General features: G+C 49.4%; 8 protein-coding genes across 12 annotated transcripts in view; 6 read left to right on the top strand and 2 right to left on the bottom strand.

The window, feature by feature from the left end:
• ITGAE (integrin subunit alpha E) overlaps positions 1 to 7,655 on the top strand; it is a gene marked incomplete in the record, with an annotated part of 67,740 nt that extends 60,085 nt beyond the window's left edge. Inside the window, 2 exon segments of the mRNA XM_035027497.1 lie at positions 4,022 to 4,132; positions 6,063 to 7,655. Of these exon segments, the coding sequence (XP_034883388.1) occupies positions 4,022 to 4,132; positions 6,063 to 6,155 (204 nt within the window).
• A 12,783-nt stretch (positions 7,656 to 20,438) lies between these two features.
• Positions 20,439 to 33,150, top strand: P2RX5 (purinergic receptor P2X 5). Of its 3 annotated transcripts, none has more exons than XM_035027503.1 (12): positions 20,441 to 20,668; positions 24,995 to 25,145; positions 25,819 to 25,890; positions 26,178 to 26,253; positions 26,340 to 26,436; positions 26,712 to 26,792; positions 27,117 to 27,255; positions 27,806 to 27,942; positions 28,394 to 28,487; positions 28,610 to 28,675; positions 31,012 to 31,094; positions 32,819 to 33,150. In XM_035027503.1, exons 1-12 carry the CDS (start codon positions 20,646 to 20,648, stop codon positions 32,886 to 32,888), a joined length of 1,089 nt encoding a protein of 362 aa, XP_034883394.1. In that variant the 5' UTR covers positions 20,441 to 20,645; the 3' UTR covers positions 32,889 to 33,150. The 3 variants fall into 3 exon arrangements, with proteins under 3 accessions (XP_034883393.1, XP_034883394.1, XP_034883392.1); XM_035027501.1 differs by having other exon boundaries at positions 20,442 to 20,721; XM_035027502.1 differs by lacking the exon at positions 26,712 to 26,792 and having other exon boundaries at positions 20,439 to 20,721.
• Positions 33,151 to 37,779: 4,629 nt separating this feature from the next.
• EMC6 (ER membrane protein complex subunit 6) lies at positions 37,780 to 39,308 on the bottom strand. Its single transcript, XM_035027504.1, has 2 exons — positions 39,164 to 39,308; positions 37,780 to 38,993 (listed from the first exon to the last, which is right to left on the bottom strand). The coding sequence occupies exon 2, from the start codon at positions 38,953 to 38,955 to the stop codon at positions 38,623 to 38,625; it is 333 nt and encodes a 110-aa protein (XP_034883395.1). The 5' UTR covers positions 38,956 to 38,993; positions 39,164 to 39,308; the 3' UTR covers positions 37,780 to 38,622.
• A 42-nt stretch (positions 39,309 to 39,350) lies between these two features.
• On the top strand, positions 39,351 to 44,394 carry TAX1BP3 (Tax1 binding protein 3). The gene is made up of 4 exons (XM_035027511.1): positions 39,351 to 39,556; positions 42,493 to 42,612; positions 43,009 to 43,086; positions 43,397 to 44,394. The coding sequence occupies exons 1-4, from the start codon at positions 39,518 to 39,520 to the stop codon at positions 43,532 to 43,534; spliced, it is 375 nt and encodes a 124-aa protein (XP_034883402.1). The 5' UTR covers positions 39,351 to 39,517; the 3' UTR covers positions 43,535 to 44,394.
• An 886-nt stretch (positions 44,395 to 45,280) lies between these two features.
• On the bottom strand, positions 45,281 to 63,184 carry CTNS (cystinosin, lysosomal cystine transporter). Of its 2 annotated transcripts, XM_035027509.1 has the most exons (11): positions 62,847 to 63,184; positions 60,101 to 60,180; positions 56,043 to 56,121; positions 54,620 to 54,704; positions 51,463 to 51,566; positions 51,209 to 51,340; positions 50,330 to 50,429; positions 50,118 to 50,237; positions 48,905 to 49,075; positions 47,015 to 47,132; positions 45,281 to 46,717 (listed from the first exon to the last, which is right to left on the bottom strand). In XM_035027509.1, the coding sequence occupies exons 2-11, from the start codon at positions 60,159 to 60,161 to the stop codon at positions 46,584 to 46,586; spliced, it is 1,104 nt and encodes a 367-aa protein (XP_034883400.1). In that variant the 5' UTR covers positions 60,162 to 60,180; positions 62,847 to 63,184; the 3' UTR covers positions 45,281 to 46,583. The 2 variants fall into 2 exon arrangements, with proteins under 2 accessions (XP_034883400.1, XP_034883401.1); XM_035027510.1 differs by lacking the exon at positions 62,847 to 63,184 and having other exon boundaries at positions 60,101 to 60,519.
• Positions 63,185 to 63,372: 188 nt separating this feature from the next.
• On the top strand, positions 63,373 to 87,941 carry SHPK (sedoheptulokinase). Its single transcript, XM_035027508.1, has 7 exons — positions 63,373 to 63,679; positions 68,640 to 68,781; positions 76,170 to 76,353; positions 76,892 to 77,044; positions 78,023 to 78,198; positions 81,131 to 81,331; positions 85,184 to 87,941. Exons 1-7 carry the CDS (start codon positions 63,380 to 63,382, stop codon positions 85,594 to 85,596), a joined length of 1,569 nt encoding a protein of 522 aa, XP_034883399.1. The 5' UTR covers positions 63,373 to 63,379; the 3' UTR covers positions 85,597 to 87,941.
• Positions 87,942 to 98,237: 10,296 nt separating this feature from the next.
• TRPV1 (transient receptor potential cation channel subfamily V member 1) lies at positions 98,238 to 126,118 on the top strand. Of its 2 annotated transcripts, XM_035027507.1 has the most exons (15): positions 98,238 to 99,168; positions 99,964 to 100,130; positions 100,207 to 100,359; positions 100,842 to 100,982; positions 101,130 to 101,428; positions 101,992 to 102,171; positions 104,138 to 104,296; positions 105,940 to 106,035; positions 107,562 to 107,632; positions 112,251 to 112,416; positions 112,847 to 112,913; positions 115,545 to 115,867; positions 117,335 to 117,462; positions 118,029 to 118,144; positions 124,679 to 126,118. In XM_035027507.1, the coding sequence occupies exons 1-15, from the start codon at positions 98,882 to 98,884 to the stop codon at positions 124,849 to 124,851; spliced, it is 2,526 nt and encodes an 841-aa protein (XP_034883398.1). In that variant the 5' UTR covers positions 98,238 to 98,881; the 3' UTR covers positions 124,852 to 126,118. The 2 variants fall into 2 exon arrangements, with proteins under 2 accessions (XP_034883398.1, XP_034883397.1); XM_035027506.1 differs by lacking the exons at positions 98,238 to 99,168; positions 99,964 to 100,130; positions 100,207 to 100,359; positions 105,940 to 106,035 and having other exon boundaries at positions 100,432 to 100,982.
• A 3,558-nt stretch (positions 126,119 to 129,676) lies between these two features.
• TRPV3 (transient receptor potential cation channel subfamily V member 3) overlaps positions 129,677 to 138,415 on the top strand; it is a 32,773-nt gene continuing 24,034 nt past the window's right edge. The window contains exons 1-2 of the mRNA XM_035027512.1: positions 129,677 to 130,503; positions 132,891 to 133,011. Of these exons, the coding sequence (XP_034883403.1) occupies positions 132,893 to 133,011 (119 nt within the window). The 5' untranslated portion in view covers positions 129,677 to 130,503; positions 132,891 to 132,892. The remainder of the gene's footprint in view (positions 130,504 to 132,890; positions 133,012 to 138,415) is intronic.

Here is a 138,415-nt window from a genome sequence, read left to right on the forward strand (position 1 = left end):
ATTGCTAAATACTAGGTTCTGTGATTTCCTTCCTGGAGGAGGAGAAAGGAACAGTTCTCCAGACATGTCAGAAATAACATTGCCTTTTATTTTTAAGTATTTCTAATACAAAAAGTTACATGGAAGAAAGAGAAGTGCTCCATTATCCCAAGGCCCAGATTTTTTTTTTTTTAATAGAAGAGCAAGAAAATCCAAGCCTTACAGAAAAATATCAAATGAAAAATAATGGTCCCTCATTCCCCCTCTTCCCATGTCCCCAACTCCCTCTTCCCAAAGAGTGCTACAGTTAACAGTTTCGTATATGCACATATATATAATTTATTTCCCTCTCTTACTGATGCTTTCATTTCTGTACATAGATTCCCCATAATTATTTTCCTTTCTTTAAATTCAATACCCTAAGCAAAGTATTAAGTTGTTTCTGACAATAAGCAACTAAGGTAGAATGAACCTATGAGTATAAATAGCCATGTATCCAAGTGCATTTCATCTGCAAGTAGGGGAAAACTCCCACTAATGTACCATAAAGGCATCTGTTGTTTGGTCAACAGCCTGGCTCCTTTGGATCTTGTGCCCTACAGTCTGTGTTGGTAATGCCTTCCCTTGTGGCCAGCACAAAGGTACCACCTCTCCCAGTGCTGTTTTCATGTGGCAGGACACAAAACAGGAAGCAAGAGATCAGTAGCAAAAGGAGTTTTTCTAAGTGTGTCTTCCCTTTTTAGGGAGGGAAATTTTCCTAAAAACTCCCAGCAGCTATCTCCTTACATCTTTTCAGTGAGAACTGGATCTCCTCTTGGTCACTGGCAAAGGGGAATAGCTCTGTCATGATTAGCTTAGACCAGTCATGATTTCTGAATGAAAATTAAAAGGAGAGAATGGTTGTTGGGTAGGCCACCATCAATCAGTGTTTGACTGCAAGCACTAGTATCCTGTGTCCTTCTCTCTTCACCTTCACCAGGGTAGCTTTAGGTCAAATTTGGAACCTGTGGGTTTAGAAGAGGAAAAAGGAAAGAGGCTTTGAGAAAGAGGAACATTTCTTCTACTGAAATCTGCCCTGTTACATCACTGTGACCTTGGGACTTCATTACTTTCCTAAACCCAGATTCTCAAGACCTTCCCCCTGCCCCCCACTTCACTCTTCCATGGAAGAAAAACCAGCTCTCTTCTTGTTCTTCCTCCCTCTCTGTTGCTTTGCTCCCTCCCTATTCTCAAGGCCCAGAACTTACTCCTATTAAGCTCAGCTACATATGAATTAAATAGTTGCCTGGAGGATCAACAGTAGGAAGTAACCAGCATTTATAACTTAATTAGAAGAGGCCTTAAAGGTAAATTTGTTCAGGGGCGCCTGGGTGGCTCAGTCAGTTGAGCATTCAGCTCTTGGTTTCAGCTCAGGTCATGATCTCAGGGTCGAGGAATGGAGCCCCGCATCAGTCTCTGTGCTCAGCACAGAGTCCACTAAAGATTCTCTCCCTCTTCCTCTGCCTTCTCCTGCTTGCACAAGTGCATGCGTGTGTGCACACGCGCGTGCTCGCTCAGAAATAAAAAAATATTAAAGTTAAGTTTGTCCAGCTTGCCAACCCATACAGAAATTATCTCCAAAGCCCCCCGACCTTGGTGCTTAAACATGTGCATGAAAGGAACTCAGTGTTTGGGCAGGCAGAGAAGTTTTGGTGGCCCTCTGGCCCCACTTAAGTCCTGGGAAGCTCTGGCCATGGGAGGGCCATCACTTTCCAGCTGAGTCTTGTTAGTGAGAAGAGGGCTTAGACTCCTAAAATTGAGACAGCCTTTAGACAACAATGCTGGGGATGGCTTCTAATAGGACTACTCTCTAAGTACAGCTGACTCTTGAACAACATGACTCCCTACGTAGTCAAAAACCCATGTATAACCTTGGACTCCCCAAAAACTTTACAAATAGCATACTATGGACCAGAAGCCTTATTGTATTAAATACTGTATTTTTTTTTTTTTTTTTAAGATTTTATTTGTCAGAGAGAGAGAGAGCACAAGCAGGGGGAGCGGCAGGCAGAGGGAGAAGCAGGCCCCCTGCTGAGCAGGGAGCCCAATGTGGGACTCGATCCCAGGACCCTGGGATCATGACCTGAGCCGAAGGCAGACCCTTAACCAACCAAGCCACCCAGGCATCCCTTAAATACTGTATTCTTATAATAAAGTAAGCTAGAGAAAAGAAAATGTTAAGAAAATCATAAAAGATACATTTACAGTACTGTATTTATCCAAAAAAATATGAATATAAGTGGACCTATGCAGTTCAAACCCGTGTGGTTGAAGGATCAACTGTAGTATACATGCATGCCATTTTGCATTTATTATTGTGTCTTTGAGGTAACGTACACTTTAGTTTGGTGAAGAGCAGACAAGTATCTTTGTCATGTTTCGTGTGGGATTTGTGCAAGGTCAAAAAGAGCTGTCAGAACAGAGTTGAAAAGGACTTAGCGATCATTTAAAATAGGTCATCATTTTGGGGCTCAAGGACACAGAGTGGCATAGCTGGATGTAGAACTGATTTTCTGTCTTTCAGTGTTCTCTAAAACCTAGAGACCATAATTCTCTGAGACTTCTGTTAAAGTGTCAAAGAATCTTTAACAGATCTCCTGACAGAAAAATAACTGAAAGCATTTTGTTCCTTAGATAATTTTGTTGTGCAGTTATTGGTGTGTTTTTTCCATCCAATTTTTGTTCTCTTTGCTTTTCATGGATTCCTTTGGTATATCTAGCTCAGAGATTATTTAACCGTGGCCAGTCTACTAATGAGCTCATCAAAGGCATTCTTCATTTCTGTTACACAGGTTTTTGGTTTTTTTTTTTATCTCTAGCATATTTTTTTGGTTCTTTCCTGGGGTTTCCATCTCTCTGCTTACGTTACCTATCTGTTCTTTGTCTTTGTTCTTGCATGCTGTCTCCTTATCCATTAGAGCCCTTACCATATTAATCATAGTTGTTTTAATTTTCAGGTCTGATAATTCAAACATCCTTTCTCTGTCTGGTTCTGATGCTTGCTTTGTGTCTTCAAATTGTGTTTTTTGCCTTTTGATGTGTTTTATAATTTTTTTATTTTCTTTTTTTTCCTGATAATTTTTTCTTGATAGCTGGACATGATGTACCAGGTAAAAGGAACTGCTGTAAATAGGTCTTTATTAATGTGGTGAGGTGTCGGGAGGGGAGTGCTCTACCATCCTATGACTAGGTTCAGTCTTTTAGTGAGCCTATGCTTCGGGGCTGTGAACTTTACATTTTCACATGTTTCTCATTTTTTTCAACCCCCTTATGTGGGACAGGATACCTAGAGTGGGCTTGAGTTGGGTATTTCCCTTACCCCAGGTCAGTTGGACTCTGGTAATACCTTAGCAGGTTAGGCTCCAGTTAACTAGTTTCCCCTGAGGGTAGGCCAAAAAGAGTACTGGGGCCTCTTTCAAAATGGTTCCTTTTTCTCTCCCCTTGCCAGAAGCACAAAGGGATTTTTCTCTAGTATTTACTGTAGGAACCTGGTAAAGCTCCTGGAGGAAAACCTTATAGTGTTGTGGGGGCTCCATTATGACTGGGTTCCCTTGAGTTTTTAACTCTGAGAGTTGTCAATACTGAGCTTCTCATAATTCATCAATTACAGATCAGATTTTCTCACCCCAGCACTGGGAAGCCTCTACTCCCTATATTTCTCTCTCTCTCTCACCAGTCCTGGGGGCAGCAGTTTGCCAGGTGTCTTTCCCTCTCTTAGGAAGTCAAGAATTGTTGACTTTTCAGTCTGTTCAGCTTTGTACTTGTTAGTACGGAGTGGTGCCTGCCATGCACTCTACATGTGGGACCAGAAACTGGAAGTCTCGACGTTAGATAATTTTAGATGATGCATCAAGAAACATTTAGCTTTTTGCTTTACTGTCAGCCTTGGTCAATATACAGAATGTTGCCATGTTCTCATATTTTGCTCCTTAAAATAACATGAAGAATTTTTTTCTCACCTGCGTTAGCAGACTTGTTGGATGATCTCCTTGTCTCGTTTCAGATCACTATCATCTTCCTGAAAGAGGAGTATTATTTGTCTGTCATCATTATTATTGGAAGCAGTGTTAGTGGCCTTCTGGTTTTGACTGCGATTGTAATCATCCTATTCCAGGTCAGTTCTACTCGTGTGAAATATCAGAGTACAGAGAGATTTTCCTAAAGTAGATATGATGATCATTACCCTTTTTAAATCCTTTACTTTCCTTCCCCTCTTTTTTTTTTTTTAAAGATTTTCTATTTATTTATTTGACAGAGAGAGACACAGCGAGAGAGGGAACACAAGCAGGGGGAGTGGGAGAGGGAGAAGCAGGCTTCCCGCTGAGCAGGGAGCCCGATGTGGGGCTCGATCCCAGCACCCTGGGATCATGACCTGAGCCAAAGGCAGATGCTTAACGACTGAGCCACCCAGGCGCCCCTCCTTCCCCTCTTTTAATGTTCCAACTTTTTTACTGCTTTCAAGACCCTTACTCTGTGGCCTCCACCCCTCTCTACCCTTAGGTCTTGCTTTTTCCTCTAAACACGTGTAACTCAATACGTTTAGTGTCTCTGTCCTTGCTATCTGTACTGCCATCCCCCCACACCAATGCCTTTTCCCACTTTTTCACCTTGTTCACACTATTCCCTTAAATCTCAGCCCAGAGATTCCTCAGTCCTCTGGGCTGAGTTATATGTTTTCCCTGTGAATAAGCTCCTTTCTGGAAACCCAAGTGGCAGTCATCACACTGTATGGTAATTATTTTTGTTTCTACCCGATTGTGAGTTTTTAAAAAAATTTTTTTTTAATTTTTAAGCAATGTCTACACCCAGCGTGGGGCTCAGACTTACAGCCCTGAGATCAAGAGTCACTGAGCTAGCCAGGTGCTCCTAGATTGTGAGTTTCTTGATGTAGGAGGCCATACTATTCATAGTAGGCTGAGTATTTTTACATAAATAAGATCCTTTACAGCTGAAACTATAATACTTTGCAGAATTAGTTAAGTTAAAAAGGTTAAGGAACTTTGGGGCTTAAGGGGAAGGTGATTTTTCACTTCTGACTGGAGAATGAGCACCAGAAAAGGTTTGTGGAAAGGCAACATTTAAGATGGATTTTGTACAGATGTAGTGAAAAGAAGGGGCACATGCACCCCAATGTTCATAGCAGCGATGCCCACAATAGCCAAACTGTGGAAGGAGGAGATGTCCTTCAACAGATGAATGGATAAAGAAGATGTGGTCCATATATACAATGGAATATTACTCAGCCACCAGAAAGGATGAATACCCACCATTTGCATAGACATGGATGGAACTGGAGGGGATGATGCTAAGTGAAGTAAGACAAGCAGAGAAAGACAATTATCATATAGTTTCACTCATATGTGGAACATAAGGAATAGTGCTGAGGACCACAGGGGAAGGGAGGGAAAACTGAATGGGAAGAAATCAGAGAGGGAGATAAATCACAAGAGACTCTTGACTCCGGGAAACAAACAGGGTTACGGAAGGGAGGGGGGTGGGGGAAAGGGGTAACTGGGTGATGGGTATTGATGAGGGCATGTGTTGTGATGAGCACTGGGTGTTATATGCAACTAATGAATCGTTGAACACTACATCAAAAACTAGTGATGTACTATATGTTGGCTAATTGAATTTAAATAAAAAATTTTTTTAAATAAAATCATTCCTGATTAAAAGAAAAAGACAGGGCGCCTGGGTGGCTCAGTTGGTTAAGCGACTGCCTTCGGCTCAGGTCATGATCCTGGAGTTCCCGGATAGAGTCCCGCATCGGGCTCCCTGCTCAGCGAGGAGCCTGCTTCTCCCTCTAACCCTCCTCCCTCTCATGTACTCTCTCTCTCATTCTCGCTCTCTCAAATAAATAAATAAATCTTAAAAAAAAAAAAAAGAAAAAGACAGATATTGAAGGATCGGGTTATCAGGGAGAGATTCAGAGGAGGCATGAAAAAGCAGAGGAGTATAGGAGCTATTTTGGCAACTAGATAATGGTTTTCTAAAACAGGTGGGTATCTTAGGCCTATAATGGGACTTCCCCTCCTTTGTTTTAGTGTGGCTTTTTTAAAAGAAAATACCAACACCTGAACTTGGACAGCACAAGGAAGACCCAGCTGAAATCCGAGAATCTGCTTGCAGAAGATTAGGACCAGGTTCCTCATCTGTTGGGAGAGAACATCAACCAGTCTTGGTGTCGTTCCTTTTTTTTTTTTTTTTAAGATGATCTAGAGTAGAATCTAACAAGTTGTGGAATATTGTTTTTTAACCATACATTGTACTAAAAGTGTTTGTGTGTTGTGCAGAAAATAAACTTGGTAAACATCTGATATTAAATAAAATTAAACTGTTTTCTTTTTAGAAGTGCCTTTAATACAGAAACATAATATACTTTGTGATACCTTTTTCCCCAAGAGGAGGTACAGCAATTTCCAACCTTATTTTCCTAAAAATGCTTTTTCTTGGCATTTCTATTAATGTCTCCCAGTGTAGTCTTCTACAAAGTACCTCTTGAGGGACAGTGGTGAGAAACATTTCCTAGTCTGGCATTTTCAAGATCCTAAGATGTTGCCTATTATTTCAAATCAGGCCATAAAAAAGCACCGCCTATAACAAATGTAAAAAGGAGAAAAACTAAAGTCACCAAAACAGGAACTAGGGAGGCGAAGAGAAAACGAAGACTTTGATCTGTAGTTTCATTTCTGTTGTATTTAATACACTGTGTTAATCCTTACCCAGCTTCCAGCTTAGTGACTTGCTCAGGGAGACTCTTGTTCCTCGGTAAATACTGTCACTGGGAGAGAGCACTGTTGTACAGGCGGAGATGGAACCTGGCCTGGGAGTTGGGGGCACAGAGATTAGGGCCTCGTTACAGGCTGGCTTTGTTTTTAGTATCTTACTTTATCTTTATGCCCCATGTTAAAACTCGACCCATCTCCCTACTCCTAACCCTGCAATGGAGCAATCTTTGTTTTCATGGATCATAAAAGTTACTGCATAAAAATTAAATGGTGTATCAGTATATAATGTAGAAAGTAATCCTTGTTTTTCATTCAGATGCTATCATTTCTTTTAAATTTTTTTTTTTTTCTGAAATTTATATGTGTATAAGGTATGAATTAGGGACTGAGTTTCGGTTTTGTTTGTTTGTTTTCTCCCAGAAGCATAACTTTTACCACACCACTTACTGAAATAACCACCTCCTTTGCTTATCCACACTCTCCTGTGTCACAGGGGCTGAAAGTCTTTAAACATTTCCCAGACTCCCTTGCGGTGGGTTTCTAGTTTAGGTTTTGCCAGTGAGAGGCACTTGCTTGAGACTGGAAGGTGCAAAGAAGTGTTTCTTTTTGCCATGGCCTCCAGCAGTGGTGGCAACTTCCCGCACCTCCTGACTCTGGGTGATACCAGCTCTCCTGTTTTTATTTTCCAGCCCTCCTGACAGATTTGAAACATAACTCTCTTTATTAAATCCCTTTCTGCTTGAAATATCTAGAGTGGCTTCTGTTTTCTTATTGACCCTGAGTCTAATTATATTATTTCCAATGAATAATAGTTGTCCCTATGTCATTTATTGAAATGCTCATTAATAATTTGAAGTTCTGCTGTTACTCCTTGTGAAATTCATATACATATAAATTCTGGAAATTTAATTTTGTTTCACTGGCCTGTTTCTTCCTGTACCAGTACCACAACTGAAGGGACACTTTCTAGCATTACACAAATGATAAATTCAAAACAGCACAAAGGTATCTAAAAAAGGAAATGTCAGTCTCCCTCTCCTCTCCACCTCCAAAATCTTTCCAAATGCAATCACTGTTAATAAATTTTTAGATATTCTTTAAAAATATTCCTATGCATATACCAGCATAAGCTTTTTCTCTAGATATATTTATATACATACAAATCTGTATATAAATGGAATTACATTGTACCTAGTGTCCCACCTCCTGCTTTTTCATCTAATAGATTCTAGGTATTTTTCAAAAGCAACATCTGCAGATCTACCCTAGTCTTTTTTAAGATTTTATTTATTTGACAGAGACAATGCGAGAGAGGGAACACAAGCAGGGGGAGTGGGAGAGGGAGAAGCAGGCTTCCCGCGGAGCAGGGAGCCCAATGCGGGGCTCGATGCCAGGACCCTGGGATCATGACCTGAGCCGAAGGCAGATGCTGAACGACTGGGCCACCCAGGCACCCCTCAATTAAATTTTTTTTCATAGATGATGGCAACCTCCAAAAAGTTTTTACCAGTTTATACCCATGCTTAGAGTATATGAAGTGCCACCATGTACCTTGTCACCACTGGGCACCATCAAACTTTATTTTGCTAACCTGCTCATTGTAAAAAATGGTATCCTGGGGTGCCTGGGTGGCTCAGTTGGTTAAGCGACTGCCTTCGGCTCAGGTCATGATCCTGGAGTCCCGGAATCGAGTCCCGCATCAGGCTCCCTCCCTGCTCAGCAGGGAGTCTGCTTCTCCCTCTGACCCTCCCCCCTCTCATGTGCTCTCTCTCTGTCTCTCTCTCTCAAATAAATAAAATCTTAAAAAAAAAAAAATGGTATCCTGTTTTTGATACCAGTTTTCATCATTATAACTTTGCAGTAAATTTTGATACCTGATAGGACATTTTCATTCTTTTTTTTTTTTTTTAAGATTTTACTTATTTATTTGAGAGAGAGAGAATGAGAGAGAGCACGAGAGGGAAGAGGGCAGAGGGGAAGCAGACTCCCTGCCAAGGAGGGAGCCCGATGCGGCACTCGATCCCGGGACTCCAGGATCATGACCCGAGCCGAAGGCAGTCGCTTAACCAACTGAGCCACCCAGGCGCCCCAGGACATTTTCATTCTTAAGAAAAATTACTGATTATATTTTTTCACATAGTTCTTAGTATCTGTGTTTCAAATTCACAAAAGAAACTCTTTGGGATTTTAATTTAGATGTACAGATTAAGTTGGGAAGAATTGCTTTCTTTACGGTATTGTTTTCCTACTCAGAAATATGACATTTTTCCACTTGCTGAGATTTTTTTTTTTGAGATTTATTTGTCAGAGACGCCTGGGTGGCTCAGTCGGTTAAGCATCTGCCTTCGACTCAGGTCATGATCCCAAGATCCTGGGATCGAGGCCCGCATTGGGCTCCCTGCTCAGTGGAGAACATGCTTCTCCCTCTCCCTCTGTCCCTCCCCCTACCTCTGCTCCTCCCCCCTGCTCATGTGTGTTCTCTCTCTCTCTCAAATAAATAAAATCTTTAAAAAAAAAAAAAAGAGGGGCACCTGGGTGGCTCAGTCGGTTAAGCGACTGCCTTCGGTTCAGGTCGTGATCCTGGAGTCCCAGGATCGAGTCCCGCATCGGGCTCCCTGCTCAGTGGGGAGTCTGCTTCTTCCTCTGACCCTCCCCCCTCTCGTACATACTCTCTCTCACTCTCTCTCTCAAATAAATAAAATCTTAAAAAAAAAAAAAAAAGGTTTGTCAGAGAACACAAGCAGGGGGAGTGGGAGAGGGAGAAGCAGACTCCCCACTGAGCAGGGAGCCCGATGTGGGGCTCAAACCCAGGACCCTGGGATCATGACCTGAGCCGAAGGCAGACGCTTAACGACTGAGCCACATACGCGTTCCCTGTACTTTGTTTTTTAATAGCTTCTTAGTTGATTCTCTGGGATTTTCGAAGGAGAAAATGCTATCTGGAAATAATGGTGATTTGGAGTCTTATATTTATACTCTTTTCACCCTTATTTCTTTGACTAGAACTTGTAGAGCTCTGAAAAGTTAATGGGATTGCTCTGTACCCTCCACTGCCTGGCCCACAGCCTGCCCATGGTCCCACTCCCTGCCATCCTGCCTTTGGGCAATTTCTGGGGCTTTGGTTGGAAAACCCACCCACTTCTCACGGAGCCTCTTATTGTGTTAAATCACCAGGCTCTTTGGCATGATCTACTTTTCTGTTGATCTGATTCCATCTGCTTCACTTCTTTCAGGAATTCCTTCATGTTTTTAGTCCCTTTATTATATTGTTCTCTGTTTCCAATGCTATAGTTCTCCATTCTTTCTATTTCTTGAATTATTTCAGAGCATTTGCCTTTGAGGGCAAAGAGGTAAGTTTGCTTCGATATTTCTCTGTTGTTGGGCTCAGGAGTTATGTCCAAATTTTTAGTGTTATAGGTGACTTACAGCCCTTGCTTTTATACTATTTTATTACAAATAAAACCCTACTCTGATTGTAACAGTCAAGCCTTATATTGAGCACCTATGATCTGTTGACTGACAGCTGTGCTGATCGGATTGGAGTTAAGCCAATGCAATTGTAGTTAAGAGACTACATAAGGGACTGGCCTGAGAAGGGAGGAGACTTCTGAAGAGACATGATTAGATTTTACAAATTCATGTGCTGTAGCTTGGACCAAGGCCTTGTCTTTATTCTAAAAGATGCCTTTCTAGTGCCAGGCATTTTCCATTTCCTGTTTACCCTCCTCTGCCTGGGAACAGGAAGTGCCAAAGCTTATATAGATCTAAGGGCAGTGGGTCACAGCCACTGTCCTAACCAGATAAAGGACCAGCATGAGGTCAGCTGGACCCCAGCATGGGGAAAATGCCCCTTGTGATTTCTCTGTTTTCATTTCCCCTGTTACAGGCTAATGAGTACAGATTCAAATAACCTTTTTCTCTTGGGATACCATCAGAACTTTGGATTTGGTTGTTGGAGGGATGACATCAAGCAGATGTGAAAACCTAAATCTGTCAAACTTTTTTAGGCCTAATTAAATTTTGAGAAAGGATTGCTTCATATGGCCAAGTCCAGCAGCCTTACGTTATCCACAAATAGTGTATACTCTATGCACATCTCTACCCCTTCAAGGAGGGGTATTTACTTAAGATCAGGATCTAGGTATTTTGGGGTCTCCTAGCTATAATTAGTAACGGTGAACCTGGTAATAGTGCCGGAATTCTACCATTACTTTTTTTAAAAAAGATTTTAAGTAATCTCTACACCCAACAGGGGGCCCAAACCCACAACCCTGAGATCAAGAGTTGCATGCTCCACCGATTGAGCCAGCCAGCCGTGTCATTACTTTAAGAACAAATTTAGTAAATGGAATCAAGGGAAACATTGAACCACTTTAAGGAGAGTAGTTCTAATATCAGAGTTCAGGAAGTAGCTGGATGCACCTAAATAGACAATTCCCAACTTCAGTTAACTAACTTGACTGATTAATAGAACAATATTTTGGGGTGCCTGGGTGGTTCAATCGGGATCAAGCCCCGCATCGGGCTCCCCGCTCCACAGGAAGCCTGCTTCTCCCTCTTCCACTCCCCCACTTGTGTTCCCTCTCTCGCTGTGTCTCTCTCTGTCAAGTAAATAAATAAAATCTTTAAAAAAAAACCGATTTAAATAGAACCATATTTTGAAAAGTACATAAATAATAACAATGTCATAGTAAGATCATAGTAAAAAGTGAAAAATTGGGGCACCTGGGTGGCACAGTTAGTTAAGCATCAGACTCTTGGTTTCAGCTCAGGTTGTGATCTCAGGGTTGTGAGGTCAACCCCCACCTCGGACTCTGCTCTCAGCGTGGAGTCTGCAGGAGATTCTCTCTCCCTCTCCCTCTGCCCTTCCTGCTCATGCTCTTTCTCTTTCAAATAAATCTTTAAAAAAAAAAAAAAGGTGAGAAGTTGCCTTTGTCACACCCTGCCCCATCCGAGCCCCTCCTTAGAAGCTGAGGTGAACTGGTTTAGCATATATCCTTCCAGGCTTTATTCTGTGCATTTATAAATATTCACACATATACATAAATAGTATATAGTTTTGGGGTTTTGTTTTCTTTTACATAAATAGAATCATATATTCTGCCATTTGTGAGAATCTGTGACCATTTTCAAGGAACTGGTGTCAGAGAAAAAATACTGCTGCCAATTGTGAGTGGAGTGGATAGGGACAGGTGACACCTTAGGTTAATGTGTCTTTGGGGAATTAATAACTTAAATTTGCATAGCTCTTTACAGTTCATAAAGAGCCCCTTTCAACTTTTTCCAAAAGTGCAATTAAAGACATTTTTGTAATTGCTATACAATGCCAAAGAGCTTTCCAGAAGGATTGAGCCATGTTACACAGTTAGCAGCATGAACATGTTCTGGGATCTCTGTTTTTACGTAACTTGTTTGCTTGATTGGGTGTATGATCATAGCTTTAGTTTACTTTCCTTTTGCTGGCAAGACCATGTATTTTCCCATGAAATAAGATTACTTTGTTTTTTCCCCTCTGTGCCTTACTTTTTCTTTCTTGTCAAGTTAAAATATGGCCCTGGTATTTTCTCATTAGCTCTTCTGAACTGCACCATCTTCTGGGATAGAAGTAAGAGAAGTATTTCTCCCTCTGAACTCTGGAGCCTCTGGGGGAGTAAGGGTGATTTGACTCAGAATTGGAGCAATGTGACTTCCAGAATGGGGGAACTGAGTCATACAAATTTGCTGGTGAGCATTAGGAAGTAGTAGTCCTTACTGGTAGTCTGTCTAAAAGAGAAACTCTTGGGCACCTGGGTGGCTCAGTCAGTTAATTGACTGCCTTCGGCTCAGGTCATAATCCTGGAGTCCCGGGATCGAGTCCGCATTGGGCTCCCTGCTCAGTGGGGAATCTGCTTCTCCCTCTGATGCTTCCCCCTCTTGTGCTCTCTCTCTCATTCTCTCTCTCTCAAATAAAATCTTTAAAAAAAAGCAAAAAAGAGAGAGAGAGAGAGAGAGAAACTCTTCCTAAATACCCCAAAGAACCAGGACCATGGGGCCAACCTCCAGGAGAGCCAGCTGGAGGTTCTGCTCCTCCCTCTCCCTCCACCCTGAAAACAGGATTCTTGGACCTGATAGCCAGTCCAAGTCCTCAGGGCACAGTTGGGAGGGAGGTGATTGAAGATGTGGTCTCTGGGGATATGTCCTCTTCTGTCCAGGGCCTGGGTAAGGTGCCTGGACTCACCTTGCCTAGAGTGCTGGCAGATGTTCTCGGGCTCTTGGCCTTGGTTTCTGGAGTTTGACTAGTGTCCTACTCTGGGGTAATCTTTTTTCTCTTTAGAGCTGTGAGGTCAGAGATTAAGGTTGGAGTGCTGGGGTGGGAGAAAACACTGAAATACTTTGATTCTGCAAACCTTTGAGATTTCGTAGTCTAGGAAAAGGCCACCAGCCTAACTCCTGGCATCTACATTGGGGCTTGGGGTACTTCGTCCAATGATGAACTCACCCTGTGGATCAGCTAGCTAGTGAAGGACACCAGTACCTCTAGGTCAGGGGTTTCTAACTTTTCTCTGTGCCATAGACCCCTTTGGTGGTCTGGTGAAACCTAGGGACCCTTTTTTAGATTTTTTCCCAACATCGTAATATGAAGAGTTGAATTTTGCAATTGTGAACACCTGTCTACCCACCATCTAGTTTCTTCCATTTACATTTTACACTAGGCTCGCCTTATCACATATTTTCCCATCTATCCATCTATCAGCTTGTTTTCAAAAACATACAATAAAAGTTTACAAATAACCAATTATATTGAAATACAATGATCAGAATATTTAAAAATTCTTATGGAGATACATGTGCTTCTTTATTAAAGTGTTAAAGCAGCAGGCCTAATAACTACCCTTCTTTCAAGGTAGTGATGAACTTAAAATGTATTTTGAGATATCTGCGATAACTGTAATGTGGGAAGATAGCTGTAACTTCTATTGGTGCCAAGACATAGGTATTTCTAATACTGCTATGGTTTGTTGCCTACATTCCTAATTAAAGGAAATGTTAAATTTCAGTTAAATAGCAGGAAAAAAATAGGTAACATATTTTTCATCCGACTTCACAGATCTCCTATGTTATATGTTGTGGTCCATTTAAGAAAAGCAGTGTCCTACCCTGGGCTTTGTACTTTTGCAGCTAATCTTAATGATCACTCCAGAGAGTTTTAGCTCTGTTTTATGGAGGAAGAAACCACCCCACAAGTCTAGTATATAGCAGAGCTATTGGAACAGCAGCAGAGTTTTGGATCTCCAAATCTAATGATTTTTCCCATAAAAGCTTCCTGACAGACTTGGCAAGGCTGAGGTGAAAGCCCTGGGGAGAGTGGTGGCTTTCAGACTTTGCTGGGCACGAGAGTTATGGGTGGAGCTCAGCATTTCAGGTTCCTTGACCTTGTCCACTAAAGGCTCTTGATACTCTAGTCCAGCTTGGGCCTGAAAATCTGCTTTTTTGGCAAGCACTCCAGATGATTTTCATGCAAGTGTCACCCCCTGGAAGATATGAGTTGTGAGATCAGGGTTTGTTTATCTGATTATACTTTGTCAATGGATAGGCCTTAGCACAGACTTGGGAGTCTTGATGATGATGAAGTTGCCTCAGGAGACAAATTTAACTTAATGCTCTGGCAGAATTATCTCTGAAATCTTCTATGAATATGCACACAAAAATAAAGGCTTAGTCACTCTGTCCTCAGACACTTCAAATATGCAGGCTAATGGCCAGAGGCAGAGAGATCAGGAATCAATCCATCCTCCCTCCCTTTCTTCCTTCCTTCCTTTCTGTCCCCCTCCCCCTCTTTTATCATTCCACAAAGCTCCATGACCACCTACTTCACGAAGGCCCTGTGGTACAAAGAGTGGTAAAGCCCTTTCCTGCACTCAAAGTCCTATATGACAGATACGTACCCAATGGTAACTCCCTAAGTTGTACAGATCCTGTCCTTTGGGAATTTAGAGAACACGAGGGATTCTGGAAGCCTTCATGAAGGAGGCAGACCCCTTGAGCCATGGAGGACTGAGGGGAGACCAGCCGTGGGCAAAGGCATGGAGGTGGGAAAATGAGGGATGTGGTAAAGCATGTGAGCCAATTGGGCTGAAGTGGAGTGTGCATAATGGGGTATGTGAGGCTGGTAAGCAGGTGGGGACAGTAACTGCAATAAAGAATAACCTAAGGAAGAATTGTGGATAAGGAACTGGGAAGCCACAACTACTCTTGGTGTATTTTTTATGCGAGGATTTTCTGCTCATTCTCATTTCATTACCACTTTAGTTCTGTGAATTTGAGAGTGGAACGGAGTGGAGGGGACGGGTGTGAGGAATTTCACAAAGGCTGTGGGAGAAAGCACTGTAGAGAGCAGGAGGAAGAACAAGATGAGCTTGCTCTAAGACACACCGTGTTAGATTGGTTGACTTGAACCTTTATCCTTTTTGGTGCTCAGTAGACCAATAGTTGACTCTACTCTTTTAAGTATTTGAGATCTCTGTAGAGTTTTTCCCCAGGTTGCATTTTGAGAACTAAGTAATGAATAACAAGCCATCAATTAAGATGGGTCACAGGAGCCACTGATGGACTCAGAAATGCTTCCCACAGAGAGGATCTTCCTCTTCCTGTTGACCGTATTGAAATGACATTAATAATGCATCTGCTGCTTCTTAAATGGACGAGTAATGTCTATTAATGGAATGTGTTTATCATAGCAGGACTGTCAGAGCAAAAGAAAAATTAAAGGATAAATCGCTTTGTGGGACCTTTTGTTAAACCCTTTCCACACCATGCCTTTCCCACTCTTGTCCCTTCTGTGCCATCCAGGATACTTAGGACGCTGAAGGAAGGCCAGGTCTGCAGATGGTCCTCAGAGGCCTTCCTTAACGTTGCTGTGACTTCCTTTTGTGCCCCAGCACAGACTCAAATCTCCTCCCTCTAGGCCTTGCATGAACCCTCCTCTCCTTGGGGTGGGAAGTAGAAACACATTCACTATGTGTAAGTAATAACTGAACCTCCAAGAGCCATATTATTTTATGGACTTTGTGGGGTTTTAAATTTCTCTTCGTCTTCCTTTAATTTTTTGGAGAACATTTTTTGGGTTTGTTAGCCTCCTCAGGCTAAAGGAAAAGCTTTAGTACTGGGGGAAGCCCTTACCAGGCCTGGAGAGAAAAGGAGGAAACCATGTGTCTTCAGGGGCCACAGGGTGACCAAATGATACCTGCAAGCCTCTGATGGAAACACAGTGATGCTATTGGCCCCCTTCAGGCAGCCACCCACCTGCAGCCAGCCCACGGGTTCCCTCCTGCAAGCTCCTTCTCATCTCCCACAGAATGGGAGTTTTTCTTGATTAAAGGGGTGATTGCCTTGTAATTCTCCTGCCTCTAAGGCTCACTCTATTGCACGATACTTCCTCCCTTATAATCTCTAAAATTCATAGGAGAAGGAAGAGAGAATGGTATGGGGGAAAGGTTGGAATCAGAGTCCAGAGGGCCTGCTTTCCACTAAGTAGAGAGTCCAACACATTTCTCTGGGGGGGACATGTGGAGGCTCTGTCTGTTTCAATTTCAACACTTGAGAATCCACCATGTTGTTGTTGTTTTAAGATTTACTTATTTATTCTAGAATGAGAGAGAGAGCACAAGCAGGGGTAGGAACAGAGGGAGAGGGAGAGAATCTCAAGCAGACTCCCCGCTGAGCACAGAGCCAGACACAGGGCTCGATCCCAGGACCTGGAGATCATGACCTGAACCAAGATCAAGTCGGATGCTCAACCAACTGAGCCACCCAGGCGCCCTGTGGATCCACCATATTTTTAACTAGAGATTGTCCCAGGACCCAGAGCAGACCAAGATGGCCACAGCAGTGGGTCCAAACCACACAGAACAATAGGCTTAAAATGTTGGCAGGTCTTAGGAGTAAGTGAGATGACATAAGAAAAAAGGTCCTTTAGAAATTCAATTTATAATTCCCCATCACTTTATTTCTGGTACCTTAGGTCATTCAGCCAAACAAAGTCTTGTGAACCAGATGAGAACGGATAAATTCACCCACTGCCAATCCTTCTTTCAGGTGGACAACACTCATTATAATGAAGCATCATGTAGACTTCTTTGGGAAAGGAGAGGGAAGGGATGTGGCAGTGAGGCAGGGAGGGGTTTTGACTACTCTGAGGACAGGCCATTCACCCCTGACCCCTCACCCAGGAAGTGAGGGTTCAAGGCACTCAGCCAGTTCTTGGCATGCCAGGGTGCTCTCTGCCCCAGCAGCAGTGGGAGCTCCCACAGATGGTGCCCATTCTCTTGACTGACCCCTCACGCTGATATGGCATCACGAGAGAGTCTGTTGCCCTTTGAGGAGCCCTATACGACTGGGTCTCAGCAGCGGCCTCCCTCCACAGTGGCAGGGCAAATGTGCGAGCTACACACTAAGTGTCATCCAGAGAAACCTCAGGCTCCAGAGGACTGAGCCCTGACTGGATGGCTGGGAGACCTAGGACTAATTTTAGCTTCTCAGGTGACCCAGGACCTTGTTCCATCAAATGGGTAATGGCATTGAGAGTTACCTCTCCAGCTGGGTTCACAGAGTGAGTCACATGAGTTGATGTGGAAACTGTAAAGCACTGTGCTCACGGTGACAGTGGACATCATTGCTTGGGCTGGAGAGCCAGATCACCTGGATTCAAATTCTGGCTCATCTAGCCTCCTAGGGAAACATAAGGATAATGACTGCACTAACCACGTAGGTGTTAGGGTTGTGATGGTTAAATGAGCCCATACACATAATGCATGTAGAACGCTGAGCAAGTAGTACGTGCTGAGACTCCCTCACTGGTGACGATCCCTGGAACAGGGTGCCTGGGGGGCTTGTAAGACTGTGCCGATGGGGTTAGGTAGGAACTGGAGAAACTGTCACTCAGAACCAGTAGGCAACTTTCTTTCAAGTGGAGAATACATCGTACTTTTGGAAACATCCCTGACTTAGAATTTTATAATAATGGAAATGTAAAAAGCATAGGTCCCTTCTCCCACTTCGGGTATATTGAGTGTCGAGCCGAGCTTGTAGGGGTGGTGGGCTGGCCTCCCGTGTGGACGTAGATCGCAGAGACTTGGGGTTGTAGCTTTCCAGAAGCATTTTTCACAGTGTTTTGACCATGACCCCAGGAAGAAATACATTCCACATCATATACACACACTCATATTCCAAACAACAGTTTCATGAAACTCTGCCTACCTTACTTCCTTAACAAGCACACTGATATTTCTCTCTCTCTTTTTGGGAGGGGGATATGCTGTTTGTAACCCAGTAAGTGGATATCACGACCCACTGATGGGTCTGGACCTAGTAGTCTAAGAAGCTGCGCTATGAGGGAACCCACAGGAGGGGTCTGGCCTGACCGAGGGAGTGGCCCTTTCCCCTCCAGTACTCCTTCAAGTGGTCCCTACAGCTTTACGACGGTTCTATCAGAAACTGCAGGCTGGTCTTGGCTGAGTCATGGGGGGTTCAGGGAGGGCTGTCCGCACTGCTGGGCAAACAAGAGCAGAGCCCCTTCTCTAAAGCCAGAGTGGCAGTTAGGAGGAGCCACACACGGAGGACGGGGGCCTTGAGTTTCAGCCTTAGTGGCAGCACACAGTAGGGACTCAGAAAAGGGCTGAGCAAACAAGAACAGGGGAGAGTGCCCTGGACTGGGGCTCGTTGTAGGCTCTGCCCTATGACCTGGGTCCTCAGTTACCCGACCTGAGAAATGAAGGCCTGGGTCTCTGGGGATCTCCCAGCAGGACAAACAGGCCAGGCCACAAAGCCCGGAACTGGCTTCGGGCAGTGGAGAGACCCAATGTGGCACCATCCTATATCTAGCTTATGCAAGGGTAAGGGGCCCTGCTGGTGTGGTGTTTTTCAGCCTCAAGCTCTTCTTCAAACCAGATCTTGAGACCCTGAAAGGCTACTTTCCTTCTAGGCTCAGGTTGATGGAATGTTCACAGGAGTCATATGACTCCATCGAGGCTGCATCACTCCCCCCCCCCCCCGGGCCCCCAGGATTGGAGAGCTCCGTATGAGGTGGGCTGAGGAAGAGGCTGGTGGGAGAGTGAGGAAGGAAGGTCTGGGGACAGTTCCCAAACCTTACCCCCAGGGTGGTATCAGCTTCTAAAATCCCCAGTCATGACTCCCTGTTTAAAAAATCAGGCCTGAGTTTGTTCCCTTGCTTGATAAATACGTATTGAGCTAATATCTGGCAGATACAGCAGTGGGTATAGGACACAGAGATGTCCAAAGGCAAGATCCCCATGCTCCAGGAGCTTAGGGTCTTAGTGGGCGACACAGCCAATAAGTAAACAAGATCCTATCCAAGAATGACAAGTGTTTTCAGGGAATCAGAAGGGGTAATGGGATAGAAAGTGACTGGGGTGGGGGCCAATTTTGGGGGGGTGGTAACAAGAATACACCTTTTGAGGAAATGGCATTTGAATTTGATGAAAAGATGCAAAGATCTGTGCTTCCCAAATGACAGTCTGAGAGCAAAATACAGATCCTCAGGCCCCATCCTAGAGTTATGGAATGAAAATATTAGGGGCAGGGCACAGGGATTTGCATTTTTCTTCCAAATGATTCCCATGCACACTAAAACTGGACACCTACTGCCCTGTAGCTTTTATTTTTAGAGAGAGTCACCTTGGTGAACTTTCGGAACCCTTCCAACCCCTGGAGCCTGTGGTTCAGGGAGGGGAACTTCTATGTGCGTGAAGGCCTGGGTAGAGAGAGGAGCAGGACCGCTTCTGGCCAGAAGGCCGGATGCAGAAACACACAGGGCCTGCCTCTCTGTGGTTGTCACAAGTTCTAAAACTGATCTCAGAGATGCCCTCCTTCATCCCAGTGCCCACGCCCTCTCATTTAATTTCACCTGCTGTGAGGAGGGTGCAGTTTTAGCACCCTAGATTAGGCCCATCTCTTGCTTTGGGAACGTTTCGGACAGTTGGTTTGAACTCCCTCCAGGCATATTTTGTGCTTCTGCCTACATCTCTGCAGCCCCAGCCCATCTGTCTGTCCCAGATCTGGTACAGAGGTCTTCATGCTGTGGGCGCTGGGACCTGCTTGGCAACTGACTCCCCGGGAGCGTTTGGTTTTAAGCGAGCAGCAACTGTCCCTGTAGGGACAACTGTCCCTGTAGGGACAACTGTCCCTGTAGGGACAACTGTCCCTGTAGGGACAGCCACTGATTCACAGAGGAGCCACGGATCAGGCAAGTCTTCGGTCTCTCTCAGCCTGTGTGGTGAGAAGCAGGGTCCCCCAGAGAGCAGGAAAAATCAAAGCCGGGGTGTTTGCCTACAAACGCTCTTTACCCTCTCTTCACTTCCTGTGTTGTAGGTCCCGCCTCCCCGGCCTCAGTTTCCCCATTTATTCAATCTATCCAATCCCCATCCCAGGACTGCTTTGGGAGTAGAAAAAGCGGGGTTGCTTGAAAAGCAGCCCTTCCTACTCTCATCCCCTCGCCCCTGCGCCTCCAGCGCCCCATTTCTGATTTCCGGCTGGGGGGCCTCACGTGCGGCCCTGCGCCTCAGGAATGCCCTCGTAGGCGTGTCCTCCGCAGGGGCGGCGGCCGGGTCGCGGCTGAGGCCCGGCGCCGCCACCCTCCGCCCCCGGCCCCCAGCGGCGGCTTCGGCAGCGTCGTCCGCAGCGGCCCGCGCCCCCGCGCGCTCCCCGCCCCGCGCGCCCGGCCCGGCGACCCTGCACCCTGCGCGTCGGAGCCGCGCCCCCGGGAGCCGCAGTGCTCAGTGGCCTGGCGCCGGCGGGGAGCGCGCGAGGGGCCGGCGGGGAGCGCGCGCAGGTGAGCCCGCGCCATGGGGCAGGCGGGCTGCAAGGGGCTCTCGCAGTCGCTGTTCGACTACAAGACCGAGAAGTATGTCATCGCCAAGAACAAGAAGGTGGGCCTGCTCTACCGGCTGCTGCAGGTCTCCATCCTGACCTACCTGGTGGTGTGAGTTCTCCGGGGGCTTTCGGGGAGTGGGCGGGGGCGGGGGGGGAGGCTCTGGGCCGCGGCTGTGCCCTTCCGGGGCCCGGGAACTGGACGTGCGTTCCCTGTGCTTGGGAAGGGGCTCTTGGGCGTAGAGTGGGCAGGTCAGGGGGAGCCCTCTGGTTCCCCACCGGCTCTGCGGGTGCTGAGCTGCGGGCAGGGACTTCAGCTGTCCTTCATTCATGAGGCTCTCGGTGGGCTGCTCCTTCCTTCCGGCCGAGCTCTGAGTGTTAGGGCCATCGAGGGGGGCAAAGGTGCAGTGGGGCTGGGCTGCAGCTGTTGCCCTGGGAGCCTCCCTGGTCCGTTGGCCTGGTGCAGGCCCGGGCACTGAGTGGGTTATTTATAATCACCGAGCTCATGTGCCAAGCTCCTGGCTGGGGCAACTCGTCAGCCTGGCGTGTCTCAGCACTCCCTTCTGTCGACTCACCCCACCCCTGGCTGGCTTCTCTGGTGTCCAGCTAGGGGTCCTGCTCAGAGGCCCACTACCCCGCTCCCAGCTGGACTGTCTGCCTCCCCTTTTCCCCCTCCCACCCTCAGGGGAGGGGGTAGCTCCTTGGAGTTGCTCAACCAGGCACACTGTTCAGGCCCCCCCCCCCCCCCACGCCAAAGAAGGAAGGGACAGGTGGAAGGAGGAAATGACACCAGATGAGTAGGAGGCTAATGTGCCTCTTTTACTGCCTCAGTAAATGCTGTTGAGTCCCTCCTATTTCCTGACTGGGCCCCCTGACCTCACTGGGAGGCCAATGCCCATGGAGCTTCATCCCTAAGGCACCTGAATGCCTCCCACCCCAGGGCCTTTGTACATGTCAGTCCTCAGCCAGGTGCGCCTTTACTCCTCTACTTGGTTAAAGCCCACTTGTCCTTCAGACCCAGGTTCTTGAATAACTCCTCTGATACATTCCGTAGGGATCGTTTGCTTGTCTGCCTCCCGTCCAGGGGAGGGACACCATGAAGGCAGGCAGGGCCTGGCATCACCTAACTGCTTAGGAAGTATGTGTGACATGAATGAATGAATGCGCATTGTTCCTTGGGCATTTGCTGAATGTTTCTGTCCAGGCTGGGCCCAGTGTCCCTACTAAATGGCTGGTTGGCTCATTGTCACAGCCCTCTCAGGTTTCCTTGGGGACAGGAGAGTCTAGGGCCTAGGACATAGCAGGTCTGCCCCAGAGATGAAGAGAGTGGGCACATCTTGGTTGGCACCTGCTATACAAAGAACCCTTACTGGCATGCTGGGAGGTGCGGGGCACCCCCTGCCACTTCTGCATGACCTCAGGCAGGCAGCGTCCTGCCCTCTCCTGGACCCCGTTTTCCCAGCTTTCCCAAGGGGTTAACCTGGACGATCTCTAACCTTAACAGTAAACATCAACGATAGGCTGCTTAGAGCCTATTTTGAGTTCTTCCGTGGCCCAGCACTCACTGTGCTAAACAATTTACATGTGCTATCTCATTAAAAAAAAATTTTTGTGTGTCTTTCGACAAATTTTAGACTTACAGAAAAGTGACAGGAATAGTACAAACTTTTTAAAACGTCCTTCACCTAGATTCCCCAGATGTTAACATTTTACTACATTTGTGTTGTCCTTTCCCCTTTCTTTCTCCACATACACATCATGTGTGTGTATATGCAATTTTTTCTGTTTAAGGTAAGTTGCAGGGGCGCCCGGGTGCCTCAGCCGGTTGAGCATCTGGCTTTTTTTTTTTTTTAAGATTTTATTTATTTATTTGACAGAGAGAGTTAGCAAGAGCAGGAACAGAAGCAGGGGGAGTGGGAGAGGGAGAGCAGGGAGCCCGATGCGGAGCTCGATCCCAGGACCCTGGGATCATGACCTGAGCCGAAGGCAGACGCTTAACGGCTGAGCCACCCAGGTGCCCCGAGCGTCTGGCTCTTGATTTCGGCTCAGGTCATGGTCTGCGGGTGTGAGATCTGATCATTGGGGAGTCTGCTTCTCTCTCTCTCCCTCTCCCTCTGCCCCCACTTGCACTCTCTCTCTGAAATAAACAAATAAATAAATAACTCTTTTTTAAAAAAGAGTAAGTTGCAGACATTATGCCCCTTTACTACTAAAGACTTCAGTGCGTATTTCTTAAAACCAAGGAATTCTCGGGCACCTGGGTGGCTCAGATGGTTGGGCGTCTGCCTTCGGCTCGGGTCATGGTCTCAGGGTCCTGGGATCGAGTTCCGCGTCTGGGAGCCTGCTTCTCCCTCTGCCTCTCTCTCTCTCTGTCTCTCATGACATAAATAAAATCTTAAAAAAAAAAACAAAACAAAAAACCAAGGAATTCTCTTATTTAACCAAGTACAGCTATGAAAAATAGGTAATTTACACTGAAACAATATTATTTTCTAACCTATGGACCTCTTGTAAATTGCTCTAATAATTACATTTAATAGCAAAAAATATATATATATCTGAAATCCTGCCTTGCATTCATTCATTCATTTTGTCTTCTTAGTCTCCTTTAACCTGGAATTGTACCTGAGACTCTTTGTATTTCCTGACACTGATGTTTTTTGAAAAGTACAGGATTTTTATTTTATTACAACTTTTTAATTGAAGTAAAATTCACCTAGCATGTAATTCACCATTTCAACTATTTAAAATTATACTATTCAGTAGTTTTTAGTACACTCATAATGTTGTACAACTATCACCACTGTCTTATTTCAGAACATTTCCATCACCCCAAAAAGAAACCCATATCTATTAGCAGTCAGTCGGAATTCTCCCCTACCCCCATCCCTTGGCAACCACTAATGTACTTTCTGTCTCTATAGATTTACCTCTTCTGGACATTTCATATAAATCAAATCATACAACATGTGGTCTTTTTTTTGGTCTGGCTTCTTCACTTAACATAATGTTTTCAAGGTTTATCCATGCTATAGCGTGAATCAGTACTTCATTGCATTTATGGCTGAATAATACTCACATTTTGTTTATCCATTCATCTGTTGACAGACATTTGGACTGTTTCTACCTTTTTTTTTATTAAGATTTTATTTATTGATTTGAGAAAGAGAGATAGCATGAGCGAGGGAGAGGCAGAGGGAGAAGCAGGCTTCCCGCCGAGCAAGGAACCCAATGTGGGACTCGATCCCAGCACCCTGGGATCATGACCTGAGCTGAAGGCAGACGCTTAACCTACTGAGCCACCCAGGCGCCCCTGTTTCCTGCTTTTTGGCTGTCACGAGTAACATTACTAAGAACATTCATTACAAGTGTTTGTGTGGTTATATGTTTTCAGTTCTCTTGGGTATATATTTTGGCAGGAAGTTGCTGGGTCAACTACCAAGCTGTTTCCCACAGCAGCTGCACCATTTTCCATTCCTATCAGCGAGTCCCAATTTCTCTGCATCCTCACCAGCACTTGTTATTTTCCTTTATATATTTTTTAATTACCGCCATCTTCTTCGGTGTGAAGTAGTATCTCATTGTGGTTCTGATTTTCATTTCCTTGATGCCTAACGACATTGAGCGTCTTTTCATGGGCTTATTGGCCATCTGTTTATCTTCTTTGGAGAAGATGTCTACTCAAATCCTTGGCCCATTTTTAAATTGGGTTATTTGTCTTTTTCATTGCTGAGTTGTAAGAGTTCTTTATATATTCTGGGTACTAGACCCTGACCATGTGATTTGCAAATATTTTCTCCCATTCTGTGCATTATTTTTTCACTTTCTTGATAGTGTCCTTTGATGCACAAAAGTTTTTATTTATTTTTTGTTTTTTATTTTTTTTGCACAAAAGTTTTTAATTTTGATGAAGTTCCACTTACCTGTTTTTTCTTTTATTGTGTGTGTTTGGGGTGTCAAAGAATGTAGGATTTGTACTCCTATTTTGTAGAATGCCCCTTAGTTTGGATTTGTCTGCAGTCTGTCCGTGAATAGTTTCAGGTTATGTACCGTCTGCTTTAACTGTCCTCACACCCCTGGGGGGAGGCACTGTTACCCTGTGTTAACTCCCAGAGTTCATTGCCTCTCCCGAGGTCACATCCCCAGTGCATGCACGAGCAGGTTTTGGCCCAGCCTGGGCCATTTTCAGGGCCTCCGCCCCTGAGAGTAGCTGTCTCCCTGTTCTGGGATTGTTTGTCACCTCTGCTGCTTGCAGAACCCGGTTTTAGGCAGCAGTGGAGTCGTGACCCCTGCCCAGGAGCTGGTGGGAAAGGTGAAGCCCCTGGGGAACATTCCCTGAGGACAGCAATGAGGCTGATGCGCACCTGCCGACCTTTTCCCCGCAGCTGGGTGTTCCTGGTGAAGAAGGGTTACCAAGACACTGACACCTCCCTGCAGAGCAGCATTGTCACCAAAGTCAAGGGTGTGATCTTCACCAACACATCGGAGCTCGGGGAGCGGCTCTGGGATGTTGCTGACTATGTCATCCCACCCCAGGTCTGAGAGGGCCCGGGCTAGCAGGGCCTGGCTTGGCGGGGGGGGGGGGGGGGGGGGGGGGGGGGGGGGGGGGTCACATAGGAAGGTGCTCAGGTACCTAGGGACTCCCTTGGCCCCGGACAGCTGCCAGAGTTTGCAGATGGAGACCCTGCCCGGAGCCTTCCCTCCACACCGACCCCCTGCTCTCCTTGACTGTGCCTATGAGACCAGTCCCTTCCCAATAAACCCCGAGCCTGTAGAAACCAAATGGGGCCCCAAGAACGTTCAGGTCAGTGTGAGTCAGGTGGCCTGGCACAGAGCACTGCTTCCTTGTGTTAGCTGCTGGCTGCGCTTGGGAATGGCTCCCTGGCCTGCTCACAACTGGCCTGGGCCAGGGCCCGGGCCACCCTGTCCGGGCCTCTTCTCCCAGATCTGGGCTTGGATCCCGGGGACTGAGGTCAGAATAGGAATTCGTGGAGGGAGCAGTTTGGGATTGTGGGCCTGAAAGGGACCTCTCAAAGGATGTCTGCTCAGAGACTTCAAAGTCAGTGGGCAGATGGGTAGGATCCACTGATTTTGTGGCCCCGTTGTCCTCAACACCCACGCAGAGACCCAACTCCTGCCAGGAAGCGCTGGGAAGGAGGGTCTCCAAGAGGGCAGGAGGATGTCCCTCAACTCCTCTCTGGCTCCTCAGGGAGAGAACGTCTTCTTCGTAGTCACCAACTTGATCGTGACCGCCAACCAGCGGCAGGAAACCTGCGCTGAGGTTTGATGTGGTGCAGAAAGCGGGGGAGGGGGTGGGAGAGCCTCCAGCAGTTGTTGGGTTCTACCCTTCTCCTGAAGCAGGGGTTTCTACCCCCTCCAAGTGCCCCAGGGGATATGTGTACCAGAGCACGCACCTGCAGTGTTTGGGGGAGAGAAGCAGGTTCTCAAAGGGTGTGTGGCCCCACTCAGGGGAGGAACCCCTGTCCTAATTCCTGGGGTGGGACCTGGTTCTGAACTGGGGCCCCTGCAGGGAAGTGCCCCCCCGCAGGTGCCCTTTCTTTCTGACAGAGCGAAAGCATTCCGGATGCCTGGTGCTACACAGACGGTGACTGTCCCCCTGGGGAGCCTGTTGTGGCTGGAAATGGTGAGGCCTGGAATGGCCAGGGCTGGGAGCACAGTGGGGGATGGAGCCAGGAGGCTTCTAGCATCATCTCCGCCCCAATCCTACAGGAGTGAAGACTGGCCGTTGCGTGCGGGTGGGCAGCATGCAGAGGGGCACCTGTGAGGTGTTCGCCTGGTGCCCCGTGGAGACAAAGCCCAGACCAGTGTGAGTGGCTCCGGCCTTGGGACCCAGAAGAGCTACCTGGGCAGTGAGTGGGTCTCAGCCTGATGGTGGAGACACCTCTACCCTGAGATCCTCTTTCCGAGGACAGCCTACCAAGCCCTAGGACCACCGCAACATGAGCAGATGAATGGTTCTTGGCCAAGGCTCCAGGGGCTGCAGGGAGCGGGCTGGCCCCAGCCCTGCCACAGGCCTGGGGGGATGTACAGAGGGAGCAGGGGCAGGGCCTCCTGGACAGGCTGTCCTGGCTTCGTTTTCAGGAAGCCACTGCTGGGCAAGGCTGAAAACTTCACCGTTTACATAAAGAACTTCATTCGTTTCCCCAAATTCAACTTCTCCAAGTACGTGGGACTTGGTGCCTGGGGATCTGCATCCTTGTCACTGTGCGTGGGCCCGTGTGCATGGTGTGGAGGTGTATGTGAATGAACCACCAGGTGACGCTGGAGCACCCCTTCCCCTTGCTGTGGGAGTGGGGTTCTGTCCTTGAATGCGATAGGTTAGTGGGGTGTGCTGAGGGGGGAGTAGTCAGGACTTGAGTCGAGGCTAAAGTCAGGGACTCAGCCTGGGCCAGGTACAGGCCCAGCGACTCCTGGGCCAGGCTGTCTCTGGCCTGGGAACGGCAAGTCTCAGCTTCATTTCACTGTCTGTTCGTGGCCTCCATCCAGGACCAATGTGCTGGACACCAATGACAGAGCTTTCCTGAAGTCCTGTCAGTTTGGCCCCAAGAACCCCTACTGCCCCATCTTCCGACTGGGGTCTGTGGTCAGCTGGACGGGGAGCAACTTCCAGGAGATAGCTGCGCAGGTGAGTGGCGTGCACTCAGGGCGCCGTGCCCGGGGGCCCGGGGGCCTAAGAGCTCTGGGTCTGGGCTCTGTCACCAAGAGGATGGTGAGTAGGGGGGACCTGTGGGGTGGGATGGACAAAGTCCCCTGCCCCAGGGACTCACTGTCTTCAGAATTAGCTATGACACACAGTCTGTGGGAGGCACGCTGAGCACCTGCTGTTGGCTCTCAGTCCTCGGGGCATCCGTTGAAACAGAGCCAGAGGGAACCCCATTGGCATATCCTGGCTCTCGTGTGAGGTGCCCATCCCTTTGTAGGTGCTCGCTCATGGAAGCATGAAACAGGAGGGTTCTGGGGTTGGGCGCTCTTGGTGATGTGCTTTCCTCAGCCACACCAAAGGTGGGGCTAGGACCCTGGAACTTCCACCTTCTTACTGGAAGGATGCTCCAGGGGGGCTGACCCTTGGCCTGAGTACTTTTCTCATCTTGTCCAGCTCCCTGTGAGGAGCTGGTCTGTGCCTTCTGTCCACTCCACAAAGTTCTGTGCACTGATTCTTGTCTCTTCTTCATCAGGGTGGTGTGATAGGAATTCAGATTGAATGGGATTGTGATCTTGATAAAGCTCCTTCTGAGTGCAACCCTCACTATTCTTTTAGCCGTCTGGACAACACGTTTTCAGAAAACTCAATCTCCTCTGGGTACAACTTCAGGTAAGTGGGGCTAGACTTGCTGTCTTGTTACCCTGTCCACATTTTGTCCTCTTCTGGGTGCCAGCACTCTGACACCCCTTATTGGGGTGGATAGTAGAGTGGGAGGTATAGGGAGAAAGAGCTGAGGAGAGGTGAGGGATGGCAGGGGGGAGCATCGCTGGGAGAGGAGTCACCCTGTGGGCTCACCAGGAAGCTGAGGCTTGGCTTCTTAACCAGGTCACCTCCCTCAGTGCTTTGGTGGCCCTGGGTTGGCCCAGCATATAGTGGGAAAGCCCTTGCCTCTTAGGGAATGTCTGTAAGGATTTCAAAGATCTGGATGAATCTTTACAGTAGTGTTGGCAAGACGATCTATAACCTCCCCCAAGGCTGCTAAGAGCAGGGTCTTGGGGGGTGCTTATAAATCTCCAAAGCAGCCAAGTATGTGTTGCCAAGCAGGGAAGGTCTCCCCTAGGTTTGCCAAGTATTACCGAGACGCTGCTGGGGTGGAGTTCCGCACCCTGATGAAAGCCTATGGGATCCGCTTTGATGTGATGGTGAACGGCAAGGTGCGTGCGGCGTACGTCCCATCCTGAGGCTGGGCAGGCCCGGGGCGGGGCATGTTGAAGTCCCTGGAAGCCTGCTGTCCACCCGTCCCATGTTCACCCTGCTTTGTTTCTCTGTGCTACAGGCAGGGAAGTTCAGCCTCATCCCCACAGTCGTCAACATTGGCTCTGGGGTGGCGCTCATGGGTGCTGTGAGTACTGCCCCCCCCCACCTTTACCCCCTGAGCACTGGCCTGGGGGTGGGGGGGACCACTCGGGAGGTGCCGTCCTGATGCTGCAGAAAGAACAAGAGCGGGCGAGGTCGGTGGGATGCAGGTCAGGCTTTCTGGGACCTGACACCTGGCAGCAGCCCCCAGGTGGCAGTGACTGCCCGAGTTTCTGTTTCCAGAGCCAGAGAGCCATCTGCCTGGCGCTCTGGCGCTGGGGGCGGGGCTGGGCTTCTCTGGGATCCGGGGTCAGTCCCTGAACTTCCGAAGGCTCATCTATGCTGCTGCCGAAAAGAGACGGGACCCAGCTATCTGCAGGGCTTCTCAGCTGTCCCTGTTGACGTTTTGGGCCAGAGAGTTCTTTTTTGTGTGGGGCCCTCAGTGTCCTCTAGGATGTTTAACAACATGGCGCTGGGCACCTCTACTCACTAGATGCCTGCACTGCCTTCTTCCCCAACCAAAAACATCTCCAGAAATTGCCTCTCTCCTGGGGAGCAAAAACAAAGCAGGGTGAACATGGGATGGGTGGACAGCAGGCTTCCAGGGACTCCAACATGCCCCTCCCCGGGCCTGCCCAGCCTCAGGATGGGACGTACACTGCACACCCCCCCATTGAAAGGCACAGGGCTAACAGACGAGCGCAGGGAAGTCAGGCTGCAGGCCTCCCTCAGATCTGTCCCTTCAGCGGAGCCCAGGGGGCTCACCGGAGAGGAAGTACTTGCTGGAGGGTAGGCAAAGGTTTCCTCCAAATCTCTTGTCATGCCCCCTTGTTCTTCTGGAAGTTTTCTTAAAGACGTGGGAACTGTCAGTGGCTCGTGCCCCTCCCGGCAAGCTCCTTGCCAGCGTTTCCGGCAGCCTCGTCCTCTCTGCCCTGTTGGAGGCTTCTGGCAGGACCTGGGGTGGACTTTTTATGAAGACCAGGGGGACAGGATGCAACAAGGCCATATTCTCCTGAGAGGTGGTGCATGAAAGTGAGCCCCAAATGAGTCCTCTTTACCGCAAACCAGCATTGTTAGGGAGCCCTGCATGTGTGCTTCTGTGACTTTCTTAGAGCTGGGCCTCTGTCAGTCATTACTTCCTCATGCTGTGGGTAAGTCAGACACAAGGGCCTGGGGTCCATACCTGTGAAATAAAGAAAACAGGGAAAGTGGTGCGGATGCTGGTTGGGTGGAGGATTGTTCTCTGTGCAACAGGGAAGTGATAAGTAACATTTGGGCACCTCGGTGGGGAGCAGGGGGAGAACCGTGAAGTACCCAGAGTCAGAGGCCCGGGTTCACCTATGAGCCTGTCCCTCAGCCCCAAACTCCCTTACCCACTCCTCAGCCCTGCAGGACACACCCCTCCCCGCGGGGCTGTGGGCGGAGGGGCCCTCTGTGATTTGCCCCATGAACTCTGGTCCGAGGCTCCTGTGAACGGCTGTTGGTGGGTCCCAGCTGGGTCTATCTTTCCTTGACCACCCCTGTCGGCCTTGTTCTTTAGGTCCCCTCCAACCCATCTCTCAAAGTGACTACGGGACCAACCCACCTTTCTAAAATACGTCCTGCCCCTATGCAAGGCCCTTCCGTGTCTTCCCCTAAGGGCTTAGGACGGAGGCCTCAAAGGCATTGTAAGAAAATTGACCCAGCTGGTCCCCATCCCACCTCTCCGGAAGTGTCTCTCACTTTTGCAACGCAGGCCCTGTGGAATGTCCTTTGCTACCTGGGCAGTGCCCTTCCTGGGCTTTCTGGCTTTTTCTTTTCTTTTCTTTTCTTTTCTTTTCTTTCTTTCCTTTTCTTTTGTCTTTTCTTTTCCTTTCCTTTTTTTGTGTATAAATTCCATTCAACCCTCAAGACTCAGCCCAGATATCCATCCCCAGGCTGAGTAAAGTCCTGTCTTCTCTCTGCTTCCTTGCTCCTGTCCGCATCATAGGATATGTCACTGTCATAATTTACATGCTTGTCTCCTGCACCAGAGGGACAGTCCCCACAGGGTCTCATTGTCTTAATCCTCCTGCACCCCATGCAGTGCGTGGCACATGGTGAGTGCTCAGCAGACATTCACTGAAGACACGATTGAGGGGGGTCAGGGTAGTGCAGGGGATGCTTGGCCTGATAGAGCAGATGGGCCCCAGGCTAACTTTGGCTCTACCGTGAACCAGCTTTGTGGCCTTTGACAAAGGTGCCTCCTGCTGAGCCCAGTTTCCTCACCTGTTAATTGGGGGACAATGATGCCCTTAGGGGTTGGTGCAAGATCAGATGGGGGGATGTCCTGTGTGTCAAGTGGCAGGCCGCTTTCTGGAAGTCTAGGATTCTGAGTCAGGAACCCCAACTCTTTTGCTGCAGGGGGCTTTCTTCTGTGACCTGATACTTATCTACTTCATCAAGAAGAGCCACTTTTACCGAGACAAGAAGTATGAGGAAGTGAGGTCAGTGATGCTTCCTCCCCAGCAGTGTGAGGGGACCCTTGAGGAGCCCCCTTGACCAGCCTTCCCATTCTCGGCCGAGAAACTTTACCCTGGTTGGATGGTGGTGCTTGGGGTGTGGAGGGAGGCAGGGCTGCACCGTTGGGAGCCCCCCTAGAAGGGCGGCGGAAGGTGGGATGTTTGGAGAACCTGCTTTACAGAACTGGATCCTGCCCCACAGCAGCCGCAGAAAATAAGGCCTGCCTAGGACGGGCAGGAGACTTGGTGTCCCAGCCTGACTCTGCCACTGTCTGCCATGTGACTTCACACAAGTCCCCCCAGGCTTCCTTGGGCCTCAGTTTCCCTCTCTGTGAGCCTTTGAGCACTTAAATTTTAGGATTCTTGGACACGGTAGTCCTGGTGGACTGGGGTTAAGGGACGCTGGAGTGGTAAGGGAAGAAAAAGACAGATTTCTTGTTTTTTACTGCGGGGGTCTATTTCCAGGCTCTTTTGGGCCCTGAGCTTGGTGGTGTGTTATGTGCGTATTCATAGCGGCAGAACACAGTGTAAGTGGGAAATCCTGAGGTCTGCGGGCAGATTGGAAGGGGAAAGAGGCTCTGGCCCAGCTGTTCTGGAGGGGCTGGGATCAGAAGGGGGATTGCAGATGGTGGGCTCCGGATGGGCACCTGGGCACTCCCTTGTGCCCACCACAACGCATCATTCCCCGGACTGAACCGGCCCTGAGGCAGGCTGAGCCTTTAACCCTGACCCTGACGGAGCCCTCATTGCTCCCTCATGGCTGGAGGGAGAGGGGTGCCCCCCCTTGCCTCCGCTGGGCCCTGCAGGCCAGGGTTACCTGGGTCCTGCCCTGCCCAGAATCCTCCGGGTTCTCCCGGGGCTTGCAGAGCCCTCGCAGCAGGGCGGGACCCCAGAGGCAGAGGAGGCCGGGCAGCCTGAGGCGCGTCTCGGAGGCGGCTGCCGGAAGGGGAAAGGCTGTGTAGGCCAGCAGCGCCTCCAGCCCCCCAGGTGGACCCTGGGATGAGCCTTGCAGAGATGGCGTGGGCCTCTCCTCTCCTGCCTGCCTCCTGCCTGGCTACGAGGCAGGACGTCCAGGACCCAGGAGAGCCCACCCACGCTGGACCGTGTGGAGAGGAGGCGCTTTAGCCTGGTATTCCCTCCATGCCCCCAAGTGACCACAAGGCCGCGCGCTTACTGTGCGCTCGGGCACCACCATTCCCCCAGGCTTACTCTGCTGCCACTTCTCCGAGCTCTTTGTATGTATGAACTTGTTCCGGCCACTTACTGGGGGGCACACTAACCGTCCCTCTTCTAACGAAGAAACAGAGGCAAGGAAGGTTAAGTAACTTGCTCAAGTCACAGCTAATACGTGGCAGAGCTGGGATTTGAACATAGGCAGTAAGTCTCTGGGATCCAGTTCTCCATCAGGCTCTTCTGCCTCATCAAGCCCCCCATTCTGCTGCCCCCTCATCAGATGCTTTCCTTGCCTGTTGCTGTGGGGGCTCTCGGTGCCCTCCGGGCGCCACCACAGTGGCAGCTGCTCACTATGGCCCCAGAGACCCCAAGCCAAGCATCCGCATGCGGCTGGGCTGTGGCCGGGGGGCTCCGCTGGGCGGCCCCTCTCTGGGTGCGCTGCGGGTGGGCTCTGCCTTTAGGGCGGCCTTCCCTGTTCTCAGGGTTCCCAGTTGTCCTCTTTGTGCCCCCCCCGCCCCCCGCCCATCCACACACAGGTCTGGCCACCTGGGGAACGGAGAGGTGAATGTGGATCAGCTACAGAACCTGCAGACGGTGGACGCATAGCCAGAGGTGTCGGCTGAGAGCAGATCTGGTGAAGATGCTGGGGCCGAACCACCCGCAGCTCTGAACTGAGCAGTGTCGTGTGTTTGCCTGGGATCCTGCTGCGGGCTTTGTGCTGGGTGTGCTGTGTGTGTGGCTGTGGCGGGGCCAGGGGGCCCTCCTAGTGGCCGGCGTGGCTCCGAGCTGCAAGAGGAGGCCTTGGGGAGCCAAGTGGGGGAAGGCCGTGGGCCTGGGTGGTACTAGAGTGTTTTCATTTTTCTGAGAACCTGGTTCATTCATTCATTCATTCGTTCATTCACACGATACACGTTATTTGCTGTGGGCTGTGCCCCATCCAAGAGATGCTTAAGTGAGACGCTGACTTGGCCCTCGGGGGCCGGGGCGGGGAGAGCACACGTGTAATTCCCTCCGGAGCTGGCAGAAATCACAGCCAGCCTCAGCCGGCCTGGCCTTCCTCCAGCCTCTAGCTCAGACTTCCACAATCCCTGTTGAGACCCCTGGGTCTTCAGAGAAAGACTTTGGCCAACATCCACAGGGACATCTGGCCTTGCCCTCAGGAATAAAAAAGGTGGCCCAGGAGGCCACGAGGAAAGGACTGGACGTGTGAGGAAGCAGCTGGCCCTTGTGGGGAGATGCAGCCTCGAGGGCTCCCAGCTAAGGTGGGGAAGGGGAGGCAGGGAGACCTCTGCTCCAGTCTGCCAGCCCAGTCTCAGGAGGCCTCGGCATAGCGTCTCACCCAAACGGGAGATCGTGTGCCTCGGTCTGTCTCTCCCAGTTCTGTGCAGCTGGGTGACCCTGCCTGGCCCCCCTCCCTTTCTCCTCAAAGGCTGGGTCTGAAGGGCTGGTGACTACACTAGGTGGCGCTCACGTGGCAGGTGGAAGCAGTTGTTACTAGGGAGGCCCTCGCTCCTCACCCCTCACCCCAGCCTCTCCTTCTTCGCCCCACTCCATCCCGCCCCAACCCTGCAGAACGGTGCTGCTTCCCCCCTACTGGCTGTAGAGACTCTCTTCAAGTGTGGCCCAGCGGCCTCCCTGGGAGCGTGTTGGAAATGGCAGTCGAGGGCCCCTCCCTTGTCCTCCATCAGAACCTGTGTTTCAAGAAGATTCCTAGGTGATCCGTGTGAACATTGCTGCTTGAGAGCACGGGTTAAGGAGATCTGCCAAGCCTGGTTCCCAGGGAGGAGAAGGCCTGCTATGACAGGTGATGCCAATGTCTAGGTCAGACTTACACACAGTGTACTTTGAGAGCAAGAGGATTCCCCACCCCCACCCCCAGGAAAGTGGCAAGCTCGGTGTATTTAAATTAAAATATTTTGACTAGATAATACTTCTATGATTCAAAAACTAAAAGGCACAAAAGATGACAGTGAAGAGCTCCCCTCCCACCCCTGTTCCCCGAGGCAGCCTGTGTTACCCATTTCGAGAGGCTCTCCTGTTTCGCTGAGCATCTACTTGGTTACTTGTGCCCTCACTCAGGAAATGAACTCTTCCTGATGCCTGCAACATCAGGCCAAGTGTCCTCTGTCAGAAAGGGACACGATGGAGGACACTTAAGTACTGGGCTGGGGAGTCGGCTAGCTCACTTCTCCCTCTCCCAGCGTCTGAGGAGTCCCTGTGTAAAGCCAAGAGGAGAGACCTAGAACTCATCACTCACTGCTGTCTGATTGCTCAGTAGCAAAGGCCCGGGTGCTGCCCCTGGCCCAGCAAGCCCGGTGCTTTGTCCGCACACCTACCCGGACGCTAGGGAGCATCCTCTTTGGAAGTGCGCTCTCTGGGCCTCCGCCAAGTCAGAAGGGTTTGGTTCTCTGCACACACAGGAGGCGGGAAGCATCCTTCCACTGGAGCCTTTAGAGAGGGTCAGAGGGCAAGCAAGAAGGCTGTGCCCCTGGGGCCAAGAAGCATGGTCCCCCAAACAGGAAGCTTGCTCCTTGTCAAGTAACCTGTCAACAAGCCCACTTGCTCTCTGAATGGAAAGTGAAAAATCCGGGTGATCCACTATGGTGTTCACTTCCTCACTAAGGCAAACCCTAGGGTTTGATAATCTAGCGTGGTACTTTCATGTTCGGGAGGAAGTAAAAAGGGCAGGCGCCTTGGCTGCTTAGGAGTCAGTCTGGTTTGTGTGAACCCGTTTTTGGAATTGCTTGGCAGCGGCCACGTAAATTGGGGAAAGTTATACTATTGGTCTTACCCTGGGATCAGAATGGCTCCCTACAGTACTCATTCAATCGGTAAATATTTATTGGGTACGTATTGTCCGGTGCTGGACTAGATATGGGGACACAGCTGTGAGAAACACAGAAACTGTCCCTGTCCAAGTGTGTGCAGTCTCGGAGGAGGTGAACCTTAGTGGTCACACCTATGACCACAAACTGCATTTTCAGTAAGGGGTAGCCAGAGGTTTCCCCAAGGAAGTGACATGTAAGCTCAAACCTGAAAGCGGTCTAACTAGGCCATGGGGAAGCATTCCAGGTAAGGGAAGCACACGTGTAAAATGAACACCTTGACATGAGAAGGAGTAACTGAGGAACTGGATGGAGACAGTGTGACTGAATCTGATTTTATGAGGCTTTCCTTCCATCCACTGACTTTAATTTTAAGGGTTGCCATTCAGCTTCAGTGTCACAGAGGACTCAGCTTCCAGTCCAGCCAAGCTTTCCAGGTGGCTTCCCCTACACATCCTGGGTCCCGGCTCAGAAAAGCCAGTGACCCCAGTCCAGCTTCTGGATGGTGTTGCACACTGCCAGGTTCCTTGCTGTTGCACAGCCCCCCTCTTTTGTGTGTGTGTGTGCATAATCTCGGTGCATGAGTGGGAGGCTCCTGAATCTTACAGAAACTGGCTTTGAAATGGGAAGTGAAGTGGGAACCCGAGCCCCACTTGGGAAGGCTCCTTCCCTTCAGGGCACCAGTTGCCTCCTCAGGAAGATGAGCATATCAGCCTCTCCAGAGCTCCTTTCCATGCTGACCTTACAGGATCACCTGAACCATCTATGCCTACCCTCAGGCCCTGCCTAAAGCCATCCACCTGGTATTTTCCTCATGATTAAGTCCATGCCTTGGGAGTGCCATGATGCTGGCCAATGGGATCTGTAAACTGGGTGCTACTATCCAGGGGACCAGCCATGAGAGAGCGAAGTGTCCTCACCAGGGCTGACCAGTCATGGCTGCCTTCTTGCCCCCACCACCTCATCAGTTCTTCTCAGTGCTGTAAAGGGGGAACAGGACTTCCTTCAGGTATCTGAGCACCCCAGCTAAGGACTACAGTGCTCTGCAGAGTCCCTAAATCACCCCACTTGGAATGGCATCTTGCATGTCTGAAAAAGGGCTCCACTTGATTACAATCCACCCGCCTAAGTGATGCAACTTTCCTCAGAGCATACTCTCCAGTGGACCCTAGAGTACTGTCTCTTCAAAAGGCACACCTTTCTCCTGGCTGTTTGTTTTCCCTTAGGCCAGTGCACAGAATTAAAGGAGGAAAGATGGCAGCCATTGTCTGGGACCTGCCCTATAAACGTATTCTGATATTTTTATTTGGTTATAAAACAATAAAAGGTTTTAACTTTAAATGTATCTTAATTCTTTTCCCCCCTTCATATCTTCTTGGTCACCCTGTGTTTTAGAGGAAAATGTAAGGAGAAAGTGAGACCAAAAGAGGCAGACACAGGAACAATCAGTGAGCAGTAGATTATGTTCCCTATTATCTTGCAAAGAAATTCAAATGGAAGTAAGGAAACTCTAAATGAGCAAACATTAAAAGGCTAGGAAGGCACCATAAAACTGGTACTTTTTCATTCAATGAGTGTTATCAGATAAAACTCTGGAAAGCATTTGGAATCAAGTTTTTACCTTGTTTTAGGAGTTTATTAAGTTCCCTCAAAATGATATAAAGTCTCTGCAATATTTTTTAAAATAGTGAACATTTCAAACAACCTTACTGCCTAGTGATAAGAGAAATGGTTAAGTAAATCAGCTCACTTATTCCGCACTACCCCCCCATCCAGTAGGACTGCCTCTTTACTCCACATCAGGAATGAACTTTCCCTTTCCATGGAGAGAAAAGCCCTGAGAGGACAGGGAGGTTGAGAAGGATGAGTATGCAAACCATGCTTGTGAGCCTCTTCAGTGGTGTCCTGAGAAAGGGTTTGGAGGTCACTGGGTGAGGGAGGCAAAACTGTGGCCTTACCTGTTTCTTCCCTTTGTGTGCAAGCATGTGGTCCAGAACCCCAAAGCCTTCAGGAGGTCTGAGTCCCAGATTCACCTCTGTTATTGGCCATGGGCCACATACTGTCTGTAAAAGGGGACTTGGATTCAAGCTCAGATCCTCTTCTGATCTGAAACATTCTTTTGAAAAAATCCAAATGTGATCACATCACTTCTGGCTAAAACTTCCAAAAGGCTTCCCCCAATTGCTCTAAGGATTAAGGCCAAAATCTCCACTATAGCCTTCCATGATCTGGTCCAACTACTGGTCCTGGCCTCTTCTCCAACTCTCCATATACAGGCCAAACTCCTTCCTACCCAGTGGTCCTCACACATGTGCTTTCTTGAAAGTAGCCCCTTCTTCATACTTGTTATTCAACTTTGAGGTCTCAAATGTAATTTCCTCAAAGAAGACTTTTTTTTTTTAAAGATTTATTTTGAGCGAGAGATCATGAGCACGCGCGCTAGGGAGGGGGGCAGAGAGAGGGAGAGAAGTAGACTCCCTGCTGAGCTCCTAGCCTGAGGCAGGCTCCATCCCAAGCCTGCCCCCCCCCCCCCCGCCCACCCCAAGATCATGACCTGAGCCGAAATCCAGTCAGACACCTAACTGACTAGGTAATAGGTAATACTGGTCTTCCCAGTTAGACTACAAATTCCATGAGCAACATGTTCACTACTATGACTCTAATGCAGTATGTATTTCTCAAATGTATGTACTTTATTCTAAGATACCCTCTGACAAGCAGGGATCATGGGTTAGCACATAGACAGAAGCATTACACTACACTCTCAACAAGCCCAAAGTTTAGCTTAAATGTCTTCTATTTAATCTCCATTAGACATATTCTAGTAAAAAGCTTGAACGTATTTAAAACAGAAATGACAGCTAGCTGTAACTAGAGGAAATGGAACTGAAGTTCACACCTGAAAGCGGTGGTTACTGAGAGGGGCGGCTGGCATCTGAAAGAGCTATTAAAGACCTGTATTTCAAACTTGGCTCTCTTTCTAGCTGGGCCTCTTAGGGCACAGGTATATTTAACCTGAGCCTCAGACTCATCAATGAGGGATAATAATTATATCGACCCCATGAGGATACTGCTCGAATTAAATGAGGTAACGGGTGTAAAAGGTACAAGGCACAATGCCTGGCATATAGGAAACGCTTAATGTTAACTGTTACTAGTTCTTAGGATGTTAACAGTAAGTTCTCTTTACTTGGGTCCTCTCTGGATGGCCTCCGTGTAAATGCAAGGAAATTACAGAAGGCCAAGACCCAGCCCCAGCTCTCTAGGAGTCAAAATTTGGCGTCTTGCACCACGGCAGACATGGGGTATGAGCGAAGGTACGAAAATACTCCACGAAGTGTCTCACGCTTCATTTAATCTGAAGAATATTACAGGCTCTTCGTCTTCAGATATAAATTATAACGTTACAGAACAAGCAGCGAATTCAGCAATTTAAAAACTAAGTTTACACGGTGTTAATTTCTGGCGACAGTCCTCCCCATCTGTTTTTTCAAAAAAGTCATCCCTGCCCCCATTCAGTAGACGTGCACCATGCCATAGAGGAACGTCCAGAACAGGACGTAGGTGAAGAGGCCTCCGATGAGGCCTCCTGTGAAGAGCGGTCTTCGTGACTTAAAGTATTTGTTCCACCTCCTTCCCGCTTTGAGAATTAAGAGCAGGGAGAGCAGGATGGAGGCAAGCAGGTAGAAGATGAAGCCGTAGAGGCCGCTGAGGCCGAGGATGCCGGCCGTGGCCCCCGACAGCGCTGACACTGAGGTCCGGCAGTAATCCAGGACGGCGGCGTTGCCTCGCACCGCTGCCTCGCTGATGAACGGCGGCCCTTCCCGCTTGGCCACCACAGCGGCCATCGCACGCGCCCGGGCTCAGCCTCTGCCTTTTCGCGGAGCTGCGGAGAAGACCGAGTTGCCAGCGGCCCGCGGCGCCTGGCGAGTTACGTTAGCGCCGCCCCTCCCCCCGGGACTCCCAACATCTCACACCACTCCTGCTTCTCGGACCTTCAAAAGACGCAGAGGAGGCCGAGGGCTCGGGCCGGCCCGCCCAGGCTCACCCAGTTACCTGCAACACGGCGGCGGACACAGACACTTGGCGTCCCGTCAGACGGCCAGCGGCAAAGAGCCTCCCGGCGCCATCTTGCGCTGGAGGTTGCTGGGAGGCCCCACGCTGCGCATGCGCCAAATCCTCGCTCCCGCCCCCTGACGCGGTGCCCACCCCCTCCCCGCCTTTCTACGCTCGCACAGGGACTTCCGGAAGCCGAAGGGCGCTCCGACCGCTGACTGGCTGGGGCTTTGTTAGTATTCATGAAGGGGCGGCCCGAGTCGGGGTGCCTTTGTTAAGCAGGGAGGGCGCGGCTGCTGGGATTTTCGCTGTGGGCTTCCCTGAGCTGGGCTTGGTTTCCAGATTGGGGTCGAGATGTCCTACATCCCGGGCCAGCCGGTCACCGCCGTGGTGGTGAGTGCGCTCGCGGGCTCCTCTCGGTCTTGGCTTAGCCCCAGTTTGCAGATAGGAAAACTGACACCCCGAACAGGTTGACAAAGCGTGGAACCCAGGGCTGTTGCAAACCGGCGGCCAGGGCTCCGGTCCCGGCTCTGTCCCAGCGGGACCGCGGTCTTCCCCAGCCAGGCGACAGAGATGGCCGGGGCGCAAGTTCCCCCGGAACACCCGGAGTCGCGACCAGACCCCGCGCACTGCCGCCGGCTCGTTGGACTCCACCCAGCCGGCAGAGGCGGGAAGGACTGAGGAGAAAAATCCCCAGCTGTGGGAATATCGGGAGAGCGCCCCCTTCCCCGGCCCGAGGCCTCAGCTGGGCAGCGGCGGGGGGCGGGCGCCAGCCCCGACGGCCGCGAGTCGCAGCCTCTGGAATGAGGAAGTGCTTCCTCCCCTGCCGGAGACGCCGCCGCCGCCCAGAGGGAGACGGGGGTGGGTGGGGGGTGGAGGGCTGGAGGTGGCCGGGCCCTGAGTAGCAAGCCGGCCCTTATCCCTCCCGTCCAGCCTTGCTTGCTCGGACCCAGCGCCGCCCGCTCCAGAGTGAAGGCGCACGCAACTGGCTCGCTCCTGCTCCAAACTTTCCCTGGCTCCCCAGCCCTTGGGACAAAGTCCGGGTGCCCCGCCGGGCCCTTGGGGCCTGAGGAGACCAGGCCCTGTGGGGCTAGCTCAGGCCCCTGGCTCTCGCCATTGGCTTGTCTTGGGTGCCAAGTGCTATTAGAGTAGGCAAAGGGAAGGAGAGAGACTGGGACATTAGACTCAGACGCCAGTGCCAAAGCTGAGTGGGGCGTGGAGGCCGACTCCGAGGCGGAGGTGGAGGAACTGAGTTCCAGAGAGAGGTCTGTTCACGTCCAGCCCTAAAGGAAGCCCACAGGAAGAACCCAGATCTCTGAGAAGAAACGCCTGCTGGGCAGGCTTTGGGTCAGATGGAAGTCCCAGGCCTGAGGCCACGGGACCGGCTGCAGTATCTCAGATGGGTGTGCAGGGGAGTCAGGCGCTGACAGGGTGGGAAGTCACTGATTAAAGTGGCATGTGAGGTTGGGCTTAAGAGAACCAGCTCTGGCCTGGGCTACTAAGAAACATTTCTGCACCTGCAGACAGCTGTCCTATGCTTCACCCTGACTGCACCAACCTTGCTTTTCTAGATCCCTAGCTGCCTCAAAGGGGCCAGGTTTGCTTCTTAAATGGGGGTGGGGGAGGAAAGGCGGTGTAGGGGAGGCACAGAAAGGGGCAGTAACCTGCCTGATTGCACCTAGGAAGTCAGTGACAGGGCCTTGTCTTCCAGCCCAAGGGCCTGTACTGCCTTCTAATCTTGAGGGTGGCTCAAAGGTGTGCAAAGGTGTTGGAGGAATTCACACTTTTGGGCACAAGGATCTCGGTCTAGTGGGCTTCAGGGGTCACACTTCCTGCTTCCTCTCTCTCCTGTCCTGGCAGGTTCTCGGGCCTTCCTCAGAACTGTAAGACTGTGCCCTCCCAATTCTTGTTAACACTAGGAACGTGTCTGAACGTGCTGGGTGGGGTTTGGCCTCTCTTGTGTTTTGGATTGGGGATGGGGTAGGGGAGGCTTCCTCCCAGGTCCCTGCCTTATCCCATGTAGTTAATATCTTGAGAATGTTAAAGCCATTTTGGCTTCTCTGAACTCTGGCTCCATAGGTCCATTTGCCTTCTGGACATTTGCCTGGGTGGCTCCTGGCACTCCAAAATGCTTCTTCAGTGTCCCCAGCTGGGAGAGGTTTGTGTTCAGCCAGGCCACTTGGCTGGGTGCTTCCCTTGACTCCTCTCCACCACAAGCGGTCCTCAAATCTGTTGATCTCACTTTCCAAGTAGTCATGTCCCCTGGCCTCCACATCCCATCGCTGGAAGACATCCATTCCCCTCCTAACTGCCCAAATGGTCATTCTAGCATCAAACCTGACCATGACCAACCTTATTTCCGGACTCTTGAGAGCTCTAGTGGGCCCAGAATCAAAGTCAGGTGTTCATACTCCTGTCATTCGAGGCCTGGTTTGAAACTCTTCAGGTCCAGATCAAGTCACTTTGGGTTTTTTTTCTTCCTGTAAACTCAACTTTTGGGGTGGGGTGATCTGGTCTAGCCCCTATGCCCTGGTGACTGGAGGGTGCCTGCTGAGGGCTTTGAAAGGAGCCTAGCAGTTTGGGGACCAGAGCCCCAGAGTACGGTGGGAGAGCTCTAGAACCCTCTTCTGCCTCCTCCACTGCACAAGAGCATGGTCTGGGGCTGACAGAGAAAGCCCCTCCCTCAGGGCCAGCCTCTTGGGCCTGCACTCCACAGCCTTCCTGAGCTAGCCCTAGCCTCACCTCACCTCCCAGTTCCAGTCCTGTAGTGGACACTCATCTCATGGACATATATCCATAGTACCTTCAAGCCTCTGCCTGTCCCTGGACCAGGACAGCCCTTCCTCTCCTTTCTGTGCAAGTGTGAACTTCTCTTTTTTTGGAGCATCTTGCCCTTGACAGGTTTGGCTCAGCAGTGAGCTGCCTCAGCAAGGTACCTGCATTTTTTTTTTCCCCCCAGGGCCTGACCCCTTCTGCCCTGTGTGGCTCCTCCCCTGGGACACAGGCCCCCCATCTATAGCGTCCTGGCTCTTGGACCAGGAGTACATGTTGACTAAGGCTGGTGCCTGAGACTAACAGGAAGGGAACAGAGGCTAGGACAGAAGGTTGCATAGGTGGGTTGTTGTGGCTGAGAACTGAGTCTCAACCTACCCCCCCCCCCCAACGCAAGTCTCCCAGGGTGGTGACCCGCTGGAATTCTGCAGAGGGCCCTGGGCTCCACCCCCTTGGCATGGCTCTGAGCTGGCCCAGCAGCCTGAGGCTGCTGCTGGACAGACCAGATTCATTGCCCACACACCAACCTGCCCCCAACTCCTTTTTTCCTTTGCCAGCAAAGAGTTGAAATTCACAAGCTGCGTCAAGGTGAGAATTTAATACTGGGCTTCAGTATTGGAGGTGGAATTGACCAGGATCCCTCCCAGAATCCATTCTCAGAAGATAAGACAGACAAGGTGAGGGGGACCAGGGTCCTGGGACTTTTCCACTGGGGACAAAGCCCTGAGATGGTGTGGGTCTCTGTTTCTAGGGCCTTCATGGAAGGAACAGACCTGTGTCTTTCAAACAGTCCTAGGAAGGTTTAAGAAATGATAAGTAGGGATGGGGGTGGGGAGTAGACCTCCCAGCCCTAGGAAGACTCACTCAGACAGAGCCCAGGAGGAACAGGAAGAGGCCAGCAGCAGGGGCCAGAGCATGGTGGGGCAGCTCTGTCCTGGCGCAGCCTGTACTGGGGGGCAGACTTGGTGCAGAGTCCGTTGGATGGCTGGGAGTTTGCCATGCTGGGCTTTGCTCTGGGGATAAGGTGCCAGTCCCAGTGACACTGGGGCTTGACCTGGGCTATTTCTTTCCAGGGCATTTATGTCACACGAGTATCTGAAGGAGGCCCTGCTGAAATTGCTGGGCTGCAGATTGGAGACAAGATCATGCAGGTAACACATGTCCCAAAGGAGGAAAACAGGGCTTGGGCCCGAGGGTCTGAAGCACTCGGGGTTAGGGGCTGCCCTTGCCTCCTGAGGCAGCTGGGAGACTCCCTGAAACCGTCAGGAGCGCATGCTGGTGCTGCTCCCAGAGGGGGCGGACTCTCCCCCCCGTGTGCCTCACCTGTGGTGCTTGGCACCCCCAGCCCGGACACATCAGCCTGGGAGCCTGCTTGGGTGACCCAGGACCCCAAAGCCCATCCTGCTTCCAGATCCCAGACGGCAGAGAACTGAGGTAGGCTGTATTTTCTCCTTGGGCCAGGTGAATGGCTGGGACATGACCATGGTCACGCACGACCAAGCCCGGAAGCGGCTCACCAAGCGCTCGGAGGAGGTGGTGCGCCTGCTGGTGACGCGGCAGTCGCTGCAGAAGGCAGTGCAGCAGTCCATGCTGTCCTAGCGGCCCGCCACGGTCCCGGACTCGTGCCTGCCTGCCTGCAGTGACGCCACTTCCACGCTCTGTGTGCCGCTCACCCTGGCTTCTGCTGAGTACTGCGCTCCAGCTCAGAAGGGCCAGAGCTGGTCCCGGAGGCCTGTCCCCGGGACCTGACCCAGCCTTCCTTCCCCACCTCCCGCCACTGGCCCGAGGCTCTGGGACCAGCTCTCGTGCTCAGACACTGAGAATTATCAGTCCGTAGCGACCACAGGCTTGGCCCTCAGACCCTGCTGTGTGGCCTCAGCAATGCCCAAATGGGCGGAAGGCCCCCCACTTCTTGAGAGCCATCACAAAGCTGGGGAATGCCGGCGGGGGCCAGCCTTTCCCACAGAGCCCTGGCTGCAGGGCTTGGCCTGCCCCTGTGTCTCAGCTCTGCAGTGACTGTACCCCATGTTTTTTCCTGCCTTCCCCAGCAGGGACTTGACATACGGCCAGAGGAACTACAGAGCTTGGCCCAAATGGAAGCCAGGCGGGCTCACAGTTGACCCCATCACCCCCCCGCCCCCGAGGGGCACTGGCCTCCCCAGGGTTCACCTGCTCAAAAGATTTAGATGAAGTTCGAGGCTGACATTTCAGGGCAGTTCTCAGGATTGCCATTTCCTTCTGCGCCTGTGGGTTTAACTTTATATTTTTTTAATCACAACTTTGATACAAAAGCATTTTTACCTTACTATTTGGAAATGCCAATTCTACTCTTAAATTTATCTTACTAATTCACACCTGGGAATAACAGCGTTGCTTTGGTTCCTATGGAAATGGGGTAGTATGAAATTGCCCCATACCTGACATCTTGGGCCCAAATAAAACAGTGCTGGAATTCACAAGGGGTTTTTGCTGAGGCACAGGGTAGGGGTGTCTGGGGGTCGATGGTGGCTAGAGCTTTGGTTGTAGGGCTGACTACCCTGGCCCCCAACCACTTCTGAGACGAAGCCCCGCTGATGCCAGGCCTGCCACTTGCTGTGCGGCCAGGGCCGCATCGGTGGGAACATCGGGGAGCACCTTCACTGGAAGGTCCCCTGTGTAACTCAGCTTGTGCTCCACCTGGGAGGGGCTCCTGGGCACTGCGGGGTTCATGGGAAAAACCCCTACCCCCTAAGACTCTTGAGAGCGTACAGTTATCACAGACAGGAGTGGGGCTCCACATTTCCAGAGACTGTGGTCTGATGAGACGGGGCTAAGTTGGAGACCCGCCCGGGGCCTCTGCCTGGCCCAGCACTGGTTGCCCTACCAGCTCTTGGAATTACAGTCATTCGTGGACCCACCCAAAACTGCCAAATCCGGCTTTTCAAAGTTTCAAATCTGAAATCTCCCATTTCTACAATCTCTGCTTTAGGGAAACAAAATCCTAAATTCTCTGATAATTTGGATAGAGGAATCATTGAAAAATAAGACACCCCCCCTTCCCCCTCAGTGAGAGTGCCCTTAACCCATCCAGCCCATGCTCACAACCCCAGCTTGAGGACCATGCCCTGCAGAGACATGGCACCCGTGGGACCCACATGGCCCTGAGCATGCAGGCATCTTGCACTACCCAAGAGGCTTCCCCTGACGAACTGCCAGGTCAGTACGCAGCTACCTCGCCATCAGCATACTTTGCAACCCATGCGTTTCCTTACGTGAAGTGAGTAGTGCTGTCTCCCTAAACCCTAAGGATTGGTTCTGAAGCCAACACACCTGTCCTCCCACATCTGGCAAAATGCTCCGTGTGCAGAAAGGAAACAAATCAGGTTTTAATTAAGGATATAAGCACCTCATTAATCTCGTAGTAAAAAGTCTGAGAGTGAGCTGACAAGGCACATCCTGGGACCCTCCCCTCCTGCCACAGGAAGGATAGCTGCCTGGGAAAAGAGGGAAAGAGGTTTGGAATAAGGGTTGGGCCCATGAGGACTATGTGAGGTGGTCTCAAGTCCTTAGGTGAGGCTCCTGAATAGCCAAAAAATTGGTGAGTCTCAGGAAGGTGTCGGGTAAGTGAAGGAAGGGGGCCAGCCCTCCCCTACAGGGGAGCTACTCTCACCATTTGGCAGGTCTTCTGGCCTCTAAGGCACAGAATGGTGTGTGTGTGTGTGTGCATGCGCACACGTGTCCTACACTCAGTCACAAGATAAGGAGCAGCTGAAGGGGTACATAGGGTCCCTGACTCTGGGAAAGTAGAGGTAGGCAGAAGGTGAAGAAATTAAGCCACTCACTTCCAAAACATCCCTCCAAAAAATCCAAAAGGGGGTACTATGATAAAGATCCAGAGGCTTTGGGCGTAAGCGTAGCTCAGAACCAATCTGTTGGGCACCTCAAGGCTCAGAAATCCAGTTTCTTTACCAGACCCTAGCCTGGGCCACCTGTGATTACAGTTGTGGGTGTTGAATTATGTAGAATGAGTGTCAGGAAGATGAATGCTCAGAGCATGTGGCCTTCAGAGAAGGGACCCCCTCCCCCAAGGCCTAACCCCCAATCAGTCCTGTCCCCTCTGCCACCAGCATCAGCACCAGCACCTCTGAGTCCGCTGGCCACACCACCTGGCTGCTTGGGTCTCTGGGAACACAGCAGTGGCAGCAAAGCAGCCTTGGCTCACAACTGGGGGTCAGTCCTTCAAGCTGCTCCCAGAAACACTGGCTGCTTAGGTCAAGGCCTTCGGCTCCAAGTTCAGCACCCAATCCTGCCTGGGACAGCTGTCCGAACCCGTGTGTGCTGCCTGAAGCCTTAAAGAAAATAGAGACGGTGGCACCGAGATGCAGGAGGGCCAGACGCCCGGCTGGCAAGGCCTGGGAGGGGCCGTCAGCGGTGTGGTTTTCCATCTCAGAGCGGAGTCTGGTGTCTGTCTCAGGGGGAGGCTCCTCCCCAGCCCGGCCTGGGAGAGTCCTGGCTGAAGGCAGGCTGGTTTGTGTGTAAGACGTTTGGCCCTGAGGAAGAGAGCACTTCAACACTGTCAGCACACTGAGCCAGCCCTGCGCTCCAGCCTCTGCCTCAGCCTTCCTGGTGGGCACACGACCCGGGGCCATTTATGCTGGGTCCCTGGGTGCTAGTTGAGTTGGTCATACCCTGGTTTCTTTCTGTATAAGCAGAAGTGCTGAATGAAGAAGACAATATCGAAGAAGATGGAGAAGAGGCCGAGTCCAAACTTGGTTGGGTCTCCAAAGATCAGTGTCCACTGCTCTGTTAACAGTCACAGGGGACAGAGTTTGGGTTTAAGTTGGCAGCTCCTGAAACAGCTGGAGCATGTGGGGCAGCGGGGCTGTGTGGGGGTGGGGAGGTGTCCTCATCAGCCCAGAAAAACCACAAATCCTCCAGCTGCAAAGGCCCCTAGGTGAGTCTCCCCTGGGTGCTGGGACTGGGTTGGATTCTCAGGCTGAAGGGCTGGGGGGTGGGGGGGGGAGAGGTATCCCAGGAAGCCTGGCCCCACCCTGTGCCTGCAGCCCACCAGATGGGCAGGCAGCCTGCTGGCTGACTCACCATTGTTGTAGGACTGGAGGAACATCTGGAGGAGGCTGAAGCTGCCCCCAGTGAAGTCCAGAAGCACGTTACCAATGCTCCAGCCCTCGGTGCTTTTGTAGTAAAAGTTCATGTAGGCCTAGGTCAGACAGACAGAACGATGGCAGTGAGGGGGCTGGGTGGCTGCCTCTTAGACCTTGTGACCGTCACTCCAAACAAGAGCAGCTCTCATTCCTCCCACTCATGTGCTTGGGCCTCGGCATCAAGGAACACAGTGACCTTTGGGCTCTGACAAGTCCCCACCAGCAGAGGGAACAGTATGGGCGGGTCCCAGGGTCTCATGTGGGTGCACAGCCAACAGCTCTTCTCCTCGCATCCCTGCACCTCACAACTGCAAAGGAGGGGGAGATGTTGCTTCTCCATCTTCTTTATCCTTCCCTGTTCTGGGGTGAAACCCTATCCTGGTTTTCTAGCAACTGATTTTTCTTCTCACTTCCAGTGAAGGAGAAACAGCCTGGACTTCATGTTGTCCTTATGAACATGGGCTAGGAGTCAACTTCCTGGTCTGGCATCCCAGCTCCACCACTAGAGGGAGGTTATCTTGGGAGTGTTACTGAAGTTCTAACCTCAGTTTTCCCCATCTGTAGACTGGACTTGACTCCCCCCTCAGCTCTGGCTGGGCTCTGGAGACTCCATCTCAGGCTTCCTAGGTCTAGTCGGTGGGTCCACTTGGACATCCCCCCACTTTCTGCTGCCACTGTCCACATCCTTCCTCCAAAGCCAGAACCCTCTGGACTTCTCTGACTGGGGCAAACCTCCTTATCACCCAAGAGGATGTGGCCTCTGTAGTGGTCTTCCCTCAGTCAGCCTCCCGTCAAGTCCCCTTCTTCATCCTCTCCCACCCTCTTTCACGCTTGTGGCCACCTCTCTAGTCTTGGGACAATTCCAAACATCTGCAAGTGGAGCTCCTGCCTCCTGGGTTGACCAGGCCCAAGCCTTCCCACACTCAGGGACTGTGGGCCCTACCTCCCTCAAGACCTCCCCCCGCCCACTCCGAAGCCTTCTTCCCCAGCCCCCGAAGGCCTGACCCTACCTTTTTAGCTTCAACAGTGCTTCTTGGTGCCTCCCGCACTCCTCTGACTGTGCAGACTGCCCCCAGCCTAGAATGCCCCCTCCTCTCTTGCCCACAAAATTAAGTCCTGCTCATCCATAAGAGCCTGGATCTGTTTCCAAGCCCTCCAAGAGACAGGCCTGGACTCTGGCCCAAATGCTCTCCTTCCTGAGCCCATGAAATACCAGGTTCCCTGCACTGGGGAAACTGAAAAGGAGGCTCCTCCGTGGGAGACGGGGCAAGTCAGAGGAGGCCCTAGATTCCGGGGTGGAGCCCGCCAGTGGCTGCTGTCCTGCGCGCCTCCCCTGCTCCTGGGCCGTCTGGGCTAAGGGGGAAGATGTGCTAGACTCTAAGTCTCTGCATCTGAATAGGACCCAGTACTTGAGGGAGCACGCTGAGGGCCCCTAGGGTGGACCCCGGATGGGACCTCTGAAGAAAACCTCTCTGGATGGGAGACAGAGGTCGAGGTCGCAGTGCTGGGCCGCTTTCCCAAGTCTCCTGCCGCTGCCTGTCCGGGTCACCGGCTGTAGCAATGGGGGGCAGAACTGATGTGCGTAGGAAAGACTGGGATGGCGGGACAAGTGACCTGACTCTCAGAGCGGAGCCTGAGCTCAGAGAAGTCTCCACTGACCCTCGGGTGGTTCCTGGCTCCAGGGAAGAGCGGCAGTGCTTACGGCCAGCTTTCTGCCTGGCCCTGCGCTGTGGCACATCTCCTCACCCCAGCTAGAAGCTGCCCCATGCGAGCAGCACCCAGGCCCTGGGTCTCATCCCTCTCACGCTAATGGCCATGCGAAGAGTACCTGGGGAAAATACTTGACCAGCGTCACTGCGAGCTTGATGTAGGAGAAGCAGAAGAGAAATCGCAGCCATGGGATTACCCCGACCGCAGCCAAAACCACGGTGATGAGCACGAAGACCCAGGAGAGCACCAGGAAGCTGACGGCAGGCCAGGACACATGCTGGTTGCCTCGCTGAGGATGACCGAGAAAAGGAAAGGGAGTAGGTGGTAGGGGTTGGGGGGTTGGGCACAGAAAGCCCAGTACCAATCACCCCGTTGTCACTAGCAGGGTCTCTACTGCAGTCCTTCTTAGACTTTCCAGAGCCCATTTCTTCCCGTTCCCACATTGCAGAACTGGGTGCCCATCGGAGGCCACCAGGAGCTGGGAATGTGGCCTGCAACACACTGGAGGCCTGTGCCTCGTGCCATGATCCAGGTGGAGCCTGATCATCTCTGGAACCCATCCCTCGCCCCTCCCTTTCCCCAGAGCAGGCCTTCACCGAGCTTCAAAGCAAAGGGTAAGAAAACCTAGAGAGTTCGTGAAGGTAGGAGCCAAGCAGTCCCTGGCTGACCTTGCATGTGCAGAGGGAGCTCCCCGAGGGAAGCAGTGTATCCAGTGAGAGAAAACATACCTATCAGTGTGAGTCCCTGAAAACCGGCCTAATGGTGGCGCCTTTCTCTGCTGAGACGCCCAACAGCCCTCCAGCACTCCAGCTAAGGCCGGTCTCCTCAGCATGGCACTGTAGACCCCTCAGGAGACCCCGAGCCCCAGCCACACCCATTTGCTCATAGTTCTCACTGTTCCTTGGCCTTCACAGCTCTGCCCTCCAGCTGGGGCTGCCCCACCCTGGCCCGCTTCCCCATCCCCATGGCAACATCACTTTCACTGTGGACCACAACCCCATGCCACTTCCTTGATGCCCTCCTTCCCTCTCCTCCCTGGCTGTGCCAGGGCCTCCATGAGCCGCCTGTGTCCTCCCCTCCCGCTCGGCTCTCAGCCTGCTGGGTCATCACTGCCTCTCTGTGTCCCTCATCCCAGACCTGGGGTCCTGAGAGCTTGGGTTCATGGGTGTTCCCTGTACCCAGCACAGGGCCGGGTCTACTCTCTCAGCCTCAGTAAGTAGATGCTGACTTTCTGTGTCTTCTGTAACATGGGAAGTATGGCCAACAGGTGGTGGGGGTGGGTGTTGGCCCAGGGAGCCCGAGGTGGGGTGGGCACCAGATTCATCTCTCACCTCATAGAGGAAGCACTGCACCATGACAACCAGGGTGAGGGCGACTGCGTGCAGACTGAAGAAGACATCATTACTGTCCACGGGGTTCACCCCATTGGGATATGTGAGGAAAAACTGCTCCTGGTTGAGGGGTTGGGAGAAGCTTGGGGGTGAGGTGCAGCCAGGCTACCAAGCAGCTGGGGCCGGGCTGCAGTGGGCAGGCAGTGCCATACCTTGATGTAGGGTACCCAGAGGAGACCAATGTTGAACACGCTGTAGGCCACGAAGCCTGTCAGGTTCAGGGCCACGAAATCAAAGCTCAGGCCAATGACACTGTGGCATGGGAGCAATGAAGAGACAAAGGGCAAAGGGTGAGACTGCGGGGAAGGGAGGGGACAGAGCTCCCAACGCATGGGGAGGAGGGCCCAGCTCTCCCAAGGACAGCACCGTCCTCAGGTCCCTTTGCATGCCCCAATCAACGCCACCCAATCGCACCCTCTTGGGAACGTTTCCTTCCTCCCTCCCTCCCTCGTCTCCTGCCTCTTCAAGTCCTGGCCCCAGAGGGAAGTCCTGAGCCTCCTCCACAGAGGAAGCATCTTCCACCCCCACCCCCCACCGGCTCCCAGCTCCGTAGCCCCCCACAAGGCCCATCTGATGGGGGTGACCACAGGAGAGCTGGAGTTCTTGCTGTGCAGACACAACTCCAGGCCCACTTTGTCTTTAAAGTCAGGGTGGGGCACCTTAGCCTGCGAGGCTGAAGGACCCAGCTCCGGCACAGCAGCCAGACCGGCCACTAACCCCTCCAGGGCCGGGTGGACCAAGAACAGAGCAGATGTGGTGCAATCCCCCAACCCTGCCCAGTCTCCACTTCCCTGAAAAGCCCCATTTTGTTGCTTTCACATGGAGGAACTGAACTGGGCCGCAGACCAAATGCCCAGAGCTGCAAGTCCTGCCACAGGCTCTTAGAGCTTTCACACTGGACACTTTCTAGAAAGGGCAAGAAGAGAGAACAGCAGAGGAGGAAAGTCTGAACCCATGCTGCCTACAGCCTCTCTGGAATGCCTCTCATCTTACTAGCCTCAAGGGACTTCACGTAAAGCTTAGCAGGTTACCTTTTCCGCCTCCAGTTGGTAATCACCTGAGGGTAGAAGGAGATGGACCAGGCCACAAAGTAAATCCAGCCAATCACCTGGTTTATGATGCTAACGACGCTGCTGTGGATGACCAAAAAGTGGATCCTCGGGCTAGAAAGAATTTGGGGACTGAGATGAGCTGAGGCTGAGCCTGAAGGAAACCCCCCACGTACCCAACATTGCCTGCCTCCCGTCTTATCATTTAAGGCCCGCGTGGGCTGAGGTCAGCCTACCCGGTCTGGTTGGAATGATTTCCGTGCAGATAAACAGTAACTTGTCCAACATCTTGAGATGTCACTTGAAAAGAGGAATCTGTCACTCCGGGAGGAACCACAACCTGTTAAGAAAACTGAATTCGATCTGGTGCTACAGTTATTAGGACCTCACTGAGTGTCCAGCTCCAGGCTACACTCTAGGGAATGATGGGACAGATCACACACAGTCCCTGCCTTCCAAGAGCTTACTAACAGGAGGGAGAAACACTGGACCAATTACTTGCCCCCCCCCGCCCCAATACCCGTGTGTTAGACGTTCTGAGCAGAACAACAGCCCTGCCCTGAGGCCCTCCCCTGCCTCAACTACCAGGGAAGGTGGGATAGCTCGATCTCAGGCAAGTTATTCAAGCTCTGACCTCAGTTTGCTCACCGGTACAAGGGGATAACAGAAGTGTCTACCTTACAAGGTTGCTATGAATGGCATAATGTCCATAAATACCATGACTGCTATTCTACTTCTGTTATAACGGAAGGCTCCTTAATACCCACAGACGATGTCTGCCCCATGCCCAGTGTGGCTGCCAAGTGACAAAACAGAAGACAGACACCTGTCAGGGAGAACATTCTTACCCTCCTTTCTGTCCAACACTTATCAAAAGCTCTGCTCTGAGAAACAGTACTCGGAGGCCTGCCTGCAATATCTGATCTCCCAGTCACCCGCCCCACCCCCGACATTCTCAAATCTCCCAAGTGTGGCAGGGAGCAGAATGATACCTTCCCTGAACCAACTGTCTCCCCCTCTTTGTTCCTTGGATATTGCTCTGGGCCCCAGACCTCTACCCATACCACAGGCATTGTGAGGATGCAGCCATTAGAATTCAGTGGCTTCTTTATGAGGACCCTGGAAGGACCGTCTTTTTGGTTTTAGTGCTGGAAATCAGGGGGCTTTGGCAGAACAAGTGAAATGGTATAAGCAGCTGCAGCAAAGCCCAGAGTCTGATTCATGGCCCACCTCTTGCAAGCTACATCCTCATGACATGTACTACTCTCGGCTACTTTTTCTTATTTTTACCAAGGTTTTTTTTTTGGCCATGTTGGTTGTATATTTGTAAGTGGCCACTCAGTCCCTTCAGGAACTAGGCAGGAAGAAAACTGGTCAACTGGAAATCAACTGATACAAGGCAAAAGGAAATCATAACTATCACTATCTTTTTTTAAAATTATTATTAAGCTTTATTTTTAATTAATTTATTTTTTTAGAGAGAGAGTGCGCACAAGTGGGGAGGTGCAGAGGGAGAAGGAGAAAAATCTTAAGTTGGCTCCACACTCAGCATGGAGCTTGATGCGGGGCTCGATCTTACGACCCTGAGATCACGACCTGAGCTGAAATCAAGAGTCAGACACTTAGCCGACTGAGCCACCCAGGCGCCCCAATAAACTTTATTTTGAAAACAGTTTTAGGTCTACAGCGAAATTTATCACTATTTTTTACTGAGTGCTTTCTTTCTACATGCCAGATACAATTCTAGACATTTTATACTTGCTACAGCTTTTAATGCTCACAACCCTGTCAAGTAGACATTACTAACGTTATGTCTACAAATGAGGAATCTGCGATGTATCGGGTGGAGTACCTTATCCAAGGCTCACGGGTCAGGCTTCTAGACTACCTGACCCCCAAGTTCTAACCAGTGGTTTCCAAAGGCACAGGGAGTAGATAGGAGTGCTTAGAGCTGGATGGGGAGGGGCCATATAGGTTGGCCCCTGGAAAGTGGGTTGGCGCCCATATAGATCATTTCTATAACTGGATTTGACTTTCCACCATATAATTTTTAAAAAATTATAGTTGACATACAATGTTATCCACCATTAAATTTATATAAAATTGAATTATCACATAATGTGCAGAAAAGTACACACATCACAGCCTGATGAAGTAACAACCACAAACCAAGATCAAACACTTAGGTCAAGAAACGGAACACTTCCAGCACCCTAGAAGCCTTATTCTGCTCCTTTCCAGTCACACCTGATCCCCAAGGGGAGACTGCTATGCTAACCAACACCACGGACTGGCCCTGACTGTGTTTGCACTTTACGCCCAAGGAAGCGTACGGTGTAGGCTTCTCTGCATCAGCCTTTTTTTTGCTTAAGATCATGTTTGACTTTTACTGGCCCTAAACTAGGTGATTAACGTCCTTCCTCAGACTCTAAGTTTGATCTGTGGATCAAACCAGACCTCAGCTGGGTGCCACAGTCTGCTCTAAGAACCAATGCCTTTTCTTACCCTGCAGCAGGCTTCATGCCCCAGGGCAGGGGGAAAGTTGTGAGAAATGGCTCTGTCTAATGAGGTGTGGTGTTCACCAGAGGGTGAGAGAGGACTGCCTTCCCACGCAAGGCCCTTCTGGGTTGACACCCTTTATCTGATCACATGCTTCAGTACTATTTTCTCGCCGGGGCCTCATAGCCAACCTGCAGCCCATTTCTACAACCACACAGGGCCTCGTGACATGCTGCGTAGTTATCCCTGCATACAGCTTGTCTATTTTTTTTTTTTAACTCTTGTTTATTCTCTATATTGCTGCCTTCCCTACTGATATTTTTTTATCTAGTCAATTGGTAATTGCTCAAATGTTGGTAAGGTAGAAGCAGTGTGTATATTAACAGATAAATGCATAAGGACGATGAATTGTCATTGTTAGCATTTGGCACTGGTTTCTGGAAATAACATTCAACCAATGGAATCTCGGAAGAGTGCTTTGCAAACTTCAGTGGGGGCCTAAGTCATCTGGACATCTTGCTCATATGCAGGTTTTGAATCAGTAGGTTTGGGATGGGGCCCACGATTCTGCATTTCGAAAAGATCTTCAAGCAGGGACAGTACATTGGGTCCGCCAATGCCCTCTATGCAGCCAAGCTTTAGAAAGCTATCTGATTATGAATTTCTTCTACGTTCCCAGAACCATTTTTGCCTCAAATTTCTTACTACCACCTTCCTCATTCCATCTACATGGCATAAAATGGCCATCCTCAAATTGATGAACAAAGCCCAAATCAGAGATTTTTAGAATGATGGAACAGGAGCAGCCCACGGTATAAAAACAAGGTGGCCTAATTCTAAAAGCACTTTCTTAAAAAGTATTTTATTACCCAGCAGTTAAAATTCATTACTTACTTCATCAGGGAGCTCAAGGATAGTAACATTTTTTGAACGAAATGTGATTTGAAAAGTGATCACCAAGGTTGCATTTAATGGATGCCTGTGGAGGATAAGAGTCTGATTACTGCTGAGAAGTTGGACACTGTGAGATCTCAACCAACCCTCTGGATTTCACACAGGGCCTGTCACTGCTCAAGCAATTATAATTAAGTGCTATGTGCTAGGCCCTGAGCGGTAGAGGTGGGGTCCTTGCTCCTAGGAGCTTTTCATCGGTTTCGGGAGACAAGAGGCCCACAGGGGCCAGGTGAGAACATGAGAAGGTGGGGAACAGGTTGTGACTGCCAAATCAGGTGTCCAGAGGCCAAGAGGACCATGCCATCTGCTCTGGTAGAGAAGGCTTTAAAGGGCTTGGGTCTGAGCAGGGACCAGTGTGTCCCCAGAAAGCCAGGAGACATGTCCGATGGGAGTAGCTGGTGGTGTCCTCAAGTGTGAATGTACAGACCTGGAGTGAATTTGGAAGGCCATGGAAAGCCCCTTGAGGATTCTGGAGAGGGGTGATGTGGTGAGGGGAAGGCTTGTCAGATTTATAAGGTGTCCATGTAGAGGGGTGGCAGGAGCTGGGATGGAATGCAGGTTGCTATCAAAGCTTTGGTTTGAGATCAGACTTCCTAGGAGAGGTGAAGAAAAGGAAGAAGCGTAAAGAGAAAAGGACAAGGTTCTAGGTCCTAGGGAATCCTCACAGCTGGGAGGCAAGAGTAGGGAGAAGCAGTAAAGGATAGGGAAGAGGCAGGCTCTCTGGCGGTCTGTACTAGGTTGGCACCTCACACCTGAACCAGCAGAGGTTAACCAGTAAGACACTCAGAAAAGGCCAAGCGGGAATGTCACCATGAATGGGATCCACTCAATAAGATCACTTCTGCTTTCAGAAGGGATCTCGGAAGTGCTGCCGAACAGCTCAGCTCCTTGCCCCTTGACCTTCAGGGCTCTCATCAAATACTTAGAGCCTTGGAAGGGACCACTCTGAGGTCTGGCATCAACTGCTGGTCACTCAAGGCCATCTCTCAGCTGGGGAAAAGGTTCATGTCTCTAGGGGGAAGCCCCCTTCCTCCTCCTCCAACCAGAAACAAGGACTCAGTGGCCGGGAGTAGAGAGACTCTAGGACCTGAGTCTGCAGACCACCTGCTATCACCTCTCTTTCTCTGGCTTGTCTTTTTTTTTTTTTTTTTTTTTTTAAAGCTTATTTTATTTTCTCAGGAGAGAAGGGACTTGATACCACCATACAGAAGATCCACTGGCCCTAGGGTTCTCTGGCTTGTCTTAAAGTAAAGAGGCCAAGGTATCACATTTGAAATATGAACAGATAGAACCAGGGGTCAGCCCTGACCTGCCATGGGGTGAATGAACTGGGCTGATGACAGAGTTGGGCCCGGGAACTTACTGAAGCGTGATGCTGATGTTGGCTGAGCTTCCATTTTCCAGCTTCACAGTGGGAGGAACAGTGAAGTCGACTGTCGACTCTGGAAGGACCCAAACCAATGACAAATCGTTAGGTCAGAGAACTCAGGCTCACAAGGAAAAACTGGGATGAGGCTCCTCAACATCTGAACTCATGAGCTCTGACTCATGACAACCCCCATCTTCTAGAAGAAGACATGGAGGTCCTGAGAGGGTAGGTGATGGGCCTGGAAACCTGAGCCTTCATTATGCTCTTTCCCCTTCTGCTGCCAGAGAGAGGTAGACACAGGCCTGAGCAGGAAACACTGTAGCTTCTTCTTCCCCACACTGAGAGGTTTGAGGCTGAGTTATCCAGAGTTTTAGAACAATGGAGCCCCAAATTTGTCACACAGGAATTCATGCATCGATCTGGGACTGAAAAATGTGGACTTGAGCCACCTCTTCAGATGGGAAAGCACAGGGGGTCTCCTCTGTTCATGGAGCCAAAATGGCCCTGCAGAACTGGTCACTCTCAGAGACACACAGGGCCCAGCTATCCTGTTTCTAAAGAACGCCTTTGGGCTCTGTACTAACCCATAAAACCCATTCACTGATTCCCTTCCTGAGACTGACTATGCTGGGGAGTGGGGGGAAAATGGTGTATACCACAATCTCACTATCGGGGATTTCTTCTTGGCATTAAGGTGTTAATGCAGAATAAGGTAGACAAATAGGCCTTGGGAGTAAGGGAGGAAGCAGGTTTGGGAGGCCAAATACCCCAGAGCAACTTGGCCATAGAACCAGAGTGAGAGAGCCTCTCTCTGACCTTTCCCTGTGTTCTTTGGGCAGCCCACACTTGCACCCCACCCTACTCCCAGGTGCACTCAAAGCCCCAGGCCCCTGTCCACTTCACCTCCCTTACCTCAGGGCCTTCAGGGTTATGCAAGGACTAAGGAGTGGTCATGAAGCTAGACTGGGCAGGAAGGGAGCCCATAGGGGAAAGGAGCTTAACTTGATTAGGATGGTCCTTGTAGGGGGAGCGGCTGCAGGCAGGGCCCAGGTTTCTCTCTCCCCAGTTCCCTCTAGGCAGAAGATAAATAAGATCTGAAGTTTTAGGTGTTCAGGTTGGAGGGGAACTTAAAAGTTCCCTGATATAACCTCCACTGTCTGATCCCCTTTTTCATTACTCCTACCTGGAAGTTGCCCTTCCTCTGCCTAAACACCTCCCAAGAATGGTAACCTCATCTCCTGCAAAGGATTTGGCCAGCTTGGAACTTGTACTTCTGGGCATGGCTCTGAGAGCCGCCTTCTCCATGACAACCCCACACACATGAATGTGGATAAAGGCTCTGTCACCTGCACCTGCAAGCCTCCAAGCTGAGACTCCCACAGTCTGAGGTCTCTAGTCTCAGCACTCTCCTCACACCTGCCTGGCGTCCCACTGAGTGGGCATGTCCCCATGTTGGCCCCTGCAAAGGCCAAGCCTCTCACAGCTGAGTAGGACGACCCCTCCCTTATGTGTAGCCTCAGGGCCCGGAGGCAGCTTTGGCAACTCTGCCCCTTCTTTTTCACAGTCTGATAGCAACCTGAGGCTTTGTTCTGGGCTTGCACAGCTGGGGGGCAGTAGGACTTAAGGTCTCTGATGTTACTTTCTACCGAGAGTTGAGGACCACACCAGAGAAGCAAAACCATTGACGAGACAGTGCCCAGGACAGAGATACTGAAAGTGATGCCAGGCAGCCCCCCACACCTCTGGGGCAACCCATAACCTCTGGGGCCCGAAGGTTCTGCTGGGCTGTGGTCACGGTGAGAGGTCCGCGTGGCCTTTGCTCTTCCATATTCTTTGCACTTTACAAGAGGAGGCTGTGAGCGCCTGAGAACCAGATCAGGGAATGTTTACTTTCCCCTCACTTGGCTCTTAGCAGCTGAGAGACTGGGCTCTGAAGTCACACGGTCCACCCTGGCTTTGTGCCTTCCTTGCTCTTAACCTCTCTATGGGGCTCTATTTCCTCACCTGTAAGATGGGGAGCACGGCACTACGTATTTCACATGGCGCCGTGAAGACACAGTGTGGGAGTGTTTGTGACACACTTCCCATGTGGCCCGAGTGCTAGATGATTGCTGGTGACTGTTCTCATCATGTAAACACTGTAGGACATTTTCAAGCCCAAGATGGAAGGCAGTTATGAAGCAGGCATAATTTCCAGAGAGAGCACATTTTAAAGTTTGCCCTTGGGCAAGAGTCTCGGGACACCACATCAGAATTACCAAACAAGTCTTCATGGAATCACCTGAAGTTTCCCCTAAGGAAGGGTTTTTTTTCCAAAGGAATACTTATTGGCACCCTCCACTGCGCTCCCCATTCCACCCACTCTGCCTCATGGTTCACCCATTCTCTAATTATTGTAACGGTGAGAGGTGGGTATTATCCTTCCCAATTCGGATATAAGGAAACAGAATCCCAAGAGGGCAAGTGTCTTGCCCACATAGCTCAGACATGGTGGAGGCAGGATTCAAACCCAGGCCTGTCTGGCCCAAGGCCCAGCTTCTTGGCAGTAGGTGGCAGTGCCTCAAGATTCCACCCAGGGAAGTCAGAGACTGATCATCTCATCCACAGTCCTTGATGACCAAACCCCAAAGCAAAGAAGAAGACAAGCAGAATGAGCTCAGAACCCCAATTCTAGTCACTTGATTTCATGGTGTTTCCACTACTCTTTTTCAATGACATTCAGGAAAGGAAGCAAAGAGTAATACGGAGCAGGGATCCTATGCAGGTGTCACCTTTGGGGACTCTGTGACTTTGGGGAAGACTTTTTGGGTCGAAGTTTCCCCTCCGTGTAACTGCGGTGGTGGTAGCCAGATGTGCTCTTCTTTCCTGCCTTTATCTAAAGCCTGACATTGCAGAGCAGTTCTAGAATGGGGCTCTGGAATTTGTATGGAGAAACACCAGGCTTCAGGGTACCATCTTTCTGTTCCTGGAAATTGTTTCTCCACAAGGTGTGACTGCAAAGTAACATGACTGATTATTTAACAAACCTAGAAGAGCCTTCAAGAGGCCACATAACTGTAATGGTACAGCCACTGTGTACAGCTCTCAGGAAGCTTCGGCAGGATTTGTATTGTTTGTATAAGGGTCATTTGAAATCCTTAGTCGGGGGTTTTACGACATATTTGATTTTTTAAAAAAGATTTTATTCATTCGTTCGACAGAGAGAGAGAACACAAACCAGGGGAGCGGAGAGGGAGAGGGAGAAGCAGGCTCCCCACTGAGCAGGGAGCCCAGCACGGGGCTCGATCCCAGGACCCTGGGATCATGACCTGAGCCGAAGGCAGACGCTTAACCGACAGCCACCCAGGCGCCCCAAGATATATTTGATTTTTGACAACAGCCAAGCTGATGATCAAAATAACCAGCCTGCCATCCTAGGAGTGCTAAACACTTTCCGTCCTCTTCATGGAAGGAATTTCAGCAATGTTTTAGGCAGTGGGAGAAGTGATAGAATGATGCAGACCTCTAACGGCCCTGCTGCTCTTACAAACCTCACAAGGATGCCCAAACCCCAAGGTATTTTTTGACAACCAGCCTGTGTTATGTGAGGCCCCTAGCCGCCCTTGGGCTGCTGCATCCTGTTCCTCGGTTTCTCTCTAAAAGAAGGTTTTTCCATCTTACAAGGGGATGCCTGGCAGACTCCTCAGGTATCTGAACCTGACAGAAGAACCAGGTGCAACAAGATGGCCACCCCATTTGCTTCTGCAGCATCTCCTAGGACCTATAATTCCTTCTGTGAGGTCCACAGAACAGGGAGTTGTTGAAGCTCTGCAGTTTGACTTTGGTGGTACAGAAAAGGTAATAGGGACCCCATGGAAGAAGGTCAATTATTTGTGAAAGTCCTGAATCCCAGACCTGGGTCTGCTCCACCACCCAGTGGTCGTTTGGCCAAGGAGCCAGCAGACACATGCAGTCTGGACAATCCTGAACCCTTGGCTACGAACAGGTCTGGCTACTTACTCTATTGCACCATCTCCCTCTTTACAAAGTTGATGACCCATTTCTAAACTCACCACATTTCTCTATGAGCTTCAGGGGAAGAAGGATAAAAATAATCAGCCAACTCCTTATCATGTTCCTCAATTTCAAAGAACTAGGAAGAAAAACAAACAGCAAGAGAAGTTCAGGTTAAAGTTGGAGCAGCTCAGCAACAAATGGACCACGGCACAGACAGTTCCTAAAGGGCTTTCACCTCACACCAGTGACCTCACATGCTTTGCATCACCAGGTGACTGGGGCGTGCGGTGTGTGGAACATAGCTTTCTTTGATATGTGGAGCCATGGGCTCAGAGAGGCTAAGTGTGTTGTGTAAGGCTCCACTCTGAGGAAGAAGACAAACACCAAATTTTTCCCTCTTCAACTGCTTCTTGTAACCTTGTTAACAAAAAGAAAGAATGCAGTTTTATCGGCTGGGGGTCCTTTTTTTTCAAAAAGTTATCCAAATTGTGGTCAGATATTTGACTTTGTGAACCTATGAACCTTAAGGAAATTAATTTCATTCCTTGTCCTGGGTCAAAAGCCTAAGGGGCTAATGCCACCACCTGACACCGGGTTAAGACTTTTTCATTTGACAAGTGTCACCTCTCCAGGACTGGCAGGGATCACTCATAATGGGGACCCAGTGAGGGAGGCGCCCCAGATTAGCCCAGGGGAAACTCAGTGGTTAAGTGAGGGAGATGCACTACATAACACCTATAACCCCAAAGCACAGCAGGTGAACCACGTGTCAAGATGGGGCAGGTCAGCATGGATATCTCTAACTTGGTCTGCACATACTGCCTTGGCATGCAGAGCCTAGGCCCTCCCACCTGACAGCCTCTGGGGAGTCCCGTGGGGAGAGCTAGGAGAGGTCTGTGTGGAAACACCTCTCTGATTTCAGTTTTCCCAAAGGGCCTCAAGGAACCTCCTAATACATCCCTCCCTTCAAAGACATCTTCCTGACTGCTCCAGCCTGCCTGATCTCTGCCTGTCCCTGTCTCCTCCGGGGGCCTCTCTGCCTGGGGCAGCTCCCTTTGATCGGTTAGGTCTTACTTCAGGAGCTTTCCCACCTGCTGGCACTGACCTGCTCTGTCTCTGGCCTCCTCTGGATTCCTTGCCTTTGGTGCTGTATCCCTGTGCTCCCTACCACCCACTTTCTGTACCCTGACCTGCAGGGAATTGCTCTGCTGTGTCTGTGGAGTGAGCACGGGTCTCCCGTTCACTCTTGCCACTCTCTGCTCCTCACACCTGCCTGTGTCCTTAGGTTCAGGATTCAGAATGTCCCTCAGGGTAGAGTCTGCGTTCCCCGCCCCTGGAAATCAGATATGAACCAAGCCTAACCAGCTCCTCTCATCCTGCAGGAGCGGAATGTGGACTAAGAAACTCAAATGTTTGGTCAGCAAAAGTCCCGCCCCGCCCGACCCAGAGTCTGAGATACATACCTTGCAGGAAAGACACCAGGACAGATAGACACTGAGAAGTAAGTCGATTAAAATGTCAGAAAAACGTCAGAGTGATAGCTATACACTAAAACTATGTCTTGTGAATGCTACAAGGTAGAAATATAGAATTTCACGACAATGGGCTCTTTCGGGCATGCCCCTCTTCCTGTGTTAAGTTCTATCTTCCAGGTGTCACTCAGATACCATTTCAAGAGGTCTCCCACTCCCAAACCATGCACCCCTGGAGCAACCTGGGGTCAGGGGTCTCCAGCTCCTGTCAAGTATCTGACTTAATCCTGTCAATTGTTTTACAACCTGGAACACCTTGAGTCTCCTTCCCTTGTAGGACACAGAAAGTGTCAAAAATGTGTGCCCTGCAGACAGACTGCACAGGTTTGAACCTGGGCTCCCCATTTATTGTGTGACTTTGGGGTGCTACTTAACCTCCTCAAGCTTCAATTTCCTAATATGAAAACAAGACAGTGGGACTACATCGTAGGACTTAAACGAGCTGAAATGCATAACATGGCTTGTGGCCCTCCAAAGGGCCACAGTACACAGACAGACTTAATCAGTGGTATTAAAATTTCATAGTGGTGGGGAAGAGTTCATTAGAAAAAAAAAAGGTTGAGAAACAATGTCGTAAAACGATTACTACCGTTGCCTCGGCACCTAGCAAGCTCTCATAAAGCATAGGTGGTTATTTTTCTCAGTTCTGTTTGAAAGGTCAGTTGTCCTCCCTTCCCCCAGCCTGAAAGTCCCGGAACGCAGGGCGGGGTCTCATTCTGCTCAGTCCCCCAGAACCCAGACCCGCGCTGAGCACACCAATGGGAGTTCGTGGAATGGGCTTTTCATTTTTTTTTTTTAAAGATTTTATTTATTTATTTGAGAGCGAGAATGAGAGAGAGAGAGAGCATGAGAGGGGGGAGGGTCAGAGGCAGAAGCAGGCTCCCTGCCGAGCAGGGAGCCCGATGCCGGACTCGATCCCGGGACTCCAGGATCATGACCCGAGCCGAAGGCAGTCGCTTAACCAACTGAGCCACCCAGGCGCCCAGGAATGGGCTTTTCAGCACCTCCTCTCTCCAAAGTAATCTGCCAACTCCGCGACCCAGATTCAGGCGGCAACTCACCCGGAGGCGGGGAGGGGGCTCGGACTTGCACGGGAGTAGAGCCACCCACACCACCTCGGCAGCCCAGGGTCCCCTGCCTCCGCTCACCGGCCCGCGGGCCTTGCAACCCGTAGGCTGGCTGTCTCGAGGCCGGGACCGCTGGTGGGTGATGGAACCCTGGCGCGGCTGGAGGGGGGACTAGACGCGCGGCAAGACCTCAACCGACTTACCCTGCCAGTCTTTAGCCTCTCGGGGTCCGCCGGGTAAATGGGGGGAGGCTGTTGGGGCCGCGCCGACGCCCACCTGAGACCCTCTAGGCTCCGGGCAGCGACCACACGGACGCGGGATCCGTTTTGGACCGTACCGGCTTCCCCCGGCAGCCAGGCTTTGGACGAGGGCGGGCCAGAAGTCACCGGACTCCAGCCACCGGATTCTCGGCTAGCGGAGCTCGGTGCGATGCACGCTGGGAACTGTAGTCCGGCAGGGCTGCGGCGGAGCAGAGGGGCCCGGGCGCCTTGGCAGGGATAGGGGCTCGGGTGTGTGGGAGGCTTAAACCACTTTGAGGGACACAGAGCCTCCCGGAGCCCCCAGTGCCTGTCGCCGAACTCCGCGATACCACGGTGAGCTAGGCCGCGGCAGCGCTCCGCCGTCTTAGAGCGGCCGCCGCGTGGAACGGGGCCCCCTAGGTCCTGCCTTCCGCCGCCTGTCCCCCCATAGGCGGGGCCCGCCGGGACGGCGCGCGGGGCTCCGCCTTCCTCGACCAATGGGAAGGCCGGAAGCCTCCATGCTGGGTGTGGCTGAAGGGCCGGCCCCGCCTCGGCGCCTGGGAACCGGCCGGAGCGGGCCGGAGGGGGCGCCACTCCCCCAGACGTCGGCTGCGCGGCGCTCCGAGGCGATGGCTGCGCGGCCCGTCGTTCTCGGTATCGACCTGGGCACTACGTCTGTGAAGGCGGCCTTGGTGGAGGCTGTGCCCGGCGACCCATCGGGGTTTGTGGTCCTGGCGAGCTGTGCCCGGGCTGCGCGGGCCGAGGCGGCGGCCCAGAGCGCGGCGGCAGGGCCCCAGGTGAGGCAGTGTCCTGGAGCGGCGCCGCCTCCTCGACACCCCTCTTCTCCAAAGAAGTGTCCCTGGTTTCTCCAGCCTGCCTGGCCTCTGCCTGCCTGCTGTAGCTCCTTCTGGTCCGTTAGGCTTCGTCCCAGGAGCTTTTCCCACCTGCTGACCCCGATCCGGCTCCCTGGCCTCTGGGGGCCTTGCTTAAGGGCGCTCTATCCCCGTGCTCTCTGCCTTCCACTTTCTGTACTTTGATCTGGGGAAATTGCGCTCCTTGTGTGACCTCGGGCCTCCCTCTTGTTCTTGACCCCTTGCACCTCACACCTGCCGGTATCCTCAAGTTCAGGATTCAGTCCGTTCCCCAGGGCAGAATTTGGGTTTTCCTCAGCAACTAAGACTGTAGAATCAGGGCCTAAGCGGCTCTCCTCGTTGGGCAGGTGGACTGGGGAATTCAAACACTTGGTCAGCAAAGACACCAGGACCCAAAGGCTGAGACACCTTGGAGGAAGGACCGCTCAGACAGAGACGGGAGAAAAAGATCGGATGGATCATTATACATTAAAACTAGTGTCTTGTGAAAGCTACAGGGTAGAAATGGAGAATTTCGCCACAGTGGGGTCTGTTTGGAGATGTGGGTTCAGGAAGATCATCAGTTCTTAGAGCTGGATTTCATTAATTCTCTTAAAAAGGTAGCTCTATGTTCAGTTAATGGACAGTAGAAATTAATATCCAGGAACCTTCTTTGTAACCTTATGACTTTTTTTTTTTTCTGGATTTCTGCTTGTTTTCCCAGTTGAAATAGGTGGCCTCTAAGGCGCTTTCCAGCCATAAACCTGGGTTTTCTAAGCCCCACTCCCAAGGGCTTGTTTTTCACAATCTTTTGCTGCTTATCTAACTCAGTTCTTTAGGGTTCAGAGTCCGTCTTGCTCAGAAACATTTTAGAGGGTAAAGAGTTCAGGAGCACTTTGCATTTTCATAGAGACTCAAAATTAGTTTGATTAGGGCATCGGTATTTTAGAATGATTATTTCACCTGTGGGGGTGAGCAGCAGAGCTGGGATTACAGAGAGTAGGTTTAGGCACTACCCTTTTTTCTTGAAATAAAGCCGCTCTTTTTTTTTTTTTTCTAAGTAGGCTTCCTGCTCAGCGTGGAGCCCAGTGCAGTTGAACTCACAACCCTGAGATCAAGACCTGGGCTTGAGATCAAGAGTTGGATGCTTAACCAACTGAGCCACCCAGGGGCCCCGAAATAGGGTCACTTCTTGAAAACTACTTTCCCCGCTTCCCACAGCATTCAGCAGGCTGTTCTGTGTTTACAGGCACACCATGTGCCACACCTGCCTAATGAGGGGTTTAGGAGAGGCCAGGAATAGCCCCCCCTTGCATCCTCCACAGGTGTTTTGTGCTCTGGGACAAACAGTATTGCTGTAATTTAATCTATAGCAGGATTTCTCAACCTTGGCACTGTTGATACCTTGGGTTAGAGGATTCTTTGTTATGGGGAGATGTCCTGTGCGTTGTAGGATATTCAGCAGTATCCCTGGCCTTTATCTACTACATGCCAATAGACCCTTCTACCCAGTTGTGACACCCCAAAATGTTTCCATTTTGCCAAATGTACCCCAGGGGACAAACATCACCCCTGGGGTGAGGACCACTGAGCTACAGAAATGCCTGATGACTCTGTCCTTTCCTTTTCCTTCCATACTTTTTACTCTTAAGAAGTAGTGTATACACCAAGGTCAAGCTTGGCAGCTGTATGGAAAGTCAGGCTTTTAGGTATTTGCAACTTTAAAATATCAGGATTTTTGAGGGAATCTCTGTGACCCTTTCTGAGTTACTAATTTCTTCTTTCTAGGCCTCAGTTTCCTCATCTGTAAAGAGGGGTGTGGGGGAGGAAGGTTGAATGGGTTTCTAAGTTCTTTCTCAAATCTAAAGTTTTAGGATTTGATTTGGTTATAGAGGGATGAATATTCTGAACCAAGGAATGGGGGCAGCACTTTTCCTGTTACATTGTGGGTATGCCCACTGTCTGAGAGCTACTCCCTGATCACACTCACCACTAAAACTCAAACTAATTGCTGAACACTGACTGCCCCCTTGTCTTCACTTCCACCTGGCCCATTTCCCTCCTCCACTATCCCCACCCTCGCAACTCACCCACCCTGGGCCCATTTGAAACAGTGGCTCCTCTGTCTTGGGTGGACACACCGTCTGAGGCTGTGTGGGAATTCTTCAGCAGCATCCAAAAGGAATTCTAGCCACAAATGTGACCCACACCTGTAATTTTCAGTTTTCTAGTATTAAAAGTAACATTTGAAATTAATTTTAATTGCATATTTAATTTAGTCCAATATATCCAATGTACTATCATTTCAATATATAATAATATAAAACTATTAATAAGATATTGTGTAGTTTTTCATATTAAACCTGAAGTCTGGTATGTATTTTATACTCCCAACACATCTCAATTCAGGTGCACAGCCATGCACCACCTCTCTGCTGGTCTCTCACTGCCCAACAGTCAGTTCTGCCATAGTCTCTCCCATATATAAAGAGTCCTATTAGAATCTGGGGCTGCATCCTCAGGAAAATGGTTTGTGCTGTCTTTGCACTCCTTCCCCCATCCTACCCATCCTCACCTTCCTTTTTTTCTGCTCCTTTATTCATGCTTGTTTGGAGCCTAGAACTGCCCCTGCCCAAGGCCGGCAGACTGACAGGGCAAGTGAGGGGTTTGTCCCAAGGAGGCGAAGGCTGCGTTCTGCCTTGGGCCGGCTCGCCTGGGGCTTGAGTTTTCCGTGGGTCCTTCTAGTTGTTAAGTATAAGGTTATTTTGTGCCTTGAGATAATTTGTGTGCCAGAAACATTTTACTTTGGTTGAAATAAAAATAAGTATTCAATTTATTAAATTCAGAACCCTAGTTCTTAAGCTTTTAAATTTAGCCTATAAAGCTGTTTCCATTTATAAGTCTAACATGTAACTATCATTTTTGAGGATCTTTGAATAATACTTAATGCCATTTCAGTTAAGTACCTTAGTTACACATTAGTTATACACACACACACACACACACATATACGTATTGTAGTTGCCTGACCCAAAGCTTTTCAGAACACTTAAATAATTCTTGTAAATCTAATAAGTTAAATGGATAGCTATGTAAACTTTAAATGTTTTGTATGTTTAAAATCCTTTTATAAATGTACAGTAGTGAGATTTGAATTTATAATCACAAATCTAGATCAGTTACTCGATTACAGAGGTAACCTAGGCCAAATTCTCTTAAACATATAAATTTACCTAAAATACCAAATACTCAGAAGTTTCTTTAAGCACAAATGTTAATCAGATAGGTATGACTCTTTTAAACATGCATATTTAATTCTTGATTTTGAATTCTTTGATATCTACTTAATCATGGGGCGCAGTTGGCTAAGCGTTCAACTTTTGATCTCAGCTCAGGTCTTGATCTCAAGGTCATGAGTTCAAGCCCCACGTTGGGCTCCACACTGGCTGTGGAGTCTACTCGAAATCTACTTAATCATTGAGAAAACAATTATGTCATCTGGGTTTCTTTTCCAAGTGTATATTTTGTGGTGGCCTCCTTAGCTTTTTGAGACTTCTTACTGATTAGAGGCCTCTCCTGGGAGGGGATGGGATCTTGGAGTCCGATTTCTAGTCTTTAACAGGGACTTCATAATTTGAAAGAAGAGATGGTCATGGAACCTAAATGTTTTTTGGTGTGAGTCACCTACTTTTAAAGTTATATTAGTCTGGACCTCCCACCCATTTGGATATACTGCTTAATTGGTTTTGCATTTCATTATCTCTAAGATACCTAAATGTGTTTTCGCTTCTGATTCCAGAGACCTTTAACCTTTTTCAAATCCTGCATTCTATTCATATTTTTGTCTCTTAGGACCATCTGACTTATAGATAATAGTATGCTGTTTGATTCTCCTTATTTCTCATGACTTTGTTTTTCAAGGTTATTCTGCCTAGAGAAATTCTTAAGGAGGCAGCAAATCAGAAGAAAAGGCAAATCAGGAAAGGATGGTCCTGACTTTCTTGAATCTCATTTCCACCCCCCCAAAATCTCTCTATACTATCAGTCTCTCTCTGGGTACCTTATACCATTGCCTAATTAACCTTCCGATGATGGTACTGTCCCATTCAGAAAGCCCGAGGTGCTCCCCATTGGCTTTAGGAGGAGCCCCTCACCCTGGAGCTCGAGGTCCCCCACTGGGCTCAGCCTGTCCTCTTTTATAGCCTCATCTGCCGCCAGCCCTTGCATGGACCATCTCCCTGGCGCTCTGCCCAGGTATTCTCGACATTACCTCCTTGCCTGCCTTGCCTAGTGGGTGTTTTGTTTCCAAGTCTAAGGCCTGGCCCTAAAGACACTCAGGAAATGTTTGCCACATGGATGAACTAAAGTCTAAGTAGAAGCAAACGCTAGAGCTTGTCCTAAAGTGCTTTAGTCCATGAGGCCTTGCTTGGCTACAACTTTCCTGCCAGGTTCCTCCCTGCTATGTTCCATCCTTCCCTTACCCCAACCTTCTGTGTGCCTTGTGATAGACCCTTAACTTCTTCTTACGTTACGGTCTTTCCTGTATTTTGCTATCCTTCCTGCTAGACTGTCCATTCCTCTATGGCAGAAGCAGTGCTTTCCCCAGCTCAGACTCACCCACAGTGGAGGGGAGAGCCTTGGCCATTTCTGAACCTAATCCACAGCAGCGCCTCACCTGTGCGGGAAGGGAGTGGAGTCTTGATCACCACATTCCTGCTCCAGGCCCTACTGGAGGTGGTGGAGAACCCTCAGTCCCACATGGCACCCCTGAGGCCAGTCAGCGGGTCCTGGAAGGGACCCCAGTGCAATTAGCTCTGCAGCTACTACTCAGGAAACTCCTGGAGGCCTCTTTCCTCCTCCCTCCTGTCTGTGGGCCCCTGCCCACCATGTCCTGTTCTGTTTCCAGGGGCAGGAGCAGGATGTGAGCAGGATCATCCAAGCCCTAAATGAGTGCCTTGCTGCGCTTCCTCGGCAGCTGCTCCAGGACGTCTGTGGCATTGGAGTTGCAGGACAAATGCATGGAGTCATGTTTTGGAAAACAGGCCAAGGTATGCTGGGCCCTGGGGATGATTATGTGCTCCTAGCAATCACTGTGGGATAGCAAAATGCTGCAGAGGGCTCTCCTCTGAAGGATCAGGTCACCCTGAAGTGGGAACAAAGTGGCCTACACTGCCTCTTGTATTTTGTGTGCATCCTTTCTTGTACAAATGTGTAATGAGTAAGCGAACTCTCCACTCACGCACTGTCCATAAACAGGGTGAGGGAAAAGTGAGTTCTCTCAGATTCTCTGTAGGATTCAGTGGAGTGGATTTTCCACAGATTTCTCTTTATTTCTGTTGGTGTCTCAGAGCATCAAATGCAGACGACTAAAGATTAGTGTAGTTGAAGGAGATGCCAAGACACAGAGGAAACTTGAATTTGGGCATAATGTTTGTTGTTTGCCATAATCACAGATGTTTGTGATTTTTAAATTTCAGGGCATCCTTTTTATGGGCTCAAGGTGCTGAGTATTATTTAGTTGGTCGTCTTCTATCAGGTCTGCCACACGCAGAGGTAGGTGACCTGTTCTGTTTGGCCTCCAGGAGGAGGCTTATTAAGCCAGCAAAATAACAATGAGTACTTTACATGCTTGGTGCTGGGCTAAAGGTGTTACCTGTATGATCTCATCAAACTTTCCCAACATCTTTATGATGTAGGTTACATTGTTGTCCTCATTGTGCAGATGAAAAGTGGAGGTTCAGAGAAGTTAATATACTGAGGGTCAAATGGCAGCAAGTGGTGACTCCAGCTTTTGAACCCAGGTTGGTCTGACTTTAGACACTGAGCTCTTAAAGGCCTCTAGGAGGACCAGAGCTGTAGGTGGGTGCAGTAGCTCAATGAAGGGAGGAACTTCCCAAAAGAATGTCCAAGGAAGGATTAGGATGTTATGAGTTCCTGTTACAGCAAGCATTAAAAAGCCTTTTTTTAGCTATTAAAAAATTCTATACAGACATAAAAGTAGGGAGAATATTATGAACTGACACATACCCATCACCCACTTTCAAAGCTACCAACATTTTACGGCAGGTATTTAAGTAGAGGATGGATGGCTACTTTGGGGGCTGTAGTTCAGGGGATTTGAACATTGGATTCACCCCTTTTTGCCTGGAGAGTTAGTAATTCCAGTTCTCCTGGGCCAAGTGAGTGGTGACCTGCCTCTCAGCAGTGGGACAGGTGTCTAGCGATGCATCCTTTGATCAGTCCCCAGGAGGGCCTGGGTGACTGTAGAAGCCAGTGCAGGATCTCTTGCTCCTTCCCTCCTTCTTGTCTGCCTGTTGTCAGGCTGTTTGGGAACCACAGGAGCTGCTTGGCTCTAATTAGTAGTTGGAGGAGAAGGCTGATTAGGGTATTAGAGCTGGCCTCTCAGAGGGAGTCTAGGTTGTAAAAGCTTTTTAAACTCCTTAATTTTGCATTAATGAGAATAAATGTCCTTTTAATACTAAAATCCTTCCCAAAGAGGACAACAGAGATCTAAAGATTGTGGTCTGGTCATACACCTCCCTTTCTGCTCGTTTCCTGGACTCTGTAACAACCACACAAACCATTGCCCACATTGTTGGAGAGAGCTGCTTAATATTTCATTGAGCCAGCCCACATGCCTCCTTGTTTTGTTTTCTGCTTCTGGGAAGGAGGGAAGCCACTCTTTGACGATGATAATACTTGCTTAGTAGAGTAGAGTGAATCATATTTGGGATCAAGTCATTGTGTTTTTAATGGTGGCCATAGATTAGTTTGGCTTCGGTACCTACAACATATAAGGCTCCATGCTAGACCCCACGGGAGACATAGATATGAGCAGACGAAGCCCTCATCCTCCAGGGCACAATCAAGGCCATCGATACAGACAGGCACCGGTGAGCTGAGCAGAGAGCTAATTGCTTCCACAAGGGCACAGGCCAGCCAGCGGGTGGAGAGGAAAGGCAGAGTATGTTCTGAGAGGCCTGTGGTTATGCCCATAGACTCCATTTCCAGGCTCAGTAAGAGCAGGAGAGAAGTGGGGATCATAAAACCAAGCTAAAAGGCAAGCAGCCGACTAGGAGAAAACATTTGCCAGTGTGAATATGGGTATATAATAAAAAAACAAGAACAAAGAAAGGACAAGTGGCTCTGTGGAAAATGGGCAAAGGATACCGAGACGGGCAGTTCCTAGAAGAGGAAATACAAGTGGCTAATAAGCACATGAAGAGATGCTTGATGTCATTAGTAATTAGGGCAGTGCAGATGAAAACAACAAAGAGAAATCATTTCCCACCCACTGGATTATAAGAAATCGAAGTCTGAAAATGCCAAGAGTTGGCAGATGGGGTGGAAAATTGGTTCTTTTAAATATGGCTGGTAGCAGTGTAAATTAGCATAGTCGTTTGGAGGGCCGCTTGATGGGGCCTGTTAAAAATAAGAGAGCTGCTATGACTCAGCAGCTCTGCTACTGGGAGTCTGCTCAGAAAAATTACTTGCACGTGGATGTGCGTAAGGATGCCTACTCACGGTTGTTCCTTGCCTTCTTGTTATGGTAGTGAAAGCTGGCATTTGACCTCAGGGGAATGGATGGATAAATGTTGGTGTGCCCATGCTGCAGGATCTGCAGTAGTTAGAAAGAATAAGTGCATTCATATATACTGACATGGAAGGAACTCCAGAACATTCGGTGGGTGATAAAAACAACGCCTAGAAAAAGAAATACAGTATAGTGCTATTTGTTTTTAAAAAACAGACAAAAACAAAATAAAGTCAACCAAACCGAACCCAGTATGTTGTGCCAGTGTAAAAACTTTATTTAGATGGTTACCCACAAGGGCGAACAGGGACAGGAAGGGGGCTGGGACCCAGGTGGGGATATAAGCAGGCCTTTGGCTTTATCTGTAGTACGTGAACATCTTATACTGAGAATTATCTTTAATATCTGAACATCTTATACTGAGAATCCTGGTTCTACCACTTAGTAGCTATGTGACCTTTGGCAATTTTTTTTTTAACTTTTCTGTGCTTCATTTTTCTTGTACAAAGGGACTAATTATCATACCTATGTGATAAGGCTATTATGTAGATTCAGTGAATTAATACTTTTGAAGTGCTTTGAACACTACCTGGTACATGGTAAGACCTCCATATTTGTTTTATAATACAAACAAAATAAAAATGGTAGTCCAAATTTTTTTTTGTTTTTTTGAAAAAGGACCAGAGTTTTGAAGCAGATACAGGGGTTGGAAGAAAGCTGCGGAGATCCAGGTTTAGGGCTGGGATAAGAATCCAGCTCGAAGTTTAAGTACAGATGTAGTATACAGTTATGAAGGTGCACTGCTTTGAGGAGCCCTTCACCCCAAGTAAAACTTAATGTGCTTTAGGTGCATGATCTGTAACGTGCCTCTGCTTTTCTGGCTGTTGGCCAGGGATACCAAGCAGAGACTGACAAGATCCCTTAGATCCTTTGCCCTGACCCATCTACCTGCAGCATGTGTCCCTAGACATTCTTATGGCTCACTTCCTTACTCCATTCAGGTCCCTCCTCCTTAGAGAGGACTTCCCTGATCACCCTCCAAATATCTATCACTGCTGTATATTTCTTCACAGCAATGGAAAGTATCTGGTATTATATATTTGCTTGTTTATATTCTATAGCCCTAGTGGATAAGCTTTATGAAAGTAGTGACTTCCCCTTGATCATTGCTGTATTCTCAGGGACTAGAACCAGTGCCTAATACATATTAGATATTTAATACACATGTCATTCAATCATGCAAGTATGAATGAATGAATGAATAAATGGATGGATGTTTCGTGGCCTGGAACCCGGGGGAGGGGCAGTTAAGTCTCTTTCTTTGGTTCTTTTTTTTTTTTTTTAAGATTTTATTTATTTATTTGACAGAGAAAGACACAGCGAGAGAGGGAACAGAAGCAGGGGGAGTGGGAGAGGGAGAAGCAGGCTCTCCGCTGAGCAGGGAGCCCGATGCGGGGCTCGATCCCAGGACCCTGGGATCATGACCTGAGCTGAAGGCAGATGCTTGACAACTGAGCCACCCAGGCGCCCCTCTTTCTTTGGTTCTTAATGAATGTATTTATAAGAAAATGTAATGGTTTTGGCTCCCAAATCTGGGACTTGAGATCAGACATAGCCATGAAACAGCTGCCTGTGGGGCTTTGCCCTGCTTTGCTTCTGGCAGGCATTGTTCTCATTTGGAGGCCACCTCATGTCACATGGAGCCAGATTCCCATCTCTGTCCATTGGGTCTGGAGTGTTCTTGCTGCTGATAACTTTTCTCAACTGGCACTTAATGTCAACATTCTTTTCCCATTCTGCTGCAATGGTTATATTAATATTGTGTGGAAGTGTGAGAAATCTCCCTTGTATGAGGAGAGGAAAGAACAAAAGATATGTAGGGGGGTGTATTCTCTTTCTTTAAGACTGTTGGAAGTCTTAGACCATGGACAGTTTAGAAGGTAAAGGTTCATTTTCATTATTATCATCACTAACATTAATTGAGTCCTCACTGTGTCAGATACTGTTCTAAATGCTTTACATGTGTTAACTCATTTAATACACACAACCCTATACACACAACACGCACAACACACCCTAACCCTATTCTAACCCTTCCCCTTGCTACTAGTTTGACAGTAAAGTCAACACATGGCAGGAAGAGATACCAGACCCGGGAAAGAGTTATAAGTGTCCTCCACCCCTGGACTTCCAGATACACTTGCCACCAAGCTGCTGAACTAGCTTGATTGTTGGCTCTCTCCCCCAAGATTGGTTTCAGAAGAATCGTAAGAGAAAAACACCAAGGAAAGGGGAGAACACTGTGAGAGAACCTAGGGTGATGGGGCTACTTGGAGTTGGTGTGTGTAGGTTGATGGTTTGGGTGTAGGGCAAGATGCAACCAGCCTTGCCTGTGGGAGGATAAGGAACTGCTGGTTCCCCTGGATTGTCATGGCTTTGGGACAAGCAGCACCTTGTCCATAGCGAGGTGTCTTCAGGAATAAAATCAAGGCAGTGGAGAAAAGCAGGTGTCTCTCCCCAAATCACAGGGCTGGTGACCTATAATCTAAGGATCCTCAAAACATTGTTTCATCCTGGGGGGCAGAGTGGAAGCCCTGACCCGAAGAGATGTTTTTCAGGGTGGGATGGGTTAGCTGTGGATTCACCCCAGGTCTCATCCATCCTCCCCAGACCTTTGGGAGCTGGCAGGGACTGAGGTCTGGCTCATTTACACTGCCCGACAGAGTAGCCAATACTCCCAGAACAAAATGAGTTCAGGGACCAGGACAATAAGATGTTTCAAGTTCACAGCTGTTTCACAAGAAAAAAATGTGCTGGGTGATTTGATGGAGATTTTTTTTTTAAGATTTATTTTTTAATTTATTTTAGAGAGGGAGAGAGGGAGAGGGAGCAAGTGTGAGTGGGGAAAGGGGCAGAAGGAGAGAATCTTCAAGTAGACTGCCCGCTGAGCTCAGAGCCTGATATGGGGCTTGATCCCATGACCCATGAGATCATGACCTGAGCTGAAACCAAGAGCTGGATGCTCTCGGAGCCACCCAGGAACCCCAGATGGAGATTCTTTCAGAAGCAAAACTAATAGAATGGACAGTCTAAGCATTTAAAGTTAGCCTGATATACATACTAAAATATACGAAAGGAGAATATTAGCAAGAAACAATAAGAAGAAAACATAAAAAACAAGCAGAAATATTAGGTATAAAAAATATAATGGTTGAAATAAAGAATGTAATAGATGGGATTAATAACAGAATGGATAGAACTTCAGAACAAATTAGAGAATGAAAGATGCAAATTTAGGAAACCTCTCAGAAGGAAGAAGAAAAGCACAAAGAAGTAGAAAATATAAAACAAAAGGTAAGAGATATTGAAGATACAAGTAGAAGTGCTAGCATCTGAATACTAGGAGATCCAGAAAAGGAAAAATAACAGTGGTAGAGGAGGAAATATTTGGAGAATTAATGGAGAAAATTTACTTACCATAATTGACAAAATAAGATATAACAGTCTGGACCAAAGGTGCCCATAGAATGTCAATAGAAGAGAGAGAAGGAAAACCTCATAGCTGGATATATTATAGTGAACTTTTAAGGATTTCAGAGACAAAGAAAATTCCAAAAGCTTACAGAGTGAAAAACCAGATCCTATATAAAAATTAGAAGCAGATTGACTAGATAGTTTTCAACAGCAACATTCTATGTAAAAATGCAATGGAATCACATTTTGGTTTTCTATTGTTGCATAACAGACTACCTCCAAAACTCCATGACTTAAAACAGCAACTATTTTATCATATCTTGTATGATCTACTTCTACATATTGGATTGAGCTGCTCTACATGGGGTTGACAGAGGCTGCCTGGGAGTATTCATCTCGTGGACAGACTGGTCTGGAGGGTTCCAGAGCGGCTCTACTCAGTGCCTGATGCCTTGGTGGGGAAGGCTGGAAGGCTAGACTCAGCTGAGGATGACCTGCTAGATGCCTGCATGTGATTTCTCCACATAGTTTCTCTAGCATGGTAGCCTCAGGGTAGTGGGACTTCTTACCTGGTGGCTGGCTTCCCCCAGAGTGAGTGCTCCAGGAGACTCTGGTGGGAACTGCAAGTCTTCTTATGACCTAGCCTTGGCAGTCCTAGGATGTCACTCCCCCCACATTCTCTTGCTCTCGCAAATCATCAAGGCCAGCCTAGATTCAAGGAAAGAGGATTTAGACTCTACCCCTTAATGGGAGGAGTAGCAAGGAATTTGTGGCAATCTATCACAAATCTACAAAGTGTTTTTAAGTATTGAAGAAAGGGAACTTAGAACCTAGAATATCACAGCCATCCTTCAAAAATATCCTGAGCCATGTAGGCTTCTAGATGCTTTGCCACAGAACGAACTACACTGGAACTAGTTTGGGGTAAAATATTTAAATAAGAGCAGAGAAAAAAAAATCTAGATTTTAAGAGATCAATGAGATAAATTAAGTAAAGATGGCCAGATTCCTGAGTAAAGTTGATGTCTAAAATCAATTAGCTAAGACCAAAGGAAAAGAGAAAATATATCCATCATCATCCAGAATCAAGTCTAGCTAATATTATCATGATAAGGGTTGGAAGGACAGAGACTAGGGGACTTGAGTGTGCCAAATTTCTTTTCTGACAGGGTGGGAGGGGATATAATATCAACTTTAAAAAAATGAATTAAAGGGAACACAGAAGAAGTGGGATAAATGGAGGGAGTAGGTGACTTGGCCTGAGTCACACAGCCATTGGTGGTGGAGCCAGGTGCTCTGATATCAGAACCCACGTGCGTGAGTGAAGTATTATCATTGCTGTAACCTCACTAGCAGAGTGCTCTCAAGGACATGTTGCTGCTGGTCAGATGTTCTTTTCTCTGTTTTTGGTAATTTCCTTTGTTCCAGGCTGTGAATGGACAGAGGGAGGGCCCTCTCCTGTGTTTGAGCCCGGAGCCGTGAGCCACCTGGTCACATGGCAGGATGGCCGGTGTAGCAGTGGGTTCCTGGCTTCTTTGCCCCAGCCAGAGTCCCATCTCAGTGTGGCCTCAGGGTTTGGCTGTGCAACCATCTTCTGGCTTTTGAAGAATAGGTATGGACAACTGATTTTTGAATCGGGTGCTGAATTTCCAGGGAAACGAGAGTGGCCAGGGGACTGTACCTCCCGCCGGTCAGCATCACTCCACCTGCTGGAGCATCCCTCAGTGAGGTGGCCTGGCACAGGGTGTGGTCGCAAGACCTAGACTTGGTCTAGAACTGCTTCATTTCTCGGAAGGCTCTTTGTTGGTTATCTGATTCTAAACCAGAGGGGGAAAGAAAAAGGCAGAGAGGGCAGGGGACTTTCCAAGGGTTCCATGGTAAGTTCACGGTGGGGTCAGGGCTGCTGAGAACAGCCAGTGTCCTGCTTTCTCAAGCGTGGTGCATCCTCCCCTGAGACCAGTCCCTGAAGGCCGACTCCAGCCAGCTTTGCTGTGAGTGGCTGGGAGGTCCTCACCCTGGGAAGTTCAGCATGTGGGGTGCTTGCTGCCACCCAGCTATGCCATGTCGAGTCCACTGCCTGCAGCTAGGTGTGGTACAGGCTTGCAAGTTGCTATTAGACTACGTTGAATTGTTTTTGATATGAAAACTAGCCCAGAGTTCCTGAGGTCCTACGATGCTGCTGGCACCATCCATGACTATGTGGTTGCCATGCTGTGTGGCTTGCCAAGATCCCTGATGTGCGACCAGAATGCTGCTAGCTGGGGATATTTCAACACTCAGAGCCAAAGCTGGAACTTGGAAATGTGAGTATATCCTTGCAAGCTGGCTCCAGGCTAACGGCCAGAATCTCGAATGTGAGGGATTTAGTGGGGCTTTCCCATTTGGGAACAATAGTGGAGGATTCCAAGAGCCTAGGAATCAGGTTCCCCTGCCCCTCAGCCTGTCCAGTCACCAGGCAAGGGTGGGCCTGGCTGTAAGTGAACCCTCGGAGGCGGACACCTCTTACACCCTGCTGTCCTGCTCCCCTACAGCTGCCCAGACCCAGGTTGGGCTCCCCCGTTCTCTGTGACTCGGACCGAGCCTGCAGATTTCAAAGAACAACTGTCAGTGTAATGAATTTTAAAATAAGGTTAAGAAGTGAAAGTAGTAGTCTTGAGGGATGTCTTTTAAAGTTCTTTTTAAGGAATTGTTTGCCATTTCAGATCCAGGAATCCTGTGCCCTCTAAGTTCACTTCCTTCAGGGTCCAAATTCTGAGCTCTGTAAAAAAACAAAAAGCACCTGGTAGTTCAGGTAAAGGACTTTCTAGCATGTTGTGTAAAATTGACAGTCCCCTGTTTACTAACCCCGAGTGATGAATGCAGTTGGTGTTCAGGAGAGTGATGGGTCTGACTTTGGTTTGGCCGGTGCTAACTGACTATGACTGTGTGCTGAAACTCTGTCTCCCTTTGCAGAGTATGTTCCCTTCAAACACAAAAGGCTGGGTAGTGGTGACATCTGGCTCTTTCTAACTCTTCCTGATCACCCCTGCTTAAACTGGTGGCTTTCGCCCCTGGAAGGCCAATCCCAAGCTTTTGAAAGCCAGTGTTCACTTTTTAAAAAATGCAAGTCTGTTTCTCATTGTTTAAAAAAAGCCACAGAGGCCCTCTGTCAAAACACTGGATTCTATCCTCCCTTCTTGTATGTGTGTCCTGTAGGGTTTTCCTTCATTGAGCTTCCTGGAAGCAACAAAGACCCAAAAATCCAGCTCCGGGTAAATGTACTGTCCATTTTTGGATTGCAGATTGAGGGCCTCAGGCTTTCCCACGCACCTGCTCCCAGACATCGCCGAGGCCGGCAGTGTGGCGGGCAGAACTTCCCATGCCTGGTTTGAAATCCCACAGGGGACACGGGTGGGCGTGGCCTTGGGTGATTTACAGGCCTCCGTCTATTCCTGTATGGCCAAAAGGACAGATGCAGGTAAGTCTTGCTTTTGTTGGCTCCTCAGACTTCTGCTGGTGCCTCCTAAGCTCCAGCTCTGTGTGAGGGCCCAAGGGGCACCCGTAACCAGCAGCCTCAGCATCCCATTGATCGCTATTCCGTGAACATGAATAACCGCCTCCTTCCTGCGGGTGAAGCCCCTCCTGGAGCTTACAATCCAGCAGGGCAAGTTCTGTCCCTGACCACAGTCTGTGTTTTTCTTCCTTAGGGCCAGGTAAGGGAATTGACTCTCTCTAGTTGGCTGATTTCTACATAACTCCATGACCCAAAAAGTAGATTAGTAGATGAGGGTTTTTTGTTATTGTGTCTTTGTCAATGGAAGTTCCATCCGATCTGATGAGGAGTGCAGTCTTTCTGCATTCAGGGTAAGAGAGTCACAGTGAGGTGGAGGCCGGAGTCTAGGGCAGGGCTTGGTAAACTTTTTCTGTAAAGGGCCAGATAGTAAATATTTTAGGCTTTGTAAGCCATATAGTTTCTGTCCTAACAGCTCAACTCTGCTGAAGCGTGAAGCAGCCATAGCTAATACATAAATGAATAGGGGTATAGCTGTGTTTCAGTAAAACTTCATTTATAGACACTAAAATACGAATTTCATAGTGTTTTCATGTGTCATGAAATTTTCTTCTCCTTTTGATTTCTTCTCAACCATTAAAAAATGTAAGAACATGCTACTGGGATTGTAAAATGCTATAGCCCCTTTGGAAAACAGTCTGGCAGTCTCTCAAAAGTGAAACATGGAGTTAGCACCCGACCTAGCATTTCCACTCCCAGGTGCACACCCAAGAGAACTGGACACATGTCCACACAAACACTTCACAAAGATGTTCTTAGCAACATTATTCATAAAATTCATAATTTCAAAATTAGCTGAGAGGGAAAGTGAAATTCTACCTATTTTGTTTGCACATATATGTGATAAAATCTTTTAAGGCCAACAGTTGTTCAAAACCTTTTCTCCCCAGTTTTTTTTTCATATGTCAGCAGCCCCCTTTTTTATCTTTTTTATTATGTTCAGTTAGCCACTGTATAGTACATCATTAGTTTTTTTTATGTTATGTTAATCCCCATACATTACATCATTAGTACATCATTAGTTTTTTGATGATGTAGTGTTCAGTGATTCATTAGTTACATATAACACCCAGTGCTCATCACACCCCGTGTCCTCCTCAGTACCCATCACCCTGTTACCCCCTCCCCCCACCCCCCTCCCTTCTGAGACCCTCAGTTCATTTCCCCGGGTCCAGAGTCTCTCATGGTTCATCTCCCTTTCTGATTTCTCCCCCTGCAGTTTTCCCTCCCTTCCCTGTAGCCCTCTGTGCTATTGCTTATGTTCCACAAATGAGTGAAACTAAAATCAATGCTTCAGGAAAATATGCTAAATTTATTCTGTGACTTTTAATTTTCCTAATACATCATCTCTTGCCTATATCCCTTCATCTCAAAGTATGAATGTCAGGGAACTCACGTGGACTTTGGAGTCCAGCCCACTGGCCTGGGTGAGAATTTAGCCCCTCTTCTCCTTCGGTGTGACCTTGGACAGGTTGCTTTTTTTCCTGAGCCCTTGTCATCATCCAAAATGAGGGCAATGATATGTTTCTCATGGGACAGTTGTGGTGACACACTGGGATGGTGCCTATAAAGAGCCTGGCTCTTTCTACCTTGGTGTTTTTTAATCGTAGGCTGTTCCCTTGACAGAGGGCTGTCCTGTGCCTGGATGTAAATGTGCTTTCTCTGTAGTAAGTGAGGGGCTAGTCAAATGGGAAGAAAGTAGGTATTAAGCTCCCTCTTCACTGAGCTGGTTGTAGTCTCTGGTTCCAGACTGGGTCTGCTGGCAGTGCTCACTTGTTCTGTGTCCATGGGCAAAGTCGGGTGGCCTCCATCCTTGACACCCCCACTTGAGGGGACAGGTGGAGGGCATGTTGCTTCTGGTATAGAGTCATAGTGAAAGGCTTGATGTGGCAGAAAGTAAAGGTTATTGGCTTTCCAAGATTGTTTTCAGTCTCCTAGCTTCCAAATTCCTAGTACGTAGGGGAGTTACATGCTGATCTCAGTTATTTCAGACCCCAACAGACTGAGAAGAACAGGCTTTTTGGCCAGGTCTTGTGAGAAATGGAAGAGAAGAGACTTCCAGGGTAGTCCATAGGCCCTGGTCTCAATCCAGAGGAGAAAATCATCCCCTCTGTGCTGAGTCTGGGAGCTTTTCCCCTGCTGGTGGAGGAGGTTAAGAAAAACACCATGGATATGAGAAGGAGGTGGCACTTGCTGAAAATGAATGAAACCTCCCCAGAGAGTCAAATACTTGGGCTGAGAGAGGTCTTACTATCTGTACATCGTTGTCTATTGCTGTGTAACAAATCACTTAGTAGCCTAAAGCAGCGAACATTTATTATCTCTCATAGTTTCTGAGAGTCAGGAATCTGGATGTTGCTGGATGGTCTGGTTTAAGGTCCCTCCTGGAATTGCAGTCGAGCTGTTGCTTAGCTGGGTCTGCAGTCATCCAAAGGCTTGACCAGGCCTGGTGGATCTACTTCTCAGCTCATTTATGTAGCTTTTGGCAGGAGGCCTCAGTTTTTTGCCACATGGACCTCCGCAGGGCTGCTCATGACATGGTGCCTGCCTCCCCTCAGAGCAAGTGATCAAGACAGAAGCTGCAGTGCCTTTTTATGACCTGGGCTCCAAAGTCACACAGGGTCACTTCTGCTTTATTTTCTCAATTAGAAGCAAGTCCCCAAGTCTAGCCTACACTCAGGGGGTGGGGGAAGTTCGGCTCTACCTCCTGAAAGGAGGGGTCTCAAAGATTTTGACGACATTTTTTTGGTAAACCAGCACACTCTCCCCTTTCCCTCTTGTGACCTGTGACCTCTGACTCGGCCAGACAGGCCTAACTTCTGCTTCCCTTGGACCCCAGTTCTCAACATCAGCACCTCAATTCAGTTGGCAACCTCCATGCCTTCAGGATTCCAGCCGGCGCAGACTCCAGACCCTGCGGCTCCAGTCACCTACTTCCCGTACTTCGACAGGATCTACCTGGCGGTGGCAGCGTCACTCAATGGGGGCAACGTGCTGGCCACGTTTGTCCACATGCTGGTCCGATGGATGGCAGATCTAGGTAAGGTGTCGCCCACACGGTGATGTGTTCCCCGCTTGGCCTTTCGATGTGGCAGTGTCTTGGTGCTGCCGGTGTTACTTAAGCTTCTAGATTCGTGTGTCAGACCCAGCCCGGCTCCAGCACATCCCTTCCTTCTTTAGGGATCTGGGCCTGTAGCCTTTTTTCCTCTCATCTTCTGAGCCGCCGTCACCTCTTTTTTTCTGAGGGAGCACCTTTTCCTCTAACATTGACTGGTCTCCTGGCTCTCCCCTGCCCACTGGTTACTTGTCAGTAGCTCACCATCCCTTTCTGATGACTGCAGAGAGCTGAAAATAAAATGATCAAACATGGATGAGTGAAAAGACTCCTGGTATTTTACAATATTATAAAATCCTTATAGCATTTATTCCTGGCAAGTGGTTCCTGACTCCCTTTCTTGGAAGGGATCCCTGAAAAGTGTGATGCCCTTCTGCTTTCTTCAGGGTAGACTAGATCGGGCCTTTCTCTGCTCTTCATTTGCAGAGAAACTTGTAGCCTCCTTCCAGGAAAGGTTCCCTTTCCAAGTCCTTAAGGTAGAAATGAAATCACTGGTGAGCCATGCAGGTCTGGGGAAATCACTGGTCCGCCTGTAGGAGCTCTGAATCAGGTCACGCCAGGAAGCTTTCAGCCGTGTTAACAAGGTGAGGCATGGGCGGTAGGGAGCACGTGGGAAGCTCACACTGCTTGTGCAGACAAGTGTTGCTGACCCATGTCAGTGCTTTCCGGCTAGCCAGGGGAATTCTGCCCCCTTGGCTGAGATCCCCTCAGGAATGCGTCATTAAGAGAACAGAACTCTGATTTTGTTTTGCCTCAAAAGGTGTCAGAAAAGGTTTTCAAGATGCAGAACCAGTCGGGTGCCTGGGTGGCTCAGTCGTTAAGCGTCTGCCTTCAGCTCGGGTCATGATCCCAGGGTCCTGGGATCGAGCCCCACATCGGGCTCTCTGCTCTGCGGGGAAGCCTGCTTCTCCCTCTCCCACTCCCCCTGCTTGTGTTCCCTCTCTCACTATGTCTCTCTTTGTCAAATAAATAAAATCTTAAAAAAAAAAAAAAAAAGATGCAGAACCAGTCATCAGAACCTTCAGGCAAGCCCTGTATTTAGATACTGTTTTAACTGTTTGGCTCTATCAGTTGTTGACTGAGCTGACCTACCGGTCTATCATTACACAGAAGTGACTGTTATTTTTACCCCTGAAAGAGATGGTAATATTATTTAATTTCTCTGTAAGATGTTTTCAAAAAGAAAAGTCCCTTGCATTTTCATGGTTCTGGTTTTGATGAAACTGAGGACTTTGAAGGTTAGTATTATATGTAACTTAACCTTTTAAGAAATTTCTACAATAATGTCATTTGATTAAAAAATATATAGATGCTGGGGTGCCTGGGTGGCTCAGTCAGTTAAGCATCTGACTCTTGATTTTGGCCCAGGTCATGATCTCGGGGTCCTGGGATCCAGCCCCCCGTAGGGCTCTGCACTTGGCATGGAGTCTATTTGAGGATTCTCTCTCTCTCTCTCCCTCTGCCCCTTCCCCTGCTCACGTGTGCTCTCTCCCTCTCTCTAAAATAAATAAATAGGGGTGCCTGGGTGGCTCAGTTGGTTAAGTGTCTGACTCTGGATTTTGGCTCAGGTCATGATCTCAGGGTTGTGGGATAAAGCTCAGCGTCGGGCTCCGTGCTTAGCAGGGAGTGTGCTCAAGATTCTCTCTCTCTCTCTCTCTCCCCCTCTGCTCCTCCTCCCTCTCTAAAATAAATGAATGAATGAATGAATGAATAAATAAAATAAATCTTTAAAAAATATATAGATGCAAATACAATAAGGTTTGTTGAGATAAGAGACATTACATTTATTAACCAGATATGGAAATATTAAAGCATAAGATATAAAAATAAAACTCTCTATTCAGAATACCCTAGGTTTGCATTACTTTCCAGAAGTTAGAAAACAGGGAGTTTCACCCTCATGCGGTTTAGAGTAGGGACTCTGAAGCTAGGTGGCCTGGGTTTGAATCCCAGCTCTGCCACTTTCTTGTGCTTCGGGGCAGGTTACTTGTCCCCTCTGTTCTTCACTTTCCTCATCTGGAAAGGGATTATCCTAGATGTACCTTAAATAACTGTGGGGATCAAATGAGTTATATTGCAGGGCACTTAGAATGATGTCTGGCCCATAATAAGTGTGGTATAACTGCTTGTTAAATAAGCATAGTGGTGGTGCAACCCGGGAGAGTGCCTCAGTTCTCAGCTCTGTCAAGTCATTATGTGGCTTTGGCAAGTCCCTTGCCTTCGGTGTTTTTTCAGCTCTGATGGCCTGTGGGTCTAAGCCTGTGATGTGAGTATTTGGCAACTCATAGCATTTAATCCCCACAGTGGATTTGGATGAGGTGGTAAGCCAAGGGACGCAGAGACAGGGCTAGAAGCCAGGTCTCTGAGGCCTTCAGCTGCTAGACTCCTTCCTTCAGGTACCCCCCAAGGCTGGGGTCATGGCTCAGATGTTTTCCAGCGAGGAAGAACGCTTTATTTTCACATTTCCTTAACATGCTTTTGGGAATTTTTATTAAGGACATACAAACACATCGTTTATTGTTTTCTTCTTTTAACTATAGACTTTCTTTGGGTTTTGACAGTTTTCCACTAATGTCGTTTTCCTGTTCCAGGATCCAATTCAGGATACCACATTGCATTTAATCATCATATCTCCAGTCTCTCTGCTTTCTATTTTTTTTTTACGTTTTTATTTATTTAAGTAATCTCTACACCCAATGTGGGGCTTGAACTCATGACCCTGAGATCAAAAGTCATACGCTCTACCGACTGAGCCAGTCAGGTGGAGCTTTTCTGTTTGAAAGCTTTCTATTTGATTGATCTGTTTTTTTTTTCTTTCTTTTTAATCTTCTTTCCCTTTTTTTCCCATAATTTTATGGTTTTATATTCTTTATTCTTTTAGAAGTTTTCAATGCACTATGTTTCCTAAGATGTGGAGAGATAATCCCTCTTATACACTGCAGTAGTAGTTAAATTGGTCCAGCTTCTAAGGGGCGATTATGATGTGCATATCTTTTGAACCAGCAGTTCTCCAAGGATTCAGTCCTACGGATTTGTATACTTGTACACATGTGCTAGGTTATTCATCAAGCATGTGATTTTTCTGAGATTTTAGTAGAATTTCTAGAGGGAGGGGAAAGACACTAATATTCATTCTGGCATTTTTTTCTTTTCTTTTTTTTTTAAGTAGGCTCCATGCCCAACATAGGGCTCGAACTCACAACCCTGAGATCAAGAGTCGCACGCTCTACTGACTGAGTCAGCCAGGTGCCCTGATTCTGGCATATTTAACCAGAGTTCTGCTGATCACATTTTGACTATCATATTTAAATTATTTCTCCCTCTTCCTCTCTCTCATTCCCAAGTGTGTGTAGCTGAGTTTGTGTAAGTTAAATGTGCTGCCACTGAGACTTCACAGTGACACTGGGGTGGTGGCTCTCAGCACTGGCTGCACTCTGGAAACACTTGTGAGGTTTTAAAAACAATGTTGATGTCCTAGTCCTGCCTGCAGAATGCTGATGATTTGGCCATGGGGTGGGGTAGGGTAGGCATTTTATAAAAGCTCCTCAGGTGATTGTTATGCCCTTAAGTGTTGGTAAGCACTGGTCTAGAACCTTCTATTTCAGAAGTGTGGTTCTTGGGCCAGCAGCACTGGCTTCCTCTAGGAGTGGAGAACAGCTACAGAATCTTGGGACCTACCCCAGGCACACAACTATGCTGCGCCCTGGGAATTCTATACTGTCTCAGCCTACAGCAAGGGGTGCATGAACTCACACAGGTCTTTTCTGTTCTTGGAAGGTCTAGAGGTCGAAGAATCCACTGTGTATTCATGTATGATCCAGGCAGCTGCACAGCAAAGAGACACCTGCCTAACTATCACTCCAACGGTGTTGGGCGAGAGGCACCTGCCGGACCAGCTGGCCTCAGTGACCAGAATCTCCTCCTCTGATCTCTCCTTGGGGCACGTGACCCGGGCCCTGTGCCGAGGCATTGTTCAAAACTTGCACTCCATGCTTCCATTTCAACAGCTCAAGGAGTGGGGTGTGGAGCGGGTAATCGGCAGTGGGAGTGCACTGTCCAGGAATGAGGTGCTGAAGCAGGAGGTGCAGAGGGCTTTTCCCTTCCCAGTGTCCTTTGGGCAGGATGTGGACGCAGCTGTGGGGGCAGCTGTGGTCATGCTCCAGAGAAATCTTAACCAGAGGGAGTCTTAGTCAGTGCATCCTTTCGCCAAAAGACTGTTGCAGATTTTATCTAACTAACATTCCTGACATGACCTTGGGGTCATCCTTTTCCTGGACAGTTTTGTGGGCAGCTTTTAAGCAAAGCTTGTTTTCAGGGCACCATCTTGACCAAGAACCTACCTTCATCCTCTAATAATGCAGCCAGGACTCATCAACTAGATCCCAAATCAGTGCTTTCCAAGAGACTCACTTGGGAATTGGTCGCAAATGTAAATGTGGAAAAAAGAGAGAGGGACAAAGAAAGAAAAGGAACAGTAGCCCAGCATCATGGTCAGCAGGCTCTTTTGTGATTCACCTGTAGACAAAGAGACCAAAAAGTCTCCAAGTAAGAAAAGAAGGCCCCCCACCCCCCACCCCCCTGCCGCTCCAGCTTTTGGGATGATTGTATTTTGGGACATGAAGCCCAGACTTGGCTCACATGCACTGTTGGAAAAGTCCTTCCCTACTGGATTGTATCATGTGTCCCTGCAGTCCCCCTCCCATTCTTGTTCTCCCTTGGTCATAGCTGGTTAGCTGAGGCAGGGTATGGCCCAAGATAGTAAAGCAGACTGGCTGAGATGAAGATGCAGGGGTCTCTGCTGGCCTTCTCACCATGTGCTCCCCCTTCCAAGGAGAGCCTGCTGCACTGGAGCTGCTCCAGATCCTTAACACAACTGGCTCGAAGGCACATAGCAGGGAAGGAAAGGGGGCGTAGCATGACCAGCGAGGGAGATGGATGCTGCATGGCCCCACCATTCAGGCATATTGTTCCCAAGAGTCTGACCAGGCACGAGTAGGACCCCTTTCCAGGGTGTGTCTGGGCAGCAGTGTGTTTTTGGCCCTGTACATTCTTGGGAATCTTTCCAACAGAGGGATGTGGCTGGGCATGCTCCTGTCAGAGAGGGTGGACAATTTACTCAGAGAGAACCCCTTATCCTGCGGCCCTAGCCTTTCTTTCTCTTGGTGTAGGCCTTGCTGGGCCACTATGTGTCCTGGCTCGCAGAAACATTCCCCTGGAGTCAGCATCCCTGCAGGGATCCCAGAGCATCTTAAACCTTCCAGTAGTTGGTAGGCATGAACATGGATGGCATGGCTTCCAGGAGAAAGCCATCATTGCTGCATCTAATTCCAGACTCCCAAGAGTGATCCCAAGCCTCAAGCAGGCCTGACTCTGAGGCACCTGGGCAACTATGAGTCTGGGAAGCAGTCCTGTTGTCTCTTTGTAAATGTCACTTTATGAATTATGTGATTGTCCGAAGCTCTTAGATTAATCTGCCTGGCCATGCTGATTGGATTTTAGATACTAAAGCTCATTCTTCCAGAGACTTGTACCTTTAATAAGACACACCTGTCTTCTTTGGGATTGTTGTAAATTATGGCATAGCTGCAGAGCTTGGTTTGGGAGGTTGGACATAGCCCTGAGGATCATTTGTAGGTTGTACTATAGAAAACCCCTGCCTGCCCTGCAGTTCTGCCGGGACAAGTGGCTGAAGATCACTCAGGAAAGTCATGTGAGTTTTCTCTCAGCTAGAATGAGTCGACACCATTATTTTGGAGCCGTGGCAGGCCTATGAGAGAGAAGCCACCTTGGGATAGGCCAAAAGATAACAGCCCTGTCCGTCAGGAGGAATTGGTCCTCCGGCTTCGGGGAGGCAGCCTGTCTTGCGTCCTCAGAGTGCTGTGGATGGAGTCCGTCAACGTAAGATGAGAACCTGGATGCAAGGCCAGGAAGCCCAGCCCAGTGCCCAGTGTGGGGCTGGAACTCCCTGTTCCCTTTCCACATGTCCCCTCTACCTCTGAGGGCTGAGCCTCGTGCCGTCCAAGCTTGTCAGCTCAGAGCCCTGCTGCGGTATTTATTGCACGTGGCCTGGGCCTCTGCAGGGGGGTTGAACACAGCTCCCAGGGCCTCGTTTCTTCAGCCTGAAGTCACAAACCACTCACTGCTTTTGCTGTCATTCCTGGAAGGTACCAGTAAGTGTTTGATACCAGCACGATCCTCATGTGAGGAACTGGCCTTGAGGACTGCCTGCCCGTGTCCGGATCTTACAGGCACATGGTAGGCTCGCACTTTCCCACCTGATTGCTTTGGCCAGTGAAACGTGAGCAGAAGTGTGCCACTTGTTCTGTGCCTTCAGGCCAGTTGTGTGGGCCTTTAGGAGCCCGTGTGTGATGTGTCACATTGCCTTCCTTTTGCCACCAGTGACTGGTCGTGTCCCAGAGAAGGGCTCTGTCAGCTTGGGTTCCATGTTAGGACAGTGTGGCGGAGAACCCTCACCAACGAATGAGCAATGTGCAGTGGGACTAAGAAATAAACCTTTGATGTTTGACACCACTGAGATTTGGGGCTTGTTTGTTACCACAGCATAACTTAGTGTACCCTGACCACTACAGCCGCCCTAGAGACCGTACCTAGGCTCAGCGGCACCCAGCACGGACTGACACATTTATCAACACCCACTAGGAGCTGGGTTTTCTGTCAGGACAATGATGAGTTGTTGAATTTCCATCACTAGGGAATGAAATAAACACTAGGACAGATTTATGTGTGTGCAGAAGGAGGAACAATTCATTCTTTATGTAAGTGACACTGAGCTAAACCTTGGAGAGTTTCAGTCCATCAATACCAACAACAGCTAACACTTTTTGAGCACCTGCCTTGTACCAGGAGCTAATCTAAACTCCACTTGTTCGGACCTATTTGATCTTTATGGTGATCCTAGAAGGTGAGTACTATTATCTTCATTTCTCAGGTGAAGAAACCGAGACACAAAAATGTTACATAACCCACCCAAGATCACAACCCTAGGATTCAACCCCAGAGCCCACTTTCTTCAGTGTTCTGGGCTGAGAGAGCAAATGTGTTGTCATGAAAGACTGGCATGAGCAGGGTGTGATGAATTGTCTGGTGTAACTTGGTCATAGGACATATGAAAGGGTGTGGTAGCCCTTATGACTGGAAATGTCAGCCAAACTGTGAGGGGTCTTGGGTGCCAGATGGCGGGATTTGGACTTTCTCCTGTGGGCAGTGGAGTGGAGGACAGGCTTCACGGGCTTCAGGAGTAGAACTGCCAGTGTGCAGACTCTAGATTGGAGAACGGGTGTTTTGGAAGGCAGGGGCCCAGTTGGAGGGGCCTAGAAAGCAGCCTGTGAGACATGGTAGCCTGAACCAGCCTGGGGGCAGAGGCTGTCCCCCTTACCCTTCCTTTGGCCCTTGACTATGACTAGATCCGTATGTTTATGTGGCTTTCATGTTCTCTATTTTTCTTCTCAACTGGACTGAAAGCTGCTCGAGGGAAGGGTTCCTCTTAAGCTGTTCTCTGATCTGTCCTTCTGCTTAATCTTGGGCTGATGCCCATGTTTGGAATGTCCTCCTGGGGCAGAACATTATACCAAGGCCCAGCTCAAATGCCATCTTCCTGCTACACGGACTCCCTGGCAGCATATTTCTCACTGGATTATGATTGCAGCTGACATCCGGGACCCCACTCAGTGTTTGCTGTTGGCATGGCCTATTGGCTCCTGGCTTGTGCCTGTTACAGGGCCCCCCACCCAGTAAAGCATCAGAGAGAGCCTAGCAGGTCTTCCTCCTCATGCATCCTGGCCTGCTTGAGGGCAGAGACCAGCTTATTCACCCTACTCAGTTGCTGTGGGTTTGCTAGTACTCAGTGGTCCTTCAGGAAAGAGGGCAGTTTGCACCTGACCTCTTGTCTCAGCCACAGTTAGATGGACAGATCACATCTTTGAAATTGAGAGATTCTGGGTTCAGAGATGCTCACTGTGTGAGTCATGAAACATTAAGCAAATCTTGGGGTTTGTTTTTTTTTTTTTTTTTTCATTAAAAAACAATTAGTCACAACCTCAAGCTAATGGCCGGATACAGCTCAACAGTCAGCAGATGTGGTTCTCATTTGAAATAATGAGGATGAGAACCATAATCCCTCATGCCTGCCTAGAGCTTTCAGCCCACAGAGACCATTCACATCCTTATTAATCCCCAGAAAAGGCCTGTAAAGCAGGTAGGGCAGGTGCTCTCACCCATTTTGTGGATGAGGAAGCAGGCCCAGAGCTTCAGCTATCAGCCCAAATTTATGCAGTGGGCGTCTGGCACAGCTGGACCTCCTCTCCCGCCTCCATTCTCTGCCCATGCTCCTGACCCTCCGATCTCTTCTCCCTCTTGTTTCCAGTCCCCACCCTGGGTCCCAGCTCTGCAGAGCAGGGCTCAGTTTTTGGGTGCTGAGTGGATGCCTCATCCCTAGGTGGCCAGCTCCATTCACTTCTAGAGTGCACTGACACCTCTCACAGAGCCCTGCCCTCCACAGGAACGGACTCACGTGGGTACCTGGTGATGCTAATGCACAGACCAAATGCAGAAAGGAAAGTAGGTTTGCTGTTTGCCATCTGCACCTGGGATCCCTGAAGCCATTTAAAATCTGGGAGGCAAGACACAAAAATCAGGGAAGTTAAATGTCAACACAAGATTGAGAAAGCTCAAGACAAGACTAGTAGAGCTGACACTGTCCTTGGGTGGGTTACAGTGTCCTTAACCACTTTCCCTGGGGCTAGAACCCAGAAATGCCAGGCTGACAGTTCCTGATTTGCGTAATCAGGCTTTTTCAGCACATGAGAGTTTGCTGGTTTCTAGCTGTACCAGAAAGTCTGGCTTCAGATTGGTGAGGACCCAGATGGCTGAAGAAAATGAATGAGGCTTCTATGGCCGGAGTCAAGGGCTCAGTTTAAGCCAATGTGCCCCCTGGTGGTAACAATGTTAGAACTGCAGCTATTGGTGACGGGCGTTCCCGTTGACTCCGCCCACCCACTTGCTGGTGTGGCCTCCAGCACCTTCCTCCACTGCCCCTTGTCCCCATCAGACCAGAGCTTGGAATAAGTGCCCCCTCCCAGAATTCATCATTTAAACGTGATCTACTTACAAAGAATTTTGATGGGTACATAATTACATAGATTCAAGAACACCCTTAAAGAGTTATGGGAAAAAAAAAAAAGAGTTATGGAAGCAGGGGGCGGGGAGGTGGGAAAGAACACCTTGTTGCACATTATGACCCAGAAAACTAGGTTGATGGCAGCAGTGCTCAACCCTAAGGTGTCGTCTCTGCCACCCTTTCATGAGTTTTAGTAGAACCACTCAGTGCAGATTTTGCTCAGATACAACTATGCCAATAAATATTTACAGTGTGCTACTTTGGGCAAGGCATGGAGCTAGGCTTAGAGAAGGAAAATTGAGGGGACAAGAGCCCTGTCACCCTGAAGCCATTAAAATCTGTGAATTAAGGGGCGCCTGGGTGGCTCAGTTGGTTAAGCGACTGCCTTCAGCTCGGGTCATGATCCTGGAGTCCCGGGATCGAGTCCCGCGTCGGGCTCCCTGCTCGGCAGGGAGTCTGCTTCTCCCTCTGGCCCTCCCCACTCTCATGTGCTCTCTCTCATTCTCTGTCTTAAATAAATAAATAAAATCTTTTTTTAAAAAAATCTGTGAATTAAGAGATAAACATCAGAGGAGTTAAAGCTCAATACAAGCTTTAGGAAGCTTCAGACAAGACTGGTATGGTTGTCACTGTCCTTGGGCGGGTTATGTAGCCTGTCTACAACTCATTTCCTAATCCCAAATCAAACTTTCCTCATGAAACTTTGTGAGAGTTTGATAAGTTAATGCCCAAAGTGCTTACCCCAGAACCTGGCACACTGCATGGGCTTAATAAGCATCCACTGCTATTATTGTTGTCATTGTGATCCCACGCACCAGTTGCTACAGGAAGGTATACGCTGAGATTTGTGTAGGAGTTTAGAGGTGAGCACTTTGGCTGGGCCCTTGGTAGAGAGGCTTTTTGGAGGAGGTGGGAGTTGAATGATAGAATCTCAGCATCCACAGTTCTCACCTGCCCCCTGGGCCTTAAAGACGGGTTAAGTGGGATGCATAGAGCAAACATGTTGGGCAGAAGAAGGGCAGGGGAAGAGCATGGAGGCAGGCACAGTTAGTGTGACTAGGGAGGAGATGTGTCCAGGTGACAGCTGGGCCACGGTGGGAATGGGCTCAGGGTGCCAGGCTGAAGGATAAGGCCTTGTTCAGTAAGGGGGCAAGGTCAGGAGAATGTTCCGGGACTGGGGATTGAGAGGTGGTGGGTCGGGGTGCTGGGCCAGGGAAGGGAGGCCTTCTGGAGCCTCGGGTGAGAGGAAGTAGCTGCCAACTACAGAGGGTGGATTTGAGGACAGTGAGGACAGAGAAGGAGAAGCTGGAGATGATAAAGTATGTCAGGCTTGATGACCACACAAAGCTGGTGCCTCTCTAGGCAGGAACATTGAGGGGAAGGAATGTGGAGGGCAGAGGTGTCTACTTGGATGTGCTGAGTGGAAGGGGTTTGTGGTCTTCATCTGGAGATTCCAGGAGATAGGGATGGAGCTCATGGGAGAGGGTAGCACTGGACCCCTGGATGAGGGAGTCCCTGGCTTGGGAATGTCAGATGGGTCCTTGGAGGAGTGGGGGTCTCAGAAAGGGATAGGAGGATGTAAGGGTCAGTCATGGGGAGCCCCCGTGTGTTGAGGAAAAGCTATCAGGGAAGGAGGAGGAGGGTCACGATTTCCCCTGTAGCCCTCACAGCATGCATGGTACCATGCAGACTCTGGGGGATGTTGTCAGCACCCAATGGCTCTGTTACAAAGGGGACACATTTAGTGATGTGAGTTGTCCTCACCGGAGGCAGAAATCACCTGGGAAGCTAAGGGGATAGTTCCAGTGGAGAAGTGTAACCTTCCCCTTTCTTGGACCGTGCCTCTGAGCTGGCCAGTTGTCTTAGTGCCTTTCTCAGATGTCTCCCACCCATGCCCCGGGGCTGCCATGGCTGAGACCTGGCCCTGGTCCAGGCAGTGTCCCTAAGACAGCATGGGCATGTCAGTCTCCATACCAAGGTGTTCCCACAGCACCTCTGGCCCACACAGGTGGTTAGAAGGAACAGTGACCCCAGAGAACTTGTAGGTTGAGGGGTCACTGCTGGTGAGTTGTTTTTTTTTTTTTTAAAGATTTTCTTTATTTGACAGAGAGAGACCCAGCGAGAGCAGGGACACAAGCAGGGGGAGTGGGAGAGGGAGAAGCAGGCTTCCCAAGGAGCAGGGAGCCCGATGCGGGGCTTGACCCCAGGACCCTGGGATCATGACCTGAGCCGAAGGCAGACGCTTAACGACTGAGCCACCCAGGCGCCCCGAGTTTATATACATATAAAATATATGTAACAGTTATGTATGATTAAGAATGAATTCCATGGCCTCACCCTATATGTCTCTTCAGCTGGCTGTTGATTGGTATCCTTTATTATATTATTTAATAAACTGGTCATCAAAACTAAAAAAAAAAAAAAAATGAATTCCATGATCCAACAATCCCACTTCTGGGTGTATGCCCCAAAGAATTGAAAGCTGTAACTCAAAGAGGTATTTGTACACCCATGTTCACAGCAGCATAGTTCATCCCACAGTTAAAAGTTGGAAGCACCCCAAGTGTCCATTGACAGATGAATGGCTAAGTAAAATGTGCCATATACGTATGATGGATTATTATTCAGCCTTATAAAGGGAGGAAATTCTGCAATTTGCTACAATACGGGTGAATCTTGAGGACGTTATGCTAAGTGAAATAAGCCGGTCACAGAAAGATAAATGGTGCATGATTGCACTTATATGATGGTCTTAGAGTAATCCAATTCACACACAGAATGTAGAATGGTTGTCAGAGGCTGGGGGAGGGGAGCAATTGGGAGTTAGTGTTTAATGGGTATAGGGTTTCAGCTTCGCAAGATGAAAACTGTTCTGGAGATGGATGGCGGCAATGGCCACATATGAATGTGCTTAATGCTACTAAATTGTACGCTTAAAATGCTTCAAATGGTATTTTTCATGTTATATGGATTTTACCAAAATTTCAAAAAAAAAAGAGGTGAATTCCAAGGTTCATTTTAATTGAAGCTGAAGTGGCACACACGCAAAAAGGTGTCCAAGCAGGGGGCATGGTATGGCGTGTTGAGGTGGGCCTGGCTTCCATGCCCAGACCCCCAGCATGACCCGGCAATCAGTTAGCTGCGCCGATTTCTCACGTGTAAAATGACCACGGCAATGTCCGCCCTGCCCCCGCTCAGGGTGTTGTGTGGCCTGGGAGAGTGAGCTCGCACAGCCTCTCTGTAAACTGTAAAATGTCGTGCAAAACCCGTTCAGCGTCTGCACTCTACTCCCTTGACTCAGGGGTCAACCTTGTGAGCTACTCCAAGTAGGGCTATGATGGGTCTTTCGGGTACGTGGCTGCTCATTTCAGGCTGTGTGGGGCCTGTGGCTTGTGGGGTCCTCTAGGGTTCCTATGGGCAGCTTCCAGGATGGGTTCTGCAGGACATTTTGGGCTGCCGACTGCAGGCATACCCAGAAAGACTTTGCAGCTTTTCTCAGCCATATTCTGGGAGGGAATTAAGCCTTACTGTATTAACTTTGCTCCCGTGCATTTAGGATGGCACTAAGAGAAACAAGGAAATAGACACAGAAGATTATTTTCTGTGTTCTGTGGTTCCATGAGGAATCTCAGTTGAGCCAGGCTGGGACCTGGTAGACCCAGAAGCCTCCCGCCTCAATGCCTACACCAGGGTGCCCCAGGGATTGAGAGGCCCAAGGGAGGCAGGGACTCACCCAAGGTCGCACAGAGCTGGTGGCAAAGCCAGCATTCAAAACCAGTCCTTAGATGCCAAGCCAGGACTGTACGATGGGTGACGTGACCATTTCCATTCCTTCTACATGGTGCTGGGGTTGACTTTTCTGGTCGTGACAGTGAATTGGTGGAGTTTGGGAGGCCTGAGCAGTGCCCTCCTCTTCCTTGTGAGGAAGCTCTGGCTGGTTCTGGGCTGTGGGTGGCTAAGTGCATTGCAGCCCCTGGCACGGGGGGAGGCGGGGCAGCAGCTAAGTGGTTTCTGAAAAAGGGCAGAAACGATGGGAAAAGCTCTGGGGTCCTCTGGGAATCAGAGCCACGGCAACAGCAGCTGCGGCCATTGCTGGAAAACGTTTTCCTTGAGTGCCAGAGCGGACCCACAGCTCGTCCCTGCAGCGCTGAGTCACCACGACCTGGGGAGGGGCCAAGGCCCCTCACCGAGGCAGGGGAGGCAACTCTTCTCCCCACACCATTCCAGCTCTCACCTCAAGGAACGACGGCCTTGGAGCTCCGGGACCCGCCGTGTCTGGGGTGTGCCTGCGTCTAGCTGGTGAGTCCTTTTTGTTGTTTGATGGCCAGTGTCGATGTTAGCTTTTAGAATGGCATAGTGAGCTGTCGGAAGCTGGGCCTTGCCTCTGTCCAGCTGTGTGACTATGAGCAGTTCAACCAGCCTCTTAGCACCTCAGCCAGCCCATCTGAACTTGGGGTAATCACAGTGACTGCCTCAAAAGTCGTGGTGACGCTGAAGTCAAGCTATAGCTATCGTGCACTTAGCGTGGCTAATCACGAACACTTGGCAAGTGATAGTGGAGGTTGCTACTGTTGATGTGTATTATTTGCACCAGAGTCATCCTGGACCCTCATCCTGGAGCAAAGAGGCCATGGGTCTTGCTGAGGCCAGTGCTTTGTGGCTGGAGGTTTCACCACACTGCCCTCTCTGTACCAACGGGGCGCTGGGCTGGGAGGCAGGAGGCCTGGGTTCTTGTCCAGGCTCCAATCACTCTCTGTTTTGCGTAGAGTTCCTCTGGCTCTTCATGCATAGGTTGGGTAGCCCCCCAGGTCTCCATTCCTCTTTAGAAAATGCTCAGATAGGCCAAGAGGGCAAGACCGATGTGGGCTGGGTCCTGGACCAGCTCCCAAGAGCTTTCAGGGAGGCCAGAGGCAGACAGATACTTTGAGCAGAGAGGGAGTAGGAGAGCTGCACCCCAGGATGTCTCATCTGGATTGGGGAGAAGAGGAAGGCTTCTCCCAGGGGGTGGACAGTGTCCTTCCTGGCTCTGGAGTTGAGGTAGACCCAGAGGCCAAACCAAGTCTTTGCTGAGCCAGGTCATTTTTTCAGGACTGTCCTTTAGTCCAGATTGGTGTTTGTGAATCTTGCATAAACCAGAACCACCATCTCCATCAGACACCCCAAGTCATGGCTGGAAATTCCCCCATCATTGCAGAACATTCAGCTGTGACAGGTACATTGCCACGGGACTCACGTGCTAGACACACCCAGGCCTGGCAGTGGCAGGCCATCCTGTCCCTGTCCTACCCCACAACCCAAAGCAAATGGCCTCTCAGTCCCTGTCCTTCCTTCCCTCTGCTCCTGAAGAAGCCTGGCTTCCAGTAGGGAATCAGGTGCAAGGCATGCAGTGCAGATTTGGGGTTTCTTGACCTACTGAATGATGTGACTGTGTGGGCTGCTTCATGTTTCTTGGGTTTGGTTAGATTTGGACCAGTCAGAGGAAGAGGCAAAAAGGAACATCGCAGAATGATTTTGTGGAGACTCCTGCTAATGGGTGCTCTTGTTGGGATGTTAAGAGCTGTGAGTCAGGCAGCAAGTTTATTCTTGGTTTTGTGGCCAATCTTATCCAAGGGAATAGCCCTGGGAGAGCCAGGCCTGGCATGTGGCCTGGATCTTACTCAGGCTTCATTTTGGGCTTTGAGCTTCCTGGGATGCTTGTTTGAGCAGGAAGGTGCTACAGGTTCTGATAGGAAGGGTGTTGTCCCTGCCTGCCTGGCCCCAGGGCTGGGGAACCCTGGTCTGATCAGCCCCCCGCCCTGGGGTGAGATCTAGGGCTGAGTTTAATGGCTGAGAAGAGCCCTGAGCCTTCAGAGAGGTGGTGGGGTGCTGGAGATGCTCTAGGAGCCGGGCTGCCGAGTACCAGATCCAGCTTCCTCCTCTGCCTGTGTGGCCTCATGTAACTGCTATCAAATACTTACTCTGAGTCTCCTCACCTGTCAAATACTTACTTCTTAGAGATGGGAAAGTGAAGTGAGTGCATGTGAAGTGTTAGAACGGTACCCACCTTTGCGCAGGACATGCTCAAGCATGTCAATTATTTTCATTCTTACTAGCCTCCTGTTGCCTTTTGAAGATGACAGGCGCCCCATAGTATGAACAGTCCTGGACAGGAAGTTACCTTTTGAAAGCATAGACGAGTGCCGGTCTTCACGCTTCTGAAGCTTCTCATGGCTTCCTACCATCCACACAATTGTATCCACATCTTGTTCCTTGACATTCAAGGACAGTAGCCATCTGGTTCTGACCCTGCTGCCTGTCTTCCAGTCCCCCTGGCTTCCTCTTCATCAGCTAGTCTTCAATCCCCATCATCTCCCCCAGTCCCAGGCCAACCCTGCTCTCCTTCCAGGCCCAGATCCTCTGTCACTTCCTCCATGAAGCCTTCTTCAGTACCCTGGCCCCTCCTACAAGAGCCCTGCCCCAGCCAGCACCCGGTTTCTGTCTCAGATGGGGCCTGAGCGCTCTCTGTGCCCCCAGGACAGGCCCGGGTTCCCGGTAGGATTCCGTAGATGGGTGTTGAGTGATGGAATGAACAAATGGGTGAGTGGTTAGAAGTGGGATTCCCTGTGGCCGGGCACACTTCCTGCTGCAGGATTTCCATCTGATGGACGACCCAGAGAAAGCCTCGGGCCCTCCTGAAAGAGGAACAACAGGCAGGAGGGAAAACGGGGCTGTCTCATTCACAGGATGCAGAGGGTGAGGCTGCCTCATTTTCTTCCCCCAAGGATCTGGGCATCAGATCGTAGCTGGTTTATTGCCAAGGCCCAACCATGTGCTCTAAGTGATAACTGCCTGAACTTGCACTTGAAAATGCAGGCCTTGGGGCACTTCCCATTCCTTCAGTGGCTATTTTTTGGAATCCAGCCACTGCTGGGACATGACTCTCACTTACTTCCTATGCAAATGGGAACAAAAAAGTCCTGTATCTGATCTCCTTCATGTCCCCCACAGTGACCAGCACAGCTTTTTTTCATAAGGAGGGGGATCAGGCAAGCTCCCTGCTCAGGAGGAGGTCACAGGGTGTGGGGGAGATAAGGCAGTGCCAGATAGAAATTGCTAGAGTGCATAATGGACGTTGCTAAGAAGGCCCTGAAGGATGATGGACAACCAACTGGGCCATTCTGGAGGGGTTTATGAGCATGGCCAGTGCAGAGCTTGGGGGTGTGGAGGACTCCAAGGGGAGGTGGCATCTGAAAGGTGGTAGGATTTGGGCAAGAGGAGGAGAAAGAAAAAAAGCACCCCAAGTGGAGGCACTGCAGGAGCAAAGGCCCCTGAGACGCGGGACAGCCCTGGGCACCAGAGAGCGGGGATGCCCTACTGGATGGAGCGAAGAGTGGGAGAGGAGGTTAGGAAGCGAGTGGAAAACAGTGTCAAAACGAGTTCACGGCTATATGTCCTGGAAGGCCTGGACCATCCCTGAATCACTTGAAGTTTAAAAGTTCAGGGATGCTTGGGGCACCTGGGTGGCTCAGTTGGTTAAGCGACTGCCTTCGGCTCAGGTCGTGATCCTGGAGTCCCGGGATCGAGTCCCATATCGGGCTCCCTGTTCAGCAAGGAGTCTGCTTCTCCCTCTGACCCTCCTTTCTCTCATGCTCTCTGTCTCTCATTCTCTCTCTCAAATAAATAAAATCTTAAAAAAAAAAAATTAAAAAAAAAAGTTCAGGGATGCTTGAAATATACTAATTTCACAAAAATGACGAAAAGTGCAAAAAAATCTCCTACCAACTCAACAGTTGCAGCCCCTGGGTCGAAGAGCAGAGGCAAGAGAGCACATGGCTAGTGACAGGGACACGCCGCTCGCTTTGTTCGTGAAGACACAGCCTGCCCTGCTCTTTGGGGCTGAGACAGCCTCATCACCGAGTTCTCCCCCGAATGTGCAGTCAGTGACAGCCACTCCCATTGTTTCCCTTACTCTGGTCTTGGAGGGAGGCAGAGCAGCAGTTGCCATCCTACCTTGCACTTGAGGCACCTGAGGTCCAGAGAGGAGAGCAATACATTCGAGTCCTCCAGAGCCTGATCGCTCCAAGCTGGGGGCACATTCACCCCTGAGCCCAATGCCCATGGGGCTGCTGGGCCTGCTCTCTCCCCTGGGGCCTCTGAGCTAGAAGGTACAGCACCCTGGAAGCTTCAGTTCTGGGGGGCCAGTGCCATCAGCTCTTGGACCTCTGGGGCGCACTGCTTCACAGGGGCTTTTGCAAGGAGGGCAGATGGGGGCTCAAATCATGTAGTCCTCGAGCTGGGAACAAACCTGATTTTGGTGGCTGCCGCAGGCTGCCTCTTAGTCCACAAAGGACCTGGCAAGGATGAAGAAATGGGGGAGCTCAGGTTCAGGGGAGTCTGAGGACCCACCACAAGAGGACTCCTGCCCAGACCCCCTGGATGGAGACCCTAATTCCAGGCCAGCTCCAGCCAAGCCCCAGTTCTTCCCCACGGCTAAGAGCCGTAGCCGGCTTTTCGGGAAGTGCGACTCCGAGGAGGCTTCTCCTATGGATTGCTCTTATGAAGAAGGCCAGCCAGCCTCCTGCCCAGCCATCACAGTCAGCCCTGTTGTCATCATCCAGAAGCAGGAGGACGGCCCCATCTGTGCCAGGTAAGCTGTATCTGGAGCCTGGGCCCTCTCCTCACCAGGAGCCAACAGGCTCACCTGGCTAAGGCCCCAGCGACGGAGATCACGTGGTGCTCGAGCTTCGGGGCTGCAGGTCCTAGAGCCAGGGAGCCGGTGGCCTTCAGGAATCCTGTGGCCCAGCATCTGCACTCATAGGAGCTTTGGGACACGTGGTCATGGATGCTGGCATATATGCTGATCTTAGCTGCCGGCTGATCTCTAGGTGTCCGGGCCTCGAATGCTCAGCAGCCCCAAACATTTAGACTTTCAGTTGAAAAGCTCCAAGCCGGGATGCTTTTAGTCAGAGAGTGCAGAGCAGTTCTAGTGAGGAGCCCACCAGCTCTCTTGCCTCCGCCAAGGCAGGTCAGGGAGGGTGACCTACTAACTACGAGCTAGCCTCCGGGCCAGCGTGGGGACAACTTTTCACTTGGCAGTGGCCATCCAAGCCCTTGAAACCCCTGCCTCCAGTCCCCTCCAGGCCACTGCCTCCAGAGCCTCAGCTCCTGAACAAACAGGGAAGTGAGGGGCCAGGGCATTGGAGGAAGCGGGGGCAGGGAAGACTTTCTAGATGGTGCCTACAGACGGGGTGGGGATGGAATGAGGGCACATGACTCCACGGTTCCTTGTTACATCAGTTTCCCAGACAGTCCCCTAGACTAAGGGATGGGTTTTGTACCACGTTTTCCCCCGTTTTGGTTTGCCCTGGGCTTTCGCCGTGCTCCCTGACAAGCACTGAGGGCAAATCACAATAGTCCGATGAAGGTGTTGTCCGGCCCACAGGCAGCCATCCCAGGATTCTGTCACTGCTGCACCTGAGAAGAGCCTCAAGCTCTATGATCGCAGGAAGATCTTTGAAGCGGTCGCTCAAAATAACTCTGAGGAGCTGCAGAGCCTGCTGCTCTTCCTGCAGAGGAGCAAGAAGCACCTCATGGACAGCGAGTTCAAAGGTGGCCCTGGACAGCCAGATTCCTGGGAGGGGCCGTGGCCGCCGTGCCCTGCTCTGACCCTCACTTTGTCTTGCAGACCCAGAGACAGGGAAGACCTGTCTGCTGAAAGCCATGCTCAACCTGCACGATGGGCAGAATGACACCATCCCCCTGCTCCTGGAGATTGCCCGGCAGACAGACAGCCTGAAGGAGTTAGTCAACGCCAGCTACACGGACAGTTACTACAAGGGTGAGGAGGGGGTGGGGTCTGGCACGGCTCTGTCCACAGCACACCCGGAGCCCAGAGGCGTTGTCGTGCCTGGGCAAGCCTCTCGGCTCCTTGCTCCCGGCACCAGCCACTGATGGCATGTCCTGCTCCCAGCGGGTCCTTGCCCCCACCCCCCCACCTGCTGGACTTGGTTTCTCCCGGGGCCGACGGTCCCATCCTCGCCTCTGCGCACTGGGTGTTCTTTGCCTCTGGAAGCCGTGGCTACTCTCTCTGCTACTGTTCCTTGACGTTGGGCGGTTCTAACTACTCCAGTCCCCGGTCTGGTGTTCCCCTGGGGGTCTCTACTCCTGCCTCAGGGAGTCCCCGGGCCCCCTTCGGGCATTCCGGCCTGCTCTCCTCTTTTGTGGGGGAGTCATCTGGCATTTTTCTGCCCAAGTCTTCCCCCTTGCACCTGTCCAAGCACAGGACTGTGAGTACAAAGCCAACGGCACGCATCTCCACAGGCCAGACGGCCCTGCACATTGCCATTGAGAGGCGGAACATGGCACTAGTCACGCTCCTGGTGGAGAACGGGGCAGACGTCCAGGCTGCAGCCAACGGGGACTTCTTTAAGAAAACCAAAGGGCGGCCTGGCTTCTACTTTGGTAGGGAGACCACATGGCAGACGCTTGGCTTTTTGACAATTGCTAAGGGGAGGTTTGGGGTGGAGACAGAGGGATTTGGAGGCTGGGTGGCCCAGGGACCAAGCTAGTCTCTTCCTGGGGCCCATCATATGCCTGTGTTGGCCACAGGTGAGCTGCCCCTCTCCTTGGCTGCGTGCACCAACCAGCTGGGCATTGTGAAGTTCCTGCTGCAGAACTCTCGGCAGCCGGCAGACATCAGCGCCAGGGACTCCGTGGGCAACACGGTGCTGCACGCGCTGGTCGAGGTGGCCGACAACACAGCGGACAACACCAAGTTCGTGACGAGCATGTACAACGAGATTCTGATCCTAGGGGCCAAGCTCCACCCTACACTGAAGCTGGAGGAGCTCACCAACAAGAAGGGGCTGACACCACTGGCTCTGGCCGCCAGGAGTGGGAAAATTGGGGTACGGGGGAGGCTTCATGCCTGAGCTGGGGCCGTGACTTCCGAGGGTGCTGTTGGGAGGGCACTGCCTGCCTTGCTGCGCACCTGGCGTCACCCCCCTGCAGAGCCCTGCTGCTGTGATACTAGCCTGTAGGGGTGGGGGTAGGGGGCTCTAGAGTAAGCCGGAGGAATTGTGAGATGCTGAGCAGAAGCCAGGCATCACCCCTGTCTCTCTCCGGTTTCCACCTCTGAGCAGCACCAGCCAGACGCGGAGTGGGAGTGAGGTGCTGGTGCCGGGGCGTGGGGGTGGGTTGGCCAAGGGCGAAATGGACGCACCGGGTGTGATCAGCCAAGTGCCATCGGGCCACGATGGGTCTGATGTGGCTACAGCTGGGGTCTGAGTAAGTGGGCAGGCTGGTCAGGAGGCTGCTGCGTAGAAGTGAGGGCTCTCCTGAGGCTGGGCTGGGTCTCCAGCTGGCCCAGGAAGCAGACCTACTGTTGAGGCAGAGCCGGTGGCCGGGGGGGGATGCCCCCGTGGCGGGGCTCCAGGCTGGTCTCTCACAGGCTCTTGTATCCCTGTGGTAGGTCTTGGCCTATATTCTCCAGAGGGAGATCCAGGAGCCTGAGTGCAGGCATCTGTCCAGGAAGTTCACCGAATGGGCGTATGGGCCCGTGCACTCCTCGCTCTATGACCTGTCCTGCATCGACACTTGTGAGAAGAACTCGGTGCTGGAGGTGATCGCCTACAGCAGCAGTGAGACCCCCGTGAGTGGGCCTGGGTGGGGCCTGGGCAGGGCGGGCTTCTGGCCTCTCTGCGCCCGCGCCCCCGCCCCCATCCAGCTTTGCCTGTCCTTTCATCAGTGAAGCCTGCTGCCTGGGGCCTAGGCCCTGATGCCTCATCTCCCCATTTATTCCCACTGAATGTTTTCCTTCATCGTACAAATAATGTAGGCTAGTTTTCCCATAAAAACGTAAATATTTCAGATAGACAAGAAGAACCCTCTTTTTATACCATATAAAAACATGTGGCTTCATTTTGTTTACATAAATGGGATCATGCTATACAAAATGTAGAACAAGCAGTTTTTTCACTTACTGGTGTGTCCGTAGATCATTTTATATCGTACATATGGGCCTGCTCCGTTCAAAAACTCCGGCTGCATGGTGTTCCCTAGTAGGGATGGGGAGTAAATGTCCATTGGAGGACATTTAGGTTATTTCCAGTTTTTTGCTACCACAATGCTGCAGGCCACTTGGCATGGGTTTGGGAATTTTTCTAGGACGCCTGGAATTGGAATTGCTAAATCAAAAAAGTATGTATGTTTTAACGTTTTAATAGCTCCTGCCAAGTTGTCCTCCAAAAAGACTGCATTGATTCATTTGCCCACCACCAATGGGTATACATCTACCCATGTCCTTGTCAACCTGGGTATCATCAATCTTTTCTCAAAAACTAATTTAAGTCCTTGGGCCCCAACATACTATCTTATTGATGTCTTCACTCTCATTTTCTTGACTAACGTGAGGTGGATAATTTTTCGTATAGTTATCTGACCATTCATATTTCTTTGGTAGATTTCCTATTCATTGTCCTCAGCCATCTCTTCTACTGGACTGTTGGCCCCATTCCTTTTGGTCTGTAGGTGCTCTTGTTATAGAATGAATTGATCCTTTCTCTACTGCATAAGTTGCAAATATTTTATTTTCTTCCAGTCTGTCTCTTGCCTCCTAACTTCATGTAAGGCATCATTTGCTTATAAAAGTTTTTCATTTTGAGAGTCAAATTAATTAGTCTTTTTCCTTTATAGCTTCTGTGACTTGTATCTTGCTTTGCAAGGCCTTTTCCATTTCAAGATTATACACATATCCTTCAATACTTTTGTTTAGCTCCTTTGTAGATATTTTATGTTTCGCTCCTTAATTTATCTAGAATTTATTTTTGTGTAGGCGTGAGGTAGGCATCTTACTTAATTATTTTGTTTCCAAATGAGGGTCCCAGGGCCACCTAATGAAAAGCCTGTCCTAAGACCTCTGCTTTGAAAGGCCACCTTCCCTGTCCATTCTTTCTAAGGTGATACGTGCCCCCGAGGCAGACCCAGGGGGTGGGTTTGTGCTGTCAGTGAGGAGGGGCTGCCACAGGATCTCACAGGACAGAGGCTGTGTTTACAGGGGCAAAGTTCAGGGGAGAGAGAGGTCTAGCCTGCTTTGCTCCGCCCTGCCAGCCTCCCTCTGGGCTGCCTCTCTGAAGCTGGGCTTTGGAGAGGGCTGGCCCATGTCTGTAATGGCGCCAAAAAGGCTGGGGTGTTTGACCTAGAGAGGAGAGGGCTGTGGGGCCATGGCTGCCATTTTCATGTCTCTGAAGGCTCTCTTGGGCAGAAATTCAGTACTGGGGTCCCTGAGTACAGAACTGGGACAACTGGTGGAAAGCAGAGAAGACCAACTTTACTCCAGAGGATAGATCCTCCTGACAGTTACCATTTCTCCCCAGGCTGTGTGAGGCAGCAAGGCGATTCCTATCCCCAAAGCTATTGAAGAAGTCACTGAACAGAGACCTCACTGGGGGAGCTTAAGCTTGGGCTGGGGGTTGGGCTTGATGGTCTGCAAAGGTTAGGATGCCCTGATTTTGGCTCATTCATCTTAGGGATGCTGGAACTTTAACAGAGACTCTTGGATATGAGATTTTGTGGTTTCTGGCTGGGGAGTGAGCCTCATCTCTCTCTGCTCCCCTTAGAATCGCCACGACATGCTTTTGGTGGAACCTCTGAACCGACTCCTGCAGGACAAATGGGACAGATTTGTCAAGCGCATCTTCTACTTCAACTTCTTCGTCTACTGCTTGTATATGATCATCTTCACCACGGCAGCCTACTACAGGCCTGTGGATGGCTTGGTGAGGACTGAGCCTCAGCTTCCGGACAGGGAGTGGGGAGAGCAATGGGCATTCTTATAAGACCCCCAAGACCCAGGCCCAGGCCAGGCCCTGAACTCCTTCCCAGCTTGCTGGAGAGATGAAAAAGATCACCTGGAGCTCCTTATGTACCCATACTCAGCCCTCCACCTCTCAGGCTGTCCTGGTAACACTCCTCCCCCAGCCTTCTCGGTCCCTCCTTTAGCCTCCTGGTTCTGTGAGGCCGAGTGTGTGGTCTACGAGGTCCCTGATGGCAGAGGAGGGATAACAGGTTAGAAAAGATGGAGGAATTAGGGCTCCAGAAGCAGCTCTTCCTTGGGTTGGCTGTCTGCAGGGTCATGGGCTAGCATGAGCCTTGGGCCCATTGCCATCCTGCTAACCTGTCCACTTTTGTTCACTCACTCACTCATTTTTCATTCCCTGGTTGTCTACTTTTGAGCACATCTTCTTCTTCTTTTTTTCTTCAAAGATTTTATTTATTTATTTATTTGAGAGAGGGAGAGACAGAGAGAGGGAGCACAAGCAGGGGGAGCAGCAGAGGGAGAAGCAGACTCCCCACTGAGCAGGGAGCCCGACATGGGGCTCGATCCCAGGACCCTGGGATCATGACCCGAGCCGAAGGCAGACGTTTAACCGACTGAGCCAGCCAGGCGCCCCTTGAGCACATCTTCTGTGCCAGGCCCTGGGCCATCCTTCACATCAGCTTAAGACCGGACTTCTTCCTCTGCCAGGAGCTATCGACTCCTTTGAGTTACTGAATTGGATCCTTTCTATTCGATACCGAAGCACTTACTTTGTTGCCTTTATTTCCAGGGTGCCTTGCTTATAAATTTGATTTAAAATTCCACTTCCAAGTTAGGTAGAACCTGGTTTCTATCCACCTAGTAGGGCCATTTAATAATTTCATTTTATGAGAAAAGAGAAACATGCTAATAAGACAAGCTAGTGAAGCAGTGTTTACAAACCACCGATGGCCAGCAGAAAGGAAACCCACCCCAGGAAAGTGTCGGAGACACAAGGATGACACAGTGTGGGGGACGTCCCACCTCCCGCCATCCGCGGGCAGCCTTGACAGGGGCCCAGCATGGCTGTGGGAGCAGCGGGAAGCACATGGCATTGAGTCTGTAGGAGTATCTCCAGCTACGCCATCAGGCCCGTCTCGGCAGAGCTCCGGGCCGGGACGCTGTCTGGGAGGTAGCACAGCACGGTGAGGTTGCTCTGCCTGGCACCTAGGGGCTGCCGCTTGGGGAATCGGGTCCCACAGAGGGGCCTCCTTGCAATTGTCCCCCATAATGCGTGGTCTTTAATTATGCCTCTCTCTTTTTTTAGATTTTGTTTATTTATTTGACAGAGAGATATAGTGAGAGAGGGAACACTAGCAGGGGGAGTGGGAGAGGGAGAAGCAGGCCTCCTCCTGAGCAGGGCTCGATCCCAGGACCCTGGGACCATGACCTGAGCCGAAGGCAGACGCTTAACAACTGAGCCACTCAGGCACCCCTATGCCTCTCTCTTGATAGAGGGTGAGCCTCTTGGGCAGGGGCTGACTCTCAATCACAGGGCTTGGTAAATGTTTGTTGAGTGAATAAATAAGTGAATGGAGTCACTAACTTCTCTGCACCTTGCAGCCTCCCTATAAGCTGAAACACACCGTTGGGGACTATTTCCGAGTCACTGGCGAGATTCTTTCTGTATCAGGGGGAGTCTACTTTTTTTTCCGAGGGGTAAGCATTCCTTCCCACACTGTGAGTTTCCATTATCGCCAAAACAAAAAGCCAAGAGACTCACTCATTGCTCACTCACTCTTTAATTCATGGGAGAGATACACAGGTGAAGATGAGAGCCCTCCAAACATTCACGACTGGGCGTTGAGGGTCTGTCCAGTGGGTTCCTGCAGGCCCAGGGCAGTCACGTTCGAAGACAGTCAGGACCCCTCACTGAATGTACAATTGACCCTTGAACACTGCAGGGGTTAGGTGCGCCAACTGCCTCCACAGTCAAAAATCTGCATATAACTTTTGACTTCCCCCCAATTTAACTACTAATAGCCCACTATTGACTGGGAGCCTTACCAATAACATAAACAGTCAATTAACACATATTCTGTATGATATATGTATTGTGTACTATATTCTTACAATAAAGTAAGCTAGAGAAAAGAAAATGTTATTAAGAAAATCATAAGGAAGAGAAAATACATTTACAGTACCATACTGTATTTACCAAAAACAACAACAACAACAAAACTGCATGTAAGTGGTCCCTCACAGTTCAAAACCATGCTGTTCAAGGATCACCTGTAATATTTAATTACAGAAGTAGAATGGAAGCGTCTTAAGTGACAGGATCATGACTGGTAGTTGTTCAATTAATCCAAACAGTCTGTTAAAGTTCAAAATAATGAAAGAAATTTACACATATACTGGTATCATTTTATTTTACCTGAAAATACATGCATATTCCTTGGCAATTTTTCTAACATACGAACAGTCTTTTCTTTGAAATTGGGACCACTGTTACAGGTTACATTGTTACAAATAATTGGAGATTATTGTGATTTTTTCCCCTTAATCTTTTTGATCTAAGCTACACCCAATTTTTCTTAGTGACTACCATTAAGGAGTCTTTCCAAATCATTGGACTCTGTCTTCACAGAAGCAACTATCTTTATTTTGCACTCGTATTTTACATTATAATAAAATACAAAGCCACAGTAGCAAGTTGCAGTGGGCAAAAAGCACTCTTGGCAAGCAGGATTAACCGGTGGGAGGGAGTGGAGTGTGTGCATGTCCGGGAGAGGATCTCCTAGCCACCAGCACTGACTGTGAGCATCAGTCAGAATGATTTCAGGGAGTGGAGAGCCCTGCCTAGTCTGGGGATTTAGTTCAGTGGAGGCTGATTAAATTTTTACTCTAATGCACAGTTCTTAAAGAAAACTAGGAAAAAATGCACATATTAAGAAGGAGAAAAAAATCTCTCCATCTCATCATTCAAACACAGCAATTAATAATATTTTGATGATTTTCCTTCCTGCCTTTATTTCTAGCTATAGTTGTAATTCCACTCTCTATTTTTAAAAAATCTCTCCCAACTGAGTTACATAACACTACCTGTTAGCCTCACTGTTCTACCCTCTTCAGAGTCTCTGCTCTGATGCACTCCTGTGTTCCACTGTAGGCTCTTTAGGAAACATTGCAAGTGTTCACCATGTAGCCTTTTCTGGGATCTCACTCTCTCTGTTTGCCTACAGATTCAATATTTCCTGCAGAGGCGGCCATCAATGAAGACCTTGTTTGTGGACAGCTACAGTGAGATGCTTTTGTACGTGACCTTTTGACTCTCTTGCCTCAGTAGCACACGGCATCTTCTGGCCCCGTCCTAAGATTAGTGCCCTCCGTTCTCACCCATCCTTTTACATGTGCTGGGCCTGGAACATAGTAGGACCTCACAAACGTGTTGAGTGAACGATGGAAGGCCCTCAGTAAATGTGTGTTGAGTGAGTGGATGCTGAGGCTCTTCTGTGTGTCAGATATGCACCAGGTGCTAGGGAATGACTGGGCTTGGCTTGTGTGGCTTGGGGTCTGAGTTACAGTCGGAACGCTCCTGTTCATTTTTTTCATACATTTGTCCGACCATTTGGCATTCACTGAATTGGCACTGGGATACTGAGATGAAACAGATATGATTCCTATCTTCAGGGGATTTCCAATCTTTAAGGCAGGGTTTCTCAGCCTTGGTACTGTGGACGTTTTGGACTGGATGCCTCTTTGCTGTGGGGGCTGTCCTGTGCATTGTAGAATGTTTAGCAGCATCCCTGACCTCTACCTTCCAGATGTCCCCCAGTCTTGACAGCCAAAAATGTATCCAGATATTGACAAATGCCCCCCACTTGGGGAGGTACACTGCTTTATGGGGAGACAGATGAGCAAAAACAGAGTTATAAAACAATGTGGTTGTCACTGAGAACCTCCTTCCTTCACAAAATAAACTAGAACCTTAGGAAGTTTCCTTGCAGGACCCAGGATACAGAGGGGGTCTTCAGATGGGGATGGATTCTTCTCCTAGGATCTCTTCTATGGACTTGACTCTGATCTCCAGGTTTCCCTCATTCCTGAGGCCTCTTTCTTTATTCCTGGCAAATGCAAGGAGTTGATTCTCATCCATTTGTAGCTAGCTTGTCCCTAAGCCTCACAAACCCCATCCTTTTACTATAATCTTGAGATGCTTACACTTTTATTTTGTTTTGTTTTTTATTGGTTTCAGGGGTCGAATTTAGTGATTCATCAGTTGCATATAACACCCAGTGCTCATTACATCAAGTGCCTTCCTTAATGCCCATCACCCAATTAATTACCCCTTCCCCCCACCCACCTTCCCTCCAGCAACCCTCAGTTTGTTTGCTAGAGTTCAGCATCTCTTATGGCTTGCTGCCCTCTCAATTTTCATCTTATCTTATTTTTCCTTCCCTGCCCCTATGTTCATCTATTTTGTTTCTTAAATTCTACATATGAGTGAAATCGTATGGTATTTGTCTTTCTCTGAGATACTTACACTTTAACCCCAAAGAACAGGGTCTGTAGGGTTAGTGCAATGCTGATTTGCTTTACTAAGAGAAGCAATATTCTCCTACATAGCATTGTGCCAATAAACTTGATTCTATTTCTAGGAATACCCATTGTAGGCAGGTTAGAAATTTATTTTATTTTACTTTTTCAAAGCTACCCATGCACAGAGGGAAACACTGAAGAGCACTAAAAAGCTTATAGCCAGGATATGAGTCCCTCATCTTAACCCTTCCCATTCCTTGCATTCCTCCTTCCCAGGGACAATCACTTTTCATTCTTGTAACTTTCTTCTGATGTTTACTCACCCAGTAGATGACGATTTAGCATCTTTGTACTTCCTTCCTTTCTGCTTCCACTCCTCTAGCCTTCTAATATGGTTCATAGTAATTTCTGTTTTCCTGGATATTGAGTAATTTATGTTCTTACGTCTCTACATGTAGTAATCACAGTCAAGCTTCATGATATACTATATTTCTTTTTTTCCTGTTTCTCCTAAAGTTAGTAATTGTCTTGTTTTTATTTGTTTAGTTTTATTTGTATCCACTGTTAACTCGTCCCACACATCTTGAGGTCTCTCAGTACAATTTTTCTCAAAATCAGTCACCTAAATTATATGATCGGAATCCCCTGCTCCTTTTCTTTTTTTCCTTGAGAGATTTCCTCCTGAAGTGCTGTCCTCTCTTTCTAACTGAGCTGGTTGCTCTCTGGGCCTGCTGCTTAGCTGTCATCCTGGGACTCCTCTTTGCTGCCAGCCTTGGGATACTCACTGCTTTCCTCCTGGGTTAGACTTCTTGTCTCTTTCTTGATTTTCCTCCTTGTTTTGTTTGAGCACATCCTTCAGTATTGTTATCTGGTGAAAAGGATGGTCTTATGGTAGAGAACACAGTGATGACAGCTTTCCATACCTGGTTCTTGAGTCTCATTGCTGCCACGTATACATCCAAGGTGTTATCCCTTCACTAGCACCTTGGAGATTCCTTTCACCTCTCTCCTGATTTGAATCCCTTATTTTCTGAAACTTATGTCTTCCTCTTTACTGATTCACTCCCTTGTTCGGGGGGAAGGCATCCTTTAGCCATAGAGAGAAGACACATAGTAGGGAAGGGGGAGTAAAATTTATTTTAAATCTGGCATGTCTGATAATATTCTACTATACCTTCATGTTTGGTTGATAGCTTGGTTGGGTATAAAATTCTTCTAAAAATTTGAAGATATTTCTCCATTGTTTCCTTGTGTCCAGTATTATAGATGACAAGTCCAAAACCATTCTGATCCTGGAATCCTCCTTTAAGACCTTGTTTTGTTTCTCTCTTTGTAAATCTGTAGTACCTTCCATTTGTTCCTAGTGTTCTTAAGCTTAATGATGTATCTTGATGTGGATGTGTTTTTATCCAATGTTCTGGGCACTTAGGGGGCTCTTTCAATCTGGAAATTTATATCTTTTATTTCTTGATTTCTCTTCTGGAACCCTATGATATATATATTGAACTTCCTGACCTAGTCTGAACCAGTTCTTATATTTTTCCCACTTGGGTTTTATCTCTTTATCTTTGGCTCTTCTTTCTGGGAGGTTCAAATCAACTTTAATTTCCAACACTTCTATTGAATTTATTATTTTTTGTATCATGTTTTTAATTTCTAAGTACTCTTTAAAAAATTCTTTGTTCCTTATTTATAGCATTCTATTCTTGTTTCATTGATGCAATCTTCTTTTGTCTCTCTGAGACTGTTAAAATAGTTTTTGGTAAACTTTTTCTTTTTGCATAGGTTTTATTTTCTCCAAGTGGTTGTTTCCCATTTTCTTGTTTTGCTCTATCTTTCATGTTAGAGGATATTTGGAAATTTTTGCTGGCTGCTCATGGGTAAGAGTGGAGGACTGAAAAGCTGGTTGGAAGCTCTTTTTAAAATTTTTAAAAAAGATTTTATTTATTTATTTGACAGAGAGCAGGAGAGAGAGTGAGAGAAAGCACAAGCAGGGGGAGCAGCAAAGGGAGAGGGAGAAGCAAGCTCCCTACTGAGCAGGGAGCCCAAAGCGGGGCTTAATCGCAGGACACCAGGATCATGACCGGAGCCGAAGGCAGACACTTAATTGACTGAGCCACCAGGTGCCCCTAGAAGCTCTTAATGCGTGAATAGGGCTTATCAATTTTGAGCTTCACTATAAACTAGTCTATGTAAGCTCTTTATTGAAGAATATCCAAAGTTAGTCGATTGTATCTTTTCAATTTTCTACTTGGAGGGAAGAAGTCTGGTTGCCAGATTTCTGAGAACTGAGTGGAAAAGAGGGATTTCTGTAATCTGTATTATATAAAAATCATATAGTCTCCTGCTTTTGGTAAAATACCAATGCTTTCACTGTTGTTTGATGAAAGTGGGTCCAAAGATCCTCTGTTTTATCTTCTTCAGAGACAAAACCTCCACTCTTCCTTATTTTAGGTCTCTTCGTCTCTCCTCCAGCAGTCCCTAAGCCTTTTGAGACTTTCCCCCTACAGATTTGGATTTGGTTTTGTTGCATCTGCTAAGTCAGTTTCCATTTGTCCACTGCTTCCCAAATTCATATGTGGGGGCTCCATTTGCCACCCAAGGCAACTCTTTACCTATCTCAACTGGTGTCAGTTCTTATCTTGGCTAAGGCTCTGCAAATACAGAGGAATAAAGTTCTGCAAATACAGATGAATAGTTTTGCTTTGCAGCAGAATTGATGAGCCAGTCTACTGACATCAATTTGCAGTAAACTCACGTCAGCGCTTTTTGCTGGGTTCTCCCCTACAAATGGGAGTTGAGGTGGCCAGTGTGGTCTATAGTGTAAAGAGAGCTGGGGGGAGCTTTCAGGAGGAGGCCGTGATAAACAGGAGACCTGGGATGAATATGTAAAGAAGGGAGCCCTAGGCAGACTCTGACATAGGATTATCAGATTTACTCTACCTTATCCATGGATCCTACTTAGATAGCCCTCAGCAGGCCAAGTTGCTGAGGGACATCTTCCCTGGCTCTGCTTCTGAGTTTGAGGGTGTGACCTGCAGACTCCACTGTGATTTTTCAGGAGAGTTAGGCCTGCCCCTCCTTACTGATAAAGTCAGCCTTTTTAGATGTTTTTTTCCTAATTGCCCCTTCCATGAAATCTAGTACCACAAATATACTGTATAGTTATCTATGTACTGCGTTAATATTTGTGCTTTCTACAAAAAGAGAGTAAGATTTTGCACACCCCCCCCAACCAACTTTTGCCCCCTTGGGGTTGCTGTTGCTCCCACTGGCTAAAGGAGGCAGGATAGCCAACCCTGGCTCCTACCACAGCCTGTGGTCTGTGCTTCTGAGGGGTGCCAGGTCTTCTGGGTGCTCACAGACAGAGCTTCCTATCCCTCCACCTTCAGTTTTGTGCAGTCACTGTTCATGCTGGGGACCGTGGTGCTGTATTTCTGCCACCACAAGGAGTACGTGGCCTCCATGGTGTTCTCCCTGGCCATGGGCTGGACCAACATGCTCTACTATACCCGCGGCTTCCAGCAGATGGGCATCTATGCTGTTATGATTGAGAAGGTGGGTGCCAGTGTCCAAGCAGTTTCTCCACAGAGCCCGTCTATACCATGGGTGTGTGGGACATGGTCTACAAACTGTCCATCCTCTGTAATGTCTGGGGAGGTGTTGGTTTTGTTCAGGACCCACTTTCCCAGCTAATTCCTCAAGAATCAGGCTATCTGGCCCTGACCCAGGTTTGGGGGCTCCCCTGAAACTTGACCCCTTTACACACCAGGCCCCCCTCTCCCACCAGATCAAAGGCCAAGGAGGGGGGAGTTGTGGGTGACGTCCCTATGACCCCAGAACTGAAAACCACCAAACCAAACCCTCCTGCATGTTCTCCAGTTCTACTTGGGCTCAAGATTAACCCCCAGGCTGACATAGTCCCGACCCTTCCCTTGGCCTTGTCTGGGACTGGACTCGGTTCTGACAAGCCTGCTCTCTCCTGCAGATGATCCTGAGAGACCTGTGTCGCTTCATGTTTGTCTACCTTGTTTTCTTGTTCGGGTTTTCCACAGGTAATGGGCTTGCTCAGGGCTGGTGGTGGGCAGAGATCCTGCTCACCTCAGCTTCCTGAGGACTCTGCAGGGGCTGGGTGGGGAGAGGCCGGCTGGGGTGTGTATCTGCAGGTGACGGAGCTGGAAAATAAAGAACACAGAGAAATGAGCAGGAGAACCTGGAAATGTAATTCATAAAACATTGTAAGCAATTTTAGAGGTATGAAGTGCTGCTTGCCTAAAGTATAGCTGCATTTTGGCTTATTTTTTTTTAACTTTTTATTTTTAATTAATTAATTGAGAGAGAGGGAGAGGGGCAGAGGGAGAGGGGGAGAGAGACTCTTAAGCAGGCTCCATGCCTAGCGCAGAGCCTGACTCACAACCCTGAGATCATGACTTGAGCTATAATCAGGAATTGACACTTAACTGAGCCACCCAGGTGCCCCTTTTTAAATTTTAATTTTGACATTATTTCAGACTTTCAGAAAACTTGTAAATAATGCAAATAACTTCTTTACTTATTATCCTGATTCCCCAAATTTTACCACATTTTAAAATCACATTCTGTCCCTGATACACACACACACACACATGCGCACATGCACACCACCACCACCACCATACTTAAAAAGAAAAAAAGTAAGCTGCAGACATGATCAGCCCTTTACCACTGGATAAAGCCTGCATTTCCTAAAAACAAGAATATTTTCTTACATAAACAATGTATAATGATCAAAATAAGGAAATAAACATCAATACAGTACTATTAGCTAATCTACCAAACTTATTCAGATTTCACCAATTGTCCTAATAATGTCCTTTAGAGAAATGAAAATCCCAGATCAGGAATTACATTCACTTGTCATGTCTCTTTGGTTTCTTTAATCTGGAGTGGTTCCTCAGTTTTTCCTTGTCTTTTGTGACCTTAACATTTTTAATGAGTAAAGGCTAGTTTTTACAATGTCTCTCAATTTGAGTTTGTCTGATGTTTCCTCACAGTTAGATTCAGGTATGCATTTTTTTATCGGAATGTCAAGGAAGTAATGTGTGTCTTCCTCAGTGCATTGTATCAGGAGTCCCACAATGTTTGTTTAGTCCATTTCTGGTGATGTTAGCTTTAATTACTTGGTTTTGACGGGTCTGCTAGATTACTGTCAAGTAATTACCCTTCCCTTTGGAATCAATAAGTAATTTGTGAGGCGATGCTTTGAGACTATTTCTCATCAAACTTTCAACTGGTAGTTTTAACATCCACTGATGATTCTCACTTGAATCACTTAATCCTAATAGTTGCCAGACGACAATTTTCTAACTCCGTCATCCCTTCGACATTTATTAGCTGGCATTCTATTGTAGGGAGGAGCTTTCCAGTCTCCTACATTCACTTATTATTTACATCAGCATGGCCTCACAGATTCTTTTCTGGTTTTGTTTCTTTTTCGTGGATTCTCACTTTGTTAAATGGGTTATAATCTTTCCTGTTACCACCTATCTTGATGCTGAGATTGTCTGAGTAATCGTATTCACTTGGGGCCTCTCCAAGCTGGTTCCTGCGCCCTCTGACACACACACAGCATTTCTGGACACCTGGTTCTGCTTTGATCCTCATCTGAGTCCTGCAGTTACGTGGTTCATACGCACACCCTCCCCTGTCCCCACCCCACGGCCTGTTTTGGAATCTCTGTCTCAGAGTTATGGACAGCTTTGACTAGGAGCTTTGACTGACAGGGATGCGTGTGGGCTCTGGCACCTGGTCTGTCGGTCCCCCCAGGAAGTGGGTTAATGGATACCGGATACACAGTAACCATGGGGCACAACTGTTAGAGAAGCTCTCAGGCTCCAGATTATATTTCCCAAAGAAAGGTGTAGCAAGCAGCAAGAGACTCTTCTGCTCTGAGCTGCTTAGTCCCTATCATTCTGGAATGAGCTGGCTCTGGGTCACCCTCTAAGGGGTACAGGCAGACAGGGGGTGATTGAGAAGCTGGGTATGGATTCAGAACTGATATGTAAAGTTAGGCAGGTTGTGTGCTGCACAAAGGTGACTGTATTCACATTGTATATATAGATTTGCATATTTATTTTAACAGTTTTCTCCTAGCAGAGGATGATAAAGTTCTTATTGTAACAGAACAGTATACAGTTGGCCGTTGAACAACATGGGGATTAGGAACACCAATTCCCTGCACAGTCAAAAATCTGTAAATAACTTTTGACTCCCCCAAAACTTAATAATAGCCCACTGCTGATCAGAGGACTTACCAATAACATAAACAGTTAATTAACACATATTTTGTATATTATATATTATATACTGTATTCTTATAATAAAGTAAGTTAGAGAAAAGAAAATGTTATTAATAAAATCATACAGAAAATACATTTACAGTACTATACTGTGTTTATTGAAAAAATTCTGTGTATAAGTAGACTCATGCAGTTCAAACCCATGTTGTTCAAGGATCAACTATACTACAACAGTTTGCTGATAGTTCTGAAGAAGAGGGTTGTTTTTCTGTTTTTAAATTCACAAAAAAGTGTCCCATGGCCAAGCAGCATTCCTGCTGCAGACCCATCCTGAGATATGGGGTATGTCTGTTGTGGATCTGTCTTGGCTTCCATCCAGCTGCACCTGTCCCTCTCCATGCCCTGTAGCGGTGGTGACGCTGATTGAGGATGGGAAGAATAACTCTGTGCCGGCTGAGTCCACATCGCACAGGTGGCGAGGGCCTGGCTGCCGGCCACCCGACAGCTCCTACAACAGCCTGTACTCCACGTGTCTGGAGCTGTTCAAGTTCACCATTGGTATGGGCGACCTGGAGTTCACAGAGAACTATGACTTCAAGGCTGTCTTCATCATCTTGTTGCTGGCCTATGTGATTCTCACCTACATCCTTCTGCTCAACATGCTCATTGCCCTTATGGGTGAGACTGTCAACAAGATCGCGCAGGAGAGCAAGAACATCTGGAAGCTACAGGTGGGTCAGTGGGTGGGGTGTGCACAGCAGGAGGCTGTCTGCAGCTCTGTTTGCTGCTTAACACAGCTAGGTGTGTGAGCTCCTGCAGGGTTTGAGGAAGGGCAGAGAGCCCAGGCAGCCCTGGGGGATCAAGCAGCAGCATCTCTCCCCCAGTCGACTCCCTTCTGGGCCCTTCTTCAGGGTTTCCCTCCCAAGCATCCCCAACTGGTGTTCACAGCATGTGCTTATTGTGGCTGGGCAGTCCCCAGGGTCAGGAGATGGAGGGCTCAGCCCCATGGGGTGCCCACTTCACAGGAGCTTGGTCTAGGGTGGGCACCAGACACCAGACTTGGGGGCAGCAGCTAGAATGGGGTGAGCCCTAACAGCTGCATTTTTGAGGCCCCTGGTCCACAGCTACCCTCCCACCTAATAATAAAAGTGTCATTCTTATTAAGTAGCAGTGACTCTATATACCATGTATTGTTCTAAGTGTTTTACATTCTCTCATTTAATTCTCACAACAATGCTATCAAGTGGCTACCATTACTGTTCCCATTTTTGGATAAAGGCACTGAGGCCTAGAGAAGTTAGGTATCTGTGTCCAAGGTAACTACAGATCTTCCACAACCTACAATGGGGTTACATTCCGATAAGCCACCATGATTTAAAAATGCGTTTAATAAACCCATCCTACTGAACATCACAGCTTAGCCTGGACTACCTTAAATGTGCTTAGAACACTTAACATTAGCCTACAGTTAGGCAAAATCATCTAACACAAAGCCCATTTTATAATAAAGTGTTGGACGTCTTATGAAATTTGTTGCATACTATGATAAAAGTGAGAAACAGAATGGTTGTATGGGTACAGAGTGGTTGTATGGGTACAGGTTGTTGACCGTTGTGATCGCATGGCTGACTGGGAACGCCCAGCATCATGAGAGAGGATTGTACCGTATTTTGCTAGCCTGGGAAAAGATCCACATTCAAAACTTGAAGTATGGTTTCTGCTGAATGCGTATTGCTTTCACGCCATCGTAAAGTTGAAAATCATTAAGTTGAACCATTGTAAGTTGGGGACTATCTGTGGTGAGTAGCACAGTCAGTGTTCAAGCCAAGCGGTCCCATCTTATGGCCCTGCTCTTAGCTACTACACTATCTGCCCCTTTGTGAGCACTTCAGGGAAGAGTCCGGGGCTGGACACTCCACATCACTCATGGGAGGCCCTGCCCCGACCTGACCTGGCAGGCACCAGCAGTGCCTGGGCACCAGCAGTGCCTGGGCACGTCTGGGCTGGATAGGCTGAGCTTGGACTGTGCACCTGCCAGGCTACAGAAACAAGCCTGATATGGAAGGCACTGGGGTTTAGCTTAGGGGCACGGAGGCTGGGAGAAGCTCTGGAGAGGCTGACCTTGGAAGCCCCACTGGCAGCCAAGGGAAGCCCTGGGATGAGCCCTCTGCCCCTCTGCTCTCTGTGTCTTCTCACAGAGAGCTATCACCATCCTGGACACGGAGAAGAGCTTCCTTAAGTGTATGAGGAAGGCCTTCCGCTCAGGCAAGCTGTTGCAAGTGGGGTACACACCTGATGGCAAGGATGACTACAGGTGGTGTTTCAGGTAATGCCCAGGCAAGAAATCAAACTTAGGGAGCTCAGGGGCTTACTTATAGATATCAGGGATCTACCCCGAGCCAGCTATGGGTACAGAGGCCATTCTGGGGCTTTGTGGGCATAGGGGACTCACCTAGAGCCAGCTGTGGATAGAGAAACCTGCCTCAGGGCTTCCTGGGACCAGTCATGAACATAGGGGACTCTCCCAAGGCCAGCTGTAAGTAGGCACAGGGACTACCCCAAGGCTCAGCTGTGGGCATCAGGGACTTACTGTAGGCATAGGAGACCTATTGGAAGGTGAGGTGTCCAAAAGGGGTCATCCAGTGATCAGGGTCAGAACCAGGAATCCAGCATTTAAAGTCCCTGGGCTTCATGATGTGGTCCGAGAACACAGCTTTGGGGGTGGTGTCCAAAAAGCAGGCCCCTCTCAGCCCTCCCCCTACCAGCTCTGTCTCCCGATCCTGGTCTATGGGCTTCTTGGGATTGGCCTGTGGCACTAAGCCCTCAACCTGGGAAGCTAGGCATGGCTTTTAGGCCCTCAGCTCCTAGCTCCCTTGTCTCCTTGCCCTGCAGGGTGGATGAGGTCAACTGGACCACCTGGAACACCAATGTAGGTATCATCAATGAAGACCCGGGCAACTGTGAGGGCATCAAGCGCACCCTGAGCTTCTCCCTGCGGTCAGGCAGAGGTGAGGTGTGAGGGACGGGTGCTGTGGCATGGAGGTGGCCTGATGTTGGGCACGTGAAGCCTTGGGGGGTCCTTGCTCCTTGCAGGCCCTCTTCATCCCCCAGCCTGGATGCTGGGACAGCCCCAAGGGTCAGGCGCCTGCACACGCTCAGTCACAGGCACTCTGTGTACTCTCACACCTTCCTGCACAGCCGACTGTGACACATGCCCATGCTCACCAGCTCTGCCAGCACCCTGGCCCAGGCTCCTGTCCTCAGGTGCCCCAGCGGAAGCCCTTTGTCCCGTGTACAGCCATCTGGGACAGCTGGCCTTGTTGTGGGCTGCCCTGTCTTCTCCTCCCGTTGCTCATACCCAGTGTCACATTCCTCTCTGCGAGGCCTACGGGCACAAGCAGGTGCAGGCAAGAACTCCCCTTGCAGGAACACATCCAGGCAGGTGGAGGAAGCATGGGGAGAGTAAAGGGTAGATAGACCTTGAGCAGAGATGCTCTGCAGAAAATCACCACCAGAAAAAAGTCCTATTACAGTTCATGGTAAACATTTAATAGTACGTGTTAAATTAAAGGTCTAATTGAGAACATTTACTTAAAAATGAAGCAAACCTAGTTTGTATTGAACAGATTTTGAGTTATAATTACGATTCTGCATGAATTCTTTGTTTTTAGCTTTTAGAAAATTGCGGTAAAATGTGTATAATACAAAAGTTGCCATTTTAATCATTTTTTAAGTGTACAATTCATTGGTGTTAATTGCATCCACAGTGTTGTGCAACCTTCACCACTATCTATTCCCAAAACATTTTCAGTATTTCAAACAGAAACTGTACCTATTGAACAATTACTCCTATTTCTCCCTCCCGCCAGCCCCTGGTAACCTCTCTTCTACCTTCTGTCTCTGTGATTTTGCCTAGCGTAGATACCTCGGTATAAGTGGAACTCACATTTTGTGTCTGGCTCAGTGATATTCCAGTGTAGGTATATACCATGTTTTATTTACTATTCACCTGTTCAATCAACGTCAGGATTGTGTCCAACTTTTTGGCTGTTGTGAATAATGCTACGAACATTGATCTACACAATTCTGCTTGACTCACTGCCTTCAGTTTTTTTTATTATTAATTAATTAATTAATTTATAGAGAGGCAGAAGCGGGGAAGGCCAGAGGGAGAGAGAGAATCTTAAGCAGGCTCCACACCCAGCATGGAGCCCGACAACAAGGGGCTCAATCTCATGACCCTGAGATCAAGACCTGAGCTGAAATCGAGAGTTGGATGCTTCAGTTCTTTTGGATAGAAATGAAACTGCTGGGTCATATGATCATTCTGTGTTTAACTTTTTAAGGAACTGCCAAACTGTTTTCTAAAGCGGCTGTATTTCTGTACATTCCCACCAGCAATACATGAGGGTTCCACATCCTCACCAACACTTGCTGTTTTCTGGGTTTTTGTGGTGGTGGTGGTTGTAGCCATCCTAATGGATGTGAGGTTGTATCTCATTGTGGTTTTGATTTGCATTTCCCTAATGACTAGATTTTGAATATCTTTTCATACGCTCATTTGTCATTATAGGTACTCTTTGGAGAAATGCCTATTAGAGCAATTGGCCCATTTAAAAATTTGTTTTGTTGTTGCTGAATTATAGAAGTTCTTTATACCTCTGGGTATGGATCCTTATCAGGTATATCATCTGCCAGTGTTTTCTTCTATTCTGTGAGTTGTCATTTGATATGAAAGTTTTTATTTTGATGAAGCTCAATTTATCTATTCTTTTCTTTTATTGCCTATTCTTGTGGTGTAATATGTAAGAAATTATCACCAAGTCCAATGTCTTGAAGATTTTCCCCTATGTTTTTTTGTAAGAGTTCTGTAGTTTTAGTTCCCTACCATTTTTACATTGATTTTTTTTTCTCCCTTGGATTTCTTTGTTTTTTAAATTTTATTATGTTATGTTAATTACCATTCATTACATCATTAGTTTTTGATGTAGTGTTCCATGATTCAATGTTTGTGTATAACACCGTGTGCTCCATGCAGAGCGTGCCCTCTTTAATACCCATCACCAGGCTACCCATCCTCCCACCCCCCTCCCCTCTAGAACCCTCAGTTTGTTTCTCAGAGTCCATAGTCTCTCATGGTTCATCTCCCCCTCTGATATCCCCCCCTTCATTTTTCCCTTCTTACTATGTTCTTTTTTTTTTTTTTAACATATAATGTATTATTTGTTTCAGAGGTACAGATCTGAGATTCAACAGTCTTGCACAATTCACAGCGCTTACCAGAGCACATACCCTCCCCAGTGTCTATCACCCAGTCACCCCATCCCTCCCACCCCAACCCCCACTCCAGCAACCCTCAGTTTGTTTCCTGAGATTAAGAATTCCTCATATCAGTGAGATCATATGATACATTTACATTGATTTTTAAAACTGATTCAGCATTTGCTTGTTTGCTATAAATCTTAGACTATTTCCCAGAGTCGTGACAACATTGGTTCCAAAGTTTCTGTTTTTTTTTTCTTTTTTTGATGTTTTTTGTGGAGGCCTTAGTTTTGGGAGGTGCCTACTTTGCCATTTTGCTGATGTTACTAATTCTTGAACAAAGAATGAATCAGATGTTGACAGTTTGGGGTTTCTTTGGTAGGGTGGGGGAAGGGGCACAATTTTCAGATCAACTTGCCTGATAGTGTGATACTGCATTTTTCATATTTGATATTGCTTCATAGAGAAACTCATTTTTAAAATATTTTATAAACTTAAAATCAACTTTATTGAGATATAATTTACATACAATAAAATGCACACATTTTCAATGTATAGTTTGGTAAGTTTTGGCAAATGTATACTCAGGCAACCACCACCCCACTCAAGATATAGAACATTTCCATCAGGCCAGGAAGTACCCTTTTTGTAATCAGTTCCACTCTCCCCATCCCAGGTCACCACTTGTCTAATTTCTGTCACGGTCAGTTAGTTTGCTATCAGCTTTTGTTTACTTGAAAATGTGAATTTCATTCTCATGTTTGAAGGATGTTTTCACTGAATAAAGAATTCTGGGTTAACAGATTTTTTTTCCCTCTTTTTAAAAAAAATTTCCATCACTAACTTTTTCTCCACTATCTTCTGGCCTCCATTGTTTTTGATGAAAAGTTACTCATTATTTGCATTCCTGCATGTAATTTGTCTTTTTCTTTTTGCTGCTTTCAAAATATTCTCTTCATCTTTGGTTTTCAGCAGTTTGAGTAAAATGCGCTTAGGTTTGATTTTTTGGGTTTATCCTGTTTAGGATTTGCCTGAGGTTCTTGGATCTGTACATCAGTGTTTCATCAAATTGGGAAACTATATATATTTTGCTCCATTGTCCCTAACTTCTTTTGGGGGGACTCCGAATACATGTATTTTATTTAATTTATTTTATTTAAGCTTTATTTATTTATTTGAGAGAGAGAGACAGAGAGGGAGAGAGAGCAGGGGACAAAGGGAGAGGGAGAGAGAATCTCAAGCAGACTCCCTGCTGAATGCAGAGCCTGACACAGGGCTTGATCCCAGGACCCCAAGATCATGACCTGAGCTCAAATCAAGAGCCAGATGCTCAACTGACTGAGCCACCCAGGTGCCCCTACATGTATTTTAGATCATTTGAAATTGTCCCACAGGTTCCTGAGGCTTTATTTTTCCTTGATTTTTTTTCTGTTTCTCAAATTTGATAATTTTATTGTTCTGTCTTCAAGTTCACTGATCCTATCCTCCAAATTACCATTTAGCTCATCCAGTGACTATTACATTTCAAGTATTATGCTATTTGGTTTTCGAATTTCTATTTGGTTATTTATTTATTTAATTTATTTACTTATTTACAGTTTTCCTTTCTTTCCTGAGATTTTCTAGCTGTTCTCTCACCAAGATCCTATTTTCCTGGGTTTTTTTGAACATATTAATAATAGTTGATTTAAATTCTCTGCCCACTAAATCCAACATCTGGGCCATCTTGGGGACAGTTTCTATGGACTCCTTTTTCTCCCCTCTTATTGTGAGTCACATTTCCCTGTTTCTTTGCATGTCTAGTAACTTTTAATTGTATACTGGGCATTGTGGATAATATGTTGTAGAGACCCTGGATTGAGTTTTTGTTTTAGTTGGCAGTTCAATTATTGATGAATCACCCTGAACTTGTGTAGGCTTAGTTTTAAACTTTATTATGGTAGATCTGTGAAATGCCAAGGGTATTTGCCAATTCCATCAAACATGTGGGACACAACCTCCAAACTGTTTCCACTGAGGATCTTGTTAGGGCTTGGTTTTAGGCTTTGTTAGGGTGGATCTTGCTTAAATCTTACTCTAGGACATGTAGAGTAAGTAGGGCATTTCTGGTATTTTAACTTGATCCTCAGAGTAGAAAAAAGGTGTTAAAGAGGTCTCTCCACTCAGTACTGCTCAGCTTCTAGTGTTTCTATCCCACTTTCAGCCCTATAGTGGCCACTGTCTGGTCAGCCTTATGCAGTCTCACATTGTACAAGTACTGTCCAGCCCCCAGCCCAGAGACTTCTAGACCTCCACCCCCACAGCTCTCTTCTTCCTCTTTTTCTGAGCCCTTTCTCACAGATTCTTGTGCTTCAGCTGCCCCAAACCCCGATCTCTTCTTCCTTAGTTCTGAGGTACTGCCATGCTCTGCTTGGACTCCAGTTCACTGCACCACAGTCAGAGAAACTGTCCCTATGCAAAGCATCAGGGCGATCATGGGGCTTACTTTGTGAATTTCACTTTTCTCAGCAATTGCAGTTTTTGGTCTGTGTCCTATGCCTGGAAACATTTACTGCAAGCATTTTGTCCTGTTTTATGGTTGTTTACGTAGCTAGCCCAGTACTACATACTCCATCAGGGCTGGAAGTAGATATCTATTTTATCAAGAGCCTTCTGCAATCCTGTAATTTTCCCACGAGTTTCATTAGAAGCACTTCCTGTGTCATGTCATAATACTTATTGATTATCTCTTCAATTGTTACTGGTCTAACTTTGCCACAGAGCCATTCAAAGATGATTTTGCCTGTAATTTGAGCAGTTTTCCAATATCAATCTTATTGACTTCGTGAAACCTCACGTCTTTTAAAGATTTGCTGTTTTACTTTGCAATTGATTTGCATTGTGTTTGCATGACATTGTTGGCTGTTTATAACATTGCACATTTACTGTGATATTAATAAAGATATTGACCAAGTAGCAGGGATATACACATTTGTGTTACTTGGGTTGGGGTAGGAGATGGTTAGAGGTTCCCTGATTTCACATTTATAATTAATTAGTGAATACTTCCTGAGCATTTTGCTTTTTTGTACAACTTTGTAGCAGTGGACACTTCAGTAATGAATAGTCATACAATTCAGATTACCAGGAACTCTCCCACCCACAAAGTGTGTATGATTGGGAAGGGGTGAGGGAACGCATGACAGAAAGGCCAGGGAAGAAAGCAGTTAGTGGCTGAGCCAGGGAGGGCACTTGAGGGAGTCTTGGCGTCAGGACTGTGGGAAGTGGGCCCTGGGAGCCCCCTGCCTCCTTTCAGGGCCTTTGAGCTAGAGCTGGGCCAAGCAGTCTCTGAGGCTGGGTGTCCCCAACACTGAACCAGCCAGAAGATTGTGTCTCAATGAGACCTGGCCTATGTCTCCATGAAGTCCTGCTTCAATGCCTGGGTTTCCCAGGGGATCCTCCTTCAGCAGTTGATGCTTGATATAAGACTATGTTTGGGGACAGGCCAGCATCAGCCTGCAGGCCTGGGTAAACACCAAGACCTGGAGAATTTGGCTGGAGTGGTCATGATGGGCCCAGTCTCCCATATTCCTGATGCCTTTGACATGCGGTCAGTGTTAGACACCAGCAGAGGAGGCTGAGGGTAGGAGGTACAAATTGAGGCTGGTTTTCCGGAGATTAGGCCCAGGGTGGCCAACCAGAGGGCTTGGCTGACCAGGGCTCTGGCAGCCGTAGGAGAACATGAACAGCTTTCCCTCTTGGTTTTTGGTTTGCCTAGGTGGCTGGGAAGCTGGAGGTGGCTCTGGTGGTGACAACTGGATTCTCTTCAGGAGCGCCCCATTCCAGGCCTAATGTTACCATGGTTTCTTTGGCATTGTTCCCAATCCGCTATGCCCTGGTGGGGCCTGGTCCACAAATCCTGATTCTTTGGCTGCTGTTCATCACCCTACAGCGGACCCAACGTGGCACCACCACGGCACAGGCCCCAGCGTTGCTCTGTGGAGACCTGCAATCCTCCCATGTGGGCAGGGGGGAAAGGGAGACCAGGGAAGGGCAAGCAATAGACTCTCCTGAGGTCCCTGCAAGTCAGGGTGAGGTGCAGGAAGAGAATTTAGGACCTTCCAGAGTGGATGAGGCTCCTTAAACAGGCAAGGGAAGAGGAAGTGGCACCTATCCATGTGTCTCAGGAAGCACCAAATGTCTGGGTCTCCTTGAAGAGACCAACAAGTTGGTAAGGCCAAGAAATAAGTGTTTATTTCTGCTTGCTGCATCCAAGGCCGTAATGATGTTTTACCATTTAGTTTCAGGAAGAAACTGGAAGAACTTTGCCCTGGTTCCCCTTTTAAGAGATGCAAGTACAAGAGAAAGGCACTCTGCCCAGCCAGAGGAAGTTCATCTGAGGCACTTTGCAGGGTCCCTCAAGCCAGAAGATGCTGAGGTCTTCAAGGATCCTGTTGCTTTAGGGGAGAAGTGAGGGACCCCTCTAGGGTACTCTTAACACTGTTGGGCCTCAGAATATCCCACTGTGTAGGGAACAATAGGGCACTCTTAGCAGCCTCGCCTGGTCTGGGCCCGCCTAGGCACTTGCTTCGCCTGCTCTGGACAAGCTGCGGGAAGCATTGCTGGATGCACGGGAAGAGATAGTTGTCCAGCCCTCACTGTCCCCAAGTGAGTCTCCACCAAGAAAGGATTTTGCTCTCATATTTTTACTGACTTTGTTAAGTATCATGAATGATGAATCTTTGTGTGGACATATGTGATGCCCCTGTTTTATTTATTTATAATACTAGGAGTAAAAGTAAATGAGGCCCAGGAAAACACCTCTTAGAACAAAACAAAACATGTCCTTTGTTGTAAAATGCTGAAGCCGTTCTCTGTATTGTGTTTAATACCTCCCCTGGACAGAGTGGTCTGGGGGTGATGTCCTTTAGTCGTCAGAGAAGGTGGGGGAGGCTGGCCCTATTTCCAGCTCTGCCAGAATCAGGTTTCGCCAGAGCAACTTCTCTTTCTGTGTGATACATCACAGTCCCAAACACCTTAGCTCTATTGCTGTTCAGATAAAAGTACAGAACCATGTCTCAAAAGCATGTGGCAAGAGTTTTTAATGATCTTCCATTTATAGTGACCATAGTCTTGCCCCCCTGCAGTGGTACATACCTGTGCCTCCATCCATCCTGTCACTCATCAAATAAATAAGTAAGTAAGTAAATAAATAAATAAATATCCTGCCAAGTGTGAACTTTGTGCCAGTCACTGGGCTAGCATAGCTAGTTGGCTCTGTGGTGTGTATGTGTGTGTGTGATATTACCAAGGCTGGGACTTACTATTGAGGTTAAGAAGGTTACACAGCCAGTAAACACCATTGCTTGGGTCTGCCCCCAGGCAGTCTGACTCCAAAGCCTGGAACTTAACTGTGGTGCCAGGCTATCTGGCAGAGAATGGGCTGGGGCATGCCAGTCCATGCCTGGGGAGCGGAGACATGAGGGCTTTGGGCTTCCTGCTGTGGGTCTGGGACCCCCTCGCTTTTCCCGTAGGCCTTCCTTAGAAGGTGTCATGTAGATGTCAGATATTTGCAAGTTTCTGCAAATTAGATCAACTTTCAAACTTACTCAGAGCTGCATCAGGGAAATCCAAATCAAAACCTCAATGAGATACCACCTCACACGAGCCAGAATGGCTAAAATGAACAAGTCAGGAAACGACAGATGTTGGCGGGGATGCGGAGAAAGGGGAACCCTCCTACACTGTTGGTGGGAATGCAAGCTGGTGCAGCCACTATGGAAAACTGTATGGAGATTCCTCAAAAAGTTGAAACTAGAGCTGCCATATGATCCAGCAATTGCACTACTGGGTATTTACCCCAAAGATACAAAAGTAGGGATCTGAAGGGCTACGTGCACCCCAATGTTTATAGCAGCAATGTCCACAATGTTTATTGCAGCAATGTCCACAAAAAAAAAAAAAAAAAGAAAAGAAAAAAAAAAGAGAGAACTGACCAGACCTGATTGAGGAATCAAGACCCTGGCAAATGGATTCTCATAGACTTGGGCTTTTTACCCTTCTAGTGCCATCAGCCTTCTGGCAGTTTGGTGAGGCCTGCGAATCCGTTCCTAAAATACTGTTGTTTTTTTAAAAATTTTTTATTGTTATGTTAATCACCATACATTACATCATTCGTTTTAGATGAAGTGTTCCATGATTCATTGTTTGTGCACAACACCCAGTGCTCCATGCAGAACGTGCCCTCCTCAATACCCATCACCAGGCTAACCCATCCTCCCACCCCCCTCCCCTCTAGAACCCTCAGTTTGTTTTTCAGAGTCTGTCGTCTCTCATGGTCCTAAAATACTGTTTTTAAATGCCTAAACCAGAATACGTAGGATCACAATTATATTGAAATATAATTATCAAAGTATTTTTTAAAACCCTAAAAATAGGCAATGTGATGACATGTGTGCTTCTTTTGTAATACTTTTAAAATAAAAAAAAATGGTGGCTCTAAAAAACAAAACAAAACAGAAAAAAAAACTTACTCAGAGCTGGAAGGAATCTTGTGGGCGTTCTTTTCTAAAATGAATGATCGTAACCTTTTGTGTAAACCTGTGTTGTTTAAAGGACACACATGCAATTAGCTTGTTCTTTGCCCTTTTGTATCTGTCACTGTCTCTTTATCTGTCTCTGTCCCCATGTCCCTCCCTCCCAACACCTGGAGGCAGGATGAGCCACAAGCCAGAATCCCCGATGGGCAGGCTGCTCAGCTCTCCTAGCCCAAGGAGAACTGTGGCCTGTCAGGATGCAGACAAAGCCTCTCCTCACCACTGTCGGGGCGGGGGGTTCTGCTCAGGCCTGAGGGTGTTGATGGAGCTCTGCCTGGCTCCCAGTCCTCCCTCCTTGTTCACTGCACTAAGTGGAGCATTTCCTAGGGTGCACTCACCCTACAGAGACCACTTGCCTTCCTCCTTCTTGAGGGGAGAGCTTGTGCACCTGCCACCAGGGTCTGATGTCTGCAGTGCTTGGGAGGTGTGGGGAGGAGGTAAGAGTGTGCTTGACTCCTGCCTGGTATGTCCATTGGGGGGCGTTTTACACTGACCCCAGTCTGGTGAGATGGGCGTCCATGTAGGGTATGTTGGCAGATGGCCAGGGCCTGCCTAAAATTCGGGCCTCTGGGAGGCAGGGTTGGGGCAGGAATGTCCAGAAGCCGCCCTTTACCTCTCACTGCCACATCCCTCCCGGGCCCCAGGCTGCATCTGCCCTTGGTGTTTTGCTTCACACACACAGCCCATTTGGAAGGTTCCTTCTGTCACTTTTGTCTTTATTTAGGCTCTGTTTGTTCCGTGCACTGTCACAGAAGGAGCGGAAGTCACTGAGCAAGGGGGGGGCTGCCCAGCGTGGCTCACGGCTGTTCCAAGGAGCGAGGGGCTGGGCCGTGGAGGGCGGCTTGTCAGTGCTCCTGGGTGCCCAGGCACTGGCGCAACTGGATTGAGCACTGAGAGTCGCCCATGTGGCGGCCAAGGCTGAGTGGGCAAATGCTGGCTCCTACAAGGCTCCAGGCTGGGCAGAAGGCCAGACTCCTGGCTCCACACTCCTGCCACCGTGCCGCGTGGGCCCCAAACACAGGGCGGGAATCAAGCTCATGGGCAACCCCAGGCGAGCGCAGCCAGGGTTTCTGCTGGGGAAGTGTTGCCTTTGGTTTGAGAAGCTGACTCAGGTGAGCCAGGCCGGTTCCCTGCCTGGCCGCATTGGCGAGAGCGTCTTCAACAGGGCCCCGTACCCCAGAAGGCTGGAGCAGTGCGGCCTCCTGCGATTAAAGGGTCAGGGCTGACTCGCCGGCTTGTGGCCCGATGTGCGGCTCCTGTCTGATCCCCCCACCACGGTTGCACGTCACTCAGCCAAGCTCGTCATCACTTCTCGAATGTGCCTGGATCTCTTGCCTCCCAGTCCCGGTGTGCACTGTCCTCCCTCATTCCCAGTCCAACCCAAATGCTCTCCCTTCCCTGAGCCCATCCCCCACTTCCCCATGGGATCTCCTTCCTCCTCAGTGACTTGAGCCCTTTTTGTCCTTACAACCTGCTTGGTGGGGTCATGGTTCCTGCCTGAGCCTGTCTCCTGTGTGGCCCACAGTGTCTCGAGGGTGGAGACCACCTTCTCCAGTTCTGAACCCTATGCTGGCCCTTGCCTCCCTGCCTTGTCTCCTACTGCGGGCTCTCACAATGAGTTGGATTAAATGGGATTGAACGTAGACCAGCTCAAGGGGCAGGAGCTTCTGTTTCCTTGTATTTGGGGTGGGGGCCGGGCGGCGGGGGGTAGTGGGTCTGACTCAGTCTGCGACCTGGTCCCTGCTCCCACACACAGCAGAGAAGCCTCCCCTTACAGCTGGCTGGGCGCAGTGCGTGTCTTCGGGTGGGGACAGGGGACTTGTAGAGCAGTTCCAGCCTGGCCTTTGAGAAAAAGTGCCAACACCAGGCAAAATGTAAACACTGAAATTGGACAACAGCCTCATCCCTAGGGCTCCGAGGCAGCGAGAAGCAAGCTAAGAGGGACAAGGGGCTGAGTCAGAAGGAGAAATTAATTACTAGAGGGAAGATTATGATCGATCCAAGGTCAGGCTTTCGTGAAGGAGTTTCAGGCAATGTTTGTGGGAACTTCAGGACCCCCTGATGTAAAACTGCAAAAGCAGCCCCCACTTTACCCACATTAAAGCCTGTTGGTCCCGAAGCCAGGTTTCCTGTCCCTTACTGGCCATAGGTCCCGCTGCTCTATGGTCAAAAGCCCGAGCCTGCCGCCTGCCTCTGCCCAGGCCTGGCAGGTTGTGGTGATGGGGGATGGAGGGACTTGCCTCAGAGGGCAGCTGGGAAATCCCTCCCTGTCAGTGTCAGCAAGACTTCCGGCTCCCTCCCAGGCCTGTCTGCCAGCCGGGACAGCTGGGCGATTCCCGAGTGGCAGCCTTGCTCCGCCCCCTCCACAGCTGCGGCCTGCGTGTGGCAGGAGGGCACAGAGTCTTCCCCAACGTGGGCCTGGAGGCAGGTGGCCCAGGTGGTTGCTGGGGGATGGATTGGGATGACAAAACCAGTGAGAATTAATAGCTGTCACTGTTTATTGTGTTCATTCTGGACTCTGGGCTTTGTTCAAGTCCTTTCTATGTGTTTTCTCAAGTAATTCTGCAGGGTGGACTTATTTATTTATTTTTTAAAGTTTATTTATTTATTTTTTTAAGATTTTTATTTATTTGTCAGAGAGAGAGAGCACAAGCAGGGGAAGCAGCAGGCAGAGGGAGGAGCAGGTTCCCCGCGGAGCAGGGAGCCTGATATGAGGCTCGTTCCCGGACCCTGGCATCATGACCTGAGCCAAAGGCAGATGTTCGACCAACTGAGCCACCCAGGCGCCCCTGCAAGGTGGATTTACTATGCACATTTCACAGACAGGAAATGGGAGAAATGACTTGCTCAAGGTCATATAGCCAGAAAGGGGTGAGGCTGTCTGACACCAAGGTCTGAAGTGCGTAATTTCTGGTGGTAAGCTTTGAATGGGGACTTCTTTTGTCTCTAACAGAATCTGATCGCAGACTTTGAAGGACAGATACCAAGTCTTGGGCCTGGCCACCCTGGGATCAACCAGGCCAGTGCTCAGCTGTGGCCTGTCCTCCCGGGGCTCAGGGCAGAGCACCTGACCATTCATTAAGCTCTCCCACCAGCATGATCTCTTTGACTCTTCACAGCACGCTTGTGAAGTAGCTATTGTAATTCCCATTTCCCAGTTGGGGAAACTGAGGCCCGTGATGGGAAGCATCAAATACAAGAGAGAGAAGATGTGGGACCAGAACTCTGGCCTTGGCACCTGCCGCCTCCCCTGTCCTGTCCCAGGCTGCGCTGCTGTGTGGGTGTGGGGGTGACTCAGGCAGGGCATGTGGGTGGGCAGGCGCTGCAGCTATGGCTGGTGGGTGTGGCCTGCCTGACGCCCAGGGCAGGTGGCCCAGCCAGTTCTGCCTCTGACACCTCATTTCAGCCTTCTCTCTGCCTATGATGAGAGCCTCCCGCCGCCTCAGCCACAGTCCCTCCGGGGGTCCTTGGGCCCAGGACATGCGGTGATCTCCGAGCACGGGCAGCCACCACCACCCAGAGCTCACCAGGTGAGTCCTCACCACACATGGCGGCCAGTGCTGTCCAAGGTCCGAGGGGACACCAGAGCGAGGACCTAAGGGGTCCTTTAGGCCACACTGCCCTTTTGCTGATAGGCCTTGGGGGAGGGGTTGGGAAGAAGCTCGGGTCTCCAGCAGGAGAAGCAAAGTGAGGCATGAGCTCTTGGCCCAGGGAGTGTGTCAGAACACAGGTTCTGATGGAGCCAGGAAACTTCCCTGAGGTTTGGAGATCTTGGGGAGGGGGAAGGGCTCACAGCCACCAAGGGGCAAAGGTGAGGCTCTTGTCTCTGCCAGCAGGCCCCCAGCTGTGGTTCTGCAGCGCAGACGTGTGAGAGGGGCGCTCCAGATGAGATGGATGAGATGACGTAGCCCAGAGCTTGAGAGTGACAAGGCGCAGGCTCCTCACAGGGGCTGAGCCAGCGGCGGCAGGGGCTCCCTGCGGCCCCCAGGCCTGGCCTGTCTTCCAGTCAGTGTCAGGGCTTGGGAGGCACTTCCCAGGCGGGGAAGCCCAGACCCAGAGAGGGAGGGCAAGGCAGCGAGAGAGTCCTGCAGGTGAGAATTCAGCGTTTATGGGGTGACTCAGGGAGCCAATTATCACTGCTAATTATAGCTCCAGCCCAGAGTTTTCTTGACCTCTCCTGCCCCAGCTTCCCAGGACTGCCCCAACTCATGGGCCCAGGGCAGGGAGGATGGAGCAGCTGGCTGTCATGGGTGAGAGCTCGAAGGTCCTTGGGGTCCTTTCAGCTCATTTATCAGAAGGGAAAACAGAGGCCCAGGTAGGGGTAAGAGACATGCCCTCCATCCCTCTCCTTTACTCTTGGTTTAGCTCAGCCTTTTAGCCCTATCTGTCCGTAGACTACTTTGGGCTGAGGAAGGTGGTAAAAGCCACCCATCCTCATCCTGTGACTGTGGATATAGTCAGGGACCTACATGCTCATGATTCTCTCTCCTCTCTCTGGCCTCAAGGCCCCTCCTCAAAGGTCCCTGCCTCAAGGTCCCTGTACTCCAAGGCCAAAGCCCTCCCCTGGATAACTCCTCCTCTCCCAGGGCTGCTTACTTTTGGGGAGGGCAGCTGTCCCGTTTCCAGACCTCACTGTAGTCTGAAGACAAACTGCTCCCGATACTTTTTCCAGGCAGCTTTCCTATTTGGGCCAGGATTACCAGCGGCCCTAGCTCCACCCTGCATAGCTGGGCTCTTCGTACAGAAATCTGTCCCCTGCCCTACCTCCATGACCCTGAGGGAGTTCTCTGAGGGCTGCTCAAGCTGAGAATGGCCCCTGTTGATTGCAGAGTCACCTCCTGTCCACGCAGCCTTTTTGCCCTGTCCATCTCATCCTATATGGCCAGCCCCGCCTTCCCCATGCCAATGCCCCCACAGCACCCTTCTCCTAGCTCCATGGTCTAGTCTCCTTCACCCCCCCATACAGTCTGCTATCTCTAACATGGCCGTCTCCTGTGTAACCCAGGGCCCTCCCAGGCCCCGCTGCCCTTGGGACCAGCTACGACTCCTCACCGGTATTCCAGGCCCTCACAACAGAGCCCTACCTGCTTTTGGAGGCTCTCACTGCCAGTGGTCCCCATGAACTCCGCAGACTCTGCAGCCACACCAGCTCCTTGCCACTTGCTAACTTTCTTGACCCCTGGTCTTTGCTCAGGCTGTCCCCTCTGCCTGGATTGTCCTTCATCTACATAGGAACCTCTAAGTTCCCCTTAGAGGGATCCAGCCTGTACTGAGTATCAGTAAACCAGGTCAGGACTGAGAGGCTGTCTCCTCTGCCTCTGGAGAGGGGGCTCAGCTGCTTGCTTCAGGTGAGAAGGGAGTCTAATGGACAGATGGCCACAAGGCTGGTTGCACTCAGTTCTGGGTGAATGAGACAAAGATAATCAGTGTCTAAGCTTCAGAGACCACCAGGGTGGTAAGAAATCCAAAGCACCAAAGAGGCCAGAGGTTGTATTATTAGGAGCATAGTGTCTAGAACAAAGGAGGTGATAGTCCTGTTCTGTTGAGGATATCACTGAACACAAAATCTGATAGGGACATGGAAAAAGCAGAACTAATTCTTGGGAGTCCACCTGAAGATTGGTGGGTTGAGATGATGTCTTGAGAGAAGCTAAGGGCATGGTGGTCTCTGCCTGGAAGCTCTGTTGGGCTCTCCTAAGATGCACAGGGGCAGAGGTGCTGGAGCAGGGAGCAGGAGAAATTGCGGGGACAGTCTCTCTCTTCCTGGGAAGAGTTGGCGGCCAGGGAAGGTAGAGAGTGAGCTCCTCATCCCGGGGGTATGAGCAGAGACCACCTGGTGCGACATGGGCATCTGAAGCCCCCTGAAGCTCCTCCATGCCCACTCAACCTAAGCATCTGTGCTATGATTGTGCTCCAGCCATGAATGCCCACCCCAAGGAGATGGTGCCCCTCATGGGCAGAAGAGCTGCCGTCCCCAGTGGGAACCCTGCCATCCTGCAGGAGAAGAGGTCAGCAGAGATCACCCCCACCAAGAAGAGGTAGGACGGGCAGGCTTGGGCACTGTGCTGTGAGGGCACATCAGGGATTTTGGCGCCCATCCTCAGGGAGCCCTTGCCCGGGTGGACACAAGACTCTCAGTCTCATCCGGGGTGACCTGGTGCCCAACTAGGTATAAGCGGGGGGAGGGTGGGGAGATAGCACTACATACTCAGGGGGCTGAGCTGGGAAAGTCAGTACAATGGGAATAATCAGGGAGGCCTCCTTGGAGGGGTCGGAGGCACTGAGGCAGTGATATTCAGGAAGGCTTCTGGCTGAAGCAAGGGATTGCTGGAGCCATCCTTTAGACAGAGCCAAAAGGTGCGTGGAAATTTCAGGTAGCCTGGATCTCCAAGTGACTACTTTTTTCACGTGCACCAATGGCTTTCCTGTCCACTGTGCGCCCAGCCAGGCTATTCAAGCTCTTTAACACCACCTGTGTAATTGGGACCCAGCAAAGGCACTGGCTCACAGGGTGATCGTTTGTTGGGATCGTCGGCACAACGCGCTGGGCGACGCGCTGCTGGCATCCTGTACATGCTAGTGTGGATAGTGGTTTTGCTACTTGGAGCTTCATCTTCATCATCGTCATTGTTACTGTCCCTCCAAAGGGCCCCTGGGAACCGAGCAGGGCTGGGATGGTTATGACTACTTCCCAGCTGGGGGTGTGGAGGAAGCAAAGCAGGGAGAGTATTTCTCTAGGGTCATTCCTGGCCCCTGAGCTGCTTCCGTGGCAGTCCCCCAGCCCCCCAGCAGATTTGGTGCCCTTAAGCCCAAATGCCCCTCTTCACCACAGGTTGTGCTTCACTGGACCCAGGTGGGCCCCGGGTGTAGTTCAGCTCATTTGCCTCGCCTCCTCTGGCCCCATCCCAGGCCCCGGCTTGGGCCAGAGGTGAGATCAGTGTTTTCCCTTCTGTCTGTTGTTGTGAGTAATAATTGCTGAGGTTTTCTGTGCACCGGGGCCCAGGCCGGGGAGACGGAGACACAGAGAGAAAGAATGCCCATCCCTGCTCACAGTCTGGTAAGAAGGGCACCCAGAAGAATGTGAGAAGTGTCCCAGTAACAAGGTGGGGAGGGGTCTGAGAAGGGGTGGGTCATTCTGACCCTGCAGGCTCTGCAGGCTGTCTCAGGGCACTTCCTGGATGAGGTGGTTTCGAATGGGTGATGGCAAGTGGAGAGGCAGGGAAAGGGCATCCCCAGACAGAGGCTTGGGGCAGGGACCAGGGAGGATCTGTGTAACTGAAGGGCTGGGTGGGGGGAGGAATCTTGGAGAATACGAATCCCACTGGGGCTGGGTCTTGGGGGTTGGTTAAGGAGTTTGGACAAACCTGAGGGCAGTGGGGAGCCAGAGAGGGATTTTGTGTGACAAGGAGGGCATGGTGAGATTTGCATTTTGGAAAGCATACTCTGGGTGATCTATGTGGACGATGGATTGGAGGGGAGGCTGGGAGCAGGGAGATGACAGGAGGCTCTTGGGAAGCTTGAGTGACAGGTGGTGAGGTCTGAACCTGGGTGATCAGGAATGGAGAAGAAGGGGTCAGGTCAGAAATTTATTGGGATCATGGGGTCTGTAGGATCAACTATGAGAAGGGAGGGAGAAGGAGAACCGAGAGACATCCCCTTCATTTGGTGGGAGGACCTGAATGGATGATGGGGCCATCTCTGACGTGAGCACATCAGAGGAGGAGGAGCAAGATGAGGAGAGACAAGCCAAGTTCAGGTGTGAATGTTGTCTGAGAAGTGCCCGATGGAGCACCCTCTTGCCTCTCTTTCCCTTCCCCTGCCCTCTCACATTCCTAGGGGAGGTTTGGACCTCAGGGAAGGATTGTGGACATGGCTTCAGGAAAATCCCAGGATCTTCCCACAGTCAAGCTGCCTTTTCTGAGCCTATCCCTGTTCATGAACTTAGCCTTAGACTCAGCTCTACCTATGGCCTCACACAGCCAAAGGCCTGGGTGTGAGGTGTCACCTTTGTCTCACGAAGCAGGAGCACCTTCTTCCCAATGGCTCTTTGAGGGCCCTCAAGTGCCTACTTTTCCCTGAAGATTTTGGCATCTCCCTCAAAACTGAATATAGGACTCAGCCTAGATAGAAAAAGAAAAGAAAAGAAAAAATTCAATGTAAATAAAGAAAGCCAGTCTGACCAGTAAGGAAATCTGTACTAATAGTGGGATTGAAGGTACCAAGAAGTCTAGGTGAGAAGAGATTTTTGGACCTGTAGCTTTTCCTGAACGATCATGCTATTTCTTTCTTTTTTTTTTTCTTTTTAAAGATTTTTTATTTATTTGACAGACAGAGACACAGCGAGAGAGGGAACATAAGCAGGGGGAGTGGGGGAGGGAGAAGCAGGCTTCCTGTGGAGCAGGGAGCCCGATGCGGGGCTCGATCCCAGGACCCTGGGATTATGACCTGAGCCGAAGGCAGGCGCTTAATGACTGAGCCACCCAGGCGCCCCCATCATGCTATTTCTCATGAGCAGCTACCACTGTGGCCTCTTTTTTTTTTTTTTTAAAGATTTTATTTATTTGACAGAGAGAGAGACAGCGAGAGCAGGAACACAAGCAGGGGGAGTGGGAGAGGGAGAAGCAGGCTTCCTGCCGAGCAGGGAGCCGGATGTGGGACTCGATCCCAGGACCCTGGGATCATGACCTGAGCTAAAGGTAGACGCTTAACGACTGAGCCACCCAGGCGCCCTCACTGTGGCCTCTTTACTGGACCCTGGGCAAGGCGATGCCCTGGGGTGGAGACATGGGCTGATGAAACCTGTGGAGGGGCTGGCTTTTTGGAGATCAGAGCACTTGGGCATTTCTTGGGACAAAGTAGTTGGTCACACAGCCTCCTTCCCAGCCCTGGGGTTGCTCAGGGATTGTTCATCGTCTTCAAAGGGACAGAAATGAAGGAGAGATGGTGCAGAGCTACATGTTCCCCTGAGTTAATGACACCCATGAGGTGCCTTTGGTCTGGATCAAAGGTAGGAGTAAACAAACAGTATATGCTGCAGGTTAGAAGCCAGGATGTCACATGGCCAAGACATCACCATCTGTCATGGTGGCAGGTAAGATGTAGCATGTGCAGTGGCAAATAGGGCATGTGTGGGATGGACTGTCATGGTCTACAGCTCCCTGTCCCAGGAATCCTTGCTCACAGTCAGGGATCTTTCCAGTCTGGCTTTCACCACTCTCCTTCCCAGCCACTGAAGACTTTCTTCCTCCGACATAGTCCTTGCCTTCTGCCATAGAAGCTTTTCTCATGCTGCCCTCTCTGCTTCTGGGGATTTTCCCGAGCCACAGATCTCTGAGGACAGGGTCCCGAAGGGTCATCTCTTCCTTCCCTGCTTCCAACATTTCCTACACAGAGCATATTTGTGGTTTTTGAGTTAGTAGGTGGGTCAGTGCAGGAGCAGGTGAGACAATGAGAGACAGAGTGAGCGAGTTGATGAGTAAGTGTCCTGGTGGCTCAGCACAGTCCCTCCACACAAAGAAGGACACTTCATGGTGAGATGAGGATATATTTCCTCCACTCCCTCGGGCCCTTTGGCTCCCAGGCCTGGAATAGATAGATGCTGTTGTGATCTGGTTTCCTAGTCCATTCTTGAGGCCCGTTTGGCCTCTGGGAGGAAGCCCTGAGAAGGAGAGGAGTTGGAAGAGACGCAAAGGACCCTTCCTCAACTTCTGGGGCAAGACTGAGAAAAAGATGAGAGCTTTGGACAACAGAGAGCCCAGTGGGAGTCACCTGAGGTTTGTGTTGGTCTGTCTGCTTATTGGTTCATTCCACCAGCCTCTACATCTATCCACCAATCTGCCCATCCAACTACTCATTGCTCAGCCATCCATGCATCCATTCATCCATCCTTCCATGTATCCATGCATCCATCCTTCCATGTATCCATGCATCCATCTATCCATCTTATTCATCCATCCAACTCATCTGTCCATCTATCTGACCAGCTATTCTTCCTTTCTTACACACATTACCTATCCATGTTCTGCTCCTCTGTTAAATCTTCTGAGTATCAGAAGAAGCATTGGGTTCTGGAGAATTAAGGACAATTCAGGTGTGGTTCCTCCCATTGAGGATCTTACAGTTGAAGGTCAGTGTGTGTCTGGAGCAGGGAAAGCAATGGCCTCATTGGGTCCAATTCTGACCAATTCACTGGGACAATAGCTCTTCAAATGGATTTTTGCCCATTTGTGCACCATTTAATCCCCATCTCCTAGAACAGCGCCTGGCATACGGTAGGTGCTCAATAAGTCTTTGTTGAGTAGATGCACACTATCAAGGAGCCTAGACAAGTAGGGACACTTTAGGGTGGCATTTCTGGGGCACTCCAAGGATGCTGGGAGTAGTCATCAGACTGGATGACCTCTGATGCCCACTTCAGCTGCACAGTCCATTTGTGGATGATTTTAGAGCTGTCCTGGCTCCAGAGTCCAGGATCATCTGGTCCAAGCACTCTCCATCCTCAGGTCACCCAGGAGGCAGAGGCAGAGCCAGACTAGAACCCAGGTTTTGGGCTCCCAGTCAGGGGTGTACTTCTCTTTTGGAAGAAGGATTTGATTTTAGGTCAGGTCAGAAGGTTCCTCTTGATGGGCAGAAGATAGGAGGGTGAGGGCAATGTGCCAGCCAGCCCTGTCACCCACCCCACTTATGCCCCAGTTCTGGATTTGTTCTGAGGCTTCCAGGCTTGTCTGTGCCTGCAGGAGAGGAGAGGGAGAGGACAGGCAGGGCCCAGGATTCCCTCATGCCTGCCCATCCCGGGACGTGGCTATGTTGGGCAGTCTGCACCTGCAGCTAATCCCTAGAGCTGGTTTGGCTGGAAGAAGACCCAGAGGGTTGAGGGGACAGCAGCGTGGATAGTGGTGTAAACTGGGAGCCTGGAATCAAGAGTCAAGTTCTCTGTCCAACTTGGCTTCTATCCTTGGGGGGTGACCACGGATGAGTGTTGCTCCATCCTGGCCTTGGTTCCCTCATTATGGAATGGGGCCACAATCCCTCCCCTGCTACCCTTCTGAACTTGATGTGGCTGGGACTGTGCTTTGGGAGCTCTTCTGTGGTCTTGTGAGAAAGGGAGGGGGCATGTCGATCCTTCTGGGCATGGGAAGGAGACAGGCAGCAAAGGTACTTACGAGAGAGACCAGCTGGTCAGGAGGCCACTATCCCCGGCCAGGTCACAGAGCAAGAAGGTATGCTGCAGCAGCATGGGGTGGGGGGTATCGCTGCAACCGACCCTCCTCCTGATGCTCATCATCCAGGCTGTCATGGGAAGGCTTGTTCCTGAGTGTGCGACCGTAGGTTCTGAGAGCATGCGTGTCTGTGTTTGTGGGTGCTTCTGAAGGTGAGGCCAGGGCTGTGTCTGGCTGGGGAGTCGTATCTTGGGGGTGTGTCTCATCTCCTGATCAGGCAGTG

The sequence above is a fragment of the Mirounga leonina genome, unplaced genomic scaffold (assembly GCF_011800145.1).
Source record: "Mirounga leonina isolate KUSES-001 unplaced genomic scaffold, KU_Mleo_1.0 Mir_200, whole genome shotgun sequence".
Classification (NCBI taxonomy): Eukaryota; Metazoa; Chordata; class Mammalia; order Carnivora; family Phocidae; genus Mirounga; species Mirounga leonina.

Excerpts from the sequence above, each read along its gene's own strand:
- P2RX5 (XM_035027501.1), top strand. The coding sequence starts at position 20,585 with ATGGGGCAGGCGGGCTGCAAGGGGCTCTCGCAGTCGCTGTTCGACTAC. Across the intron at positions 25,146-25,818 it reads ACTATGTCATCCCACCCCAG|GGAGAGAACGTCTTCTTCGT; the intron begins GTCTGAGAGGGC and ends CTGGCTCCTCAG. Across the intron at positions 28,676-31,011 it reads GGGTGGCGCTCATGGGTGCT|GGGGCTTTCTTCTGTGACCT; the intron begins GTGAGTACTGCC and ends CTTTTGCTGCAG.
- EMC6 (XM_035027504.1), bottom strand. The coding sequence starts at position 38,955 with ATGGCCGCTGTGGTGGCCAAGCGGGAAGGGCCGCCGTTCATCAGCGAG.
- TAX1BP3 (XM_035027511.1), top strand. The coding sequence starts at position 39,518 with ATGTCCTACATCCCGGGCCAGCCGGTCACCGCCGTGGTG. Across the intron at positions 42,613-43,008 it reads CAGAAGATAAGACAGACAAG|GGCATTTATGTCACACGAGT; the intron begins GTGAGGGGGACC and ends ATTTCTTTCCAG. Across the intron at positions 43,087-43,396 it reads TTGGAGACAAGATCATGCAG|GTGAATGGCTGGGACATGAC; the intron begins GTAACACATGTC and ends TCCTTGGGCCAG.
- CTNS (XM_035027509.1), bottom strand. The coding sequence starts at position 60,161 with ATGATAAGGAGTTGGCTGATTATTTTTATCCTTCTTCCCCTGAAGCTC. Across the intron at positions 54,705-56,042 it reads AACATCAGCATCACGCTTCA|GCATCCATTAAATGCAACCT; the intron begins GTAAGTTCCCGG and ends TATCCTCCACAG. Across the intron at positions 49,076-50,117 it reads TGCAGTGCTTCCTCTATGAG|CGAGGCAACCAGCATGTGTC; the intron begins GTGAGAGATGAA and ends GGTCATCCTCAG.
- SHPK (XM_035027508.1), top strand. The coding sequence starts at position 63,380 with ATGGGAAGGCCGGAAGCCTCCATGCTGGGTGTGGCTGAAGGGCCGGCC. Across the intron at positions 63,680-68,639 it reads GCGCGGCGGCAGGGCCCCAG|GGGCAGGAGCAGGATGTGAG; the intron begins GTGAGGCAGTGT and ends TTCTGTTTCCAG. Across the intron at positions 77,045-78,022 it reads CAAAGCTGGAACTTGGAAAT|ATTGAGGGCCTCAGGCTTTC; the intron begins GTGAGTATATCC and ends TTTGGATTGCAG.
- TRPV1 (XM_035027507.1), top strand. The coding sequence starts at position 98,882 with ATGAAGAAATGGGGGAGCTCAGGTTCAGGGGAGTCTGAGGACCCACCA. Across the intron at positions 101,429-101,991 it reads CCAGGAGTGGGAAAATTGGG|GTCTTGGCCTATATTCTCCA; the intron begins GTACGGGGGAGG and ends TCCCTGTGGTAG. Across the intron at positions 115,868-117,334 it reads AGAACATCTGGAAGCTACAG|AGAGCTATCACCATCCTGGA; the intron begins GTGGGTCAGTGG and ends GTCTTCTCACAG.